The sequence below is a fragment of the Carassius auratus genome, unplaced genomic scaffold (assembly GCF_003368295.1).
Source record: "Carassius auratus strain Wakin unplaced genomic scaffold, ASM336829v1 scaf_tig00214183_4049273_7079891, whole genome shotgun sequence".
NCBI lineage: Eukaryota > Metazoa > Chordata > Actinopteri > Cypriniformes > Cyprinidae > Carassius > Carassius auratus.
The window spans coordinates 2,005,491-2,147,341 of NW_020527547.1; the positions used below are offsets into that span (position 1 = coordinate 2,005,491).

The 141,851-nt window shown below is 37.3% G+C and overlaps 10 protein-coding genes, 1 long non-coding RNA gene and 1 pseudogene across 26 annotated transcripts in view; 4 read left to right on the top strand and 8 right to left on the bottom strand.

The window, feature by feature from the left end:
- The first annotated feature begins 10,147 nt into the window (after window positions 1-10,147).
- Window positions 10,148-45,841, top strand: LOC113091371 (glutamate receptor 3-like). 4 transcript variants are annotated; one of them, XM_026256856.1, is made up of 16 exons: window positions 10,148-10,701; window positions 10,927-11,085; window positions 15,654-15,893; window positions 19,703-19,890; window positions 22,816-22,869; window positions 22,966-23,127; window positions 23,395-23,562; window positions 24,496-24,600; window positions 24,970-25,077; window positions 27,185-27,391; window positions 28,479-28,852; window positions 30,011-30,209; window positions 34,114-34,361; window positions 35,217-35,331; window positions 43,505-43,752; window positions 44,495-45,841. In XM_026256856.1, exons 1-15 carry the CDS (start codon window positions 10,614-10,616, stop codon window positions 43,748-43,750), a joined length of 2,661 nt encoding a protein of 886 aa, XP_026112641.1. In that variant the 5' UTR covers window positions 10,148-10,613; the 3' UTR covers window positions 43,751-43,752; window positions 44,495-45,841. The 4 variants fall into 4 exon arrangements, with proteins under 4 accessions (XP_026112641.1, XP_026112642.1, XP_026112644.1 ...); XM_026256857.1 differs by lacking the exon at window positions 35,217-35,331 and adding an exon at window positions 39,460-39,574; XM_026256859.1 differs by lacking the exons at window positions 35,217-35,331; window positions 44,495-45,841 and having other exon boundaries at window positions 43,505-43,651.
- A 904-nt stretch (window positions 45,842-46,745) lies between these two features.
- Window positions 46,746-65,460, top strand: LOC113091372 (neuroligin-3-like). Its single transcript, XM_026256860.1, has 8 exons — window positions 46,746-47,170; window positions 54,206-54,903; window positions 55,665-55,718; window positions 56,471-56,626; window positions 57,623-57,808; window positions 60,301-60,425; window positions 61,423-62,090; window positions 63,075-65,460. The coding sequence occupies exons 2-8, from the start codon at window positions 54,447-54,449 to the stop codon at window positions 63,955-63,957; spliced, it is 2,529 nt and encodes an 842-aa protein (XP_026112645.1). The 5' UTR covers window positions 46,746-47,170; window positions 54,206-54,446; the 3' UTR covers window positions 63,958-65,460.
- Window positions 48,877-51,093, bottom strand: LOC113091396 (uncharacterized). Its single transcript, XR_003287341.1, has 3 exons — window positions 50,573-51,093; window positions 49,405-49,484; window positions 48,877-49,027 (listed from the first exon to the last, which is right to left on the bottom strand). It is a non-coding gene; the product is annotated as an uncharacterized LOC113091396 (long non-coding RNA).
- A 2,212-nt stretch (window positions 65,461-67,672) lies between the features above and the next one.
- LOC113091390 (myelin proteolipid protein-like) lies at window positions 67,673-74,138 on the top strand. 2 transcript variants are annotated; one of them, XM_026256902.1, is made up of 7 exons: window positions 67,673-67,886; window positions 70,333-70,519; window positions 70,668-70,824; window positions 71,556-71,730; window positions 71,882-71,955; window positions 72,047-72,112; window positions 73,238-74,138. In XM_026256902.1, the coding sequence occupies exons 1-7, from the start codon at window positions 67,883-67,885 to the stop codon at window positions 73,310-73,312; spliced, it is 738 nt and encodes a 245-aa protein (XP_026112687.1). In that variant the 5' UTR covers window positions 67,673-67,882; the 3' UTR covers window positions 73,313-74,138. The 2 variants fall into 2 exon arrangements, with proteins under 2 accessions (XP_026112687.1, XP_026112686.1); XM_026256901.1 differs by lacking the exon at window positions 67,673-67,886 and adding an exon at window positions 69,041-69,573.
- Window positions 74,139-76,854: 2,716 nt separating this feature from the next.
- Window positions 76,855-77,959, bottom strand: LOC113091391 (putative uncharacterized protein DDB_G0290521). The gene is made up of 3 exons (XM_026256903.1): window positions 77,836-77,959; window positions 77,677-77,733; window positions 76,855-77,482 (listed from the first exon to the last, which is right to left on the bottom strand). Exons 1-3 carry the CDS (start codon window positions 77,913-77,915, stop codon window positions 76,882-76,884), a joined length of 738 nt encoding a protein of 245 aa, XP_026112688.1. The 5' UTR covers window positions 77,916-77,959; the 3' UTR covers window positions 76,855-76,881.
- A 1,787-nt stretch (window positions 77,960-79,746) lies between these two features.
- LOC113091382 (type-2 angiotensin II receptor-like) lies at window positions 79,747-85,754 on the bottom strand. The gene is made up of 2 exons (XM_026256887.1): window positions 85,374-85,754; window positions 79,747-83,500 (listed from the first exon to the last, which is right to left on the bottom strand). Exon 2 carries the CDS (start codon window positions 83,447-83,449, stop codon window positions 82,355-82,357), a length of 1,095 nt encoding a protein of 364 aa, XP_026112672.1. The 5' UTR covers window positions 83,450-83,500; window positions 85,374-85,754; the 3' UTR covers window positions 79,747-82,354.
- A 5,792-nt stretch (window positions 85,755-91,546) lies between these two features.
- LOC113091373 (two pore calcium channel protein 1-like) lies at window positions 91,547-107,331 on the bottom strand. Of its 5 annotated transcripts, XM_026256861.1 has the most exons (27): window positions 106,569-107,328; window positions 102,399-102,547; window positions 102,150-102,280; window positions 101,854-102,030; window positions 100,654-100,767; window positions 100,380-100,510; window positions 99,858-99,981; window positions 99,712-99,770; window positions 99,336-99,435; window positions 99,113-99,229; window positions 98,881-99,005; window positions 98,743-98,791; window positions 98,588-98,651; window positions 98,364-98,408; window positions 97,885-97,941; window positions 97,674-97,727; window positions 97,476-97,548; window positions 97,290-97,397; window positions 96,694-96,765; window positions 96,523-96,612; window positions 96,147-96,262; window positions 96,016-96,062; window positions 95,465-95,533; window positions 94,305-94,401; window positions 94,074-94,210; window positions 93,883-93,963; window positions 91,547-93,185 (listed from the first exon to the last, which is right to left on the bottom strand). In XM_026256861.1, exons 2-27 carry the CDS (start codon window positions 102,514-102,516, stop codon window positions 93,084-93,086), a joined length of 2,457 nt encoding a protein of 818 aa, XP_026112646.1. In that variant the 5' UTR covers window positions 102,517-102,547; window positions 106,569-107,328; the 3' UTR covers window positions 91,547-93,083. The 5 variants fall into 5 exon arrangements, with proteins under 5 accessions (XP_026112646.1, XP_026112647.1, XP_026112649.1 ...); XM_026256862.1 differs by lacking the exon at window positions 102,399-102,547 and having other exon boundaries at window positions 106,569-107,331; XM_026256864.1 differs by lacking the exon at window positions 102,399-102,547 and having other exon boundaries at window positions 102,150-102,229; window positions 106,569-107,330.
- On the top strand, window positions 107,189-109,103 carry LOC113091332 (dynein regulatory complex protein 10-like; annotated as a pseudogene).
- Window positions 109,104-109,178: 75 nt separating this feature from the next.
- On the bottom strand, window positions 109,179-112,100 carry cfap73 (cilia and flagella associated protein 73). 3 transcript variants are annotated; one of them, XR_003287339.1, is made up of 8 exons: window positions 111,919-112,100; window positions 111,627-111,738; window positions 111,430-111,534; window positions 111,118-111,318; window positions 110,619-110,840; window positions 110,379-110,531; window positions 109,974-110,182; window positions 109,179-109,738 (listed from the first exon to the last, which is right to left on the bottom strand). XR_003287339.1 is itself a non-coding variant. In XM_026256896.1 (7 exons), the coding sequence occupies exons 1-7, from the start codon at window positions 111,972-111,974 to the stop codon at window positions 110,078-110,080; spliced, it is 954 nt and encodes a 317-aa protein (XP_026112681.1). In that variant the 5' UTR covers window positions 111,975-112,100; the 3' UTR covers window positions 109,179-110,077. The 3 variants fall into 3 exon arrangements, 1 of the variants encoding a protein (XP_026112681.1); XR_003287338.1 differs by having other exon boundaries at window positions 109,863-110,182; XM_026256896.1 differs by having other exon boundaries at window positions 109,179-110,182.
- A 6,120-nt stretch (window positions 112,101-118,220) lies between these two features.
- On the bottom strand, window positions 118,221-125,665 carry LOC113091378 (T-box transcription factor TBX5-like). 3 transcript variants are annotated; one of them, XM_026256874.1, is made up of 9 exons: window positions 125,319-125,645; window positions 124,265-124,437; window positions 123,599-123,693; window positions 123,011-123,130; window positions 122,398-122,545; window positions 121,517-121,669; window positions 121,331-121,422; window positions 120,407-120,543; window positions 118,221-118,848 (listed from the first exon to the last, which is right to left on the bottom strand). In XM_026256874.1, exons 2-9 carry the CDS (start codon window positions 124,406-124,408, stop codon window positions 118,451-118,453), a joined length of 1,287 nt encoding a protein of 428 aa, XP_026112659.1. In that variant the 5' UTR covers window positions 124,409-124,437; window positions 125,319-125,645; the 3' UTR covers window positions 118,221-118,450. The 3 variants fall into 3 exon arrangements, with proteins under 3 accessions (XP_026112659.1, XP_026112660.1, XP_026112661.1); XM_026256875.1 differs by lacking the exon at window positions 125,319-125,645 and adding an exon at window positions 124,821-125,291; XM_026256876.1 differs by lacking the exon at window positions 118,221-118,848 and adding an exon at window positions 118,856-119,074 and having other exon boundaries at window positions 125,319-125,665.
- A 704-nt stretch (window positions 125,666-126,369) lies between these two features.
- Window positions 126,370-133,331, bottom strand: LOC113091385 (ribose-phosphate pyrophosphokinase 1). Of its 3 annotated transcripts, none has more exons than XM_026256894.1 (7): window positions 133,044-133,331; window positions 132,121-132,304; window positions 131,768-131,866; window positions 131,467-131,591; window positions 128,490-128,663; window positions 128,192-128,351; window positions 126,370-127,621 (listed from the first exon to the last, which is right to left on the bottom strand). In XM_026256894.1, exons 1-7 carry the CDS (start codon window positions 133,163-133,165, stop codon window positions 127,529-127,531), a joined length of 957 nt encoding a protein of 318 aa, XP_026112679.1. In that variant the 5' UTR covers window positions 133,166-133,331; the 3' UTR covers window positions 126,370-127,528. The 3 variants fall into 3 exon arrangements, with proteins under 3 accessions (XP_026112679.1, XP_026112678.1, XP_026112680.1); XM_026256893.1 differs by having other exon boundaries at window positions 132,115-132,304; window positions 133,044-133,330; XM_026256895.1 differs by lacking the exons at window positions 132,121-132,304; window positions 133,044-133,331 and adding an exon at window positions 132,024-132,042.
- A 372-nt stretch (window positions 133,332-133,703) lies between these two features.
- LOC113091368 (neurite extension and migration factor-like) overlaps window positions 133,704-141,851 on the bottom strand; it is a 10,800-nt gene continuing 2,652 nt past the window's right edge. For both annotated transcript variants that reach the window (XM_026256848.1, XM_026256847.1), the window contains exons 2-4: window positions 140,716-140,837; window positions 136,910-140,477; window positions 133,704-136,512 (exon numbers count right to left, since the gene is read on the bottom strand). In XM_026256848.1, the coding sequence (XP_026112633.1) occupies window positions 136,380-136,512; window positions 136,910-140,477; window positions 140,716-140,788 (3,774 nt within the window). In that variant the 5' untranslated portion in view covers window positions 140,789-140,837 and the 3' untranslated portion in view covers window positions 133,704-136,379. The remainder of the gene's footprint in view (window positions 136,513-136,909; window positions 140,478-140,715; window positions 140,838-141,851) is intronic.

Sequence of the window (141,851 nt, forward strand, 5' to 3'; positions counted from 1 at the left end):
GTCTAAGCTCTATTGTCCCATTTAGCAACTTGTTAGCAGCGGCTTTAAAAACGTGGGTGGAATACTAATGTATTTGACGTTGTAGAATAAAAGATAAAAAAATGTACCGTTTATCACAGACCTTATTTCAGGCATTTACCCAAAAACTCATTTACATTTAGCATGCACAGTTACCCAAAGCGACTTAAAAAAAGCTTGTAATAGCCAGCAATATTTGTCAATTAAAATGTAAAATTCATTAACGTTCAAAAATACAGACTTGTTTTCAGGTTTTAGGATTCCTGCAGGAGTCTGCAGAGAGATACTTTTTGTCTACCAGGAGGGTCATTCTAACCGGCCAAACTTTGAACCTAACCCTCATCACTTCTCTTCCAATTTGTGATGTTAAGTCTTTGTCTTATGGTCAAACTTTTCATTTTCCCTAAAGACACGCACTCTGCATTTCCCTCAAATGTAAAGTGACGTTGCTCATGTAACCGTTTTGCTGAACTTCAGCTGGCCTTGTGCAGAGTTCTAAATGCTTGGAAGTGTGTTCATCAGTAATGGGTGATATGACCCATGAAGCCCTATCAGAACCTCAGCGAGGAGAGATTTGTGACCCCACTAAACAGTTCATGCCATGATTGGCTGTAAATAACTGATCGGTAATCTCTCAAGTTCTTGATGTGAACACTGTAGATCTAGCCATGAAAATGTTCTGGAACATTGTATCTGAGTCTGACAGTTGTACAGATACCGTAGGGCATAATTAGACAAACACACTCACTTTCCAGCAGTCTCTTTCTTCCACACATACTTTTTGCTCTCTCTTTGGGAACGTTGCAGTTGGGGTTCAGGCCTCTAGCAGATGGACAGTGAGAGCTGCTGACAGGGCATATTTGCGTGAGCCATGCAAGGACGGGAAGAGCAGTTTCCTGGGGGAACTTTTAGAGGACGGACACACAGATGAATGTGCAGGAATGATAGAGACCACTGGGAGGGGAACTTAATGATGGATGATGCTTTTATTTCCTCTAATATCTTAGAACCCTTAATACATCCTGCGTGTGATAGAGGAAGGCTTTATGTTGTTGCACTTTTGCCGAAAGGGAGAGTTTGATCTCCTGTTCTCTATGATGTCATCAGTGCAGTCATCACAGTAGCTACTCTTTCGCAGCGTCATCAAGTGTTCACGCCCCCAGCAGCTTTACTCATCAGTTGTATTTAAATTCATCTGTCTCATATGAAGCTTTAGAGGAAACCGTAGCAGGTAGATGTATGACTTCCAGCGTTTGGAATGACCCTCGTGGAGAAAACTGATGAAGGCAGGGGTTGTGACCGAGGAAGCCAATTATAAACCTCCAGAATTTGATCAGTGGTATTAGCTTGTAGGAAGCAGCTGCTGGCTGAATGTTTTCATGAACTGAATCATGAAGAATCTTCATTTGAACATCACTGGCTTCAGCCTGTTCATTATATTAGCATTGAATTTACTGCCTGTTTGCAGCGGCAATACAATTTGAACCTCATAGATAAACCTCGCCTGTGATAACACTTTCTCTGCAGCAGTGAGCTCTCATCAAGCTGTGTGTGTGATTTCAGAGTGTGCTTTTAATGCTGAATCTGAATCAATGCTGAATTAATGAGATTTCAATCCTACCCTTGTGAAAAAGCAATATACTTAATCATATTGACTGTGTACTTGTAGTGTACTTAAAATCTTAAAGTATGTTTAAAAAATGTTATGTATTAATGAAACAAGTCAATTTAAGTGTATTTAAAAGAGAATAATAATCTAATAATGTCAAGTGAAATGTTTTACTGTAAAGTATGTTTGGTTGTTTTAATGCTTTAAAGTACATTATTTTAATGTGTTGACTAACATACGGAAGCATATTAATACATATAAAGTATTTTATTATTATTTTAACTATAGAATTATTCAAGATTACATTTAAGTTTTATGTATTTTGCATGCACCAAATTGGAATTTCATCATTGCAAATGTGCAATTACATGTATTTAAATACATGATAAGATTTAATAAAAAATTATATAAAAGTATATTTAAGTTTACTGTAAATGGTACATTCCACGATACACTTTAACCACATTTATGTGTGTGTGTGTGTGTGTGAGTCTCTATGCTTCAGTGGGTCGGCACTGAAGTATTTCTTCCTGGAAAAAAAAAATGCGGAGAATAAATTATGAAGAAGAAATGGGGGAAAAAGGAGGAGTGATGTCTACTGAGGCTGTGTTACTGGGTGTGTGGGTTTGTGTGCTTAGCCAACCATGGGTTCCTATTACAGAATGTCCAGTGTGATCGAGTGGTGTGAAGGCACGCACAAATTTAATCAACACTCAGATCATTTACAGCTTGATCCTGGTGGTTTGTGTGTATTCACTCAAGGTGGCTCATGGTCATTGCGTTGTGTAAAATAACCTTCATCACTTCAGTAATTCTCCTCCAGTTTCTCACTGGTCAGCATTATTTCAGACAAATATTTGAAAAGCCTATAACTATATTCTAACAAATAGAGTTCAGACTAACTACTTTTTTGCTAGTGTTAAGCATCATTCTATTACTAAAAAAATGGTCACTAAGACTTGAAAGGCATTCAAAACTAGATTATAACCATATTCGTTTAACCATGCAGATTTGAATCATTTTACTGAAATATCTTTACACATCAGCAACAACAGATTCACAATCATGCTGTTGTACTTGAATGAGCTTATATTCAGACCAACAGCATGATTTATATTGTGATATTTCTATAACAATTAAATAACAAGAAGTACCTAATAAGACAAAATGTGACCATTTTTTCTTTTTCTTTTCCGCCAACTCGAAGACTGGAACAGAGTTGTGAAGGGAATGGAGCGAGAGAAAGTGTCTAGAGAAATACGAAACTGTCTGTTTTTTTAGGCAGGCTTACAGAGTGACTGATATAAACTGGCATAGACTTTCTTAATAAAGTGACAAAAAGTAACAGTTTCAAAAATTTGGAAGGAGCGTTGTGGCTAAATCTCAGATTGCTGATATAATTCATACACTTGTGAAGGCACTGGGATAGCGTCATTCACTTTCATTCGGTGAAGCTGTCTTTAGACCTGCATGGCTGTTTTTGTATTTATTTCATGTTCATGGAACATTGAGAACAACATCATGTTTTGTTTGTTTTTTCCCCTATAGAAGGAAAACTGTACATTTTGAAGTTCATTTAGTCAGCTTTTAGGAGTACAGTAGCATATGTATGGCCTAAATACTTACAGACATGGACTAAAAGCCACGAATGTCCAATTTTGATTTCATTTGATCTTTAAAGTGACAGTTTGAGGCCAAGTGCCTTCTTGGAAATTGAAATAGAGAAAAGCTGTTTACTCCTGAAAACACTTAAAATCCCCATAGGAGCTTGTGTAGCCGATTGGTCTAGTTAGAATAAGACAACATGAGCTGCTGTTTCACTAGAAAACGATAACGATCAAATACATGCTAAAATTTGATGTGATTTGATTACTTTTCTTTCAGCATGACCATCAAAGCTGTCTTTTGGCATTGTATTCACTTCCACACATTATATTCCTAATCTGCACTGACACATCTCTAAGAACTGCCTTATCCTCACTTGTTTGCAAAATGCTGTTCTTGTGTCTTATTGGATGACTGCCCACCAGCTGATGCCACTAGCCACATTTAATAACGCATCACTTCCTGCATATTCATTATGGTGAGATCAATGTGACAGCTGTGTTGAGCACTGAATACACACACACACCGGTTTTATTTATATTGAATGAATTTAAAACTTGCATATTTGGACAGGCACACCTTTAAACACACCTGCAAAAATAAATGAATAAATAAAAAATTAGTTCAGATAGAATAAAAAAAAAATGTCCAAGATTTAACAGCTTCTGCTGCCATACAATCATATGCTCAAACATAGTTAAAAAAAAAATTCTGAATCTGAAAATTTCTAATATTGAGCATATTGTTTTTTTGTTGTAAATGACAAACAGGTACATCACTAGAATGAGCTGATCATAGAGTGAGAGAGCAAGTGAGCTCACAAGAGTTTGCATGTAACCAGCAGTGCAGTTCAATTTGTTCACAACTCTCAATCATTATGCAGAATGAATGAACTTTCCACTTGCCCGAATATAGGACAGATAACTCCCTAGGGCTTCTGATGCATGTAGTGTGTCTGTTTTTTTGATATGCATATGCATTAATACGTTCCTTTAATACATTTCTTTAGCTAACAGCAGTGTTAGTATGATTTAAATACTAACATATTTATTAATATTTTGGATTTTATTGTTTTATATTTTCTTTTTAAGCCAAAATAATAAATACATTTTAAACTTTTAATTATTTTGTATAGTTTTTATTCATTTTTATTCGTTTTTTTTTAACATAAAATTCAAGTTAATGAAATCTAAATGAAATGTTGCCAAGCTGAAATAAAATGAGTTAAGTTTTTACACACAAACATGTTTGTTTTTGTAAAAAGTGGGGACATCCCATAGGTGTAATGGTTTTTATACTGTAGAAACTGTATATTCTATCGCCCTTCACCAACCCTACACTAACCCTCACAGGAAACTTTGTGCATTTTTACTTTTTACTCAAAAAAAACTCATTCTGTATGATTTATAACTGTTTTGAAAAATGGGGACATGGGTCATGTCCTCATAAGTCACCCTCTCCTTGCAATACCTGTGTCATACCCATGTCATTATACAGAGTTGTGTCCTGATATGTCACAAAAACAAGAGCACACACACAAACACACACACACACACACACACACACACACATGCACATATTATTTCATTTTAGTTAATGTTTAAGTTAATTTTAGTTCAGTTCATTCTGTGGAATGTTGGTCCACTCCTCTTTAATGGCTGTACGAAGTTGCTGGATATTGGCAGGAACTGGAACATTTGCCCATTCAAGTCAGATACGACAATGAACTGCAGACAGGTTGAGTCCCCATGAGGATGACAAGCATGCAGATGGCTTCACTGAGATGGTTTCTGACAGTTTGTGCAGAAATTCTTTGGTTATTCAAACTGATTGTTGTAGCAGCTGTCCAGGTGGCTGATCTCAGACGATCTTGGAGGGGAAGATGCTGGATGTGGAGGTCCTGTGCTGGTGTGGTTACACATGGTCTTTGGTTATGAGGCCAGTTGGATGAACTGCTAAATTATCTTAAAAGCCTTGGGAGATGGCTTATGGTAGAGAAATGAATGTTAAATTCACGGGCAACAGCTCTGGTGGACATTCCTGCTGTCAGCATGCCAATTGCATGCTCCCTCAAAACTTGCGACATCTGTGGCAATTTGCTGTGTGATAAAACTGCACATTTTAGAGTGGCCTTTTATTGTGGCCAGCCTAAGGCACATATTTGCAATTATCATGCTGTCTAATCAGCATCTTGATATGCTACACCTGTGATGTGGTAGAAAAAAAAGTGTACAAGCAATAAGGAGAGCACTGTGAAACAAAACCCATTCAAAAATGTGGGGGAGATTCACAAAGAGTGGACTGCAGCTGGTGTTAGTGCTTCAAGAACCACTACGTAGAGACATATGCAAGACATGGGTTTCAGTTTTTGGATTCCTTGTGTGAAGCCACTCTTGAACAACAGACAGCATCAGAAGCATCTAAAGAGAAAAAAAAACATTTTAGAGTGGCCTTTTATTGTGGCCAGCCTAAGGCACATATTTGCAACTATCATGTTGTCTAATCAGCATCTTGATATGTTACACCTTTGAGGTGGATGGATTATTTCGGCAAAGGAGAAGTGCTCACTAACACAGATTTAGACATATTTGTGAAAAATATTTGAAAGAAATAGGCCTTTTGTGTAGATAGAAAAAAAGTCTTAGATCTTTGAGTTCTGCTCATGAAAATGGGGTCAAAAACAAAAGTGTTCAGTGTAGTCAGTTCAGTGTATGTGTATATACAGGTGCTGGTCATGTAATTAGAATATCATCAAAAAGTTTATTTATTTCACTAATTCCATTCAAAAAGTGAAACTTGTACATTATATTCATTCATTACACAGACTGATATATTTAAATTTTTAATTTCTTTTAATTTTGATGATTATATACTGACAACTCAGGAAAATCCCAAATTCAGTATCTCCAGAAAATTTGAATATTGTGAAAAGGTTCAATATTGAAGACACCTGGTGCACATTCTAATCAGCTTATTAACTCAAAACATCTGCAAATGCCTTTAAATGGTCTCTCAGTCTAGTTCTGTAGGCTACACAATCATGGGGAAGACAGCTGACTTGACAGTTGTCCAAAAGACGACAATTGACACCTTGCACAAGGAGGGCAAGACACAAAAGGTCATTGCAAAAGAGGCTGGCTGTTCACGGAGCTCTGTGTCCAAGCACGTTAATAGAGAGGCGAAGGGAAGGAAAAGATGTGGTAGAAAAAAAGTGTACAAGCAATAAGGAGAGCACTGTGAAACAAAACCCATTCAAAAATGTGGGGGAGATTCACAAAGAGTGGACTGCAGCTGTAGTCACTGCTTCAAGAACCACTACGCAGAGACATACGCAAGACATGGGTTTCAGTTTTTGAATTCCTTGTGTGAAGCCACTCTTGAACAACAGACAGCATCAGAAGCATCTAAAGAGAAAAAGTACTGGACTGCTGCTGAGTGGTCCACAGTTACGTTCTCTGATGAAAGTAAATTTTGCATTTCCTTTGGAAATCAGGGTCCCAGAGTCTGGAGAGAGAGAGGAGAGGCACACAATCCATGTTGCTTGAGGTCCAGTGTAAAGTTTCCACAGTCAGTGATGGTTTGGATTGCCATGTCATCTGCTGGTGTTGGTCCACTGTGTTTTCTGAGATCAACACAGCCTTATACCAGGAAATTTTAGAGCACTTCCTGCTTCCTGCTGCTGACCAACTTTATGGAGATGCAGATTTCCTTTTCCAACAGGACTTGGCCCCTGCACACAGTGCCAAAGCTACCAGTACCTGGTTTAAGGACCATGGTATCCCTGTTCTTATTTGACCAACAAACTCGCCTGACCTTAACCCCATAGAAGATCTATGGGGTATAGTGAATAGGAAGATGCGATATGCCAGACCCAACAATGCAAAAGAGCTGAAGTCTACTATCAGAGCAACCTGGGCTCTCATAACATCTGAGCAGTGCCACAGACTGATTGACTCCATTAATTCAGTAATTCAGACAAAAGGAGCACCAACTAAGTATTGAGTGCTGTACATGCTCATACTTTTCATTTTCATACATTTCAGTTGGCCAAGATTTCTAAAAATCCTTTCATTGTATTTGTCTTAAAAACCCTTAACTGTCACCCCGTCCCGAATACGGGATGCCTACGGTTACTTCACTATGTTACAATCAAATCTAATCTAATCTTGACAAACTATATATCGTTGGAAAGGTCTAAGACTCCCAAATATATATTTTACCAATGTTTTTTGTTAAAAATGATGTAGGAAAAGAAATAGATTAATTTATGACAAGACTGCACCCTCAAAAATCTAAATTATAACAGGAGTTTTGACCTGGGTTTAAAAAAAAGACTTCTTCGTTGCCTTTTTCTCTATCACATTTTAGAAATCATCAGAAGTTATATATCAACTGAAAACTTAAAATTTCAAAATTAATCCTTTAAAACCCATTTTAAAATCAAACATTGCATTACTCTAATGCTGCTCAGTAATCTTGTAGTCTACACTGAAGACATAGCGCGCCCTTTCGTGGCTGTAGATGGTAATGTTTTCTCTTGGTTCTTGGTTCTAAATAAATGCGACTTATAGTCCAGTGCGACTTTATATATGTTTTTTCCTTATCATGACGTATTTTTGGACTGACGCGAGTTATACTCAGGTGCGACTTATAGACCGAAAAATACGTTATATATATATATATATATATATATATATATATATATATATATATATATATATATATATATATATATAACACATCCTTGCTGAATAAAAGTATTGATTTTATTTAAAAAAAGAAAGAAAGAAAAAAATTACTGACCCCAAATTACTGACCAGTAGTGTATATTGTTATTACAAAATATTTATATTTTAAAAACATAGCTTTTTTCTTTTTCTTTTTTTTTTTACTTTTTATTAATCAAAGTATCCTAAAAAAGTATCACATGTTCTGAAAATATATTAAGAAGCAGAACTGTTTCCAACTTTGATAATGAATCATCATATTAGAATGATTTCTAAAGGATCATGTGATAATGATCCTAAAATTTCTGCTTTGCATCACAGAAATAAATGATAATTTAAAGTATAATAAATTTAAAAACAATTATTTTAAATTGTAATAATATATCACAATATTATATTTTTTTCTGTATTTTTGATCAAATAAATGCAGGCTTGATGAGCAGAAGAAACTTCTTTCAAAAACATTAAAAGTAGTAATGTTTCCAAACTTTTGGTCTGAACTATATATATATATATATATATATATATATATATGCATGTATGTGTGTGTATAATGAATTCAGTGTAGTTTGAATGAACAATTCAAGGTCAGTTTTAAGCATTTAGGTTTAGTTAAATACTAAAACTACAATTCAGAGTGCCTATTAGGGTTCAAAATGAACGTATGACAGCTTATTTATTTATTTATCCTGGAACAGGGACAATGTACCTGTTGTGCTACAATTTAAGTGTAGTGGTGATACAGCATTGCTAAATAATTATTACTAACCAACAACAATTCAGTCAAGATAAAATTTTATTACTTTGGATTAAGTAACATGTTTTTTGGGGGGTTTCGCTTTAAGGCTTCAGAAAATGGTTGCATTGTATGTGCCGTATTTCGCACAGCTTTGTGAGGGCACCCCATTGTTTATTTCATGTTTTTCCCCTAATATATCTTTTGTGCTTTTCACTGTCTTGGGAGTACAAAGGACTCCAAAGACATCAGATCAGATGCATTCCATCTGTGTTGCTGTTTCAGAATGGAAAAGCCAGCTGATGCATGCTAATCTGCATCCAGCTCAATGTTAAATACATTGAATTACTGACACCTTTAAGCAACAGGTGCAATATGACTCATTTTGATTTAATGATAATAAAAAGATTATTAAGATGAGCAGTTCATTCTCTTCAGGGCCATTATGTATGACTTAAAAATTATTTTTTTTTATAGAGAGTTGAATTCACACTTAACAGATTTTTTTTGTATGTACACATGGTTTATCTAGCCATCGGCACATCAAGCTGCATGTCAAAATTTAGCCAAAAGACTATGTGGTCCATTTATATTACCAGGCATATGGTTCACTTATATGTGTGTGTTTTGAATGTGCATAAGAGAGATGTTTGTGAGAGTGTGTATGTGTGTCTGCATTCAACAAGACAGCCAGTCTGATAGATCTGGCACAGAATATACAGGCATGGCTTGTATGGTCAGTATAGACACAAGTACACACACACATAGGAAATAAGGAGCTGAAGAAATCTGGGTCACTGTTAGTCAGCCGTATCCAGCTCAGAGCTGTGAGTTTTCAGTTTTGGGTGATGCCAAGGCTGAAAATGTGAAAGCATATCACAATTGCACCTGCAGAAAGCTTTTCTCTGAGTAAAGCGTGTTTCAAGAAGAATAAAAATCCTATAATAGAATATACAGCCTAAATGCATGAAAACATTATTATAGATGAACATGTTTTCATTATATGAGTCAGTCAGTTCTTAGACACATGAAAGGACAGATTGTGTTATCTCCAGTACTCCAGAGACAGACTTCACACACACAGCCAACAGCAGTGATCAGCAGATCAGAGAATTAAAAAATGGGAAATAATCACTTACATAGCCTAGTGATATACAAAAATACAAAAATAATTGATGGATAATATTTAATCACAAAACTCTTCAAAACAGTAAGAATCCCCTGATCATGAGGAAAAAACACAAATGCGAATTGTTTACACACACACAGTGCAGTCTGTTTGGTAAAGACCTTAAATTTACAGCCTGCAGAGATCACCTGTATTCTACATAAAATATTAATATTCTGTTAGAAGTTCAAACGGATACAGTTTACCTCATTGACTCGTATATAAAGATCTTTCGACTTTCGACATATGCTTTAACACTATATGATAGCGCATGGGTTTAGGATGCTCCGGACCTGTGGGGTTGTTGTGAACTTTAATTTTTCGTGTTGACTTGCAACTGTATGCGCGGTAAAAGCGTGCTAATGGACACCGGATTTGTGCAGAATATAAGGGAATGAAGTGAACTGTTCCCAGGGTCTCGTGCCGGTTTTTCTGAGCTGTATGCAGACTGCGCACGCGGGTCCGCAGTAGCGGGTTGCGCGCGTGCGTTTGCGCGTACGAAGAGTGCTCTTGTAATTTCACGTCACATCAAGTTTGATCGGCGGTCCGATTGGATGATCTGCTGCGCTGTCCTGAATTGAGGGTCTCTCGCGATTGTTTGCTCGTACTCGGTGTTCGTCCTGTACCCTGAATTCACCTCTCCGGCATCGCGTGAGGGAGACGGTGCACATCTGGCGGGTTTTATTGTCGCCCTCTCGCCCCGACTGGATGTTACTCGTGTGCTGAAGAATTCTAGAGGTCGGAGACAAAATGAGGCGACGAGCGCACGCGAGCGTCCTGCTCCTGTCTTGGCTGGTGCTGCAAACCCAGGCAGGCTTTCCAAACCAGATCAATATAGGTGAGTGAGTTGATTATTTATTGATCAAAATATTAGACATCTCCTTCATTGGAAACGCGCCGATATATTCTTCTACCTGCTGCATCACCCACAGAGACACTCCATACGAGAAGTTTGCTCTACTACCTCTAGCACCAAACGGAGTGTAAATGATGTGAATGTTGCAACTGCTTTCTCTCACTCTACAAGTCTTAAGTCAAGTAAATGCTCTTAACTCATCTGCAGGTGGTCTCTTTATGCGCTCCACGGTCCAGGAACACAGCGCTTTCCGCTTCGCCGTTCAGCTGTACAACACCAATCAGAACGTCACCGAGAAACCCTTTCATCTGAATTATAACGTGGACAATCTGGAGTCATCCAATAGCTTTTCAGTCACGCACGCGTGTGAGTCTCTGCTCTTTTTTTCTATATACATTTCTGCGGGACGCCCCGCACCTGTTCTCTTTTAACCGGCTCCTTTAATAACAATATAGGGGTTGAATTCAGGTATATTGTGAAAAAATATTTTTCCATTGAGATGGCTGGGGAAAATGTCAGATCTATCTATCTATCTAGCCTATCTATTATATAAGAATAGAATGAGTGCTCTTTTTTTTTCTTAACAAAGCTGGAGATTTGGTTTTCAACTTTGCTGGGACATATTGTGAGGAGGCAGGAGACAACCCTCAGATTCTAATTTTTAAAACAAACCAAACGCTATTCAAGCAATGAGTCACAGGACCTTGATCATGTTCACAATGTAGGTGTTAAGAAAATTCAGCTGCGTGGAAGTAAATCTCTTATTACAAGCATGTGCAATATTCCCTCACATCATGAATTTCATTTTCATGTCTCTTTTCTGCCCATAACATCTTAAATAAGACTGCTGACCTGTCTTGTTTCTGTTATGTCACGCTGAATCCTCTTGTTTACCTTGTTAAAAACTTTAAAGTTCATTGCATTAAGTGTTATTTTAGTCGGAGACAACAAAAGGCGGCAACTTTAGACATAAAGTGCTGTACCCGTACACAACTGTAACAGACACATGTTCTGTTTGTCTCAACATGTTCAAGATTTTCTCAGGTGATTTAATAAAATAAAATGCAACCAAGTACAGTACAGTTTGTTTGTAGTAAGCATGTAGGATTTGGCTGGAGTTGACTGTCAAAATTAAGTGAAAGCCAGGGTTTTATTATGATGTTTCAATGTCAAGAAAAAGAGACAGCAAGCAAGTAAAAAAAGAAGAAGAAAAGAGAGCAGATAAAGACTCCTAGTGTGAAAAGTTGGCAAAAAAAAAAGAGAAATGGAGAGAAAAAAAGGTGAAAACCTCTCCTGTGGCACAAGCCTCAGGTCTTGATAATGGAGAGATTGAGAGAAAAGCAGAAAGACTGAGGGAGAGAGATGATGATGAGTGCAGGCTGACATTTACACACATTCCCAAACCAGTGCAATGGTTAGTGCCCTCCACTGTGTGTGTGTGTTTGTGTGTGTGTGTGTACTTGTTTTTCTATTCTGGTGGGGACTTAAACCTAAATACACACAGACTCATGGGGACTTGTGTCACGGTGGGGACCTAAATTGAGGTCCCCACAGGTAAACCAGCTAATAAATTATACAGAATGAAGTTTCTTGAAAATCTAAAAATGCAGAAAGTTTCCTGTGAGGGTTAGGTTTAGGGGTAGGGTTGGTGTAGGGCGATAGAAAATATGGTCTGTACAGTATAAAAACCATTACACCTATGGAGAGTCCCCACAAGGATAGCTGACCAGACATGTGTGTGTGTGTGTGTGTGTGTGTGTGTGCACACGAGAGTGAGAGAGCTTTACCATCATTAGAAAATGCCTGTTTACAGCTGCTGTCATTACCATTTTGTGTCTTCGACTGGCCTGGCTGCTCATCTGAGCGTGTCTGTGTGAGAGAGAGACCATGTTTGTGAGCTTTTGGTTTCCTAGCTTTTCATGATGTTATGGCTGCAGTCATTGATCTTTCTTCACTGCCTTAACACACACACACACACACACACACACATTGCTTCAGGCATCTGGTGAGTCCATCAGAAAAAAACAGCTGGCCTTTTAAAAATATAAATAAAGAGTTTGCGAGTGGAGAGATATACACATAATCTCTCAGACTCTGAAGGTGATTTTAAAGTTTCATGAATAAACTCTGCGGAGATGCTCTCAAAGCTTACTCATGAATAACATGACAGGAAGGACAACGTGCTTTAACAGTGATGCAAGAATGGTTCATAAATAGATATAGACACTTATTTTTGAATCAGAGCATGCACATTTGCATGCAATGTTTGTACTGGTCAGGTGTTACCTGACGTTACCAAACGGTTCCTGAAAAAAAGGTTTTGACAGCTTACGTATGCAGTGTCCCTGCTGTTTTAATTGAGGCAATCTGCTTACAGGAGAGAAGGCTGTTGGAGTGAGAGGGTTTGGAAACAGGTTATTTTTCACTCACTCTTTTGCTCTCTCCAGAAAGGCAGTAAGCAGCTGTAACCTGCTGGCTCAGTTAGAAGAACAAATGAAGGAGAGAAAAGCAGAGCGAGAGAGAGACATGTAATCATTACCTCGCTTCTGTGTAATTTCCACGCCACTAGCGTCACCAATTGAAATAGCAAAAATAACTTTTAAATTCGGCTTGAAATAGAAATTTCGAAATGCATGTAATTGGGTTTATTACACGATTCTTCCATTTAATTAAAAAACATTTTTTGACCTTGTAATTCTTTATGAAGATGTCATAATCTTCCAGTGAAACATCAGACTTCTCTCAGGTGATATAGGCCATATTTATGTAATAATTTAATCCTCATAAACTCTGCCCATTTCTTACAATCAACTGAAGCTAGCATTATAGCCGTCTCTGTTGAATCATCAACCAGTAGACCAAACAAAGTCCCCGCTCGACTTTTTTTTTCCTCTTTGATAATCCCACAATAAATGTGAGCAGTACAAAAAAAAAATTTACATTGTGACTTTGAAAGATAACTGTAAGAAATTTCTGATAACTATAACCAGAAATTTTACTTGTTGGCCATTTGGTTTAAAAAACACTCACTTTTATTAAATTTGTAAATATTCTGCAAAAACAAACAAACAAACAATACGCTTCAATACGCTTTTGGAGTACACAATGCAAAATAGCTACTGATATATTGTTCACCTGTACTTGTTGTTAACCAGGTTTAAACACTTCTCATGTCTGTAATTGGTCAGAAAAGATATTCCCACCATAAAAGCTTATCATGGGTCGGTGTTGCTATGTTGGGCTGCTCCAAAAAACTGAGCATTAATTTGATTGCGCCACAGTATTTACACTTTTCAGGAAAATCCTAATACAAAATGGCTTACTTATAGATGGCCCTCTATGAAGCTGAGATAGTAGAAGGTATAGTAAAAAAAAAAAAAATTATAATATGTATATATATGTATATATATATATATATATATATATATATATATATATATATATATATATATATATATATATATATATATATATATATATATATACACACACACACACACACACACATCTCAAACACACTTCAGCTTAAAGGACTGATTGTGAGAGTGAGTAAGAGCTGAATGTGTCTCTCTGAACTGCAGTGATCGTTTGTTCTCATGGTGAGAGCTGCTTTCCACTGAGGCGCGATCAATATAGAAAGAGAAAAGGATGGCACCTCCTAAAACACACACTCACTCTAAAACAGAGACCCAGACAAATGCAATTCTCCAGTTGTGTGTAGATATGATCCATATGATTTTCTTTTTTCTTTAGACACATTTCATAAAAATCCATTTGGTGAATTCAGGACAATGACAGCACATCTTTACTCACTTTGAATGTATGTATCACGCTGATCATTGTCCAAACACTTTGATTGGTTTTTGTAAAAAAAAAAAAAAAAAAAGAGCACCAAAGTGATGACATATTTTTGAAGGTTAACCAGGCAGTTAGCATCACTCTGGTTCTGTAGTCATATTTAGCCACTTGTTATAAACTGCCTTTTTAAAGACAATTAAAACTCTATAGAAAAAATCATAGATTTGTTTTTGTCCCTCAAAAAATCTATTAAAAAATAAAATGGTGGTGGGCAGCATTACTCAATTGTGTATGAATGTATTTGCTTCGCTGTATGAGTGTTTAAGCATGTATGCTTTTAAATGTAGGCTGTGAATGTGTGTGTTCTTCTGTGTGTGAGGATTTTTAAACACTGGGCTCTTTTAGTAATGTGACATTTGCTTGTATTTTCCCCCCCTCGTGTCCACATACCACCTATTCTTTTTTTCTTGCTTATTTGTTTGTATATCTTTTGGACACATTTAGGAACATTTGTCCCATATTTTTCCTTTCCTAGAATCAGCTAACCTCTATTCCTGTCATAGTCTGTTAGTCTCTCCTATCCTCTTCCTCGCTCTTTTACTTTTCAAGAAGCAGGTGTTTATGCAAGGCATAAATAATTTGCTTCAGTAAACAAAAGTAAAAATGTCCTACCTCTTGGTAATGTAAGATTGTAAATATGCAGTAAATAATACAGCACTAAACCTGAATGAACTAACATTTCTGGGCATTCTTTCATAAATTACTGTTGAGATGTCAGTGAATTCAATCCATCTACTGTCAGCTTAGCTACTGTACAAGTTTGCCATATTTAGAAATATTCCTTTAATAATTTAGGTGGCAACTGCATTTAGAGTATTTAAAATAAAATAAAAAATAAGTAATTTGATATGGATTTTTGATTAATTCACATCATATTCAAATACATGCCATCTGTGATATTAAAGCAGATGTCATAACCTTTCCGTTTCTGCAAACAGGTTATTGTCTCTTCAGATCGCACACACTCAGTAGATATAATCATAATAAAAAATGCTTATGAGTGTTTGTGTGCCTAATGTTTGTTTATCCTGAAATGAACACTGACTCTGCTTCCGTTCTTTCTCTTGGTCTTGCAGTCTGTTCTCAGTTCTCCAGGGGTGTATATGCGATATTTGGATTCTACGACAGGAAGTCAATGAACACATTAACGTCTTTCTGTGGTGCTCTGCACACCTCCTTCATCACTCCATCTTTTCCCACGGACACAGATGTGCAGTTTGTCCTGCAGATGAGGCCAGGCCTCCGGGGGGCGCTGCTCAGTTTGCTAGCCCATTATAAATGGGAGAAATTTGTCTACCTGTATGATACTGACAGAGGTGAGTAAACAGTAAAATTTAACATTTTATTGAAAAAACAAATGCAGGGTGGGGACGATTGTTGATAGGATTTTGAGGTGTGGGCATTGCACTCAAAAGTGGATGCATGCTTGATTTGGGATTTTAGCGGACTACATGGCCCTGGCCCTGTTTACACCTGCTATTAATATGCATCTTTGTTGATCTGATCATGAGTGGATGACAGTAAATACAAGTGTAAAGGGGGTCTAAATCATTTAGAACCTGTCAACTTTCAACCTCTTCCAGAGGTAGTCAAAAACACATTTCACCTGATTCTTATTATTCTTGTCTCTACTGACTTAATATGTAATCATTGTAGAACGTGTTGTGAGAAAGTGCACCAAAACAAACAGATTATGGTTGAAATCGCAGATGCCTTATTTATCCTTTTCCATACGCTTACTTTCTAGATCACCCATAATCCGTATAACATGAGTTCTTTCAGACAACAGTATTTGTGTGCTGCTCTCGTGGCTCCCTTAAATATGATTTAGAGTGTGATGAAATAAGGGGAATATCTCAAGGAAATCTGGACACAAGTGGTCACAAGAGATGCATTTGAAACACATTTTAATACCTGGTGTAAATGGTAATGCATCTCAGTGGACTTGTGATCAGGTCACTGAAAACACATCTTAATACCAGGTGAATACAGGGCCTATAGTAAACCTTGTCTGTTTTATGAATTGTATAGTTTTAATGTTTTCTTTTTTCAACAACAAATTTTATTTTTTAAATAAACATTGCTAATTATATTATACATAGTGACATAACACAGACAAAAACAGTTTTTCTATTTGTTTGTGTTCCAGATCATCTGATGGGCATGCAGCCAACAATCACACATTTTTCCTAGCTTGTTTACTCTAAAGAGAGTTTAAGATAACTAGAGATATTGTTATGTTTTCTCCAGCGATTTTATTTAATAGAATAAATGTATCATACTAATGAACAGGGCTGCGTTTCCCAAAGGCATCAAGATTCTAAAGTGAAAGTGATGTGACATACACCCAAGTATGGTGACCCATACTCAGAATTCGTGCTCTGCATTTAACCCATCCAAAGTGCACACACACAGAGCAGTGGGCAGCCATGTGTGCTGCGGTGCCTGGCGAGGAGTTGGGGGTTCAGTGCCTTGCTCAAGGGCACCTCAGTCATGGTATTGCCGGCCCAAGACTTGAACCCACAACCTTAGTGTTAGGAGTCAAACTCTGGCCATTAGGCCACGACTTCCTCCAAACTAGGGTTCAGAATTGGTCATATGAACTCTTATGTACAAAAGATCAGATTTTCTTCCATTGAAGCACAAGATGCTTTTTGGATCAATCTCAAACGATGATAAAGTGCAGACAGTCTCAATCTGTTACTACCCTTAAAATCCCCCGCAACTGTCAGCAGGGAGTTGGGCGGGTGGTGCCAAACTTTAAATGGTTTTACATAACCACAGGGCTTGCGCATCTGTTAAATACATTAAACAGTGACGATTAAAAAAAAATCATAAACACTCCAAGACATTGATTTGTTCTGTTGAGATTGAATGCTACAATATTAGGCAGAGACTCTCAAAAAAATGCATTAATAATCTAGGTTAAGAGATATTTAATGAAGAGGCTGTAAAAGATTTTGTCCATACACTGTTTAGCAAGACCCTCTTAATCTCTAATGAGAAACTCATATTTAATCATCTTCAATAAACCTTTGCGGGTCTGATATATGGCCTTCTACTAATACTAACATGTATGACTTCTAGAGGTGAAGTGCTTGTATGAATGTCATTTGAAATCTCACCTCTCTTCAAGCTGTCAGTCTTGATTAATTGGTCACGGCTATACAGCCTTGTGGCTTTGCACTCCAGGATGTATGCTAATTAAAACAGTGATTGATTGAATGTGTGTGTATGTGTTGTCCTATAATGAATGTGATCACAGGGCTAAAAACAAGACAGAATGGAACAGGGCTGATTTGTGTCCTTTATAGCCTTGAGCTGGAGGTTATAAAGGGTGTTAGTGAACATTTCTGTTACGTTGTGTTTGCTTTGAATCCTTTGGTGGAAAGTAAAGTAGATCTGTGGTGCACTCTAAGGTAAAAAGGTACCAAGCTGTCACTGGGGCAGCATCTCTTCAGAAGGTACTAAAATGTACACATTAAGGGCTAATTCGTAATTTTAAGGTTCTAATAATATGCAACCTTTAGGGGTAAATAATGACATATTTTTTTTTAACCATATTTCTGAGAGTGTCTCTGTTGTCTGTTAATAAATCCATAAAAATGCTTCAGAGGAGGGATGTGCTCAACTCACGATTCGATTCGATTCACGATTTTGATTTTATGATTAAATTCAGGTTTTTAGTACTTGCATATTATTGCTTATTGGTTTTGATTGCTTCCTTTGTCCTCATTTCTAAGTTGCTTTGGATAAAAGCTTCTGCTAAATGACAAAATTTTAATAGAATGTAAATGTAAATAACAAAACTAAATTGAAATTTTTAAACAAGCCCCAAATCAAATAAATAACTTAAACAAATAAAATAATCTCTTGATTTAAACAAAATAAGGCTTTGTCTGTGCTCTTTCCATTTAAAATGAGAGGAAACCACTGCTTTTTAATCATTATCCAAACAAAGATGCTGCATACATGCAACATGAGCAGTTTTAATTCTAAATTAGACAGTATAAATTCAAAATTTGAAGCAAAAACAGAATGGTTTTACTTCAGTTTTGTGAAACTATATATTAAAATATCTGCATGAAACAGTGGATGAGCTGAACGAGACTCGGATTCCCTCTCTGCCAGCAGGTGGCGTTTAAAGCGTTTAATTGGTTTCCGCTGTAAACAAAGCAGAGCTGAACTTATGAACATTAATATGCACAGAGGCAAGATGAAAATAAAAAAATACCATCTAAACTTTTTAAAAACAGTAAGTTCCCCTTAGACATGGATTTATATAAACTCCTACCCCTAAATGAATCGCGATTTGTTTAGCATCTCACACGATTTGAACCGTCACATATTTGAATCGATTTTCAAACGGCTCGTGGTTAATTGTTACATCCCTATTTGAGTTGTCCCTCAGTTTGGAAGCACAAAGGAATCATGAATGTACAGAAATGTCACATATATTTATGATTTGCGGTTGAATGTGGTAATCTATTAATTTATTTATGTTTTTATTATTATATTTTATAAAATTTTAGAAAGAAGAAATACAATATTTGTTTTCTGTTTTGTACTGTTTTTTTTTTGTTTTTTTTTGCTTTCTTGAACACATCGAATGAAAACACTGATTTATTTGCAAATTGTTTTGAAATAGTCAGATTTTTTTTTTTTTTATGCAAAGGAAACTGAGTATATCAGAGCAAGCAAACTCTTCCTCGCTGGGCTCAGTGGGCTGGGGTGCAGGGGTCTGATATGTGCTGCAGTGGATCTGATGTATTGCAGCAGACCTGATTAGATGCGTAAAGATATAATCTGCAATGGATATGATCTCTAGTGAAGCCTCTCTGAAATATAGAAATGAAAGCCTGATATGCACCTGCACACATATGCACAAACATATATATGTTTTATATATAAAAATATGTGTTTTACCATTGCAACCATGCTTCTTTCTTTGCCTTCCCTCCTTTCATCCCTTCAGACTTGCACTGCATCAGCAGTTCCTCTATGTTCTCAAACCAGAGAGAGAAATGAAGCAGTACTTGCTCTATCATTCTGGCTCAATTCTGCCCTGTAACTACATCTACACAAGTCATGCGTAGCCTTGGATTATTCTTTCTTTCTTTCTCAGGGTTTTCCATCCTACAGGCCATCATGGAGTCTGCAGTGATGAATAATTGGCAGGTGACAGCACGTTCGGTTGGGAACATAGTGGATCCACTGGAATACCGGCGTATTATTGAAGAAATGGATCGTCGGCAGGAGAAACGGTTTCTTATCGACTGTGAGGTGGAACGTATTAACAGTATTCTAGAACAGGTACATAAAACACATATACACATATCATTTAATTTTATTTCATCTGTTGGACTGTGTAACTGTCTGTCGTGGTGGTTCTGTCTCAGTTTTGTGGTATTGGTTTATACCTTTCCAGAAGTCAACTGCTGTTAGTAAATAAGGTGGTAAAAATTGTGTGTGAGAGAGTGTGCGTGTGTTTGTGTAGGACAGAGCGTCCTGTAACAGGGAACAGTGAGAAAACTAAAAATAATCCCTTTCCTTTCATCCAAAAATACGGTTCTGTTACAAAGGTACTGTTACATTCTCTGATTCTGTTTGTCTCTTTCACTTGCTCTTTGCCTTTCTGTTATTTACCCTCTGTCTCTACTTTCCTAGCTTTTTCCCACACACACATATACAGGGAGAGAAGAGAATGTGTGTGTCTGTGTGACACTAGGAGGTCACGGAGGTAATGAAATCCACGAGTTGATCAATCAGCACTCAGAGAAAGCTAATCAGAGCTCTGCACTTCCAGCAGACTGGCTGTCTGCTGCTGTTTGTAAATCAATAGCTGTGTGTGTGTGTGTGTGGGTGTGGGTGTGGTTGGGTCGTACCTTTATGTTGTACCTAAGAGTCAGCAAACCTCTACTAGTACGGCATTAAAAATGTCAATTTTGCCAGTGTATTCAAGTGCTACACCTTTGTAGAACAATAAATAATAACACAGTCCTGTGATGTGTGGGAAGACACAATATTATAACAGCTTGACCGTGCACAACAGGTTCAAACAGAACAATGAAGACAACTCTTTCATTTATTATTATGTGAATATAAGCACTACTTCACTGGTTTGTTTAAGCAAAAATCATTTAAATGTATATTTCCACAGTTGGAATGTGGTGTTGTGTTCTTTAGGTATTTAGAACTGCCACTGGACATTGATAGCACCAACACAATACAAAATCCAGTAATGAGATTTTTTGGGTAAGTATTGTTTGCTGAACAGTGTTATTTTAGTATAATTTGGATACTATGGTAGTGTTTATTCATATTTAAAAATAGTAAAAAATTAATAAAATTTTTAAGTGCTTAATTTTAAAATTCATTTAACAAATTAAGTTCATTTTAAAGTTCATTTTAACAAATAACGTTTTTCTTATATTTTCTTATATTATTTTTGATCAATCTATGGGCCAACAGAAGGTCCCTGACTTATGGAAAGAGTCAATTATTGTTCCTGTTGCAAAGAATAGCCACCCTAAGACTTTTAAATGATTACAGACCCATAGCCCTTACGTCATGTGTGATGAAATGTTTTGAAAAGCTGATCAAAAGAGAACTGTCATCTATGACCAATTGCCTCCTTGACCCACTACAGTTTTTATATAGACTAAACAGAGGGGTCCAGGATGCAACTGTAAAAGTACTTAACCTCATTCTTAATCACCTTGAGGGCAATAGAAATCATGCCAGACTACTTTTTGTGGATTTCTCATCAGGCTTTAACTTCATTCAGCCCCACCTGCTGGTTGAGATGCAACCTTGTGGGCTGCATATTAGATTTCCTCACAAATAGATTCCAGCGAAGTGAGAGTAAATGGCCATCCTTGCATCAACCGGCTCACCATAGGGGTGTGTTCTTGGATTTCTTTCTCTAAGACCAAGGACATGTGTATTAATTTTAGGTGCAGTGTCACTAACACTGAAAAAACTAGTATAAATGGTCAGGAAATAGAGGTTGTTATAGAGTATAAGTACCTAGGATCCATTATTGATGATAAGGTGTGATTTGACTCAAATACCAGTTTGCTTTGCAAGAAAGGCCAGCAGCGCCTGTATTGCCTGGGGAAGCTGGCAAAGTTTAATGTGGATAAGACCCTGTTGACTTTTTTGTGTAGGTCTTTTGTTGTGTCAGTTGTTACCTTCTCCTTAATCTGCTGGTATGGGTCCATGACCGTAAAACAAACAAACAAAAAAACTCCCTTTCGAGGTTAATTAAGGTGAGCAGCTACATCACAGGTTCAATGCAGAAAGGTTTGGAGGAACTTTATCATAAGCAGATGTTAAGAAGGGTTGAATCTATCCTGTTAGATTATTATCATCCCTTACAGGCTGAATTTAAGATGTTGCCATTGGGATTACACTTTAAAAATTCAGAACCAACAGATATAAACACTCTTTTGTGCCTGCAGCCATTCTGCTTCTCAATTCTATAAAGAACCAAAGATAACTTAGTGATTTACTATTGATTGTTTATTGTTTTTATCATTTTAATCATGCCTGCATGGTAGGCAATCTTTGTATTGGTATTGTGTGTGTGATTGTGTGTGATTTGTACTACACTATCTGTTGCACAACGAATTGACCCATTGGGGACAAATAAAGAATTTGAACTTGAAATAAAAAAATATATAATTTTTAAATTAACTAGTTTGATAATTTCTGGTTTCATTTAAATGTTTTTGTATTTTTTGTCACTTTTTGACATTTTATTATTTTTTTAATTAAAATAATCTCCCATCCCCCCACCCAGTGTTATACTATTAATAAAAAGAAAAACTTTCCTCCTTTTTTTTTCCATTGCTGGGACCACAAAGTGCCCATAGTTACAGAATCACTCTGCAGCAGTTTTTGCATTTAATTTGTTTCAAGTTTATTTATTTATTTGTATAGCGCTTTTTACAATACAAATCGTTACAAAGCAACTTTACAGAAAATTATGTTTCTACAATATTTAGTAGTAGCTTATAAGCGGTGACTGTCAGTTTGTCCACGTATGACAGGATTTTCGTAGTCAGCCAGACGATGAACATTATTAATATTATTAATAATTAATAAATCTTATATGATGCAGTCACACTTGTTTGTTTGCCAATTTAATCTGTGATTCATTCTTTTTGAACTCATGGTCTACATAAAGAATCAGACGTAATGCTGGGTGACACTGTTCCATTCTTTTATTTCCAGGTCGTGATCTCAGGAAAGAACAGTCGAGGATATCATTACATCCTGGCTAATCTTGTGAGAAAAAACACACACACACATGCCCAGATCTCTTCTTTCTTAACCTTCTGTGAGTGACTTTCACTTTTTTCCATTGACCCTTGCTCTCTGCAGGGATTCTCTAACATGAGTTTGGATAAGGTGTTTTCTAGTGGAGCAAATATTACCGGATTCCAAATCATAAATCCTGATACCCCGATCGTGCAGCAGTTCCTTCAGCGCTGGGAGCGGCTCGATGAGAGAGAGTTCCCCGAGTCTAGAAACACTCCCCTGAAGGTCTCTCTCTCTCTCTTTATTTCTATGCTTATTTATGTGCATTTGTGATGAGTTTATTAGTGACTGTGCTACTTGTGTGATTATGTTTACAGAGTTTATTTATGTGTAATTTATGTTAGCATATTTTAATGAGTTTTATGTAGCATGCAGTAGTTTCATTAATGATTTCTTTTGTTGTCGATGTTGCTTAAATTTTCCCATGAAGCACCTCATTCAGCTGTTGTGCCCATACATGTAAACCATTTATCTGTTTGTTCTCCTGTTTAGTACACCTCTGCACTGACACATGATGCCATCCTGGTGATAGCCGAAGCATTTCGGTATTTGAGACGTCAGCGTGTTGATATTTCTCGTCGAGGGGGTGCAGGCGATTGCCTCGCCAACCCGGCTGTACCATGGAGCCAGGGAATCGACATTGAGAGAGCTCTCAAAATGGTAGGAGAGGGCCATAAAGGGCCTCAGAGATAGGGAAACAGCTACATTCGTGGTTTTTAATGATCAATGAATGTGCAATAATGTTTAGATATATATTTACATTTGATGAATTTTAAATGGTTTGTGTTTATTTTTTCCTTTAGACCTTAAATGCCAGAGAAACAAGCGCATACCCATCTTTCGTATTTTGTGTTCACTTCCGTTTTTGCGGTAGCTCTGTATACTGTACTTCTATGGCATCGCTGTTAAAGAGAGGTGAAGCCGGTGAAGTGGATTTGCTTAATATAGAGTTATCAAAAGTTATGATGACCATTGTAATGTTTGAAGTGGGTGCCATATAAAATGTCAGTAGAACGGGAATATTTTAAATGAGCGGTTAATTCATAAATCCATAAGATTTTATATACCTTCATGCTGTGGAAATACAAACCAGAAGACAGAACACAATCAATGCAGTGCTGAAAAGGGGCGGGCTACATAAGGTCTATATGGTTATATGATACTTTATGTTACACGCCCCGTACAGCAGAACGTGTTGGCAGATTAGAAAGTCCCTGTAAACACAGGAAAAAATTAGGAGACCGGAGCAATTGTGTCTGTGTTGCACATAATCTCCAGCAATTGTGAGGGCGCTGGCGCAACACCGCTCCTCTATACAAGTCCTCATTTTCAAAATAAGAGTCCCAATCTCATTCAGCAATAGACAGTACTTTACACATGACAGTTTCAGCTTCCCTTTTACATTTAACATACCGAATATTTGTAAACTGAAAATCAGTGTATGAAAAAAACTTTTCTTCCCAAAATCACAATAACTAAAATGTGTACATACTTCAGGGTGTCACACTTACATTTAATAATGTTGTATCATGCTTTTTTGTTTTGCTTGTTATTTTGTGGATGTTACTGTTCCTGTGTGCTTTCCTCCCGCAGGTTCAGGTTCAGGGTATGACGGGAAATATTCAGTTTGACTCATTTGGACGGCGATCAAATTACACCATTGATGTTTATGAAATGAAACCAGGTGGAGCCAGAAAGGTTAGTGGCCCTGGGAGGGCAGTTTCTATAAATTAACACAATATTACTGTCACAGTAAAGCCTCAAGTTACTTTGTTGTTTTTTCTCTGCCCTTTTTTTTTTTGGCTTATTTTTGTTACAATTTGTTTTCATATAGTGCAAGTAAATATTTTCTCTTGAAAGCTCAAGGAAAATAATATTTCTCATGATATGACCCCTTTAACATTTACTAAAATGCTCCAGCTGCCCTCATACTTGCTTTCCTCCTCCATCGGTCATGAGATCACGTTTCTACTGAGTCATTCTCTTACTGAATTGCTGTATTTCTGTTATAGGTCAACTGTGATCGATTGATGCTATTTATGCTGTTACTGTTTCTGTCCCTTGCAGATTGGCTACTGGAATGAATATGAGAAATTTGTTTATATAGTGGAGCAGCAGGTTACCAACGAATCCTCCTCTGTGGAAAACAGAACCATTGTGGTCACTACTATTATGGTACACTATCTAAACTGCTTTTAAATATACCGAACCATGATCCTTCTGCCCTTTCAGGTTTAGTGTCACGGTTGCATTGCATCCTGGGGGGGCAGAATGTTTTTCTATTTTACTTTGCTTTGCACTCACTCACTACATGTTGAAACAGTCGATCACAGAAGAGTGTTTCAACTTTATCCGTGTGAGTGCCAAAGCATTTTCAGTTCCATTCCGGTGGCCTATTGTAGCAGTGACATCACAATACTGGCTTTGGTAAGAAATAGATTAGAATGTCCATCTCTCTGCTTCTTTCACTTCATCAAACGTAAGTACTGAATGATTGAGATGCCAAGCTGGATGCAAATTGCAGGAAATATAAAGAAATATAGACTCAAAACATGGCTGATGGTTTTCTCACACACTGTGTGTAATATTAAGCTTTAGAAAAAGATGCAAAGTCTCTCATTTTACATCTCCTCAGACTTCAAATGTGTTTTGTGTTTGAGGTCCTGTTTTTAATATCCAGCTGTCAAAAAAGATGTCCCAATGGGTGCAGACAGTTTGTTCTTTTTTTAGTTCCATAAAATTGACATAGTTGTCGATGCTAAAACGATGAATGTGAGCAGGGATGTAGCTGTCTATTGCATTTATTAACAAATATAACAAGAAATGCCGAACTTCTAAATCTAGAAAATTTCAGACAGGACATGTGCCAGTTTATGCACGTAGAGATGTTTTGCCTACTGGAAATTTTTTCCGTTGAATAACTCGCTGTGTTCAAGCAAACACGCAATAATTGAACCAAATGCTGGAAGTGAATTGGTTGGGGCTGTACAGTGATTACAGCTGGGCTTAAAGATTTATAATTATGTCCTTAATGAAGAGCTCAGAGAACTTGAGGACTGGGGTGGATAGAGGAGAGGACTGAGATGAAACTGAAAGAGTATTAATTAAAGGTTGAATATGGTAATTAATCTTTTGAATAATACATAACTTGAAGGTCACAGAAACCAAATCTTAGTTGGAAAAAATCAAATGTACTTCAGAACTGTGCCGTTGAGAAATACTGCTGTTTTATTACCGATAAGTTACATTACATTAGCTAAATGAATGTTTATAAGACCAGCTATAATTACATTAATATATGTTACTAAATTTAGTTAGAGAAACAAAGTCATATTTAAATGTACCATATGGTTCGCCTTATGTTACATTTAAAGGTGACGACAATCTCTTTCTGGCTCTGCCTATGATGACCTCATAAGTAGATACAGAAATTGAAAGAAGGTTAATGAGATGATTAGTTTAATAAAACAATTAATAATCTAAACAGACTTTTAAAACATCTTAAAAGATTGTTTCATTCTGCACAGGTTGGACAGATGTGCTTGTGTAAAGAAACCTCATATATAAATTGACAAGTTTAAATTACTGGAAACCAACTTAAAATATAGATGATTGGGTTCAGTAAATATAAGATTAAAGAAAACTAGAGTTTGATCTGATTATATTAAAGCAGAATTCTGATCTGCATTAAATGCTGAAGTTTCATCAGGTATTAATGTTTGGCCTGATTAAAATAGTTAAAAGCACACAGGTGTGAGAAAACATCTGCTTCCTTCTTTAATCCATCTGCATGCACTGTACACATACAGTACCTGTGTGTGTTAAAAAGGGCTTCCTATACTTCCATACTTGCTTTAGATTGACAAATGATTTCAGTTTACAAATAAGAGGATCTGCAACTTCACATCTCTGTCAGCTCTCTTTTTTCCTCTCCAATTTGAGTAATCAGAAACCACCATTAAATAACACTGTCCTCAATCCAAAACAATTAAAAATACATGTAGCCTTCCTCACAACTGCTGTTTGTCTGGAAGCTTGGCTGCTGGTCACATTGCTGTTACGAGACTCACAATGCATGTTTATTTTCCAGTGTGTGTTTGTGTGAATGTGTAAGAATGAAAGAGGTGTGAAAGTGTGTACTGTATGTGTGAGACATCAGCATGGTTGCAGACTAATCAGTGATTTTATGTGTGTGTATGTGTGTGTGTGTGTGTGTGCGCCTGTGTGTGTTTTGGGCTATCAGTCTGAAAGCCAGTTGAACCTCATCTGATTTGGTTAACAGGAAGCTCCATACGTAATGTACAAGAGGAATTATATGCAGTTGGAAGGGAATGATCGCTATGAGGGCTACTGTGTAGACTTGGCATCAGAAATCGCAAAGCACGTGGGCATAAGGTACAAACTGTCCATTGTAGCTGATGGGAAATACGGAGCACGCGACCCTGAGACCAAGACTTGGAACGGCATGGTGGGGGAGTTGGTATATGGGGTGAGTGCTAGGAAAATGATCCTGCAATGGCGAATTGTTGGTGGTGGGATAGTGGCTGTGTGAAGCCGGCAACACTTAAGAGACCTCATATAAAATCACAGACCACTATGTCAAAATAAAAGTCACAAATTCACTTTTTTTTTTTGTGTAGGTTTTCAAAATATATTATGAAAGATTTTCTAGCTATCTTTTAACATTTTACAGTTTGGTATTTGTCAGAGTTTTTCTCAACATTCATGTGGCACATGATTTATTTTGACACTGTAATGTGATTTTACAATTATTTCCAGTATCTTGGTGTTGCTGACATCACCCAAGTCTTTGGTCAAGGTCAGTGATTTTACAGGAAAAAGCTCCAAATAAGTGCCTCTCTGCATGAGGAACCATGGGTAAAGGCCTTTAAAAATGCATTTATTTTTGGGAAAACAAAAATCAGCTCCACCCATCCGGTGCCTGTTAAAGTTTAATAACTTATTCTTTATTCACTGTAAGAAATTGAGTGCATGTGTGTCTATGCTTTTGTTTTGTTTTTGTGTGCCAATTCAACATATCATGAATATACAACATGCATATCAATTAATCATCTCAGGTGAATTTTTTTTTCTTTTACTTAATAGTTTGTATTATACACAATACTTGGATGCACAGTGTATTTTCACCATAACAACTAATTTTATAATTATAATTTTATTATATCATTTTGATGATCATAAGCTATTTATTGTCCATGTCATGATAATTATTGTCTTATATTAGTCAGAATTTAGTAAATTCATACACAAAATATTACGAAGTTCTATTTAGAATTATTGGAGACAAGTAGTCATTTTGGGAAAGAAGTACATTGTAACATCTGCTACATGCAGTTATACCATACAGTTAAGCGCAAATAATGAACCAAAGGTACTTTTATTTGTAGTTAGTACTCAAACAACTGGATCATTCCTCCATTTTGCATTTTTATTGTCACTACATTTTGAAAATAGTAGACTATCTAATTACATTTCCATTATCATACCATTAAATTGTTATTGTTGTTGTTTTTTTCGTATTATGAACTGAGCTTTATTGTGCTCCATGTTTCTAGAGGGCAGATATAGCTGTGGCTCCTCTCACTATAACCCTTGTCCGGGAGGAGGTGATAGATTTCTCCAAGCCCTTCATGAGTCTGGGCATTTCCATCATGATAAAGAAACCACAGAAGTCCAAACCAGGAGTCTTCTCCTTCCTGGATCCGCTGGCCTATGAAATCTGGATGTGTATCGTGTTTGCATATATCGGTGTGAGCGTGGTTCTCTTCCTGGTGAGTCGTTTCAGTCCATATGAATGGCACATGGATGAGAATGAAGAGGCGAAGGATCCACAGACGCCACCTGACCCTCCCAACGACTTCGGCATCTTTAACAGTCTCTGGTTCTCTCTTGGAGCTTTCATGCAGCAAGGATGCGATATCTCACCAAGGTTGGTGTATTATTTAGCCCATCCTTGTCTCTCCATCCTCATCTTTCTCGCTCCCCTCATCTTAGCATTTTATGGTCCTCTTGTCTTTCATGGTGCATATATGTTATTCTACTTGGGGTGTCTCACATTTAAGAAGCTCATCTTCTAATCTTAACAAATTCTGTCATCAGTTTCATCACTTCATTTATTCACTCATTTTTACACCTGTTCATTCATTAATTAATTATTTCAATCATTCCATCAATCAGTCACAATATGGTCACTACAAGTGTTCCTGTCTTTATCTCCTCTTTTTCTCTTTTGAAGTACAGCTTGTTTTAAATCAATTTTAAGGCATAGTGCTCTTCGAATCTAAAGAAACCTTTGCACTACTTTCACCATAATAATGTCTGACAGTATTCGTAGGCAATTTTGTAATGACAAATCATTTAACAGATTATTTTGTTTGAAATAACTTGAAAATGAGGGAAATAATAAGCAATTTGAAATACAACAGCATTTTTGATGTTACTTTAAAAGTTTTTTGTTGAAACTTTTCTTGTTAATGTTAATTATTAAACATTCAACAATGTTTTTTAATGAAAGTATAAATCAATTATTAAAAAATTTTTTTTCATAATATCCAAAACTAGTTTGAGAACCACTGCTGGGCACCAACTAAAATAATTTATATTCACTATGTGTTGACTGTAAAATGTTCAGATTTTCTCTCTTTCACTCTCTTTTTCTCTTTCTTGGAGGGCTACCGTGTTCTTGCTGCATGTCTCTAGTTTTACTGTCAGCAGTTGGTGTTTATAAACTGTTTCAGTGGAGGCGTGTTAGCCCTCTTCACTCATTCCATCATTCATCTATTCATTCATTAGGTATTCCTGCCCATTCACTTTATTTCTCTTGAATTCTTGTCTTTCATCTTTGAGGTCATCTTTGTGACCCTGTTCTTCTCATCCTCATCTTTCTGGTATCTCTCATGAGATACACCTGTCCAAATAGAAGCTTCACTTGTACTTTGAGTGCTTTTTTTTGTCAGTTTCTTAGAGACATTTGAATTTTTTATCAGCAGTAATAGTCTTAATATCTCTGTGCTAATTGTTAACCTTCCACAGGGAATTTGTTTGCTCTCCCATTGTCTTTCTTGCTTCCTCTTTCCCTCTCTCTTAGGTCTCTGTCTGGCCGTATTGTTGGAGGTGTGTGGTGGTTCTTCACTCTGATCATCATTTCATCCTACACTGCCAATCTAGCTGCTTTCCTGACTGTGGAAAGGATGGTGTCGCCTATAGAGAGTGCAGAAGACCTGGCCAAGCAGACTGAGATCGCCTACGGAACACTCGACTCCGGTTCCACCAAAGAGTTCTTCAGGGTAAGACAGCAATTAAAATGTACTGGCAAATATTACTGCCATTTTTAGCCAAAATGAGGAAATAAGCCTGTGTGGTTTTTGATAATAATAAAACTTGTATTCTGTGCCAGTGTTTCTTATACCGGCGCTAAACCGGACACAAGCATTGTGGTGCTGCCTTGTTCTATTTATGACATACTGACACAAAGGACAGATTATTTGCAACGGTTGCTTTGTCACATCCAATGCAGACAGAATTTAGCTGTTACGGAGCTGTGCAACAACTGTTGCATCCGGTGTAGACAACATGTTAGTCCTGATCTTGAAGGTCCTCAACCATATTTTGGTTCTTGCCCTTATTGACATCTACACTACTGTTCAGAAGTTTGTGTTTGTTACAGTTTTGTTTTTATGTCTTTGAAAGAAGTCTCTTATGCTCAGCAAGGCTGCATTTGGTTTATCAAAAATACAGTGAAATAATAATATTGTATAGTTAAAGATAACTGGTTTCTATTTTAATATATGTGTATGTATTTCTGTGAAGGGAAAGCTTAATTTTTTAGCATCCTTTAATCCAGTCTTCAGTGTTACATGATCCCTTGATAATCTTGTCTAATGCGCTGATTTGATGCTTAGAAAGGTCAAAAGAACAGCATTTATTTAAAATCTTAGTTTTTATAGAATTTTCTTTTTTTTCTCTCCAAAAAAGTCTTTACTGTCACTTTTTATCAATTAAATTAATCCTTGCTGAATAAGTATCAGTTTCATACAAAACAATCTTATTGACCCCAAACTTTTGAACTGTAGTGTATATTTGTTTCTACAGGCAAACTGCATCAAGTACACCAACACTGAATCTAAGAAAATGCACTTATGTTGTTGTCCCTGTGGTTTCCAGTAAAAATAAAATTTTAATCAGCTTGTAAATCACATATGAATATGGTTTGCCCCCCCCCCCCCAAAAAAAAGGAAATGAGTTAAATGTGCCAGAAATCTTATTTTTCTGCCTTTCTGAACAAAGCCTAATGTGCATTATTCAACTCATTAGCCACTAGAAGCTTAAGTGAATTTGTCAATTAAAGGAGACATTCAGAATGTGCAGTATTGGAAGGGTTTTTTGATTCTGGATTGAGAAATTCTGATATATGGGATTGAGGAAATGTCTTTGATTTATTTTCTTAAGCATGATTAATTTAGACAGCTATACTTTACATGTTCATGGGGTGATGTGGTAGACTATTGTTTTCTTAAAGAACTCAAATATGAAATGACTAAGGGATCTAAAGGAACGCACATATTAAAAGTAAACTGAGATTACAGTCAATTGTCAGTTTCACAAAAAAGTGGCATGCGACCATCTTTAACTAATCTAAACTAATGTTTTACTGAATATCAGTCAGATACCATTTTTCATGTAAGAGTGTGTGTTTGTGTTTTTGTGTGTGTGCATGTGTGTTTTAAGATGACAGGGAACAGGGCAGTTTTAAGATGACCCAGATACACCACTGCTGATGAGCTCATCCTGTCATTTCACCTTAATGTCACGATTACTCACTCACTGTGTGTGTGTGTGTATGTGTGTGTGTGTGTGTGTGTGTGTCACACAGTCACTGTCACATCTCTCACACAGTCACTGTCACATCACAGACCCACTAAAGAGTGGTTGGAGACAGAGATGGAGAACACATGAATTGAGGTGCCCTTTAGCTCCTCTCTCTTTCATGAGTTGTTAACAAAATCTGTTAACAAACTGGATCAGAGCAGTGATGAGAGGAGAGCAGCTGACACAGAGTCAGACTGAATTTGATGTGGAGACGGTCTCCACCTTGTGTTCATTGCAACAAACTCTCCTAACAAGTAGTGTTAGTGTATAGCTCAGCAATTAGATGGTAATGCTGGTTTGAGTTTAGGTTTTTAGGTAGAAATACAATGCTGGTATATGGTGGAATGGTCACCAAAAAAAAAAAAAAAAAATTAAAAGGTTTAAATAAATAATCAAATGATAATGCAACACTTAAGACTAAAGTATTATCTGTTTGCCATTACAGGAATAAAGTTATAAAAGGTTATAATAATATTTCACAATATTACTGTTTTTACTGTTCTTTCTTATTCTAGTGAAATCTCAACAAATGATTTAAATCTGAATTTTTGGAAATCAATATTGTTGGGTCATAACAACTTAAAAGAGACTTTTATGTAGGCCTATAGTTTTTTAGGACTTACATGAAAAAGGTCTTCAGAATTTCCACTTGCTAATACAGGTCTGAAAGAACACAAGTCTGAGTAAACGATGACAGAACTTTTATTTTGGGGGAATTATTCTTTTAATGAAGATAATGACGGGTTAATGAAAATAAAAAAATACAAAAAGGCTTTCTGGGAAAATTCTGTTTATGGGTTTGAGTATAGGAATATATTGGCAAGTCAATATTTAAAAATTGTGCCCACCATGGTTAATAGCTCTGTTATGTACTTGAGCATCCAACCAGCCAGACCCAGATCATCCAATGGTATATAGATGTTTATCATGTTAGAGACCTGAAAAGAGACATAATTTTTGCATTTCTTCTGGTGCCTTTTGTGGCACAGAAATTGCACATTTCTTCCTTTAAATTCTACAGTTTGTGCCTGAAAACCCAAGAAAAACACATGCACAAATACACTCCTACACTAGCTGTTTGGAGGTCAAGTTAACCTACTTAAATGTATGAAGATATGTATGAGAGTATGTGTGCAAAACTGTGTCCTATAAAGGAAGGAGTGTGTGTGTGTGTTTGTGTGTTTTTGTCCTAATAAATTTAGGTGTATGTGTGTGTATTCTCTCCAGAGATTTCTTGTCTGCTACATGGCCATTTATAGCTATTTTTGCTTGAAATGGACACAGAATATTTTGGTTTATGAAACTTAAGCTATGATTCATCTCGATTTCAGCAGAATTACAATAATTAGTATAGCCATAATTTCTGTCTTTTTTTTTATTTGATTTTTTTTATGGTATATTCACAATCCTCTTAAGAATGTAAAGGACCTTTTCGGTGATTATTTGAAGAGCTCATAGTTTGCTACTAAGATTTTATACTCTGCTGTTGTCGGTTTAGTCTCATGGCACCAGGAGTCTCTATGATTAAAAGTCCTTGGGGGTTCTTGTACAAAAGACCTTTAGCTGACAGTGTGTCTGGGGTGGGATGACTGTAATGTGAGACATCTGAAACAATGGTTCTTGGTTTAAATGGTGGTTGTCAACAGATTTCCATATACAGGTAGGCTACATATATTCTGACCCAGAATCTTTTTTTTTTTTTTTTCTCTGACGATATTTCAGCAGCCATGTACTGTATGGCAGATTTGTGAATGCATCATCATTCATCTAATAAGATCTAGTCATCTAATCTTGATTGATTTAGAGAGTTTACTCATGCACGGACATGTTTGCAGCAGTTCTTCACAGTGTAATAGGATATTTTATGAGACCGAAAACAAAAAGATCCCTAAGTTGATATTTGCCTAAATTCCATGATATGAAACGAAACTTGCAAAACTTGTCTGCTATTGTGTCAGTGAGGAAGCAGCTTATTGTGTGTGCAGCTTGTGAGCAAGGAAAAGACCATTTATATCCTTATATAACCAAAATAGTAAAAAAAAATATTTAAATATAGGGACACTTTTTTGATGGGGGCCCTGTGCCTCAGTACTGATGAACGGCTAGAAATGCTCCTGGCATATGTCATATATGTATCTAATAATATAGTGGAAAATTATTCATGGCGGTTTATGATGGGTTCGTATAGGTCACAAAATGAGTCACTGTACATCCCTGCTGACAGGAAATTTTAGCCAGACACTTTTTATTTGTACAAGGTCATGAAACTATCATTTCTCTCTCTCTTCCATTTATTTCCTCTTTGTCCTTTCTCTCTTTCAGCGTTCAAAGATTGCCGTCTACGAAAAGATGTGGTCTTACATGAAGTCCGCCGAGCCCTCCGTCTTCGTAAAGACCACCCCTGACGGAGTGGCTCGCGTGCGCAAGTCGAAGGGGAAGTTTGCGTTCCTGCTCGAGTCCACGATGAACGAATACATCGAGCAGAGAAAGCCGTGTGACACTATGAAGGTGGGAGGGAACCTGGACTCCAAGGGCTACGGTGTGGCCACGCCCAAAGGGTCGGCATTAAGGTGGGTGGAATAATATAACAATTCACACAGTTGTTATAGTATTCCACCTACCCTGATTCCACCATATCTCTCTTCTCTCCGTCTCATTCATGTTGTGTTTTTCATTCTCTCAACCTCTTAACTTTTCTCATTCTTTCTACCTCAAACCTTTTCCTTCTGTTTTGTTTTCATTCTGCCTATTTCTCTCTTTCTCTTGTGTTACATGATAAGGTAACCACGTCTGTGTGTTCAGTTTTTTTGTTGTTGTTTATTTATGTACTGTATGTAGTGGTGATGTTTCTATCATGTTTCTCTCTACAGAAATGCCACATAACTTTTAATTTACAGTCCATTTTTGCAGCGCAATGCCTGTTGCTGTTGATTTCCTACCCCCCTTTTCTTGTTGTCCTTCTTCCTCTTTTTTGTCTTCTCTGTCCTTTGCTTTGTGCTGTGATTGCAGTTCTGTAATGTTTGCATGGCTGGATTTTTTTTTCTCTGCAACTGCACTGTACTTACTGCTGCTATGCATGTCATGCCATACACTTTTTGTTATCTTCCTGCATCATTCCCATCATTCACCAGCACTCTTTTTCTTATAATCTCACTTCTTTATGTTTATCTCTGTCCACTTAGCACCGCACACACCTTACTTGCACACACGCTTCTGTCTGTACCTAGTCGTTGACGCAATTAACCAAACAAACGGTCCAAAAACTACCAGTTAACCATTCGCGCGGTCCAACCACTTCACCAGTTAACCGGTCTCTCCTCTTGTATTTACCCCTAACAAAAAAGCAACTGCCAGTTGCGGCAGTCTCATTAGATTTCTCACGAACCTGTCCCTTTTCTTACGAGCTATGTGTTTATCATTTGAAGAAGCGCTGTAAACCTGGCGGTGTTAAAGCTGAATGAGCAGGGCCTGCTGGACAAGCTGAAAAATAAATGGTGGTACGACAAGGGAGAGTGCGGCAGCGGGGGAGGGGACTCGAAGGTCAGCCTCAATCTCACCCAAACAACCATTTCATAGCTACGAGTAATCGGCAAGGCTGTGACATATGACCCCCGCCAACAGTACCGTGACCCTCAGGGGTGGACACGAGCAAACTGTGCCTAAAGACCCAAGGACATTAGCACTACTGCGAAGTTACTGTAAGTGCTGCTAATGTAACAGTTTTTGGAGCTTATGTAATAAGGTAAACTGTGTTCAGATGTGACCCTTTACTTGGCTAATGGAGGAAAGGAAGCAGAGGAGGAGAAGAATAAAGTCTAGGGTGGGTGGATGTGTGGAGGAAGGTCAGGGTCTCCAAGAGTGCAGCTTATTAGGAACCACCTCGAGGGTTTGTTTGTTCATGTGGTAAAACAAGCAGCTTGTTTTATCTAAAATAGACTAGGTCCTCTCTGGCTCTTCTCTGATCTGTAATGATAGATCATCTGAAAATGTACTGTTTGTGTATACCAGGCATCAGGATTTAATGGGCTATCTGCAGAAAGATGTACGAGGATCTCTTTCTAAAGCATAGAGGATTGGCTGAACCTGTTTGATGTTACACCCGAGGTGTAATGGCCACGACGTGAACCTTGGGTGTGCATTATTTTTCTAATAATTCAACGACCCATCATCAGTTATTCTTTACTTTACTGTACTCATGTCATTCAGTGGTAGATCATTGTGTTAGCAGTGCAAAAGGTTGTGGGTTCGATTCCCAGGGAATACGTTAGGTAAAAATGTTAGCCTGAATGCACTGTAAGTCGCTTTGGATAAAAGAAATAACTTTTTTTTTTTTACTTTCTTCTGTGAAACATCAACATATTTTGTCTATACAGTGGTCACCGAAACGGTTTGGTTACCAGCAGTTTTCTAAATATTTTTTTTGTGTTCCACAGAAGAAATAACGTCAAAAGGGTTTTGAATGACACAAGGGTGAGAAAGTGATTCCAGAATTTATATTTTTTGGTGAATATACTTTAATAGTTTTGGAGCTGTAGTTTAGCGTAGATGTTGCTCGTGTGTTTACATTGTAGTTTAAAAAATGCTCCAAAAGTTATGAAATGCCCTGAGCAAAGTGTTTTGGGTTTTGGACAATATCAGCATAATGATACATTTTATTTTTTGGTCTAAATGCATTCAAGTATTTTGCATTTATCACTGAAGACCAGCAACAATGAAGTTATTAAATTTTACAAGTTAATAGCAATACATCAACACCATATTCAGCTGTGATGCCTAATTACTGTATTCAGTTTACCTTGGGTTTCTTTTTCGAAGTCAGCACGCCTTTATAGCTTATTGATTGATAATTAGGTTAGTACATAAACATACCAATTAGAACAGTTTAGAGATTAAAAAAACTGTAATATTTCAATGCATTCTGAAATCATACATTTTAGTTAATAACATTTTTTATTAGTTTGTCTTGTCCCTTACAAAGTCTTCACAAATGACAAGGATTTATGCTGATATTATCCAAATCACTAAGCATTTCCAAACATTTGGACATGTTGACTGATTGTTTGTTAGTGATAGTCGAAAAGTGTGAAGACTTTGGTATCGTCACAAACAGCCAGATGACATTTTTTCTTCTATTTTTTCTTTTTGGAAGAAAGAAACGTGGTTTTGGTCTTTGGCCAACTTCCTGCCGCAAGTATGCAAATCCCTTTGGAGCCACCAGCTTTCTCAGATTATTCTCTGAATTGACGTTTAACCCATGGAAAAGCCCGTAGCTCCCTTGTTTTTGGGATTATAGAAAAATATTTGCCCGCTGGGCCAGACAGTCATGAAGGGCCAAAACATCACAGGAAAACGTGAGAATTCTAATAAAACACTCCTAGAAATCAAAGGTGGAGGAAGATCTGGTGACGGATTGTTGACTCACAAAGTGCACACATTCATCTGCATATGGGTGCACACACACAACAAGAAAGCACAAATTCAGTATAGTCACACACACTTCTCAATGAATTTATGGACACTTTTCTTTAGCGCCTGTGCCTGCAGAATGGTTACCCTGTATTCAGCCTATCATGAGGGCAAGGCAGCCACACTCAGTCCTGTTAGGTCTTCAGAAGCGAGTTCACTGCAGTAATTGGCTCTCGCTCTAAACTCTGAGACCAAAATGGCTGCCTAGTCCATGCATTGATAAGTTGAGCATGCTGGGTAGAGGGTGTCTAGTCTGTTATGACATCACAACTGCATGTTCCTCATTTATTGACTTCTATCTGATCCAAAATGCATGAATGGAGTAATTCAGCAAAACCCAGCAGGTATGCCATACTATTAGCGCACAGCAAAATGAAAAACAATACACTGTAGTATGCTGTAAATATACAGAAAATCCCAACACATATAGCGTAAAGCAGCAGTTCTCAATTCCAGTCCTCCTGTCCCCCTGCTCTGCAAATTTGTAGTATTGCTTATGGCTTCAGATGTTTGTTCTATTCGAACGTAAGTGCCCTTCATATCACCGGATATTCCACCATGATTTCAGTTCCAGTTCCAAGTGCATTAAAGTGAGCAAGACATGAATTTAAATTGTATTTATTTACTTAGGAATATGATATCACACTTCCGTTTGTGAAGAGGTTGCGCAGCGCAAATCTGTGAATGAATGTTCGGAAGTAAAGTAAACTTCAACAGATTTCCCCTGCTCAGGGAGCAGAGAGCAATGAACACTGTGTAGGGACCATGTCAATGGGAAAAGAGTTCATGCACGGAGCTCACTTCTAAAAAGCTGATTATCTGAATCAGGTGCGTTAACACAGAGAGACATACAAAATATGCAGAGCTGGGGGGCACGAGGACTGGAATTGAGAACCGCTGGCATAAAGCTTCACATAGCAAACATGTAGTACAGCAACAGTATTTAAAATGTACGTCAAAACAGTAGGAAGTGGTCATAGATATAAGAATCAGGGCCTATTTTTTGCGCATGGATTACTGATAGATCCAGCTGTTACTGGAGGTTTCTATGCTCATATACAGGATTCAATTTAACATAAACAGTATTAGACTATATCATTATCCATTCTATTTCTATCATTCTAACTAGAACACACTGTTGAAGTAGTAGCAATGTATTAATGTATTAGTGATTTAAAATTTTGATTTTAATTTAAAATTTTAAGAAACTATGTTTGTAAAGTTCTGTTGCATGGGTAGAAATGAAAATGAAGCAATGTATTGTGGCTTTTTACAGCCGTAAATACTAATTGAATGTACTCAAGCAATAGGTCCATCTCTCCCTAATTTAATCGCATTCTTTCAAGGTATTATTTGTCAGGTGTCAAACCAATCGATGTCTGAAGCTGACTTGTGTTACAGCGGTAAGTATGGAATATTTGCTTTGCTGGATTACGACCCTCATCATTTAGCAGAAGGAAAATAAACTGAGTTTCCCAGCAGTCCTGCTGATGACATACTAACATCTTACAAAACGAAATGCCCAGAAGGAATAGTAACATCTTTAAGCAGTACTGTTTCTATTATTTTGTATGTCCTGGAAATCGTTGCAAATAAAATTTTCAATAGGATGCATAATGCAAATATCTTCCAAATCCCCTCATATTAATATTTTATTTACATGACTTTAATGAAAGATCTGTGTTTTCGTTTGTAAGATGTTTTGCTTCAGCCCTCACCCACCACAGACCGGTTCCCCTTCTGACTGCTGGGTCCTGTTTTGTCTGTTAGTCAAGTAAGGGTTTTTTCTCCTGATGGATCCAGCTTGCTGAATACTGGGTTAGAAAAGCTGCATTTGCACCACAATTAAAATAACGAAACTCACCTGCCCAATGCTGTTTTTAATTATGCTCTGTTTGGCTGATACCACGATTACTCTCTCTGCCTCTGTTGGAACAGTGAGTGCCGATTACTCAAAGCGATAACAGTAGGTAGCACTGCCAGGTCGAAGGTCGAAGGTAACACTGAGGCTAGCCCTGCCTGCATTCCCTCTCTCTCTCCACCTCTCCCTCTCTTATTCTCTCGCTGTCTACGATATCAACAGCACAAGGCCAGGTGTCCTACAGTATCACTTTGGTTAACAGATATTCAGTAGGTTTAAGTGTTAATAACATAAAATAACATAATGGTGCCATGTTATTTATGTTATTTCCCCTCGTGAAGAACTCCTGTAAACCTTGCAGTGTTGAAACTCAGTGAACAAGGCATCTTAGACAAGCTGAAAAACAAGTGGTGGTACGATAAGGGTGAATGTGGGACCAAAGACTCTGGGAGTAAGGTTAGTCTGCTCAATCATTTACTGCTAACAAACAAACACATTCATATTCTACAAATACAGTTTCACAACACGCCCCAGCATCATTTACTGTTTTTAATGGATTTAGTGGATTTGGCCCCAGATGGATTCACTTAATTTTGGCCCCTTCCTGTTAAATAATCTTTACATATGCAGTTTTTCTAATATCATGTAGTACCTTTAGGATTAATGAAACAACACAACAGGAACCCCACCCATCACACACACACACACACACACACACACAAACACACACAGAGAGAAAGAGATATGACAGATTTACAAAGCACTTAAAAGTGTACATCATTCATTATTTAAGTGTTAAGTAAAAGTATTTTGCAGTAAGTATACATAACAGAGATTTAGCAAGTTTACAAGTTAACTGTTTCATTAGATTTGTTTCTATTCTGCTGCTGTGACATTGACTCATTCTCAATATTGTTGTGTTTAAATCATCTCTAGGCAACATTCATAGTTATTAATGATCAGAATTAAAATTTAAAAGAAACTATTATTCCTAATTGGCCTGATGCAATGATGCATTATCATGTAATGCTAATGAAGGGAGTAATTAGGAATCTGAATGCTTTATATTATTTGAAAATGGATCAAATCTGCTTAAGTGGATGTATACACCTGGGAAATATCCCTGGTAAGTTTATTTTCAGTTTTCAGACTGCATAGCACCCCCCCCCCATCCCCGCCTTTATTAGCTAGTGGCATCGGTTTAATAGAGACCACTTTCAGGAAAGCATGTTTGCCTAGAGACTCTAGTTAGTGAGAATAAAATGCACTTGTTTTATTACAATTCTTTATGTAATCCAGTCTGATAGAAAAGTTACTTAACTCTAAAAACATGTCCCATATGCATATGCACAGCAGAGGCTTTACCACGGACTAAATGGGCCTGTAACAATGGTAAATGTATTAAAAAAAACAGGTCTCTAGCTTTGCATTTAAGACAGTAATGCTACACTCCCAGTCCTCTGTTGCTATGGTGCCCTTTCACAGTCTTCGAGTAAAGACAGACCATGTTTGTGAGTGTTGGTAGACAGTCAGGTTGGTGGTCACAGCAGCAGAACCGAGTCCTGTTGAGGCTTGTCTGTGTTTTGAGGTGTGCCGTTGGTCGCATGCAGGTGTCTGTTAATGAGTTTTGAAGGCTGTGAAGCTTGCAGAAGTAGTTCAGAGAGGGGAATTGCCATAGTAACATCAATATTCTTACCCCTTCTTCTCCTCTTCCTCTCTTCCTCTATTAAGATGGCAGCCCGAAGAAGCCAGAGGATCTGAATGTAGTTCTCTGATGGCAGATTATTTGTAATGTTTCTGTACTGACTCAACTTCACCTCTAGAGGGGGCAACAGGCTCAGAGCTGGCTCTTCACCTGTGTGTGTGTGCGTGTGTGTGCGTGTGTGTGTGTGTGTGTGTGCGTGCGCGCGTGCGTGTGTGTGTGTGTGTTCTATATGAGGGTAATATTTCACTGGCCAGTAGAGTGAATGTATGAGAGGTGAGAAGGAATAATTTCTTCCTCTCTTGAGCAGCCTGAGCTTTTAACACATTAACCTTTGACCTCTGGGCACATCTCATATTGATTTGATGCCCTTTGAATAATCCCTCTAGTACACCTTTTTATTTAGCTCATCTTCTTTCCCTCCAAGCGAATTGCGTGCTGTATGTGTGTAACAGGACTTGCATGGCTTGTCATTTTTACTAGGTGGAAAGTGGTCGACTAGTCAGTGGATCACTGGTTACCTTTTCTTTCTTTTTTTTGCTTCTACAGTAGTCTTTGCTGTTTCTGGCATAAAGGGAGAGTGCACAGAAAGTCCAATCTGCTGTATCAAGTGAGAAATTGCAATTTTCACATTCATTTTGCAAAAAAAAAAAGTTATGAAGTCTCAATCACTTTTATGTCAGCCTTTAAGCTCCACTTAAATTAAAGGGGTCGTATGATGTGATTTACATTTTTCCTTTCTCTTTGGAGTGTTACAAGCTTGTGGTGCATAAAAATATTTATTAAGTTGCAAAGACTAAAGTCTCAAATCTAAAGAGATATTCTTTATGAAAGTCAAGACTTGTCCACGCCCCCCAAAACGGCTCATTTAAACACGCCCCCACATGTCTACATCATTGTGTAGGAAGATTTGCAAAATGCCGCCCAAATTTTCACGCAAAGAAAGAAGGTGTACCTTTTATTCTCGCTGTTGCTGCCGGCGCCATTTCGTGGAGGAGCGGTGTGTTTCATTGTGAAAGTGAAACTATTTTGTTTGGCCTTTCCAAAAGAGAATGATATCCGCTTTGCCATGCCTAGAGCTGATCCTTGCTGGTTGCTGAAAAAATACATCAACTTCGCACTGTGGATTGCCAGATCGGCTTTCACTGTGGATGAAGCAGAGTCCAGCCTGGGATCCTTCGTCGAATCCGCCGATCATTCCTCGTTATAGCTGCTGGCTGCCACTCACTCAATCCCCCGGCTGTAGAGTAGCACTTGTTGTTTGTCATTTCGCCGATCACAAATGCAGACATGGTTTTATGTTTACACAGCGCGATATGTAACGCACAAAAAGACCGTAAAATTAATTGTAATCAGTAATTATGTCCCCATTGGATGCAACAACTGCCTCGTTTGTAATGGGTTTTTATAATTTTTGTCCTGTCATGCCAGTTTCCTGACCGGGACATGCACAAATAGTATATGTTGAGGGGCATAACATTTCTGTCAGATGCTTGAAACATTTGGCCAATCACAGCGCATATCGAAAGCTAGCCAATCAGAGCACATCTTGCTACTCAGAACGATGAGCTTTGTAAAAAGAGTTTCAGAAGGCGGGATACAGAAGAGAATCAATAATGTAAATTATGTGTAAAATAATTTAAGGTTTTTTCATAATTTAAGGTTTCTTTTTTTTTCTTAAACCGCATAAACACATTTCATTACACCAGATAATGTTCTTTTTAGCAACATCATATGACACCGTTAAGTTACTTTCAAAATGTTCATTAACTTTGGATCAATTTTGATTGAAATGAACCATATCAGAATTCTGCAGCATTAATATAGCATCTGCTTATAATGTGCTTTGTGAAAGTAAACCACGTCATGGGCACAAATGGAGGGTTTCATAACAATGTGAGAAGAATCATTTTGGGCTCCCCTAAGAAACTTTCAGTGAACTATTCTTCAGAGAACTGTTTGTTTATTAGTGTTTATTATTAAAAGAATGTTCCAATAATCTGATAATTATTTTTCCCCTATAAATATTTTTTTGTGCATTGGAAGGGTTCAGTGGATGTTAAATAATGATCATGGAACCTTAGATCCTGATAAAGAGCCTTTAGTTTTCAAGAGTGTAATTTCCAGTTTATTTGCTGATTATGGCTCGTTATGTAAAGGCAACGGCACAATTTTTAAAAGTACCATTTTTGTTAGTGTAAACAACGGTTTGATAATCTGATTTATTTAATTATTTTTTTACTCCATAAAGAACACTTTTTGTGCATTGGAAAAATTCCATGGATTCTTAATGCAACCATAGATTAACCATTTTTAAGAGAATTATGTAATTATTTCAATTATTTTTGTTTATTATAGCTTATTATTCCAAGCTAACAGCATGTACCTCCATGGAAACACAATTTAGCGACAGAAATTTTCCTCCTGCTTTTCAATGTATGTTAAGCTAGGACAACTGGAATCATTTGAACCATGACTAGTCGACACAGACCCAGTGAATTGACTGGTTTTGCAACTCCTAGTGTGCAAGAGAGTGAAATTAAAGATCCGCTGCTGTGTATGTGAAAGTGTGAATGAGTGCATGCTGGGTAGTGAAAGTATGTTTAATTTGTTAGTTATTATATAGTAGTTTAGTGTGCAACTTCGTACACTACTTCTGTACTAACGATGTCTCCCCCCTACAGGATAAGACCAGCGCGCTGAGTCTCAGTAACGTGGCCGGCGTGTTCTATATCCTGGTGGGGGGTCTGGGTCTGGCCATGACTGTGGCTCTGGTGGAGTTCTGCTATAAGTCACACCAGGAGACCAAACGCCTAAAACTTGCCAATAATGCACAGAACTTCAAACCAGCTCCTCCGTCCACCACACAGAGTTTCACCACATACAGAGAGGGCTATAATGTCTACGGAACAGAGAGCGTCAAAATATAATGGTTCGTCTAAGACTGTTTTCTGTGTGTTTTTCTTGTTTGTTGGTAATACCATTTTTTAAGAAGAAGGTATTAATAATTGGTGATCTACTTCTGATGAGTGATGATATCAGAGTTGGTGTTCAGGTCTGAGGTAAGTAAAGTTTCCCACTGTGTTAAAGCTGCTGTTTTTTGTTGCCGTTTTTGTGTTCACAGTGGATGTGTGTGTGTGTGTGTTCACTACTCACTACTGTGTGTTTGAACTTGGATGGGTTAAATGCAGAGCTCAAATTCAAGGTATGGGTCACCATACTTTGCCACACGTCCCTTCACTTCACTTCAAAACTGTCAGGGATACATACAGTAGTAGTGCTTTAAAGGTGTAGTCACATTTACTGTTTGTTCTACAAATTATCAGTAGGAAAAGGGTGAAATAATTCCCCACAAAGATTTTGGTCAAGTGAAATTGCTTGGTTTGAAAGTTAGCTTCTCAATGAGCTGTGTGACTACACTATCGATAACAGACAGTGGGTCTTTTGTTGCTGAAATTGTTCTAATTTGACCCCACTTAGTCCGGTGGAATTTACAGCAGCTTTAAATTGTTTGCCATGAACAGGAGCTCCATCTCTTCAGCTTTCTGCTTTTAGATCAGTGCTTTTTTTAATTTACTGCCTTTTGTCTGAATGAATTGTTCTGTTATTGTCAAAAGAGTGTATCTATCTGCAAGTCTCAAATGGGCCGGGCTGCTCTCTTTTCTTATTCTCAGATTGGAAGCCTGTCCCTTGCTGATCATGTGGTGTGTGGCATGGGATAGACTCCGTCTCTTTGAAACGACTGCAATTCCCTTTAGAAAGTGGACACGCAACCAACCAAAACTCATCTAACCAGAACACTTGTCTTCTCGACTCTGACCACAACCTGAACTTATAATGGCCGGATGGACCAACACCCGCTCGCCCTCTCTCAGTGCCTTACTGAACCAGTGGCAAAACATCCAAACATGCAGACCAATCTCACCAAAGTCAATGAGATGTCCCGCTGGGCGCTGGGTCTAAAACCATGTTTTAATTTATTCTTATTATGATAGGGTATAATGGAAAAGGAGGGAAGGAGAGATACAGTGATGACAGGTTTGATTTGGTTGATCTCATGTTCAGTGATGACAGTGTTTTATGTTTGACAGACAGCTTGTCTTCATGACATCTCGCACTAGAAGGAGTGTCTGCAGACAAACATTTTATGCAATTTGTAGGAAATATTTTTGAAGGATTTTGCTTATTATTTAAAGTTTGTGTTGGGATTCCTCATCAACATAATTGTTATGAATTATGTAAATAATACTTTCAGATACATTATGGCATCAGAGAACTAATGTCAATATTGTTGCCTATCAGAATTTGTAGTTTTTTTAGATTTTTTTTTTTTTTTTTTGTTCTTAGCATATTTACTTTGTAGTGAATTCTTGCTGTATGTGTAGTGAGTGAGTGAGTGTGTCTGTCTGACTGTGTGTGTGTGTGTGTGTGAGAGAGAGAGAGAGACAGGACACTTCACTCTTTTCTGTACTGTAAACCCAACAAGAGTGTAAGATTCTAAATTTATTTGCCAAATTACTTTATTCTGAAACACAGGAGATAATGACAGCATATTCATATAGCATCAGCAACAACAACAAAAATATTCATATATTTCACTATCATAGTCAACGGTTTTCTGCTTGATCAATTCTTTTTTAAGTCAAGCTTAGGAAACTTGACATATTGTATTTACTTTGTTTTAAAATGCTTTAATAAATTATAAATTGATTTTTGATTGATTTATTTTTTAATTGATTTTATAAATGCAGATAAAGTCTCTTGTTTAAATTCTTAACATTTGCTTAGATGGTAATATGCATATTTATTGAATTAATTTGCATGTACAGTAAGGATGAAAACAGATTTCACCTCAAGAAAGCCACCCTTTACATGTTGCTCGTCTCAGTCCTCTGTTCTCCCTCTCCTGTTCCATTCCCTGTTAATAATAATAATAATTTAAAAAATGAATTGAAAAGGTGCATCCTGAGGAAAACAATAATCTGTCCTACTGCATGACTGGATCCAACTCTTGAACATTTACGTATATTTTGTAAATAAAGACAGATTTAAGACAAATTTCAACTGACTAATGTGTCATTTCAGCTTTATTACCTGTGAATTTGTACACAAGTTTATTTAATCTCAAGCATTTCCATTTTTCATTGACGCTTACATTTGTCAGGCAATTTCAGTGTATGATTGCCATATAGTTGTCTGTACAAATTAGGTTGGAAGGAGAAGGTATTTTAAAGTTGAACAACACCTTATGCCATCTTAATTTTGTTATATTTTATCATGTCTGACAGCTACACAGCTGGAGCTCTGCACAGCTGACTGGCATGTTCCACTAAACCAAAGAACCACGAGATCTTGTCAAAAGCTCTGAATTCTAGATTAGTGTTTCCAGGGCTAAATGAAGAGGTGATCTTATTTATAATAACTCACTTACAAATAATCCTCATCACAAATGCAATACATGCAACCTGCTGAGCAAGCGCCAGCTGTGCATGTAAATGTAGTGTACGCTGGACAGCAGCAGCTGACAGTTAAACAGATTTGCGTAGAAAGAGATTAATGGTAAAGTGCTTCACTGCAACTGTTTTAGAGCTTAATAACCAGTGCAGTTCTGTTTGATTCCTCTGAAGGCTAACCAGTATGAATGGTTTATGGTTTGGTCACCAGAGAGTTGCCGTTTTGATCCATGGGATCATCATTGGTCCCTTAAGACCTTCAGTGGGACTGTGTCTGTAGCACGTGTGGATAATGAGTGAATAAAAGAGTGCTAAATTGCTTTCAGCAAGTGTAGATTTTGGGGTGTTTGTTTTGACCGTTTAAAAAGAACACATGCACAAACGCAAACCTTGAAAATACACTCCAGCTCATTGCAGCAATTCTGCAAAATGGCCATATGATTTTTATTCCGATAATAAATGAGGATGCACCCGCCACACCCCTCTAATGCCATAACGCTCTCATTTCCCCAATGACTCAGTGGTGTTTTACATTTATGTGCTCCCTGTCTGGTTTGGATGAGACGAGCTTTTGCTGTCTATATCCGCCTTATCTACTTATTTATTTATTTTATTTGGCTGCTGGTTTGTAAGCTCGCTTGTGTCCCCTCGGTTGCCTGGCAACGCGCGTGGCAGTGGGCGCTCCTGACCTTGCGTCCGCGACAGCGCACAGCGCGCGCTTAAAATAGACCCGGGTAGATTGACGTTAATTGAAAATAAGAAAAACGCAAGAAGAGCCGAGCGCCGTTCACACGGCTCGACGAGGGGAAAATGGGATATTTTGTATGGTGGGAACGATGAGATATGAGATTATTACAGTGCACGCTCGGATGCGATACCGGCTGAGCGGCTGAGCAGGTGAGCCCAACATTTTCTTATTTATGGCTGATCTGATGTGCGCCGTCGGTTCTCAATTTCAGGCAGCGGTGAGAACGAACAATCCCGTGTAATAAGAGCAATTTTCAGATGCTGGTGAAAAAAAAATGTGTGTAGTAATGAAAAAAGCGCAAATTGGATTGTGTTTGATTGTATGTGGAACGCATTTCGACTGAACAATGAACGCTGGTCTAAAGAATCCGCCGCATTGCTTGTTTTTGGGAAATGGCTACACTAAAGAATATGTTTTTTTGATAAGGAAATATTTATATTTTCTTTCTTTGATTTGATTTGATTTAATTTTAACGGCATTTTCTTTCTCTCGGCTGCAAAAGCTCGTAATCGTAAAAGGAGGAGCAGAGAGTGAGCGAGCGAGAGAGAGAGAGAAAGAGAGGGAGAGGAATTGGTAGAGAGAGGAAGAATTATCATTCGAATAACCTCAAAGCCATGATTTGCTGCAGCTGGGCTGTGATCTCGTTAATCATAGTCATTAGATGGCTGTAAACAGTCGGCTTTGTAATTCTACTCTGTCAGACTGCATCAACTTATTCGCATCTGTTTGAAAACACCTCTGCCAGCACCGTTATTTAGTTGTTCCACAGGCCTGTCTGCGAGGGGGACACTCGGGGGTCGAGTCGCTCTCCGCGTGCATGCTCAATACCCGCTGATATATTAATCACGGGCGGCTCGTGACGCTGGGCGCGTGTGAATTAAAGCTGCAGTTCGTCACCTGTTGGAAAGGTAGCTGCAGCGCACGCGGGAGTGCCAGTCAGAAACCAGTGTCGAGATCGTTCGTGTGGATGAACCCGGGAAGCGAGACCCGTACAAAGTTCAAGTTGTCATGGTGATTTTACCATCTGTTGGCTCGGTTTACTCAGAGCCATATAGAGAGAGAGTTGCGACAACGGAAGTTCGAAATGTTTGGTTGTCACGTGATTCGTGTAGACTTCAAATAGTTCCAGGAAGTGCGTTGGCGGCCATTCAAACTGATAAGAGTAGAGTGACAGAACTGCGATTTCTGGTAATAAGGAATCAATAAATGCATTTATTTTATATGTTTATACAACACACTGACATATGTATGTAGCATGAGTATGTAGTTACAGCGATGTTGTTTTTAAAATATCAAATCGGGTAATATTTGAGGATTAGTGTTCAATTACCGTTATTTTAAAAACGTATTTCAGGATAACGTTAAGTTTTATAAACACGGGTTGCTGTTGGCTTTTTACGTTACATATTGTCCATTTTTTCACTGATCTCATGTTAACTAATGTCATATTGATGACTTTCAGGTAGTACAGAGACAGGCTGGTGACAGGTGATTTTCAGATCGCACCGCACTATGGGTCAATTAACTGTTAGTAGCAGTAATTAGCATGTTAAATAAATGTAAAATGAAGCTTACTGTTTATAATTCTTACAATTACATATAGTAATATAATTATGTATTATAAATAATATACCTATTATATCTAGTATAATTCTTACAATACTTATTCATGTACACAATATATTCAGGTTTAAAACCACTTAAGCATGCTCGTATATAAACATGTACACTGCCATTCAAAAGTAATGATGCTGAAAATTCAGGTTGGCATCACAGGAGTATATTCCATTTTAAAATAGAAAACAGTTATTTTAAATTGCAATTATACAATTAACTATTTACAGCAATTCATGAATACATTTCTAATAAATTTAATAGCATGACAAGCATTTTGTATGTGTCCTTTCTTTCATGTTGTCCTTGCAAAGTCTCCACCGTGGTTTACTGTGCTGCATGGGGATGCTCCACTCAGTCAGAGAAAGGTGTGCGAATGTATATCTTCCCAGCTGACATAGAGAGGAGAAAATAATGGTTGGCTCAAGTCAGCAGGAGCAATCTAAATACAAATAAAAATTACAACAACAAAAAATTGTTAGGTAATTATACTTAAATTTATTTGCACTTTTTTACATTGACAATGTTTTACTAGAAATAAGGAACAAGCAAAGCCTTGCAAAACCCAGGGAGCTGAGACTCATGGTGAGACATTGCAGGGAGTCATCAGTGTTACCTATAACTGTGCATTTAACCACCATGTGATATGTACTGTAAGTGGGTAGACAAAAAAAAAAGGTGAGTGTGGAAACTAAACTGAAGTCAGTATGCAGACAAATTGTGGCAAAGCAATTTGTCATGACCAAAAAATTCAAGAGTAGGCTGAGACCAGATGCTATTCCCACAATCTTTGTACACCGTCCTGTGGTCAAAAAGAGGAGGGCCCTGCTCCACGATGCACCCCTAGACCTGTGAACATACAAGAAATGGCTACTGATTACAGCTATGTTATTTCAGGTGATTCATATATAATAAGTACAAACTCGTACTAGTTGAAGTAAAGTGATGTGATATTTTCAATATTTAAAATTAGCAAAACCATGTATTCTACCTCTATCAGTTTCAAAGGTTGAGGAAAAAAGAACGAGTACACTCAGAGAAGGGAAAGTGAGAGTGAAGAAAAAGGACATGGCTAGAGAGGAGAGACAGGGACAGGTGACACTGCCCAGTCAACCAGCAGCAAGTCAGTCAGCAGCCAGTCAGCATTCCAGTGAACCATCAGCCAGATACCAGGGTCTATTAAAAAAATTTAAGAGACAAGAAAAAAAAAAAAGATCAAGCAATGCAAAGGCAGCACTAAGAAAAATAATGAAAATTCAGCTATCAAAAAAAAAGGTCCCCTCAGCTCTCCAGACCTGCATCCTCACTGATGCTCCATCACAGAACAGTTCAGTGGCACCACTAATCCTCCACCCACCAGAACCCACAGAATATTACAGTATGTTACTTTTATACACTAACAAGTCTAAGTATATAATACAGTATTATTATATAATATAGACAGGTAATAGTAAATGAATCACAATGACTAAAAACACTCCACTCATGTTTTTGCAAACTCAATTCACTCTAAATGTATATCAATAGGGTGCATTTTATTATTAAGTAATTTAATACGTGTAATAAGGAACAAACTTTATAACCTCATTTTTACCACTTCCACTCACCGCTGTCACACGTTATATTGAACTAACGTAATAGGCTATGTAACGTTAGCTAACTTTCCCCACCCTGCAAAAAAATATGTTTATACTCCTTTTTTTCTAATTGCAAACACGATGGATGATACTGAATTATGAGAACAGATTTTACAATTATTAGGGTGTTCGTTACTAACTTTATTCAGCTCCAGTCCTAGCCTAATCTGTTAGTTATCTGATAACAAACCTTAAATCTACTCATTTAATGAGTGATTATCTACTAGAAGGTTTTAATTTGCAATTTATTGTGATTAAGATGTACTGATAATACTCAATCTTATTATTTAAATGTCTTACCTGTTAAAAGTGCGTTGCAAACGGTTTGTTCTGCTGCATCTTCTACGGCGCGGCATCGGTTTGCCGCTACTTCCGGGAACTATTGAGAGGCTCCACGAGCCGCCATTGCTGTAAAAAAAGCGTTCCATTGGAGTCAATGGAGTTGTCGCAACTCTCACTCTATATGGCTCTGGGTTTACTTAAAGCTTTCCCCTGCGCGCTCACGTGCGTGCGCGTGTCCAAAGGCATTATGCTGTACGTTTATGATTCAAAACATTGGTATTAGCCGGTTCGTGGGAAGGGTCGTAACATCGAAGATACATTTTCACGGGGTCTTTGTTATCGGATGTAAGGTGGTGAAAACTAAATCTAGCGAGTGTTTTATAATGAAATGCCCCCGCATAGTTTATTATCCGCGCGCCATCCCGCCACTGCACCGTTCAGTCGGAGCTACGGAGGAGGAGGAGGAGGAGGGACAAGTCTATTGGTATTCATCTCTCGTATGGTAGTCTCTTTCACCGTCCCTGCCGTGAGTCCGTGAGACACACGTATACACATACTCACCCCATTCCTAGTGAATGCAGAAAAAAAGCGGTACCCATACACCCTATATTAAAACTGAACAAGATATATCATTAGGTTCATTTAAATAGTGCTGAATTCTCCAGTTCATTAAAAGCTGGCTTTCTCATTTCATTTATCGACCAGTTAAGTGGGGTAAATATCAAGGACCACAATCTTAAACACATCACTGGCCTGTACAGCTGACCTGATTCAGGCGCGCGCGCCGTCCTCCCCTGACCGCTCGCTATTGGAAAATGGGCACTGGAATAAACGGACTCCCAGTATTCTCTTGATGGACCTCCATATTCAGATTAACTGACCCACATTACTAAGATGGAGGAACCCATTGCTAAAATTATTTACAGAAATGCAGGGTACACGAGAGCGTTTGTTTGCAACTGCTGATATTCTACAGGTAGCGGTTCACTTCAGAACCATGGACAGCGACAAGCATGAACACACAGTAAAAGATCGGTAAAAGAACTAAAGGGCTGGTCCATGCTATACATGTCATACTACATGGGACGTCATGTGTTTTAATATATCAGATGACTTAATTTGTTCAACATTTTAAAATATTAAAACATTTAGGCTTATTTCCATGCTCTCAGCTTCAGCATATAGGCATCATGGAAATGTTCTTGTTTTTGTCCAAACGAATACGTTGGTTTTAAAACCTGAGCTTGACCAGCGTTTATTTCTGAAGGTCAGGTGTCCTTTATTCAAAATACTTTACAGAGTTCAAAAAGTATTGCATAATTGGGATTGACCGAGTTAATTGCGCAAAGAATGATTGTAATTATTTTACCCTGTTGGTTGCTTTTTTGAGCATAATAACACCAGTTCAGTTAGCTTCTGTGTAAAACCTGGTTTATTTTGCATGGGATTATCTATTTTGTGTTTTTGTATTGCTTTTAGTTCTAAAGTTGAATTTACAGGAAAAGGCAATTACATAAAATAGGTCAAATAAGCTAACACCTGCTCAACACACCAGCGTTTTACAGCACTGTAAACAAGTCGCTCCACACCTCTACGAATGACAGGCTTTGAAGCATTAAATCCATTTGTTTTGTATTTAATGTTCCTGGAATAGAATTTGTAGGGTTTTTATATAAATCTTGGATATTTTGATAATTTTATGTAATATTTCAGAGATAAAAAATCTGATACAGAATTCTTTGAATCTTGATTTGATCATTTAATTGTTTACATATGTAAATGGTTGTATATCAGTGCCTTGTTTTATTTAGAAAGTGTATGTTTCTGGCAGAGCCTTGGTAAGACTTACCTATTTGGCATTTGTGTTCTGTAAACAGTGCTTTAAGTTAGGAAAAGGGGTATATTGAGCCCAACATCACCAAGTTTGTCTTTAAAAATGTTACAGCTTTAGTATCAACCAAACAGAATTATACATTTATTGATAAAACTTTGGGGCTTTTCACCAATTAAAAGTTGTTCATGAAATTGCTGTTTATTTATAATAGTTGTGAATTAGTGGCCCATGAAATATAATGTTAGATGTATATTCCTACATGACTTCATCATACCAGACTGGCCAGTGCAGCAAGTCTTAAAGTTTAAATCTGAGACATGGTAACTGCCCCAGATAAAGAAGAAGTGCAACGCAATGCACAGTTCCATTTACCTTAAGAGTCAGATGAATTGTTTCATATTGATTTCAAATCATTTATATGAATCTTTATGAGATTCTGAATTTAAGCCATCTTTCAAAACAGTGGTTATTTGGTGCATCACTGTCAGACCTCTAGGTCTGAACTTTGGCCAGGTTTTTTAAAAAGGAAGTAGATATGAACTCTTGTTTTGTGGTTGGTCCTCATCGCTGCAATGCAGGTTAATGAATGCTGTGGGTTTTAGCCCGTCAGCTCTATATGCTGCTATCCCACAGCGTCATGCACGCACATTGATTTCGGATAAAGTAACTGCTCTACGTGTTTGTGGTCTAAGCATTGAGTATTGATTCACTAGCACAACATGCATTCTGAATGCAAGCACTGCACTATGAGACTTAAGTCCCTCCCCTCAGAGGACATAAGATCCACCTGCTGTCCATGACTGATCCCTTATGAGACTGAACCCACAGTGCTGGAACTGTGCAAGGGTTTAGGGTTAAAGTGTCTCTACTTGCCGTTTACTGCAGGTGTTAATGTGACATGAACCACAAACTGTCTGTGCATCTGTAATCGAGTGTCCCTGCTTGCTTCCTCTCCCACATACACACCATTTGCTTGAGAGTACACACTACTGTTCAAAGTTTAGGGTTGGTAACATTTTTGTATTTTATGCTTCATCAAAAAACAGTAAAGATGTAATATTTTATCATCTTATTTTTTAATCTGAATATTATTGAAAATTAAAATAACTGTTTTATTTCTTATATATTTAAAATGTGTGTTTTTTCTGAATTTTCAGAAGCTAATATGTTGATTTGGCTTTCAAGAAACATTTCATATTGTTATAAATGTTGAAAACAGTCTTGCTGCTTAATATTTTGGTGGAAATGGGATCTTTTTTTTAAGGATTTTCAGGAAGATGAATGAAAAGTTTAAAGGAACAGCATTTATTTGAAATAGAAATTGTTTGTAACATTAAAAAGGTCTTTCTGTAACTTTTGACCAATTCATTTTTTCACTGAATAGAAATATTAATTACCTGCCATTCTTGAACTTTTTTGTTTTATTTTTGGAGCCGGCTTAACTTTTTAAGATACTGCTATGAAGTCAGTCACTGATGTTTGACACCCAGAAAACATAAATACATTTTGAACAAGATGCCTATTGTTTTATAATGTTTATTTTGTTTTGTTTACATGGTTTTGCATTGTAATTTAGCAAGTTAATTTAAATTCCTTTTTCTTTTTTTTCTTTCAAATGAATGCGACATGGTTGAATATTTAGTTATCTAATACTATGACATTCATGCATTTTAACTTTGACATTAGGTGTCTCTTTTGGGGCCCCTGTATTGTGTTTTCTAAAGGAATTATTAATATGGTTCATATTCTGACCAAAATGTTTATATGTCTGATGTTGATAGGTTCTGGCTCTTACACCCTGTTTGTGTGTATTTCAGGTTTGTGCTGTAAGGATCTGTGTGCTGGAAAAATGAACAGCATCACCTGCTGAAATCATCAACCAATATGGAGCACTTGATAGTGCACACCTGGCTGCGGTCATGCCCACTGGATCTTCCTGAGTGTGTGGCACATGTTTGATTTTGAGCGCTAGAGTGTGATCGTGTCAAAGCAGAGAGTGTCATTGAGCTACTGACAGATTTATCAGTGTGAGCGTGTGTGTGCTGTTAAGAAGGGACCATGTGGTACACACAGTCAGCAACTTACCTGCCGCTTACCCACCTGCTCTGCCGACCTCTGAACTTTGCTCTGTGTTGGCTGCTTGTGTGGTCAGTCTCCATGGCAACAGCACTGACCTACCAGCCCACAGTAAACACAGCACTTGGCAGGCTTCGGGGGATGCGGGTTGCTGTGGCAACAGAGGGTCTGGGCCCTGTGGATCAGTACCTGGGTGTGCCTTACGCTGCCCCACCTGTAGAAGAGAAGCGCTTCATGCCACCCGATGCTCCATCGGCCTGGTCCGGCGTACGGAACGCCACCCGCTTCCCTCCTGTCTGCCCACAGACCATCCACAACTCTGTGCCCGACATCATGATGCCTGTCTGGGCCACCTACAACCTTGACACAGTTGCTACATACATGCAGGAGCAGAGTGAGGACTGTCTGTACCTGAATATATATGTACCCACACAAAGTGGTGAGTATACATGCAAAATGTCTACACACATTCATTCATTCATATACAGAACACCACTGAGTTTGGTTCTTGGTTCCTCTAACAATGTTAAAAACAGTTGTGCTGCTTACTATTTTTGTGAAAACCTGGATAATTGTTTTAATCTTTTTGAACAAGGTAAAAGTCTGATAGTGTTGCCTGACTTCAGTTTACCTTCTAAGCTTCAGTTTCAAAGCATCCCCAACAATGCAACACACATAATGCACCAAAACAGAATTTTGGTTGTAATGTTGGATGTAAAGAATAAAACGAAAAAACAAAGCCCTGTAATGTTAGCTTACAAACTCTACAAAGTTTCCTCACATCCTGTCAGTTCCTGTTTTTCTCAGCATTTCTAAGCTACTTCAGAAGCTTCTCTGATGTTAAGTTGAGTGCCCATGGCCAGATTCAACTGTGTGCTTTCCTTGCATTCTTTAAGTTGAACTGAAGCAGCATCTGTGTCCACTGGAGTGAACATCGAGAGCACTGTTTTGTCCTCATTTAAAGGAAATAGTAAATGGCTCTTGCTGAAAGCTGAAAGCTTTATTACTACAGGGTTCGGAGTGGGAAAGTGAACCCTTGTTGGTATCACACAGTAATTTAGAGAGAAGTCCACTGAGCTTTTATACATCACTCACTTACGCACAACCCCCAACACACACAAACACACCCATATGTTTCTCTGCGGTCTAGTTTCTATCTGCTCATCTAATTTATCATCCCTCTCTCTCCTCTCTCTCTAGGTACAAAGAGAACGGGTGACATGTCAGCTGACCCAGAGCGTTCAGAGGATGATGGTATGTTCTGTTTTCATCATTCTTTCAGATTAATTCTTTTTTAACGTTTTCCTATTCATTTTTTATCCCATTGTGTTTAATGCGAGAGTGAATAAGCTGGATGATATTTACACAATGTTGCATCATTTTCAGGATAATTTTAGAAGGTGGTGTTTGCCCTGCATCTTAGGGTGGTTTTAGGTGATTTTCTAGATATCAGCATCAGTATGATGAAATGGCCATATTATCAACCACCACTACTGTAAACATATATATATATATATATATATATATATATATATATATATATATATATATATATATATATATATATATATATATATATATATACATACATACACACACACACACACACACACACACACACACACGCACGTAGATAGTACTTCAAATGCAGTCCCATTACTAGATTTAGACACTTTCTCTTTTTAATGTTTAAGCTGTAATTCAAGCTATAATCATCTGATGTGCAGACATTATTCACTTGCCTACCCTGTTATTTGTGCACATTTGAATTTGAAGACAACACTTCACTATGAAATTATAATCATTATAATAAATGAAACAAATGAAACTGAGTAATTTAAAGGAAGTCTTGGAGGCAGTTCTTGGCTGGTTACGATTATTTAAAGCTGAAGTCTGTCAGTGGTGCAGAAGATCTCTGGGGAGATTTTAAGCAGCTGTGAAAAACACTTCAAAACGCAGAGAGCCTCATGTTTTTTGTGCACTTCTGTTGATGTTTGTGTATGCAGGGCTTAGGGATTCTCGAGATGACCCGCGTCCTGTGATGCTGTTTATTCATGGTGGCTCGTACATGGAGGGCACGGGGAACATTATGGATGGTAGTGTGCTGGCCAGCTACGGCAATGTCATTGTCATAACCCTCAACTACAGGGTGGGAATATTAGGTGAGGAAATGGTTTTTGAAATTTCAGTTTATTTAAGCTTAAATAATAGGTTTATGAATTTAAACAAGTAGGCCTACAGCATTTTTCTGTTTTGGACATGCAAGGAAAGATACTGTCACTCCAAATGCATCATGTCAGCCATTACAAAAGCATCCAGTTCTTTAGAAGACCTCAATAATGTTTTATGAATGCTTTGGGGAGCAGATCTGTCCATTACAGCCGCATTCAGAGAGAATGCTGTTAGTGTGCTTCTTTTCAGAAGACCTCTGGATCAGTTTAATCACAGCGACTATATATAGGTTAAAATATTTTATATTGAAGAAGAAGCTCTGAAAATGCACTGATAAAACAGTAAAGCTGAACCCTATAAAACAACAATCAGCAATAAAAGCAAACTAACATCATCTCCTCATGTTTACCATCACTGATGGCCTGACAGTTGCAATATAACCACTAAAGGAAATAAATGCTGTTTGTTTGAAGTACTCCTGATTTTACAGTTGGATAAACTCATCAAAGCTCTTTAGTACCGTGGTAAATTTTAAAGTGGTCTGGATTTTGTTGGTCTAGTTTTGGCTGGTTATCACAGCCCAGTTAGCCCCTTCTGGTAGATGCCATATCTACACCACCTAGTGATTTTCTGTCAAGCAAAGTATACAGTATACAAACAGAATAACTGCCAAAGAAAAAAGAATTTGTAAAGAATTTGTAATGAATGGCTTTCTTTTGATATAAGTTATAACCCCACTTATAGCTACAGTATTTTCATAAGATTTTCAGCCGTTTTCATAAAGTTGTGAGGCCATATTTACTTTTAGGTTCAAGGATTCTTTCTGCATCTTTACACACAATCTCATAAGTAGTTCTGCTTCTTTAAACTGCAATTCTTCCGGTCAAAAAAAGAGATGTTATCGAAAGTTACACTCTCAAGATCACTGATGAGAATTCAGTAGTTTAATTTTTGTCAAATATTTCTGTCACGTGTCTTTCTCTCAGGATTTTTAAGCACAGGTGACCAGGCCGCTAAAGGGAATTATGGTCTCTTGGATCAGATTCAAGCTCTTCGCTGGATCAACAAGAATATTGGCTATTTCGGTGGTGATCCGGGCCGCGTGACCGTGTTTGGCTCAGGAATCGGAGCGTCCTGTGTCAGTTTGCTCACTCTTTCACACCATTCTGAAGGTTAGAGATCACACACCTTGAATAATATTAATGTTCAACTCATCATCTAAACATACAGATGCAGTGAAATTCTCCTCAGTGCTGTTCCGAACATTTATATTCAGATCGTTAAAATGTGTTGAAACAGAGGGACATGACAGTGAGTGCACTTTCCTAAAACTGTATTGAAAATATTAATTATAATTGCATAATGAATGAATTGGTTGGAAAACAAAATGTCCTTTTAAAATCTGCTCACTGTAATTTAGTAATTTTCCATAATTTATTCATTTAATTATATCCTATGTAACACCTTATGAGAATCAGTCAAAGGTGTGTCTCTGTAAGACACGTAGAGTGTATTTTTGCAGCCCGTTACTGCTGAGACAGCTGCTTCTGCAGCCATGACCACTGTCACATCTGAGTTTCCGTTACCACGGTAATCTCTGCTGTAACCATGGTAACTCATCTCCTGCCTCATCAGCCTTATCCCTCTGTTGTGGGCCTTGAGTGTGTGTAGGTGTGTCTGTCACTGCAAGGCATGTGTGCAAAAGTGTGTTTTAAAGAGATCAGAGCCAATCACACACACCTGCAGGGATATTGATCCAACATCATTGCTTTGCTTCGACGTACAGTATTCATAACTCTCTGTCTCCCCTACATGTCTCATCTCTTTCTCTGTGTCTCACTGTTTTGTGTTTCTGCCTCTTTATGTCAGTTTTTAAAATTAGCTTTTTCATATCCATATGATTTTATTATCTAATTATATAATTTTATGCATGCATTTGCTAGTACATGCATTTTAGAAAACTGTGATTTTGTACATGCTGTATTATTTACTTACTGCATGCATTTACACCCAGAATACAACTGGGTTAAAAAGGTGGTTGTATACTGTAGGGCAGTGCCACCACAACTGCTATCCGTTTTCCAGAAATTCTGCTTTCTCATGGAAAACTATCACTCTGGTTTTGTCCAAATGGACTGTCACTACCAATTTTTGCAATTATTGCTCCAGCAGGGAGCACCTCTGCTACATTCCTTTTTTGTGTGGACTGCAGAACCAGGTCATCCCCAGTGAGCAGACATTTGATTTGAGTGTGTATAGAGTCAAGGGTGGCATACTGCTCCTCCACCGTTGCTGTATCATTTATATAGATGTTCAAAATAATTGGACTCATGCTACATCCTCTTCCTGGAGCCTTAGCATTCTCTCTACTTCCGAATCCTTTTAGCTTTGCTTTCTGCAGTTTTGTTGCTCCTCTGAAAAATGCTGATAATGAGTCATTGGGATTTAAGCTCTCTTTAAATTATTCTGACTGCTCCAGACTAAGTGAAATATACAGTATGACTTCAAACAATTAAAAATCAATTTTACTGTTCACTAGAAAAGCTCTTCTGCAGACAAGGACAAATCTGCATATTGATGTGGATTTGGTTTCATTCCGTATGACTGAACATTGCATTGAATAAAATAATATTTTCTACATGACAGCAATAGAGGAAATTCACCGGTTCCAATGTGCAAAGATTACGTAAAGGTATTTTTTATTTTTTTACATATTTTGTTAAAACACATTTATTATGTTTTTTTTAAACTCTGTTTTTAAACTCTGTAGAGTTATTTGCATGAGTCAGAGATGTGTGCGCTGGTTATGGAAGGCTTGTCTTGGCAGAAATGATATGGTAGAACTGAAAATAACTGAAATGCTTTAGTCTCATGATCAAGGTTGTTGGAACGTGTTTACACGGCTTTCATGCAATGCCACCACAGAGTCATGACATGAGTTCATTACAGCAACAATCCTGCTGGAGCAATCTGTGTGTAAAAGCGTCTTGCTCAAGGCCACAATGGTGATGACTAATGTGATGATATTGGTGATCATGATATTGTTTTCTAGGCTTGTCAAGTTCAGGATTCGTGTCTCTGTAGACATGGTAGCTGTCAGATATCTACATTGACTGCCTCAGAAGTGATAGCTGAATGTGAAGTATTAAATAAAAAAAGTATCCACCACCGACCAGATGGGAGTTGAACATCATGGGTTGAAGCTCAAGCCAACTGATATTATATCATCGAACTGAATACAAAACTGTTAGTGCAGTTGAATATGAAGTGTTTTTAGTAAGATTTAATCAGTAGCCAATACCCATAATGGATTCAGCTGGAGCATTTATTATATGGTCAGGAAAAAATGGCATAAAAGCAAAGATGTCCCTGGAGATCATTTCTATTATGAACCTAACAGATTGTTCGGCAGATTTAAGAAGAACTTTAAAAACTGAGAGTGGAGTTGAACAGAAATATATAATGATTTGGCTGAAGGTTGTGAGGGTCACATAAATATGGCGTTAGTGAGTCTCTTAGAAAGCCCAGGATGTGGATGTCCCCTTCTTTCATGACCGACGAAAACACTGCAACTCTGCCCTTTTCAAATATAATAGCTGATCTGGAATATTGGCATGGCATTTTTTGTTTTATTTTTTTCTGACATTCTCTGTTCTCTCTTTAGGTTTGTTTCACAGAGCAATCATTCAGAGCGGCTCAGCACTGTCCAGTTGGTCAGTGAACTATCAGCCTGTGAAATACACACGTCTCCTCGCAGAGCGCGTTGGCTGTAATGTCCTTGACACACAAGTATGATGCTTCTGTAATTTTTTTAATTTTGAGGTTTTAAAGAGACAGTGACAATGCAGTTGGTATTTTGTGTAGAAACTTGTCGAATGAGATGGAAATAAAAGCTACCATACCGTTGCTGTCACATTAGACGATGCATACTATGAGTATGTAAAATTTCATTGGACATTGTAACAGACAGGATCACAATTTACAATAATTAGCACTTAAAATGACAAAATACTGTCCAAACATCTGGGGTGATTTAATATGTTTTTGAAATAAGTTTTTTTATGATCACTTAGGCTGCAATTATTTGATCAAAGATTAAAAACATTAGTATTGTGTAACAGTTTACACAATAAGTGTAATTTAAAATAAGTGATTTCTATTTTAATGTATTTTAAAATGTTATTTATTCCTGTGATAAACTCTAATACTTTTTTAAGGATTCTTTGATGAATTAAAAGTTCAAAAGAAAAAATATTTGAAAGAAAAAATATTTTGTAATGATATAAATGTCTCGACTGTCACTTTCCATTAATATGATGCATCATAGCTAAATAAAAGCTTTTTTTTTTTTAATTCCTGCAATATATAAACTGTTGTTTTCAATCAATTTGTGACATTTAAATCTTTGATTGGTCAAATTTCTTTGCAGGCCACAAAACTGGAACGTTTGTATTAGAATGCAAACGTTCTCTGCATGTGCCTGTGTTTTTCTTCTCCCATGTTTGCATAGCTATGAATGGAAGAATATAAATTAAATACAAAGTAAAGTATGACGACAAAAGAACTACAGAGCATAAATGTTTCATTCCTCACGCCTGCTCAGGATAAGGTTAGGGCATATGATGAGTTAGCATACATTTTTGATTAATAAAAAATATTTAGTGTCTAGCTTTTTATGCCTAGCAGTTTTTACCAGTGAAGGTGTAACAGATATAACAGTTGCATGTGTGTGTGTGTGTGTGTGTGTGTGTGTGTGTGTGTGTGTGTGTGTGTGTGTTTTATGCAGGATCTGGTCCTCTGCATGCAGAAGCGTAGCTACAGGGAGCTGGTGGAGCAGGAAATTCAGCCAGCACGCTTCCATGTGGCCTTTGGCCCTGTCATTGACGGTGACCTCATCCCAGATGACCCAGAAGTGCTCATGGAGCAGGGGGAGTTCCTCAACTATGACATCATGTTGGGCGTTAACCAGGGAGAGGGATTCCGCTTTGTAGAAGGCGTGGTGGAACCAGAAGAGGGCGGAGTTTCTGGCTCCGATTTTGACTTCACGGTATCAGATTTTGTAGACGGTCTTTACGGTTATCCAGAAGGGAAGGACACTCTCAGAGAGACCATAAAGTTCATGTACACAGACTGGGCTGATCGAGACAATCCCGAAACTCGTCGCAAAACCCTCGTGGCCATGTTTACGGATCACCAGTGGGTGGAGCCAGCTGTGGTGACAGCCGACCTGCACGCACGTTACGGTTCTCCAACTTTCTTCTATGCATTCTACCATCACTGCCAGAGCCCCATGAAGCCTCCATGGGCGGACTCCGCACACGGCGATGAGCTGCCCTATGTGTTTGGGGTTCCACTTATTGGTCCAACGGAACTCTTCCCCTGCAACTTCTCCCGTAATGACATCATGCTGAGTGCTGTCGTCATGACCTACTGGACCAACTTTGCAAAGACCGGGTAAAACAGAACACCCTCTGAAACCGCACATCAATACATATGCAACATTTTTGCAAAACATTATGCAAAATCCTGTAGAATTACAAAACAACACAAGCAAAACATTATGAGTGAAAAAATATGAGTTGCAAAAAATATTATTTATCAATGACATTCCATTGTCAGTTTTGCAATGTCATAATTATTATGCATGATAATTCATTTTGTCACAATTCAAGTAGCTCCCATCTTATCCAACCTCCAGTTAATGATAAAACATGTGTGACTGGTAAATTAGTAAGTAATCACTGTGACCTTGAAGTCGGTCACGAGGTGCATAGCAGAAACTGTGGGAGGAGCAGTGCTGAAAGTAAATGTCAATGTAAAACAGTGCATCAGCGTTCAACTCAATGAAACAGTGCCCTCTTGTGGAAACTGCATCTGTAGATGACCCACTTAAACACATATATTATTAGCTCGCAACAGGGATAGGCTTAATAAATCGTTTATATGTTTGATAATACTGTTCAAAAAGAAGTAGATTATGCTCTTAGGCTGCATTTATTTGATTACAAAATACAGTAAAAACAGTAATATTTGAAATCTATTTTTCAGCAAACATTTTTCCAGTCTTCAGTGTCACATGATTCTTCAGAAGTCATTCTAATTTGCTGATTTGGTGCTCAAGAAACATTTCTGATTATTACAGTTGTGGTGCTTAAAACTTCTGTGGAAATTATTATAAATGTATTTACTGTCACTTTTGATTAATTTAATACATCCTTGCTAAATAAAATGTTAATAAATTTATAAAAAAAATCTCACTTTCCCAAAAATGCTCAAAATGCTTGAAATTGTTCACTAAAGTGATATGCCATTTCAGTCAAAGCAAAATGTAAAAAAAAGAAAAGAAAATAATTAACATGGCATAAGCACTGTTTATACATTTCAGATGTAATTAATGAACTTTATCTGAATGTATCTGAATGTTTTGTTCTTTTGAAGGGATCCGAACAAGCCAGTTCCTCAGGACACTAAGTTCATCCACACAAAGGCAAACCGTTTTGAAGAAGTGACATGGGCCAAGTACAGTCCTCATGACCAGCTATATCTGCATATTGGGCTGAAGCCTCGTGTTCGGGATCATTATCGAGCTACTAAAGTGGCCTTCTGGAAGCACCTGGTCCCTCACCTGTACAACCTGCATGACATGTTTCACTACACATCCACCACCACACGGGTCCCACCTCTTCTGACCACACACAGCTCTCACAGTGCCACACTGCGCCCAGGGGGCAACAAGGCTCGTACCCCTGGTAAACAGCCTCCCCAGTCCACGGCACGCAGTGGGCCACTGGTCATTGCCAATCCGCGTGATTACTCTACAGAGCTGAGCGTCACCATTGCTGTTGGAGCTTCACTTCTCTTTCTTAATGTCTTGGCCTTTGCTGCGCTCTACTATCGCAAGGACAAACGGAGTCGACAAGACACACCCCCTCAGAATGCATCTCAGCGCCAGACCCCGCCCAATGACCTCAGCTATACGCCCACCTCCATCTCAGGTGGTAACCAAGAGGAGGGGTCACTGTGCGACCCGCTCCGTTTGACCCCGGCATCTTCTCCTCGGGATTACGCTCTCACGCTGCGCCGCTCACCAGATGACTTCCCACTCATGACGCCCAGTTCTGACACCATGACACCAAATAGCGGCATTATGACACCAAACACAGTAACCTTGACGCCCAATAGTGTTACCATGACGCCCAACACCATTACAATGTCACCCAATTCTTTGATGGGGTATCCCAGCATGCACCCTTACAACACTTTCACACATGGATACAACTCCACCAGCCTGCCCCACCCACACTCCACAACACGTGTATAACATGCAACAGAACCTCCACACGCCGACACAAAACACTCGCATCCCACAAATCTTTACAACACACACGTCACATCGAGTGATTACTGTACACCAGATCAAACCAGTGCAAACTGTTACCCAGTATTCAAAATGATAATAGCAGGTGAAACCAATACATAACATGAGCACAATAAATGAATCAGTACACCCCCATCAGTATAAACCAGAATACACCATATGAACCTGAAGGAAGTGTCACCGCAGCACATAACAACAGTTTGGCTAAGTATGAACGCACTGCTTCACGTTTGACCATTGACAAATTTCACATTATATGAGCAGTTAAGAAGCACCTCTTTGGAATTAGATCAACAAAATGAGCAGATTACCTGAAGGCGAGCTGTAGTACCGCTGCCACCTCTAGGTGGTGCTGCAAGACTGTAAAAACCTTTCAGGTGGTTTGATCCGCGAGAACAGTAGGGGGCGCTGGAGTCCCGTCAGTGGTTCAATCACTATGAACCAACCAAGCACTTACTGAGATATGTAATAATAATAACCTGTAATAACAAACATATTAATGGCTATTGTACAGTATAACATATATTAACGTCAATGTACAGACAGCTTTTTTGAATGTGTCAGAAACAAATATTTCTAATCGTTTTTAAGATCAAATTATATCCATAGCAAAGAAGGTCATTTGAAGCCCAGGTTGATTTCGAATCCAACACTTTTTCCCCTTACTTTATAATCACAAACAAATGTACTATTTTATACCACATCTCTCTCTCTCTCTCTCTCTCTCTCTCTCTATATATATATATTTTTCCCCCTTTTCTCTCTGTGTATGGGCACATTGTGCATTTTACTTTTGGTATAATCTACTCATTTAGTTGTAAATTATGCAAACAGATCTCACCGAGTATTTTAAAGAACTAAGAGTGTCTGAAGATTATTCATAAGCGTGAGAGATCGGATGTGTACAATTTTCAAGTTAAGCATCTTCAGATAATTTGTGTCTTGCTAAATGTTATCATTTTGTGTAAATGCTTTTCGGTCCTTTTAAATCTGTATTGTATCTGAGTTTGTTCGATATTTTTAGTGAAAATGTTCAAACTCAATTTGAAATATTTTTTTCTGTGTTTATCAGTAATAATATGACATCACTCATACAGTAATATGACATCACTCATGCTGTGATATTACATCACTCACGCTGTGATAGGACATACAGGCTTTGCTGAGAACTTATGGTTAATCTTTTCTTAAAAAAACAAAACAAACAAAAAAAAAAAAAACCTTGAATGTGGTGATTTGTATTGAACACAGGGCTTCTCTAATGAAGGTCATTCTAAAATATCATGTTTACTATGGAGCTGCACAGAGTTTGCACAGGGGATACAGTAGTGTAGTCATGGTGTCAGATCCTGCCAGATGGTTAGATTCTCCATGTTACCAATGCTAACCACCCCTGCCATGATTTTTGTGCCAAATTTGCGATACTGTTTTTTTTCTTGGTAACCAGCAGAAAGTTTGTCTGTTAACGTGTTTGTGTGAAAGTTCAACAGCTTTATAAAAAAAATATTTGCAGTATTTACAACGATTTGAGTTTATGTGGACTTTGAAGAGAAAAGACAATGGCAACTGGATGCGTGGAGTTGGACAGCAGCAGTGTGTCTCTCCTGGATGAGGATGACCTGTGTGCAGCTGCTCAGGTCTGTCAGTACAACGGCTTGCAGAAGTCTGTTCTTTTATACTCTGTATATTTCTGCCTCAAATTTGCAGTAAATATTGGGTTTGCCTAAAAGTCCTGCTTCTTGTTTATCAAGAATTGATTTGGAAGTTTTTGACATGATCTCATGGAGAAGTGTCGCATTTAAGCTATTTAAAGTGCATTCAGGGTATATGGTGTCAGGTTGTGTTTTTTCTGGGAGCTGAACTTGAGAATAATCTTAGGGTTAATATAAAAAAAAATGTCAAATTTCATTTTTTTTTAAATGGGCTGAAAAAAAAAACCTTTCAGTATTCTTCGCTCTTTGAGATGTTTGAGATAAATAAGCCAAATGTTTTTCTTTAAATCTTCTGATATCAACAGGTTTGACTGAGAGTTACCTTTAGAGCTGAAAAACATCTCTCTATAAAAACCTCTGTAAGATTTCCTCACTAATACAATGAAGGCAGTGTGTAAATTTCATCAGTGTATATTTATGAACAAAAAGTACACTGCAAAAAAAAAAAAAAAAGTATTTTCTTAGTATTTTTTGTCTTGTTTTTTAGTGATAACAAGCAATATTTAAGAAACAAATACGTAAAACAACAAATATATGCCAGTAAAATATATAAATGAATCTTAAAAACTAATACCTAAGTAATTTTGCTTCTCAAGTATATGTATGATGATTTGTTTAGATATTTATATCAGCAGACTATATATATATATATATATATATATATATATATATATATATATATATATATATATATATACACACACACATATTGACAAATGATTTTTTATGAAGCACACGAATTTTTTTTATTTTTCTTTCAAACCACACATTAGCCCTATTGTGTTAATCAATGACACATTTGTGTATGTGTGTACAAGAGAGTGAGAGAATTGCGTGTATTGTGTGTGTTGCAGAAAGAGTGAATTGTCTGTGTGTTCTTATTTCTGACATAACTGTAGTATTCTATTGAATGTGCTCTTGTCCCAGTCTGATTCGAAAGGTCACAGCTCATTCACTTTGCTTAAAAATCTGTGTGTGTACTTCTGTCTTTGTGAGCGCCAGTTTTAGCCCATTGGAGCAGTAATGTAGTAGTAATGACCCAGAAAGTAATCTGAGGGGGGTTTGGTACTCCTAAAAAGGTGTGTTTGAGAGTTAAGGCTTACTTTTAGAGTAATTGTTATAATTAAGTTAAAGTTAAGGTTACGGTATACTGTGTGGGTTAGGCCCTTAGTTGTGATGGTTAAGGTAAGGGGCTAGGGATTGCATTGTGTTACTGAATGTCCTCACAAAGATAACTGTAAAAAAATTAATGTGTGTGTGCATGTGTGTGTACTTCTGTGTACTCGTACAACTATCTTTGTGAGGACTGGTTTGAGTTTTAAACCGTCTGAATGAGGACAAATAGAATAAAGTGAGGACATTTTGGCCGGTCCTCACTTTCAAGGACCACTTTAAAGGCCTGTTTGAGGGTAAAGACTTAGTTTTAGGGATACGGTTATAATTGGGAAAAGGTTAGGATTAGGCACTAAGTTCTGATGGGCAGGGTTAAGGTAAGGAGTTAGAGATCGCATTGTGCCAATGAATGTAGTCACAAAAATAGATGTACTGTACAAGTGTGTGCATGCGTATGCCAGTTTAACTATGGTTTGGGGACAAATTTGTGTACTACAGTAAATCTGACAAAAACCTAATTTTTAACAATGGTATTAAAACAAAATTTTTCATTGTAAAAATGCAGAATGTTTTCTGTTGGACTTGTAGTATTCATACTATTTATAAATATTACAAGTCTAACAGTTGAAGAATTTTTAATTTCCTATTTTAAGAAATTGTCCCCGTTTAGTTAAGTAAATGGTAGTGTATAAGAATGTTGATGTAGTAAAACTCAGCCCCAGAAGTAAGTGCTACTAGTGTTTGTGCAGTAACTTTTTGGCCAATGTGCTTATTTTTATCATGGATGTGCATGTGAACATTTAGGGTTTGTTGCACTGAGACACACACAAACACACTTACTCTTTATTTATCATGGCAGTGAAAGAGGGCACTGCGTCTTTAAGATCTGCTCCAGAGTGTGTGTGTGTTTGTGAGAGAGAGCAGAAGGGTTTGTTTATTGTTCCTGGGACAAAAGCATGAGTGAGAATCATAAAAGCATCGAGGGAGATTAATCTACACAGCACATCAGAGAGACAGAGCGCGATACGCACACACATACTCACATGGGTAAGTTTACCTGAACTCACCTGAACCCATTTTAACTGATATGATGTTCATTATTCCATAATTTTGCTTATATTTATGGACAGAATTTTAATTAATTGGTGTGATTTGTGTGATTTGCATGTTAGATACAGGATGTTGTATAGACATGTATACAAGAATTTTTATGATTTTTTTTTTTTTTTTTTTTTTTTTTGTAAGATGTGTTTAAAATACCATCTGCTTTGTCAGAAGCTTAGAACCATCACTCCTGCATTTATGATGTAGATACATTTAATGGATCCTTTCTAATTAAAAAGGTTGTTTTGTTAAAATAACCAGCTGGCTCTGATTTTGATTGGCTAAGACAGTTGCTACGATGTTTCAGAGGTGTGGATGAGAAGACCATTAACCTCAGGAGACTCCAGACAGAGAGGTCACACCAGGTCTTTAGGTCAAATATACTCTTCTCGGAGGGGGACTCATGTATGGGCCAGTGTCTAATATGGGAACATTTTTTATGTATTTGCTCGAAGGATTCATATGTATGTGTTTGTTTAGTAGGTTTCTCTCTTTTTTTGGATACAAGATTATCAGCCTCCTGCAGAATCACATCTTCTGTTTGAAATGTTCGAACAACAAATGTGTGATTTTTCTGCTCAAAACTAGGTACAGTTGATCCCAAAATGAAAAATTTCTTTTGACTGCAAAACACAAAGGAACACTAGTGTCCAACAATGCTGGACCACACTGAATTTCATTGTACAGAAAAAAAAGAAAAAAAAAAACAGAGAAATTTTTCTTAGTTTATATTTTTTTTTCTTTTGTGTTTTACCTCCGAAGAATGTCATACAGATTTGTAACAACATGAGGGTGAGTAAATGATGACACAATGTTCATTTTTGGGTGAACTCTCCCTTTGACAAAGTAATTGAAGGGTTTATTTGAAGTTTAAGACACCAAAGCACCTGTGACCCGACAGAGAATAAACAGTTTGGAGAATGAATGGATAGATAAATGGATGGATGGACCCAATAGCATTTCCACTTTCTCAAACAGAAGGTGTAATTAAAATGAGTGATTTTCATATAGTAATCAGGTTATTATGAGTGCTGGACTGTTTTGACACTTCTTCAGAAAAAAAAAAAACAGTTTAAAAAGAGTGCAAAAGATTGGATGACCTGCCATAATCCCAATCGTAACCCCAGTGGTGTCAGTATGTGTCTGTCTGTGCCGCTATGGGTGAAAACACAATGACGTACTCCACTGCTGGGGCTTGTGAATGTGTGTGTATTTTGTTTGTTCACAAAGATAGTTTTTGTTGTTAAAACAAAAGCCATTATGACTGTCACAAGTGCTTCTTTTTCTGACCACAAAACCTCAAACACACATGAAAACGCACGCACACACCCAAAATCTCACCCTGACACGAGGCGACTCAGGAGAGAGGGAGCGTGAGGGAGAGAAAGAAGCAAGTGAGGGAGAGAAGCAGCTTAAGCGATGCGTTTTTTTCTTCCTTGAGGTGGACAGTGGAGTGTATTTGAAGAAAAAAAGAGAAATTACCTTCCTCAATTTAGACATCACAGCAACAGAAGACCGAAATCTCTCTGGAGTGAGTGGGCAAGCATCTGCACGGTTCTCTCCTGGTGTGGGTTCGACTCGGCAGTGTCGATGTTTCCAGTGAAACAGCCGTGGTTGTGTAAAGCGCTAGGTGACCTGAGATGCATCATCTTCTCTCACAGGCTGGAGACTGCAGAACTCCACAGCTGAGCCTTCTTGGGCTTATTGTTTGTTTGGCTTATTTTGGTTACTTAAAAAAAAAAACTGTTTTTAGCTTTTTATTGGTGCACTTGTTTTTCCTGTTAAATATTTTGGTGCATATAGTGCATAGTCAAATCTTCTGCTTCCTCATCTTCAACTTTTTTACTTTTTGGTTACTTTTTTGTGATTTGGGTCAATTCTGTTGTACAAGATTTCAAAATGGGCTTTGTGATTACCTGCTTTCACTTTGTCTGTGTTTGGCTTGTTTATCTGTGATTTCATTACACACTTACTGGCTATTTACAAGTGAGGGTGTGTGTGCGCGTGTGTGTAAGTGTGTGTGTGTAAGAGAGAGAGTTTCAGAAAGCATTTACTCATAGAGCACATAGTATGTGTGTGCATCTGTTTTTGAGTCTGTCCTTGATTAACTGTAGGCCAACTAACTCTTAAATGCTCATTAGAAGTGTTTGCTTTAAGTTTGCATACTCATTTAGAGGTTATCTGTTTGATTTTATAGTTGATTATGAATAGATTTGTGTATTAGTAGTAGTAGTAGTGTGTGTGTGAGTGTGTGTGTGTGCGTGTGTGTGTGTGTGTGTGTGTTTGTGCGTGTGTGTGCGTGTGTGTGTGTGTGTGTGTGTATAAATGTGTGTGTGTGTGGTGTGTGCTGCATGTGCAGTTGGTGTGTTGATATATTATTCACCTACAGGTTGCTATGACTGCTGCATCCGCTGCCTGGGCGCCGTGCCCTACACCAGCCTGCTGGCCACCCTGCTCTGCTACACTGGCGTGGCACTCTTCTGTGGGGGAGGGCATGAGGCACTCACTCACACACACACATTCGTAGAGCTCTACTTCGCAAGGGACGTCCAGGATTTCACTGTACTGGCAGACTTGTGAGTTATTGACATTACACAGTATGTGAGCACAGAATTGCTTTTTTCATTAATCAGTGTTTTTTTTGGCATAGTTTGTTAAAATTTGTCTTATGAGACCAATGGTTTGTGTTTGCATGTGTTATTTACTCTAGATTTTGTGTTTCAGTATAAAATATTTCCAGTATGTGATCTACGGTCTGGCCTCCTTCTTTTTCCTCTATGGATTGTTGCTCTTGGCTGAAGGTTTTTACACCACCAGTGCAGTAAAGCAGACTTTTGGAGAATTCAGGAGCACAAAGTTTGGCCGTTGCTTCAGCCTGACTGTGAGTCTCTGTGTGTGTGTGTGTGTGTGTGTGTGTGTGTGAGAGAGAGAGAGAGAGAGAGAGAGAGGGGGGAAGAGGGAGAGGGAGAGGGGAGGGAGAGAGGGGGGGGGGTTAGAATTTTGTGGTCAAAAATTTAATTTCTTGGCCAAAAAAAAAAACATTAAAATACTATTAAAATTGTTTTATTAAAATTATTATAATATTAATCAATTAAAAAATACATAACATTAATTGATAATAATTATTGAAAAATATTAAAACATTAAAAAGTCATGGGAAAGCTATAGGAAGTTTGGTAGACATGCTTTTTCAGTTATGCTCAGTTCTAAAGTATTAATGCAGAGTGAAATGACTCTCTGTAAATATGATCTCTATAAAATGATTTTGTCAGGGAAAATCATAGTTCGCAAATTGCGGGAACTCTTATACTCCAGCTAGATCATTCGGATCATCTGACAGCAATTTGCTTGATTGTGCCTAAACCACCAGATAGCCCATGAGCAGTTGGTTAAGTCAGCTATTTTGTAAAGTTAGTTTTATTTTTTATTTTTTTGTATCTACTTCCACATCTATATATGTATGTAAACATTTATGACCAGAAATTAATATGTCTTCTGTAAAGTAGTTAAAACACTGTTGAGACATACAGTATAAATCAAGTTTTACTTACTTTCTTATATGTCCATGCCTGTTATGTTGAACTCATCTGATTAGCTGTTTCTCCTGTCCAGTTTATAATCCTGACGTACGTGCTCGCTGTGATCTGGCTAGTTGTCTTTGGCTTTACGGCCATTCCTGTGCTCTTCTTCATTAATATGAAAAGCTCCTGTCACAAAGTCAACATTCTGTCGGAAACCACCTTGTTCAACCAGCAGTCAAGAGTCTGTATGGATGCACGGATGTATGGTACGTCTGCATCTGCATTTCTGTACATATGCATGAGTGTGTTTATCTGTGCATATGCATGTGTGTGTTCATCTGTGCATATGCATGTGTGTGTTCATCTGTGCATATGCATGTGTGTTTGAATTCTCAATCATGATGTCTGTTGTTCTAGGGTTTCTTCCCTGGAATGCTGTGCCAGGGATTGTTTGTGGAAACACACTGGCAAACATCTGCAAAACACCAGAGGTTAGATGTTTATAATCCTGGACACACACACACACACACATGCTTAGCGTTTCAAGAAATCTTATCACTCATATAACCTTTTTGTTTCCAGTTCTACGTGACCTATGACCTTTATATCTGTGCATTTGCTGGAGCAGGAATCACCCTTCTTGCCCTGGTTAGTAATCTCATACTACAGTACATTTACAATTACATTTAAAATGTAATACTACATTTTACGCATTTGAAATTTTTCATTGTGGAAGATTTTGTTATAGTAACCTTCTTCAAGAGGCTCAATGCTTTGAGTTCTTGAAAGCATCAATTATTAATGAGTAAATCCACCTCAGCAATCTTTATGAAATAAAAAAAAATCACAACTGACAGTGATCTTGACAACCACTGAGAATGGTAACAGCTAATTTACATATTCATATGTAAATGTACATTGGTTGATTTATTATATTTACACATTAATTATATTTATTTATACACCTATTGACAAACTTTGAAATTCACTGGGATTTTATTTACACTGAATTCTTTGAGGTCAGAATGCAGAGCTGTCAAACAGCATGAAGTTAATAACAGAAGTACAGCAGGGGAATGTTTAGTTTACAGTCAGTAACTGACCTCTCTGCTACTGACAGATCCCCAGCGTATCTACTCCCTTTTCCCATGTATTTGGCAGCAGTCATTTCTCAGGCTTTATCTTAAGACAACCACAGCTTCTCTGTCTTAATGAGGAGCACAATAACACTGATAAAAACACGTAAATCTGTAAATAAGTAGGAAATGGCACTTACCGCAGCCCCCAAAAGTATTTAGACACAAGCTAAACTCCATAATATCTAATATTTTATTGCATTAGATATGCGCCATCAAATGATAACTTAAATAGATTTACGCTGAACTTCACTTTTTGTAATTCTGAGAAGTATACTATATGTAACAGTATGATTAATCACATTTCTTTCTTTGATTATTATTATTTAAAAAATTTAAATATGCTTTTGCTAGAAACTTTTTAAAGAATCGATTCCTGAATTTTTCAATTATACTATAGAACTTAAGCCCCAGTTGAAGAAGGAGGGATGTTTCTATAAAATGTACGCTGCTATGGACAAGACTGTAAATAAATAATGATGTGCTATTGTTGGAATTGAATTCCTTGCCTGATGTTTGCAGTGAGTCTCAAAGGGATATAAACATTAATGTCACAAGAGCTCAAATTTCTCCTGTTTAAAAAACCTTTTGCAGAGGAACGCATCAGATGTGTTTTTTCTTCCTTCTTTTTTCCTAGTTCATTTATGTGGTTGCCACCACCTACAACTACGCCGTTCTTAGGTTTCTTGGAAGAAAGGGAATCCGTTGCTAGGTTCGGTATTGCTAGGCCCACATTCCTGTTGCCTGTGGCCGGAGAGGAAACACAAAAGAGCTCCATGAAGCCCCTGCAGAGTTCTATCATACAGAGCACAAACACACACACAAGCTACTGGTTTCAGGAGACAAACTAGTACAAACTACACTAAGGTTGACAAAAAATACAAATAAAATAATAATTCTTTAAAGCACTACATGTAAAACCACAAACTGCTGTACTGTAGATCTCTGGAGGAGTGGAATTTAGCTTCTTCACCAATTTAGCTTCTCCTTTCTCTCATGGCCATTTATTTATTTATTTTAATGATTGTATTCTTTGTGCTTCATGGTCTTATTAATGCCTTGCAGTTTGCCAGAATTTTAGCCTCTCTCGTCTCTCTCTCTCAAACATTGCATCTTTTTGAGAGAGTTAGAGTGTGTTGTGCCTCAGTCAGATGTGGGTTTTTATTCTGTGTGACACAGAGAAACAGCGTTGTAGTGAGCAGCTTTCTTTGTGCCAATGTTAGTGTTAGTGTCACCTCCTGTGTGTGATTTTATGTTTATGGGTGTATTTGTTGTATATTTTGACTAACTTTGGCAATATGCTGAACCTGATCAATGATGGTGCTCGATCAAAGTAACTAACTTTTTGTTTCTTTGTTTTTATTGTTAACTTCCTGGCTCACTTCAGACAACTAAATATTATTTCTACAGTAAGGTGGATAACTGTAAATGATTAATAAAACTTGTGCAGAATTCAGACTAAAGTGAGTTTACATAAAATTGTGTGTTAACTTTGTTGAAACTCATGCATTAAACTTTAATTTCCTTTAATGAAAGCTGACCATCAGTGTTGTCAATTCTTCTCATGGCTACAGACATTTAAACAGGATAACTCAAGCTTATAGGACATTTTATTAAAATACAGTTTAAATGTTTTGTCAGAAGAAAACAAGAAATATATTGATCAGAAATAAATCATATAAATATATTGATCTGAAAAAAATTATTTACAGAAAAATGGTGTTGAATGGCCTATATGTGCAATAAACCGATGAAAGCAGTTCTTTTACAGATAAATAATTTTGTTTAATTGTTTCAAACTAAGTAGTAGACTCTGAGATGTGCTTAGTTGTCATGGTGATAAGCTGCAGTAGTAGGTTGCTGTGGGATGAGTCATCAGAGCTGGAAGATTTGATCAAAGCATTTCTCACAGAGGATTTTCCCAGCAAAGTGGTACAAAGATGAAGAGAGATCACCAAGAGGACTCCAGCAACCGCTACACTAAAACAGAGAGAGAGAGAGAGAGAGAGAGAGAGAGAGCTTTACTGATAGCACTAAAGCACATCTTAATTCCGAATGAAAAAATGAAATAAACAAAGAAAACATTTTGAAGGCCGTAAAAAACATTTCATAAACAAATTCACTGTCATTGGCAAGGGTACAATGGTGTTTCGTGTATTAAGAGTTGTTCACAGTATTAAAGAGATGGATTCTCATGCTAAAAATGGCCAAAGTTTAAAAAACATAATTTAGAAGAATGACTGAGAATATCTGTGCTGAAAATCTTACTTCTGGGTTGGTACAAGTTTTGGCTGGGTTTTTTTTTTTTTTGATCGTGGGTCTAATGGTGTAGACGAGAATGGAAGTCCTTCTATAAGGATTTCTCCCAGAAAAGTGCGCCCACGCACACACATTGGTCAGAGGAGAGTGAGACCGTTCACATCAACGCGCTTCAAATTCGTTGGCAGCACTGCATAGGATTTGTTCAGAATGCCTCCAAATAAGTGCAATTTTGGATGTGAAGGAAAGTTTACTGTGTTTAGCTTCCCCAAAAACCCAGCGTTACATGAACAGTGTTTTTTTTTTTTCGATGCAGCAACGGAGTGTATCAAGTGCGTTTGTGTGTTCTGGTCATTTGAGTGACCAATGTTTTATAAACAAGGCCCAAGTCAACGCTGGATTTGCACATCGTTTGATAAAAGACCCCATTCATGTAAGTACAAATGCATCAGATTTCTGTATTTTGTTGGAAATCCGCACATAAGTGAAGATATGTTAATGGAAACAACACGAAACATCAGTATTGTAGCTCCGCTCATGTCACGCCTCCAGGAGCTCGGCTTTTTTCCGGAAAGAATCGAAAAGCTGTATTTTTCTTTTATAAATATGATTAAACTAAAGACTTTTTGGATATATGAAGGATGCAGTACTACTCTTTAGGAGATAAACATATTAGGGTGAAACTGTGTATGTTATGTACCCTTTAAAATTTCATCTTGGCACTTGCTACCAAGCATAGGCTATCGTTTCATCTTCTATTCTTTCCTGAGATTTTTCTCTATACAATTTAAAAAGGTTAAATACACAAACAAAATGTTTAGATAACAATAGAACCTGTCTCTGATTAGATTTGATTAAATATTTATTTAATTTTAAATCCCATATTATTTATTTTTCCACTCTATGAAAGTCGATGGCTACAATCAACTACTTTGGTTAACAACATTCTTCAACATATTTTTTGTCCTCAGCAGAAGAAAGGAATTCATATAAGTTTGAAATGGACTGAGTGTGGACAATTGACAACATTTTTCCTAGTATCCCTTTAAAAAGTATCCCTTTCAGCTGTGATCAAGAAAAAACAAAAAAAGGAAATAGTAATAAATGCCTCAGGGCATCTGTAGGTTTCAATGATCCCATCATCACAAAACATTATTGACCTTGTTTACACCTGTACTGGCCACCTGGGATTGGATCACCAAAAACCTTAAAACCAGATGGAAATACAGTATACAGACATGAAAACATGAATACAGAGGAAGAAAAAAGTAAACCTTGAAACAATCCGGATGGCAGCAAAGATTTTCACATTTACATTTAAGGGCAGCTTGCAGAAGGAACACATGGTTTTATCTTTCACACTGTGAAGAGAGACATACACAGATACACACACACACCCATCTTATGAAGAATGAAACTGTTCAATTCTAATACTTGTTGTAAGATAATGCAGGTATTTAGTAAGACAGGCAGGTCACACTTAATTTTACAGTGTTGATTTTTGTGTGTTTACATAAGAACTGATTTATGCTAATAAACTCACTTTGTTTATATTTTGTGGATTCTTTAATCACCTATTTTTGATTATATTGCTTTAGAAATTCATTAAAGCAAAATATTATAACACCTACTCAAACAGATATCAAAAGTGAAAAAGTGAAGTGACATTCAGCCAAGTATAGTGACCCATACTCAGAATTTGTGCTCTGCATTTAACCCATCCAGCAGTAAACACACACACACACACACTGTGAACACACACCCAGAGCAGTGGGCAGCCATTTATGCTGCGGCGCCCGGGGAGCTGTTGGGGGTTCAATGCCTTGCTTAAGGGCACCTCAGTCGTGGTATTGAGGGTGGAGAGAGCACTGTACATGCACTCCCCCCACCTACAATTCCTGCCGGCCAGAGACTCGAACTCATAACCTTTCGATTGCCAGTCCGACTCTTTAACCATTAGGCCACGACTTCCCCAAAATCTTCCCTTCATTCATATCTTAATGAAGGTGTCTTATAAATGACTTACTTCAATTCAGCTTCACTGTTCAGTCTATTGTGCTCTTCTGGGGCTACCTCAGAGGGTTCTTCGGTCAGCTCTGTAGTTGGAGTTTCCAGAGCAGATACTAGTGAAAGTTCCCCATGATCACTTGGTTGGAGTGGAGCCTCTACTACAGGGGCTTGTGCTATTGTGACTTGTTCAACTGTGTTGTCTTCTTTATTCTCTAAAGGCTTTGCTGGGTTCTCATGTGGAGTTTTGACTGTATTCTCCTGCAGTGATCCACTGGATTGTGTTTGATCTGTTGAAGCTCCATCCACCAGAGTCTCTGTGTATGTCTTCAGTGATTCTTCTTCAGGTTTTACCACTATGTTCTCTACAGGAACATCTGTAGGTGTCTTCATTGGATCCTCTACAGGTTTTTCTGTAGGTTTCTCCACTATATCTGTTTTAGGAGTGTCTGCATGTGTCTTCAGTGGTTCCTCTACAGGTATGACGATATGTTTTTCTGTTATGTCCTTTACAGGAACAGGTGTCTTCAATGGTTGCTCTGCGGGTTTGATTATTGATGTCTCCGCTTCATTCTCAACATGTGGTCTCATGGAGTCCCCAAGGACAGGATTTACACTGGAACACATTCAGAATAATTATGAAGCATCTGACAGTCCTCAATGAAATATTAAATGTTGATATAGCAGTTCAGTAATGTTAGATATTAATGAGAGTGATCATTTAATGATTTCTGCTTCAGCTGTTTTAACTTGGTTTAAAGGAAATTAGGGAATAAAAGCCTCTATCCAGTATAGAAAGATGTACCACACCTTTTGGCCAGACTGGACTCACTCCTGACTGGTGTGTTTTCTGTTGAGTTCAGAGGGCTAAGGAAGAACAGAAAGCTGAAGTTATTTTATGGAAACAAAATGAATTCAGAAACACTGAATACAGGAATCACACACAAGGAACATAAGAATAGCTCTCACTCAAACGTCCTCAAGGCTGAGTTTTGAGGAGGTGTGGATGAGTCCAGGCTGGAGGAGGTGGCACTCTCTGCACATGGCATAATGGAGGAAGAGACCAAACTGCCCTCAGGTGGTGACACATTCTTAGGCTTTACTAGCTTTATTGGTTTCCTTTGGAGAGTAAACAGAAAAAAGGTGAGAGTGAGAGAGACAGCGATGTTCACACTGATCAGTTTTACTGTTCAAGCTAACATGAGAAAGACCTTTTGGCTAGTTGATGCTACCACTCTCAGCCAGCAGATGACAGCGAAAACCTGCATTACCGTGCTTTTACTTCTGTAGGTGTGTCCTGAACATCTTGAGATTTTTTGATCCAGCTTCCATCTTGTTTCAAATGGGTTTGAACTTTTAGTGCTTGTAATACAGCCTGCCTGTTAACATCTACAATCAGAGAAAATTATCTGTAAGAGTGTATTTTGTTCACAAATGTATGTTGTGTGTGTGTGTGTGTGTGTGTGTGTGTGTGTGTGTGTGTTTGTACCACTCGACATGGCAATATCCTCTTCTTCAGTCTGGCCTATATTAGAAATACATTAAATTTGAAATCAGCTTCAGTTTTTTCTATCTCTCATTCTATTATTATCTATCACAGTATATTGCTTAATGTACTCTCTTTTTTTGGAGCCAGTTCGTCAACATTATTAAAGATTTGATCTAATTTCCGAACAGGTTTAGATTGGCACAGGCTCCTTTACTCCCATAAAAATGCATCCACATACTGCACAAAAATGCAGCACAGCCACTCCAGAAACAGAAACTACAGTGCTGTCACACAGTAAAATATGTTGTGAGTTCTTTTTTTTTTTCTGCATTGTCTTCATGCACTGTTTGGAATTGCACTTCACATAGTAATCGCATTGTGTTGGGCTGTATTAGTCCTTTAGCACTTAAGTGGTGAAGACGTAAACAGCTAAAAATAAATGAGCTGGAAGACATTCAGGACAATGGCAAAGAGGAAGACCAGGTCACAAAACACAGCAACACAAACACAAGAGTGATGAGTAAACTGTAATATAGTGTGTTTGTGTGTGTGTCTGTTGATATGTGCTGTGTCTGTGGAATGCTTAGGTGTTCTCTTGCATATGCTTTATTATATAAATATAGCATTAATTCTATGATATCATAGTGACATGGAGCTATATATTCCCACATTTCCCTCATTGGGAATTTTGCTTGGGAAATTGGTAAATTCTGTGTGAATTTAAGTGCCAGGAGTCTGAAAGGATTTGTTCTGTTTACAGATATTTTGATGTCTCTATGAATAATGCACTTACCAGTATTTTCCGGACTTTAAGTCACACTTTTTTCATAGTTTGGCTGATCCTGTGACTTATAGTCAGGTGCGACTTATTTATCAAAATTAATTTCACATGAACCAAGAGAAATGAACTAAGAGACAAGAACCAAGAGAAAACATTAACGTCTACATCCTCGAGAGGGCGCTCTCTCTCACCGCCCTCTCGCGGCTGTAGACGGTAATGTTTTATTTTGGTTCTTGGTTGTAAATAAATGCGACTTATAGTCCAGTGCGACTTGTATATGTTTTTTTCCTCATCATGAAGTATTTTTGGACTGATGTGACTTATACTCAGGTGCGACTTATAGTCCGAAAAATACGGTACATGCATTGTAAAAGTTTGATTTCAGTCAGACTAAAACAATATGTGCTTTAAAACAATGCTTTAGCAATGCTAAATTTGCATAATATGCTTTCATTTTTACACCTGCGTGTACGTAGGTACACAAGTAAGATAATTATATTTACTTTGTCCCTAAACCTTATACTCCTACAAATCTACTGACGTTATTCGATTTAAAGCAAGACAAAATGTGGCCGATATATGAGCCTTTTAAATAGAGCTGTACTCAAAATGTCAGTGTTTGACTATATTAAGTCATATTCAAATTAAAATTTATTTGTATAGCACTTTTCACAATACACATGGCTTCAAAGCAGCTTTACATAAAATGCATGTCTACTTAACAATTTAGAGTGATCTTTTATCTGAAGTTGATATACACATGCAGTATCATCTTTCACAAAATTAGCTAGTACATTCATAAAAGTCATGTCCTCCTCCTAAAACATTCCAGGATCAAAAAGCATAACGTCACACACATATCAACTAAGTCTATAACATAATGGCAGGATGTCCTCCTCACTTCCCAGAACAGTGAAATGATTTTCGTTACTTGTTTTGTTAAAATGTAATTGATCACAGTTAGAGAAAGAACACATATTCCAAACCCACTCAGAAAAAAACTTCAACACATAGATGAGTTAAATACCCAAACCTTAAAAGTTTTATCAGCAAGGATCTCTCATGTATGCAATTATTTTCACAAGGAGCATTTCAGGCTGGTTTTAGACTTAGCTCATATAGTTTCACAATGTCAATGAGGAGGACATTTACAAAATGGCCAGTGCATTTCTCTGCTATAGCGTGTATGCACTTTAAAGCAATAGAGGTTCTTACCTGTGTGTGGAAATCTGTGCAGTTTAGTCTGTGAAAGTGATTTAAAACTTGCCAGACTGCAACCACTACATATAAACACACAGCAGGACACACACCTCTCAAGCATACCTACCACATCCTCCCCCCCAACATCAACAACAAAAGACACACACAAAACAACTAAACATAAGTCACCTTCACACAACTTTGAATTTGTTTCCTTGATATAAAATAATAATGTCTATGTTCATAGTTGTGTGTGTGTGTGTGTGTGTGGTCATTGCTCTCAATATGAGTGTTCAGGAACACTGTGTTCTGTTCTGCTGTTGAAACAATGACTAAGTGAGACAAATGGGGTGTAGCTCCCTCTGATCTCTTTTAAATTTTACAAACTGAACAAAATGCATCTATTTGCACAAACATACAGTGTGCATTGTGTGCTGGCTGGAACGGAATAAAAGTATTCATACATTATTACATTTTACTTTCATTATCAATATATTTTGTTAATGTTTGGAATATTTAAGGACAAAATAAGTGTGTTTTTTATACTCTAGTGCAGTGGTTCTCAACTCCGGTCCTGGAGATCCACTTTTTTGTCTCTCTTATCTCACACACTCATTTAGATCATGGCGCTTCAGATCATGGTTATCTCAGTAAATGTTTTTATGGTCTGAACCTGAAACCTTTGCATCAACGGACCAGATTCTTAACTATTATTCAACAAACAAACCAGCTTCTCTTTCACCTATCAACATTTTTCATCAGTCTAAAAATGTCCTCCCCTTTATGCTTCATCAACTGAAAAGTTCAAAAATATTTATCTTGTCTTTATAGAGAAAATTAATTTCAAATAATGATTAACAGATGAAAACACTGATGTCTGAGAATTTCTCGGTCTGGGGGTTTAGGGAAGAACTTGAATCACTGGAGCAAATGAAAAGCTTGATTTAAATAAAGACAATTACAGGATTTCTGAAATGCAAAAAGGAACGTGAGAAAAAGACATTACAGAGAATGTGTGCAGCAACTCTGTCTACAGGTCACGGCAGATCTTTGGAAACTCAACTAATCAAGTAAAACATGAGAAAATTTGTACTACACTATATTACTTAAACTCTCAGAGAAAGAAGGAATCCTACTAGATGCAAAGCAGGTTCTTCTAGATCCCTGGAAAAACTGAAGAAAAACTTGTTGAAAAAGTATGACTTGAAAGGCATTGATCTACATCTGTTCTCAAGGATCTACTCTTAAGATCTGTAATGAAGGCTTTTGAGACAGCAGGTCTTGAACAAAGCTAAATGAAAATTCAAATAACGGCTGTCATGATAATGTTAATAATAATAATCATGATAATGCCAAGTTTAAGCTGATAGTCTCATCATGATTACAGACAGACACAGACAGAAAGACAGACAGACAGACAGACAATCACAGAAAGAAACAGTAAAATTGTTCACTTGCAAACACCATTTATTGATGATGTTCCATTATAACAGAATTATAATTAAATTTACCGTGATTTATGATTTTAACAACTAATACTCAAAGTTATATTACTGTGACTCTTTAAATGACAGCTTAAAGAGTTTTAGTCTGGCAGATATCAGCTATGTGCAAGACATGTTTAACATTGTCTAATATTTGAGTGTTATTTACAGCTCTGATATTACCAGAAATTCAAACATTAAGACTATACAGCTGTACTTTACCTTTCTTTCTTTTCTTTTCTCGTTATATGTGATTTGTGCAGAAAAATCTGAAAATTCCTCATCCTGGATAAAGTCTTTATAGTATGTGGGCTATATTTCTACATGTTGTTTTTTAACTAAATGTCGGTGCTAAATCACAGCCACTGCATAATTTGAAATAAGACACAGTGAAACAAGCACAATAATAGCAACCAACAACAACATCTGACCTGATCATCTCTCTATGGAAATGCACTTGACTGACATTGACATGGTGTCCTCTGCAGTTATAATAATAGTAAAAAGAAAAGTTTTTAGCTTCACTAGATTCCACTACAGGTTGTTCTGCTGCTCAAGAAACTCCATAGGCACAGTTTCTTTAAGGTCACTCAGTTTCCTGGAGAAGGAAGACAGTCTTGTGCTGATAGAATCTCTTTTCTGCGACAACACATCCCCGTAAAACTGCCACAGTTTCTCTTGGAAGTGATTTCCCACAAAACAGTACAGGAAAGGGTTTATGGCAGAGTTGGAAAAGCCGAGGCAGATGAAGAATGGCAGGAGTTTATGGATCGCTTGGAGCACCCAACAATCCAACTCCACACCCAGCTCTCCCAGAGCTCCGAGGAACGCCAGGACATGGAATGGAAACCAGCAAAAGAAAAACACCAACACCACAGCGACCACCATTCGCAACACATGGAGCAGTCGGGTATAGTCTTGCTCCAGGTAGTTTGGGGTGGCCAGAAGGTGCACGGCGATTCGGCTGTAGCAGGTTGCAATGATGACAAATGGCAGGAAGAATCCGAGGGTGTTCTTAGCAAGAGTTAACCCGGTTTGCCAGTGGGAACTGGGGAAATAAATGACACAAGCCGTAACATTGTTACTGGAAATAATGTGTATGTCACGGAACACAACTGTTGGCAACGTTGTCAAAGCCGCCACGACCCAAATGATGCCGCTAACACATCTGGCCCGATTTATGCTCCTACAGCTCTGAGAGTGCAGTGGGTAGACGATGGCATAATATCGATCAACACTCATACAGGTGATGAAAAATATACTAGCGTAGACGTTTATCGTTACCAGACCTCCACACAGCTTACACATGACCTTCCCGAAAACCCAGTTGTAATCCAGTGAATAGTACACAGCCCAGAACGGCAAAGAGCTCAGAAACAGTAAGTCTGACATGGCTAGATTCATCAGATACGTGTTGGCTACAGTCCTTCGGCCTGAACTGTGAAACAACACACACACCACCAGCATGTTCCCAAGAAAACCCAGTAGGAAAATGAGGCTGTAGATAGCGGGAATCACTTTCTTCTGGTACTGCCAGGTGGAGGTAGATATGTAGTCACATGAGGTCATATTAGGGTGTAACAAAGACACACTGGGTGCAGTCAGGTTATAGCTGGATTCTTTTTCCATGGTGTGATTGTTGATTATGCAGGATGTTTCAGGAACGGGAGTTCTGAAGTTCTGGAATGAAAAAATAAACAAAAAAACAGAAAGAGCTTTATGCAGTGATAGTGCAAGTTCTTATGTGAAGCAGAAATGATGAAACATGCTATTGTAGTCAAAATCATCCCGCTAACTTGATCTCCTCAAATACAAAAATACAAGATTGTGAAACTCATGAAAGTTTTGCCCAAAAGAAAAAAAAAAATAATAATCACAGGCTGAATTTCACAGGTTACCAGAATAAATAAATAAAAAATGACTAAAAAGTGAGAAAAAAAAAAAACCCTTCTCTAGTAAGCTTAAAAAGTGTGTGAAATTATCCATAAAAATGTTCAAACCCTCCATGGACACAATGAATCCTATTTCAATAATTTATCCCACAGTTTCTGTCTGTTACGTGCTATATAACAAAATCCCACTGCATACTGACCATCTACAGTCCACTGGGACTGATGTTGCAGCATCCTCCACTCTACATCTTGTCAGTGTGAGAAAGAGAGACCGTGAGTGTGGGAGAGAAATGTGAGAAAGCGAGTGTGTGCGCGTGTAACCATAGCTCTGGTGAGTTTGGGTCCAGCGCAGATGTGTTTTATAGCTCTCAGTAGGCCGTGCACAATACATCTGGTTACTGTTAACATAGGCGAGGGGCACATGAAGATATTGGATTGGCTGGGAAATCAGTTTTGGGGGGGTGGCGGCATAAAAACTGGATTCAGTCCTGCTCCTCAATAGTATACATAACACAAAGTAGTGGTCACAGCATTCATTTTATATTTTTCCAGTGAGTTCAGCTATGCCTAATTGTACAACAGAACCACACAGGTCCTGAAGCAAATATCACGATTAGACAATCTTCTAGAAACTGGCAACATATTTGGAAGTTTTAAGCCTTTATTTAAAGGATAAGGTAGTTATGTTAAGGCTTAAAATATAAAATGTAAATAAAATATTGGAAATATCTGGGAAACCTTATGTTTAGGCAAACACTTTAGTTTAGGAAACAATTCTTATATTACTAGCATATTGGCTTGGTGTATTAGTACTTATAAAGCACATATTAATGCCTTGTTCTGCATGACCATATTTTAACCCCCCTAATCCTACCCCATACTAAATTAAAGCGAGATCCAGTTTAATACGTTGAATATATTAGGAATCTGCTTATTCTGCCTGCAGTGCTATACTACAGGAACAAGTTTCTCATCATTAAAATCTAACTGTCATGGTAATTCATTCATGGAGATTAACATTGCATACGCTGATCCCTATATAATGTTCACAGCTGTTGAAAATAATACCAGTCATATTTCAAATGTTGTACGTTCTTAATCAGAATGCTATGTCTGTCAAGTTAACACACCACTTCAGTTTAATTAAGTCATTGGAAAAGCTTAGTTATCTAATATAATAAATGAAAAAGTACAGTATTTTTCGGATGCATATAACCACCGAATCTAAACCATTTCCCTCATGTTCAGTTCACATCTCGTATTACATGTCCTATAGCTTTTCAGCAAAGTCCAAAACTACCCAGAGTGATTCTGCTCTCTTGTAAAAATGACATTTAAACTCACAATTCTGTCTAGCGTCAGCTAACTGTCTGGAAGTACATATGTGACTAAATGATATGCAATCTGGCTTCCAAATTTCTAATACGTTGCAGAAATCAAAGTAAGACAATGTAACAAAAACAATGCTTTAGACTGCACTGACATCATATTGTTTTAAGGCTTTATTACTGGAATAATATGCCTCTAATTTTATTTTAGACATGGAGTCTTAAAAAGTTACATTAACTTAAAAAAACTAAAAAAGGCAAACATCTTGAAAAAAAATATTATGTTCAAAATTCCAGAAAAAAATGACCACAACACTCTGCAGCTAAGCATACCTTTCAGTTTCCAGTGCAAATTTAGCAACGTCTTCAGTCTCTCCGAGGTGTCCTTAAACCCCTGGCACACATTTCACGCTGACATCCGAACCAAAGAAAGCTTCCTTAGCCCCCAGCAGACTTTTTCCATTTTGGAAGTGGAGACAATTTTCTGCGTGAGTATATAAGGGAGTAAACAGCCAACCAGATGTAAGATTTGCTCAAATATTTTTACGTCCACATTTGTCCACTGGGAAAAGGAGGGTGGAGATGGAAATTGAGAGACAGAGAAAGAGGTGGGGGGAGGGGGATGAAAGTGTTCTTTTCCTTTTAGTAAATGCCTGCATTCATTTTAAATGCTTCTGACCAGCAACTCTGTGTGAACACCAAAGTGAGAAAGAGAGAGAAAGAGAGAGAAGACGGAAAACGCATCCAGGAGGAAGAACTCCAGCATTACACTAACGCCTAACAACCTGAAAAATTTAAGACAGATGTTCTACAACACGGTTTGTTGTGTAGTGTTTATATGTGCTGCAATAACGTTTCATAATCTTTCACAGTAAATGAACATGCAAATGTCTGTGCATCTCTTCTTTCTAATGTAAATTTCCTGCATTCCTGCTAAATGCAGGAAGTCTCACAAGAGTTCTGGGTTCTGCCTCTATGAATTGTGTCCTCTATCAAACATTTTTGATTTTGAGAGTGTGAAACCAGATAAACTTCTTAAAACACAGGAAATTGAGAAACGTCAGAAGCTCCCCATTCACTCAGCTAGTTACCATGGAGATGACCCAGCGAGAGCCCCCTCAGAGGTCACGGGCAGATGTGCTCTAACAATTTCATAACAAGGCAGATAATGATGTCTCCAATGAGCGGGAAAAGATAACCAAAATCTGACCAATGACGGATAACATTACACAGAAGCGTGTGTTTGTTTACAAATCAGTGCGTGTGATTTTGATCCAAACAACTGAAGGGACAGAACATACTGTTTCTCCTACTGCTTTTGAGTTTCTTAGTGGCTGTCCATGCCAGTGTCTGTAAACTATTTCTTCAATAAAACTTTAATAACAATACAGAAAACAATGCTGCAACAGGCTGTTAGGTGGGGTTGCATGTTTAGAGCTGTTGTTGAAATCGGAGTGTCTGAAGTAACCGCTGGCTCAAATTCAGCCTGTTTTGAAGAAATACTAGAACTAGACACCAGTTGATTCATAAAGGACCCTGGAATGCTGCTGTTGCCAGTAAACTGTAGAACTCCAGCTGAGTTGATTCGTTTGGTCTGGACATACTGAGCCATGATAAAAGCTATAACTAATCATCATTGGGGACTGAAGGGGGACACGATGTATGACTACTTAAAATGACAACTTTTAACAGTAAAAGTACAACTCATGTAACTGACATCACAGAAGAACAGCAGCTGTTTTTTAGAGAAAATTGAATTTTAATCACATACAACATTGAAGCTGTATAAACGGTAAAAGAGCAGTTAAACTCCCCTCATAGCATTCATTACTGTGCACAAAGTAGCTTTAATTGAATTTAATGACTTCACTAATACATGACCTGACATTTATATTGATCACCAAGAGGATGAATATTAAAGCATGTTGAAAATGTCTGTTGTGTTTTTTTTTTTTTTTTTTTGGTGTGTTAATGTGTCCAATTATGAAAGTGAGTGTGATATCTGATCTGCACTTCCTGAAATCCATAATCATCCTCTGTCACAGAAACATTTCCCTTTTTCTCAAAAAACTTTGTTCTGGCAGAATAGAGGAAACCAAGCAAGAAAGAAATAAAAGAAAATGTAGAACAAGAAAAACAATGAAATGAAATAATAATAAATAAATAAAAATCCCCTTGATTTGGTTTAGATTAAGGTCACATGCTGTTAGCAATGATTACTTCAGAACAGAACTGTAAATTGCTTTGTCCTAACTGAAAACATATGCATTTAGCAGACACTTCTATCAAGAGATTTACAGTGCATTACACATTTTACCAGCATGTGTGTTCCCTGGGATTCAAACCCACAACATTTTGCAATGCCATTACAATTCTTTCTGTTTGGCAAATTGTGAGTTTCTTCAGAAACCTATTTAATTTACTCAATGTTTCAAAAGGATTTCATTGAAATGTAGTCATTCTGACAGAAAATGCATTTTGTTTGTATGGTTTGTACAAGCTTTTATCTTGTGGCTAGCTAAATTTCCTTTGCTCATTTATTTTGCTAGACTGTCAATGTCCTCGCTGAGTCTGTTCATTCATAAGGTGGTTTTCAGTTTTACGCTGGTCACAGTGGACAATTACTTCAATGTCCTGTCTTCTAAGAAGTTGAATTTACTTTGTTTAGGTTACTGTTAAGTTTTTAATTTGTGTTTGGTTTGGTTGTGTCTGATTGCTGTTCAATTGCTTATTCGGGTCTCAGGTTTATTCTAATTAGGTTAACAGATGTGACAGAATGAGTTCAGATCTTGCATTATGGGTTTTGTGCCCCTGCCCAGGACTCACGTTTGTGTTTATTTTAAAAACTAAAACTAGCTTTAAAGCATTATGATTTCATGTTAAGGCTTATCGAGTAAACTTACTGTACTGCACATACTGAAATCTGGGCCTCTGAACACAGACCTCCAGACACTGTCTTATTATGAAGATTTTTATTTTTATTTTTGAAGGTCCAAAAATTGGGATCACTCTGGATAGTTATGGAGCACCTGTTCATTTGTCTCTGGGTCATTTTACAAACGTGCTGGCCTGTCCATCTGAAAAATTATCTAAAAAACAAAACTCATCAATTTCACACATTAAATTACATTAATTATGTATTATTCCATAACCATCATGTTATTTCTCATTTTATATAAGATCACACCAAAGAATTTTGTAAAAAAAAAAAGAAAAAAGAAAAAAAAAGAAAGTATCATTAGTTGCCATTATGTTTTCTGTGATGTCACTCTTAAATAATAAGAATGAGAACAGACCAAAAGTTTGGACACACCTTCTCATTCAAAGAGTTTTCTTTATTTTCATGACTATGAAAATTGTAGAGTCACACTGAAGGCATCAAAACTATGAATTAACACATGTGGATTTATATACATAACAAAAAAGTGTGAAACAACTGAAAATATGTCATATTGTAGGTTCTTCAAAGTAGCCACCTTTTGCTTTGATTACTGCTTTGCACACTCTTGGCATTCTCTTGATGAGCTTCGAGAGGTAGTCACCTGAAATGATCTTCAAACAGTCTTGAAGGAGTTCCCCGAGAGATGCTTAGCACTTGTTGGCCCTTTTGCCTTCTGTCTGCGGTCCAGCTCACCCCTAAACCATCTCGATTGGGTTCAGGTCCGGTGACTGTGGAGGCCAGGTCATCTGGCGCAGCACCCCATCTCTCTCCTTCTTGGTCAAATAGCCCTTGATGCCTTCAGTGTGACTCTACAATTTTCATAGTCATGAAAATAAAGAAAACTCTTTGAATGAAAAGGTGTGTCCAAACTTTTGGTCTGTACTGTATATATATATATACTTGCAATAAGACCACTGAATTTTAAAATCTTCAATAAATTATGTTCTAAGTGATTAAAGTAACTGTAAATTATTTATATGCAAGGCATATTTTAAAATACTAAATAAAAAATAAATTAAAAAAAAGCACTACATAGACTTTTTGGCATACATAAAAAATGGACTCTCTCCACATATGGAAATTAAAAGTATTAATTTCTAAATTCATCGAACATACTTTGAATGTGTTTACACTTTGACATAAAAAAAACTAATGAGTGCAGTCTCAGTGCTAAAAATAATATCTAAAGAAATGATTCAAATAATGTTGTGAAATCTCAAATCTCCATTAAATCTCCAAAATAAATGCAGATAACAGAGAGCGCAAGAAGTAAACAGATGGTGAAAGAGAGGGGCTGAGAATATACAGGATATTTACATCAGGAAAAAAACACTTAAAATCCCAAGCTGTGTTTCTTCTCCCGGATGGACAATGAAATGTCTGTGCGTGTGAGAACATTGAGATACCACACTGTGTTTTGTAAGGTCATATAGCATTATGAGATCTGTAAAAGCATCCTGTAAATTCCACCACTGCACAATGTCATGATTCAGCATAACCAGATCATAAAAGTAGCTTGTCCAATGGGTCTACAAAAAAAAAAAAAAAAAAGACATCAAGTCCTGAAAACATTCTGTCCCCTGTCAAATAGCATCAGCGCATCTCCCCAGTGAATGACGGAGTAACAAAAAGAAAGGAAGAGAGAAGGGAGGAAGAGGAAGGGTCACAGAGGAGACAGGATGCTGGTTTGGGGGAGAGTCTGAAGGGATAAATTAGGAACCAGCCTCAATGTACAGAGAGAATGAGTCACAGACCACCATCCCAGGCTCAGAGCTCACCTTATACACACTAATAATAGACTTCAGTATGAGAGAATGGGTTTGGACCCATGTGTTTTGTGCTGTAGGCAAAAAAGAAAAAGAAAAAAGAACTTAAGCAGATTGTTGTGGAGCAAGCAGCCACAGTCTTCATTTATCATTAAACTTGTGCAGTTATTTGACAGAGATGTCATAAATATCCAAATATCACATCACATAAAAATATATATGAAAAAAATTATAATAATAATTTATGATTGCCTTTCTCAGTGTTCATTTTACCTCAGGTTGGAAGATCATCAGTCAGGCTTCAGACGGGAAGAATTTCTGTATAGCTATTGTTTTTAAAATAATTTAATTTAATTTAAATATTTTGTGGAATATCACTGATTTGAAAAATCCAAAGAAGCATTTAACACGTTATAATAGAAGCTATTTTAACTTTATAAATAAGGTGTTGTCAACAACCCCTAGCATAAAACATAGATTTTATTTAAAAAGTTACACTTGTTTAACCACTTTTTAAATGCTAAACAAGTGCTGACCAGGTCTTCCAGTTAATTTATAAGTTTTAATCCCTTACTTAGAAAGATTCTCTGCTCTAATGTTCCATAACGAAAAAAAAAAAAAAAGTTTAATGGTGGATTTAAACGCTATAGTCCAAAACAAGCTTTCTTTTGACCATTCATTTTAAATTTAAATATTGAACTAAATTAATACATGTAGATTTTCTAATACTTAATAATAATAATAAAAGAATAAATAATAGAGAAGACCCCATGAAACTAAATAAAAGAAACTAAACAAAATACTCTACCAACATTAAAACAAGGTAAGATTAATTATTTTCTGGATGAATTTAATCTAATACATTCATATTTTACCGCTCTATGGGGTAAGAATTCTGTTATGTTTTGGTTATTTAGAACAATAACTACAGTGGAAGTCGCTTCCAATACCTGATAACCTCAACTGAATGTCTGACATCACAGGCTGAACATATTAGAACTGCCAGAAACGTTACTATCACTGAACAACAAAGTAATTGGTACAAAGGTGATGACAAGCATAGAAAGAAATGGAACATAAGACGCATGACACAGAGTCAAGAGACATTAAAAAAAGGCTATGTTCTCTGCTCTTCGTGCTCCACGATGATGAATCTGACTCTGTACTGCCTCCTGCAGTCCTGTAACAAACAAAACATCCACAAATCATTCTGTCAAATAGAAAAAGAAAAGCAAGTCTGACGCAAATAACTTTGTCATTTGCCTCAGTATCTAGCCTGCAGTGAGATAATCACAATAAACTTAAACTGCGTGTACATATATACCAGAGACTTAATAAAACGGATCTATAGCCTACTCATAAAAAGTTGCGCACTCAGCAAAGATGCAGTCGGTAGAAAGATCGACTCAAGGACGTTTACTTGTGTAGTCGAGCTACAGTCTTCATTTGCCTGTAGATGTCACGATGCGTAATCGAACAGTTGAAGAATTTGTGTGACCAAGTCGAACCCGTTGAGAAATCTGCGTGGAGAAATGTGTAGAAATTCCCAAGAGCATGGATTCCTAGTGAGTGGATAATTCGGCAAACAACTGTAAACAGTACGTACGATTTCACTCGGGTAAAGCACTTACATATGGTAAACATAAATTATTATTACTGTTATTATTACTTATTATTACTATTACTGTTCTAGGCTGACAGAAATCAAACTTGACAGTAGGGTAACAGTTACAAAGACTAACGAAATTCATATAAAAATACACTTATTACAACTAATAATAAACAAAATCCAAAAGAAGTTTCATTAAAATGTATCGTTTACTAGACCAGTTATTATACACTTACAAGGAATAAGAACAGAGAACTGAGACCCAGTATAAAACCCTTCAGTATTGGAGGAGCTGGTGTGGTTTCATGTCACTTGTGTTTAGATCACGGAGGCTGCACATCCTACACTGCAATTAAACAAGCAACTGGACTGAAATCACTGACCCTGAACACATCCATGATTTCCTCCAGGTTAAATACTCTAGACACGAGAGTAAACAATATATGAGTATTTGCATGCATTCACTCTGTTAAAAAGCATCAAGAAAGTGACTAAACCATTATAAAATAGTGTAGCAAAAATTCCCTCAATGTAACAGTTTCATTACCATTTAGCAAAGCTAAATTACACAAAGGAGATTTTTGGTCTGGAGACAAATCTCTATTAACTCTGTGATATTTTTTTGCCAAATATGGTGTCCCATACTCGGAATTTGTGCTCTGCATTTAACTCATCCGAGTGAAGACACACACCCGAAGCTGTAGGCTGCCATTTTTGCTGCAGTGCCCAGGGAGCAGTTGGGGGTTCAGTGCCTTGCTCAAGTGCCCACCTACAATCCCTGCTGGTAACGAGACTCGAACTCACGACCTTTGGGTTACAAGACAAACTCTCAAACCCATTGGGCCACAACTGCCCCCAAGCTGAATGGATCAGGTGGAATAAACTTTGTGATTCTGACTAGATTCAATCCAAACTGGTCTGTCAAAATACTCAAAGCTTTAAAATTCATTAAAACAATACTGACTCCAAACAAAGGAAATAAGATCTTTTCAGATGTAACAAAACAAAAGTTTAAATGCAAAGATGCAGGGCTGTTTTTTTTAATACTTATCAGTCCAAAATTAACATGCGCCTGGGAAACCAGTCCATACTAAGTATATCGGTGGATATACCGAAACAGATTTTTAAATACTTGACTCTCAACTGCATCTGACATATGTTTAATCTGCATGTATATATTTATATATAACGGAAAAAAAGCCTCTCTATAGGTCCAAAGGTTCCAGCAAAAAGCAGCTTTAGTTTAAAAACACCATTTGTTTATTACTATAATCTTTTATCTGTTGGTTAAGCAATAGCTCAGACTGTGGAGAAAGAGACACAAGTCACTTAGGGCTAAAATCCTCACATTCACTTCTGATTCATCTCCCACAGAAACATTCAATCCCTGTTCTCCATTTGTCAAATCCAAGAGAGAGTCTGAATCATTCAGGGTCACCCACCACAAGGCAAATGTCAATGAGGTGCAGTTCATGGAAGAAGAAGGTTCCTGGACCTAGTGCATGTCACATGACTGGTCTGCAAGCTTCCCTGATTGGCCACGGAACCTTAAGGTTTTTTGGGGGGAATAAGGCTTTAAGTGTGTTCTGTGGGTCTCCACGTGGATTGAGGGCGAATGTAGTGGTCACGGGGAACATCTGTGCTTTCCATCGATGGGAGGAAGACGGTTCTAAGGTCCCTCAGAGGTATGAGTGAGTGTGTTAGTTAATGCTGATGCTGTATTCGAGTTAGTTAATGCTGTTTGTGGCACTGGCTTCAGGGCTGTCCAGTTCTCTGTGGAACGTTTCATCGGGCTGCAGGTTTGTTCTGGAATATTCCTCGTACCATTCCTGCAGCCAAAAAGAAGCAATCTCTTTACACAAACATTGCATTGCCTATCTGGACATTTTTATCCAAATGAAGAGCCAAATATATCACACTATAACATGACACACTGAAATAACCTGAGGTAGCATTTATTTTTCTTTAGCTAAACTTTCCAAGTTTCCATTCGGACCCATTCTTGAATAAACAGCTGTGAGATATATTACCATTCCAGACTTTCATGATTTAATTTGATGATCCAATAAAAGAGCCATTTGTGAATGAATGCTTTACTTAAATATTTTGCTAATAAAAGATTCAAATTAATTTAAAACAATCTGGTCAACACATCTCTTTTCATGAAAACAATGTTACATTTGAGCTAATTCAAAGTGTTTTTTTTCCCATCACAAAGTATTCAGTATCTACCATTGAGATACTATTATTGTTTTTATTAATATTTTGAATCAGTTTTTATTTTATATTTTCCATTTTCATTTGAAAGTTTTGGTAATTGTGTTGTGTGCTTGTGTCGTTTTAGTATTTTGCTCTCTATATAGTTTTTGTTGCTTTTTATGTCAATTATTTTAGTACATAGTTTACATTTTTTATATATATTTATTTCAGTTCACTTTTTTTTAAGTAATGAAAATGTTTTTGAATAGTTTTATTTTAGTTCCAGTTTTAGTTAATAGCCCTATAATAACCCTGTTTCTATCCTACCTGAATCTCTTCCTCGTACATCTTCATGCTGAGGTCACACTTGGTACGTGACCTTCGACCCACAAATACTAATGAGGAATGCTGTGAGCAAAGACAAAAATAATCCATTACAGTTCAATCAATTTGACAAAGAAACACAAATTAGATGCTATGAACACGAACTGTGTGTGCGCATGGAAGTATGTGCTCACCCCGCTCCGCTCCAGAGCCACACACATGTCCTGCAGTGAGCTTAGGTTGGTGACACCCAGTGTGTGTTTATACAAGTCTAGAGTCTGTAGAGCTTCAGTCTGGGACACCTCTGTCTCAAAGACGATCCCCTTTTCATCTATAACACACACACATTCTCAGTATTAGATATCTCAGTCATACTCATCTTATTAAACATGTCATCAGATGAACAGACTCTAAACATCTAGAACCTTCTGGGTCATCCAGCGGCTCTCTGTTCTTCCGACTGTAGTTCATCCTGAAGACAAATGCATCTAGAATGAAGGCCACGATTATAGTCATGACAACCTGCATAAAAAAATAACACCAGGCTGTCAGAAAATATCAAGATCACTAAATCAGATTTATAACATGCTTATAAATGGGTAGCTGACAACAGCAGTGTGTCATTCAATAATTTGTCTAAAACAATTTTAAACAACATTATTTTTCAAAGTATTCGTATTATTATTAAACATGTAGAGGCTGTATGTCACCTCAGTGTTTATTCTTCATATTGAAGACTACATCAAATGTTAAAAATCAATGAAAAAGAAATGTAGACCACTTAACACTGTACAAGGGGTAGGTAAGTTCGGTCCTGGAGAGTTCAGTTTCAACCCAGAAAAAAACCCTCACCTGCCTGTAGCCTTAGTACTCCTGAAGACACTGAAGAGCTTGTTCAGGTGTGTTTGATAAATTAAAATTAAATTAAAAATTAAATTAAATTTATGCATTTAGTAGACGCTTTTATCCAAAGCGACTTACAGTGCATTCAGGCTATCAATTTTTATCTATCATGTGTTCCCGGGGAATTTAACCCCCAACGCTTGATAGCACAATGCTCTACCACTTGAGCTACAGGAACACTGATTAGTTTGATTAGGGTTGAAGCTGAACTCTGCAGGACGGCGGATCTCTAGGACCGAACTTGCTTACCCCTGCACTGTACCTATAGAACACAATCTTCACATCAAAAACAAATCATATCCACATTTCTTTCAGTGTTTTTAATATGCTATATGCACAGTTTCCATTAATATTTTGAATTAGCTTTTATTAATTTTCGGTTTTTATTTTAATTTTAGGTCATTTTTATCAGTTTTATTTAGATTTGTAAGATTACTATTTAGGTTTAATTTATAAATGTTTTATTTATTTCCAGCTTTAGTCTTAAAAAAATAATTTCCAGATAGTAATTCTAGTTATTCATATTTCAGTTAGTTGCCAAGAAAACTCTTCTGATTTTTATTTAGTTCATCCATTTTTTTTTCTTCAGATTTTTTTTTTTTAAATAACAAAAACGTTCCAAATGATTTAGACTTATTTAATACACATACAAAAATAACAAATAACATACACAGTCTCTTACCATGGTGACAATGTAAAAGGTCATGAAATAAAGGCGACTCCAGTGTGTAGTTTGTGATGTCACACCTTCCTGTGAAAACAGGGATCAGTGGCTCAATAACTCTGACAAATGACAGGAAAATAAAAACCTTGTCTTGCCAAAGCACTGACAGAGTCCATTGATCTAATGGCGTTAAGGAGCGCTCAAAATGCAAACTTTGCACGCAACAATCAGGCAGTAATTGAGAGCGCTCTGATCCCATGCCATACAGGCATCATCAGTTTGACAGTACTCTAGCCCAATGATGTCGAAGGATCCATGGGGGCAGCAGTCATATTTCAGGGTGACCAATGCCATTCTTTATCACAACCCTGCTAAAATGTAGCAATATAGCGCCAATATGAGTGCTCATTGGCACCCCTTCAGCTCTTTACTTAATTTCAGTAAACAGCAGGGGGCTCCGCAGACCCACACCAACCAAAGAAACACAAAGAGTTTTACTGAGGGAACATCTGATTCTTTATGACCTGTTGACTGAGCTGACCTGCATGTGTTTTTGTGTTTACACTCACCATAGTGATGTACCAGTTGTTCACCACTGTTAGCTCAAAAAGAGTGACTGAAACATGGCAGAGAAAAAGAGTTACAGATGCTATATACTGACATTAGAAGAGTGTGGATCTGTGAGTGTGTGTGCACATACCAAAGCTGCTTAGGATGTTATTGAAGTTATTGAGATAATAATACCCCTCCTCTAGAACTGTTCGGTTGCCAATGGTCACATTTATCTGGCGATACGATTCAGCGACAGTGCTGGTGCTTTGAGAGACAGAGAACAGACCATAATACACAACAAAAGACATTATTCACCAAGAACCAATTATGGTTATTTTTGTCCTTTTTTGCAACTTGACATTGACTGATCACAAAAGTACTTTCATGTACATTCTTCCAAAAAAAAAAAGTATTTTGTTTTGTGCAGAAGAACGCATTTGTAATAACATGAGGGTGAGAAAATGACAGTAGACTGTGTTAAATGATGTTAAAAAAATCAATCTATGGTTATTAAAGGAACTTACTTGCAGCAGTTCGGATAAACAACATCAGCAAAAAACTCCATTCCAACGATGGCAAAAGAATAATAGAAGATAATCAGAGTCAGACCTAGACTACAGAGACAGACAGAGGTTTGTGAGAGAAACGGCCTTCATCTGTGAGTAATGAGCTGAAATGGATCATTATTTCTGTACCTGGCCATTCGCGGGAACAGTTCAAACATTGTGTCCAAAACGTTACGATAGCGCTGTTTAATTTTAAACAACCTTGACAAGAAATAGGGAATAAAATTATGAAACTGTTAAAAAGAAACGTGTTTCTATCTACAGCTATGACTTCTGAAAAAAAGATATTTAATTATTCACACAAAGTTTAGACATGCAGCTTTAAAAAATTATTACAGTGCAGACGTGATCTATAGTAGGGTAAAACCGTCTGAGATCTTAGGCGAAAATGCTTCTATATTGTGTTTTTTTATTTTTAATTGATTGATATTTAATGTAATGTACAAATTACAACTATTCAAGTGATATATATAATTTATTTGTTTACATTACCAAATATATATTACATATATATATAGAGTTACATCTAGAACTTTTCTGTTTATATACAGGTCTGAATTAGGTTTTCGATTAAATCTTTATCTATAAATGTTCAGTATAATATAGTATCCTCAGACTTATGGGAGAAACAAAAATCATTTTGAGAAAAAGAAAAAGTATTTAAATGAATGACTACAATGCAAACTAAGATGAAACAACACACACACAAAAATAAGTACACATACCGGAGGAGCTGGAGAGGTCTCAACACTACGATGAAGTAGAACGGCTCCATGTCAAAGGCCAGAGCCATCAATCCCAAAAAGGCAAAGACTGTTACTGAGAAATCAAAGCTGGAAATAGAAACACACACCCAGAGGTGATGCAGTGTCTGTGTGTGTGTGTGTGTGTGTGTGTGTGTGTGTACTTACAGGTTCCACCCTGAGCTGAAATATGTCAAAGGACCAAGGCCTGTGATCTTCAACAAGACCTCAACTCCGTAAACTTCATTCCACAGACACATCACCAGAAGATGAAAAACATTTTTTTAATTGAAATTAAACCAATATTTTTTAACGCATTTACATTCGGTTTTACTAGTGGTTTAATTTTAATCAATTTCAACCTACTTGTAAGGAAAATAATGTAACTCCATGGGACAACACGAGTCCATGAGACGCCGACTGTAAGAAGAGAAGAGCTCCCTTAGAGCCAAATTCAACTATTTCACCGTTTCCTCTGTTTACAAGCGCTTCAATTCTTTGAATTTAAACAATTATCTGAAACTTCAACACAGCTGCAACACATGACTTACTGTTCCATTACTCAAGAAGATCTTACCATTTAACATGTTAGTCTCCACTAGGATCCAGATGCCATTAATTGCAACTACCAGATCTGTAACAGGTCAATCATGAAAAATAGTTAGAATTATCAGAAGTACTGAAATTAATATACTGTGAGTGCAGTACAATATAGTTCATAACTTTGGGGTCAGTAACATTTTTTTAATAAATTTTATCAATTTGATCAAAAGTGACAGGTAAAGCTAAATAGTATTTAACAGCACTACTGATAATGAGAAATGCTTTGTGAGCACCAAATCATCATATTACACTGGTAATGGCTGCTGAAAATAAGGAATAAATTACATTTTGAAAATGTATTCAAATAGAATTTTTTTTTTTTTGTAATAATGTTAACAGTTAATTTTTACACAATATTACTGTATTTTCAGTACATTACATAATAAGAGTTGTTAATACAAATGTTATTATCTAAAGGGTTAATACCACAAGTTACTTAAGAATTTAACTTACACATTGCATACTGGAAAGCTTTGGATTTCACAAGTAAATTGATTCCTGTTAAAGAAGAATAATGATCATACAAAGGAAGAATTATGGAAGAAAATATTTGAATTAATCTTGTCATTTAATCAATTAATCTTGAATATATCTGGTCATTGTGAGCAGATCATTAAACTATAAAATACTGTAACTTATCCAAACTGAATAAATATGACAAGGAAGCCTTAAAAGACCTTTGAAGATGAGGAATGCAGTACGAGGAAGATCATCAAACCAGTGCTCCCCACTCCGTCGAGCCTGCAACACACATTCACACCATATGTTCCGGCTCAGGAGAGTTTAACGTACACCCGGGGAGAATAATCATGTGACAGTGTGTGAAGCTGACCTTCCATTTGAGCCCGATCACTTCATAAAACTTATAGGAGTCCTGGAGACTAAAACACAAGCACAAATACACCTTATGGACTCATCATCTGTTAAAATAAATGAAAGCGTGTGAGCACATTCATGCGCGTGTGTGTACCTCAGCATGGTCGCGCCTGAATGGTTGAGGGCTTTGAAAGTGAGGAAACGATCCCTGGCAGTCATACGTGGACGATAGAATCGCATCAGTCCATCAAACTGCTTTAAACACACTCCATCTGGCCTCTAAATAAATGCAGATTTATCACATTCATCCATGAAATACACAAGGCTTCAGACCTGAAAGATTGGCAGATGGGGGGGAAAGTGTGATCGGTCTGTATAAATCTCACCTGCCGACTAACTAGCAGCTGGAAGGCGTGCTCTATAGCGGATCGCTTGTGTAGAAGAAGAGATTTGAATTTCATCTTCTCAACTCCATTAAAAGTGTCAAAAACCACTGCCAGGAGCTGTGAAGCAAACTCAAAGTAAAGGCTAGTTCACCAACAAAATTAAACTATGATGTGTTAGAAATCCTTTAAAAGGCAAGTAGATTTTTTGTTGTTCAATACTGACCAGATTCATGATGAAGTAGAGCTCGATGGACAGATACACAATGAAGAAAATGCATGACCAGCGATTCTTTGAATATGCTGGCATCATCACATCGGGAAAACTAGTGAAGAAAAAAAGACGTTTAAATCTACTTAAGACTCTGAGGTTACTTAAATATGAATTATTTAGCAGACACTTTCTTATTCAAACTATCAATCAAAATATTGCTCAAGGGCATAATGATAATAGAGGACCAGAGAAATTCTCCAGTTCCTCTAAAGAAGTTTAAACTGAAAACATCTGGATCACTACTGCATTTACAGGAAGACATCAAACAACCCCACTGAGGCTCAGAGTCATGTAGAACGTGTGCACCAAAGTGAGGGTACATACTTACTTTGCAGTGGTCAGAAGGACAAACAAACTCACAATGCTGTTCTCCAGTGTGCTAAAATACTGTAGAGGAAGAGAAGTATCGATGAGTTTGTGTGTAAGAGAGAGAGAGAGAACACAAAGGCGAGTGTGTGTGATCGATGTACTAACAGGGTCGGCTGAGTTGGCTGAGAACAAACAGAATCCTAGGATGGCAAAGATAACCATGAAGAAAAGCAGCAGCAGAAGAATATCAATGAAGGGAGGAAGTGACTGAAATATCTGCCTCAGGTTTCTGAAGGAGGAGAGAAACAGAGATTTTATCCAGTCATGGACGTGCTTTACAATAATTCTCCCATCGACTTTCAACAAACAGAACTAACAAATATTGCTACAAGTGTGATTGCATCATCATATAATAATTGCTGTTAATAATGTTCATTGTCTGGTTGACTACGTCTTGTATTAATTTTTCTGAAAAATCCTGTCATATGCACATAAACAGACAGTCACCACTTATAAGCTACTACTAAATATTGTAGAAACATAATTTTCTGTAAAGTTGCTTTGTAATTATTTGAATTGTAAAAAGCGCTATACAAATAAACTTGAATTGAACTGAATTAAACTTTTGGTACTCAGTTTTGTGTATAATTAGTAAATTATTAGTTAATTATTTTTAAGTTAGCATGCCTGCGAACAGCTCCACAGTAACGGCAGTCCACCAAAAAGATCGGCCGCAGGGCTCTCGTTACACGCAGGTGAGACGTCTGCCGGACTAAGACCACAATTGCCTCGATGAACTGAATAAACAGGACACATGTCTGAAACACACAAAAATCAGATAGGATGAGCTGAGCTTTTCTGAAAATGACACATCCTGATACAGAGAGAAACAATTTTTTTTTTAATCAACCATTGTAAGAAAACACAGGACGTCTATTACAAAAAAATGTACAGTACACACCTTCACCATGGTCCTCTTATGTCGTATAAAGGTGTGAAAGCCAAGCCATCTGAGCTTCATGCACAATTCAAAGGCCACCATTACCAATGCCAATAACTCCAGTGTTGCATGAACCTGACAGAAATAGAAAAAAATACACACACACACACACACACACATAAGTGTTTGTGTACAAGTACATACTCATGTTCATATAATCATAAACCACAATAATACCTATAAAAACACAATTACAAACACAAATGCACTCAAGCTTACACACATTAACACATTCAAAAGTTTGGGGTCAGTAAGGTTTTTTTTCTGTTTTTGAAAGAAGTCTCTTATACTCTTCAAGGCTGCATTTACTTGATCAAACAGTGAACAGTGAAACAGAGATATGGTGATATGTTATAACAATTGAAAATAACCGTTTTCTATTTTAATATAATTTCAAATGTCATGTATTCCTGTGAGGGCAAAGCTAAATTTTCAGCAGCCATTACTCCAGTCTTCAATGACACATGATCCTTCAGAAATCATTCTAATATGCTGATTAAAGCTGCGGTAGGGAACTTTTGATGCTCTAGCGGTTAATAAACAGAACTGCTTGCGTCTTGTGGAAGAACATTGTAGCCGGAACTACTTCTCTCTGTTTATGTCTATGAAGAATCACAAAGTAACTGGGTTACTCCGCCGCGGTACCCCCGAAGCAATCTAAAATAGTCCGAATATAAACACTTATTATAGGTGCACCCTAGTGATTCAGGACAAGCTAAAAACACGGTTTGGAAAACGGATTCATGGTGTACTCGCTTATTATGTTCACTTTTCTACATTTTGAACACAAACAAAGTTACGGATCGCAGCTCTGATTGGTTGTTTTTTACCGGGAGCGCATGACTTTCTGCAAATGGAAATAGGAGCACTGGGAGGAGCCAGATGAGCTTGATTTTTTTCACAGATTATCGGTCTCATATTCTACTGTCAGGACATAATGACAGGTTTAATAAATATGTAAAAAATATTTTTTTTTACAAAAGTTCCCTACAGCACCTTTAAGTGCTCAAGTATTAATATTTTTGTGAAAACTGTGATTTTTTTTTTTTTAAGGAATTTCTTTGACGAAAAGAAGTGCATTTATTTCAAAAACAAATAATCTTACAGACCCCAAACTTTTGAAAGATAGTGTATGCACACAGTGAAGCAGAAGTCACATACATAGACATCTAAGCGGAGAAAGGGGACGGCAGGGGCCTCTGAGAGGGACAGAAGCATGAGTAACACTGCCGTCAGCAGCTCCATCACATAGAAAAGGTGATTGTGAGCAAACAGGTAGGCACGGAGCGCATGGGCATTTCGCGGATGAGTGAAAAACTTGTCGTTATTCTCTCCCTCCTGAGAACAAACACAGACAAATTGGCAAGAGAGAATTTTTATTAATCCAGAGTGTGTGTTTGAGATCATTTGTATCTATTTTGCTGCTTCACTGAGCATATGGAGGTTCAAAAGATGACCTGGAGGTATATTGCTGCTTCCTGGTAGTTCATTTCCCAACTCTGCCGCAAAGAATTCTGGGCCCTGGGGTCCGGTGCTCCTGGGGTTGGAATGACAACATTATTCACAACATCATAATTTCCTGCCCCATCTGTGTAGAGAAGGAAAAAAACTATTAAATTATTTTATAATATAAATTAAGCATTTACGTTTTGGATACAGCGTTTTTTGAGCCGGCTCATTTTATATACCTCATTTAAATAACATACCGACAGATGCAAACTGCTGGCAGAATGAAGACGTTTGCACTGGCCTATCATGCGTCAGTCCAGTCATGTTGTCAAACGTACTACTGACTTCCATGGTAGCCCCTGTGATCGGCCCCATGTCACTGCAGTTTTTCAATCAGTTTTTAGCACTGCAAGTATAAATTATCAACAGTGCACTCAAACATGCAAGTTTCATTGTGCCAGCTGCAGCTGCTGTGGCCAGCGGTCCGAAAGCAGAACAGAATTTTGTGGTGATGCTCACAATTCCTCAAAACACAAAACTGAGTCAAATCAGGTCAAAACGCAAAGTCCACATCTCTTTCTGCACCTTCACACACTATTTCATTGTAAAAAAAAAAAAATTAAGAAACAAACACACACACACACACACACACACAAACATTTGGTAATAATGTGTTTCTAAGCTAAAAATAACAATAAACTACAAAATATATTTTGTTGGCAAAAACATGGGAAATATTCTCAAATGCTCCAAAGATCCTAGAAAGTAGGGGGAAAAAAGGTTAATTAGACATCGTTACAGATTAAAGTGACTAATTACATTTGGGCTGCTTTCAGTGACAACAACATTCAAAAAAAATTAAGAACTGATTCGGAGTCAAATACTGAATAAAAATTATAATAATAAATGTGATTCAATTTAAAGGCACTCCTGACTAACAGAGCTGGTTCCCAAAACACTGCACTCAGTATTCCAAACATTTCATCGCTGAATTCCTAATAGTTCCATAAGGATTCCACCTTGGACTTTTCCTCTCTCTCTCTTTCAGAGGATGTATGAGCAGGAAACACAGCTGATGGTTCAGAGATCACAGTGTAACTGAGAAGTCGAATAGATTGTACAGTGGATTTTCTCAAGCATCAGTCCCAATCACGATGAAAACTTCCTGTAGATCCTCTGAGCTGCTGCTTCTGACACTGGTCCCTTTTCCAGCCATCCCCATTAGTTTGGTTTCAGCCTCATGGTCATAGCCTCCCTTTTTCCTTGTTGTCTTCTGTTTCCTGTACTAGATCTTCTATATTGCATCCATTTTAATACCTTTCTTTCTTCAAGCTCAAAAACGCAGCTGACCTTTGAGATCGACAGCACTGCCAAACAAACCAACTACGCTAAGAGCTTCATTTGGGAACTAAAAAGTTTCAATTCATTTTTCTGAACTATACTTAACATTGCTACTTTCTAAGCAATAAATATGACTCACTTCTAGAAGATCTGTCAGGCCGGAGTCTGGTAATTTAATGGCGAACCAATGAAATGTCAAACAGCTAAGAGCTTTTAGTTTGCCCAACACAAGCTGACTGAATGAGTTACTTCATTACGTTCATTGACTCACAGCTGTCTGTAAATAGCTCTCAGTGAAGCACATGACTACAACAGCATTGGTTTTGCTCTGTCTAATCAATAGGATCCTGGCAGAGCAAGAGTGAACAAGAGAGACACAGCACAGATAGCACTGATACCAGGTTTCTTTTCAGATCCAGTTCCACTTTGCGCAGATCCAGATTTTCTTCAAACACAAAGAAACAAAACCAGACTGATGATTAGAGATGGGTCCTGGTTGTTCATAAAAATGCTTGTATTAAAATGTCCAAACAAAATCTTTACCATGACCAAAAAACAAAAAAAAAACAGCAGACAGCAGCTTGATGCAGAATAAGGAAGCAACGGCATCTGATATTCAGGTCAGCTTCTTTCTTCTTAAATTGAGAGATAGCAGTTTTGGAACCAAAAACACAGACCGTGTTCCTACTATGTTTCTTTTTTTTTCCATGAAGAATTTTCTTGACTAACTAAACGAACATACCATATCCCCAGAAGAGTGCCACAGTTTACACTCAGGTGCTCCAGATATTCAAACGTCCAGCTCTCATCACAACCAAACAGTTCTGACACAAGGCCATAGACTGTGTGCATGCAGGGTGGGATTGGACGGGGGCCACAAACAGCGTTGTATCTGTCATGAGGCTGACACAGCATTTTAACTTGTGTGTGTGTGTGTGTGTGTGTGTGTGGTACAAAGGGTGGTATGCTACTGTATTGGACACTTGAACACATGACCACTGGGGTTGGAAAACTTCACTCTTAAAGGGACAGTACTACACATAATCCTCCCCCAAAAACTGACCTAGCAGAAATTGTATATTGGCTGTTGTATCATATGATGGTTATTGATATTTTTAGCAACATACAATACCACACAATAGCACTAGGGTGCAGCATCTCCTCAGAGATTTTTAAACCACTTACACCAATACACCAAAAAGTCTCTCAATTGAACTTCAGTCTATAAATGACACAGCACTTAGATTTGTGTCATAAAATTTACACAGCAAAGGTGGTACGGTTCAGAGGTTGCATAAATGCATTTACACAAAAATTAAAGCTGCATAACTTGATACTAGGGGCTGAGGTGTGTCTGACATAATTTAGTCTGACTTTTATGTACCGTTGCATCTTTATGCTGAATTTTGAGCAACAACAGGGCAGCATTAAATCAGCTATATAAAGAAGCCTTTTTCTACTATAAGCTGTATAAAGATGCATTTTTCTAAAAACATGAGCCAAACTGCACTATAAACTGTATCCAACAGTGAATCTGTTTTTCTGAAAGAAAAATGCGTTACATAACATTTATGTTAATGGAAAAGACTGGCTTCCATTGTATGACCTATATGACAACTTGATTTACAGATTTCTCTGTAACGTTTTTTATATTACAAAATATTACAAAACTGGATTGTCAACCATGTATGAAAAATAATTATGATTGAAATATTACAGAGAAAACTGTCAATAATTTCAACCACACGTCCAATAGACTTTTTTTTACATAAAAATAAGTTTTCCTTTAAAACAAATTGTGGGTGCAATTATCGTTCTCAATCCAAAGTAATTAAATGAACAAAGATTATTTTGTTTGATGATATCATGATTAAATCTAGCACCCTCAATAACATGATCTGCCACTGATGACAGCCGCAGTGAACACAGCTGAGCATTATAAACTTTAAACTCCAGCACTGACATCACTGTTCATTACAACACACACTAATGAAATTAAGATCACTCTTAACAATTCTTTTGTATTAGATACATTTCCACATTTTTCATTAGAAAAGCTTTTACAAAGTAGAGTGGGGGAAAACAGCCCTGTTCTACAAAAACCATAAATTATGCCTATGCAGAAGGCCTAGGAATCATTTCCCAGCGCATTAGCAATGTCAACAAAGCAGTCAACCATGACGAAAAGGCTTGACTGCAGAGCCCTCTAGAGTCAGTGCTCGGAACTCACACTATTTAAATAGCAATGTCTCCTTCCTACTTTCACATACTGGATGTCTATGGTCATAATCAAGGACAACGAGGGTGAAAAGTCAGGTTTCATGCAAACTAGGACCTGTAGTTTCTCAGCTGATCAACATTTCAGTAACATTATCACTATTTAATTAACTGATGCACAACAGCAGTGGTTTTATAATGAAGGGCCAGACTGGAACACCAGCGAACTGCAATGGGGTGTAGGGAGTTTGGGGACAGTTCAGAGAATTTTATAAAATATATTTTATGTCTGTTAAAGTTAATACCGTAACTTTAACTTATTATTATTATTATTATTACTACTACTATTATTAATACATTTTGATTTTATTACTAAAATCAATACTTATTTTATTCTATTGATTTTACCATAAATAATTATCTTCAGTTAGAAATAACTGTAATGTTGTGTAAAAGAAAAAAAGTAAACACTAAGTTAATTATTTAACCTTTGAAACAACATGCTGTCTTTACAGTATAACGTCACGCTTAAAATGTTTATCTTTATACTTAAAGTTATGACGATGGTTCGCAATGACATCATATTTGGGATACTTCACATTAAAAAGTTTGAAATCCTGCAGTATCTGTCAGCTCATACTCGGGAGAGAGAGGTCACTGACAGAACTCATGAAGGGTGCTGCACACAGAATGGATGACAAATCTGTGGAAGAAAGCTGGATGCCTGAAATGCCTAGAGATGCGCACTGGCAGAAACGCAGTCCTGCTATGCCTGCAGTAAAGCTCGGATTTCTGCAGGTGATCTAAATAACACCACTGAAAGAGAAGCGTCAGTTATATATGGTGGAATAAGAACACATTATACTAACTCGCATCTTCCTCCAGCAGCCCGCTGCTTGTATCGTCCCAGGTCAGGATCAGCGGCACGTCGTCATCCCCGTCCGCCATCCTGCCGAACCAAACACACGAAGAGAGGACCGTGGGTCTCCGGGACACAGTCTGTATGGTCAATAAACTGCAGAAGAACTTTAACACTGGACACGCGACACACACGACACGACTTATAGAAACCCCTTTGTTGTCCACGAACACCAAACCGAGCGAGTTTATACTAAAATATGTTTTAAAACAACTTTAACTGTGCAAGTTAAACGAATCATAATTAAAACTGTAACAGAGCCTGTCTGTTTACGTCATTATCTTCGCATATTATTAAAATACCAACGCAAACGCAAAAGTATATTTCGGATTTCCAACTAATAAAAAAAGAATTTAACTTCCGAAGCCAGTAACATACAATTTAATCGAATTTCTATTATAAATAAAAGAACCTCCGCCGTCAAGCCGGAGGGTTTGGCGTTACGTCTTTTTACGACAGTGTTGTTTTTGGTCGCTGTCGCTGAGATAAAACAGCTGAAGTGTCACAATAAAAGCCATATAGTGAGATAACGTGTCTCATGCCAAATATACTAATACATTAATTGATAATATGAGGTTTGTGAAGTATATGCAGGGGAAAATGTATCTATATAACGTTACATCTGTAAGTAAATCACGAGTGAGATTACATATTTTGTTTTTTGTTGGAGTGGGAAGTCACTCGGATCAGAATGTCATGCCAACGGTTGTCACAGCAACAGATATTTAAATTTAAATGTTAAATTTACCGGTATATATACATACATACATACATATATATATATATGACATCAGAGTTTGTATTTGACTGTAAGCGCATACAAATTTCTACAAACAAGATGGAAATGTAGAAAATCTCCAGGGAGTGCAAAACTGCGATGATTGTCTGTTACTACTATAGTTGAGCTATTTAGAATCTGAGCTAAGGGCAAAGTGTTTCTTGGTCAACATTAATTAGTAATATAAGAAGGAATAACAGATTCCAAATATTATAAAAATTTGAACATTTGTGTAGTTGGGTAACATATATTTATTTTTGTATGAATTACAACACGTGGATTTTTATCTCATTCAAAGCCATCTTCATCTGGTAAAAAAGCACCTTAAACGTTTTACAAATTATTTGATGCCTGGATAGTTATCTTTCTCACAATCAAAGAAAAAAAAATCAGATGCTCGCCCTCCAGAAGACAGACTATCAGATGCAACCGACCTTCCAAACAAAACTAAAGGAGACTACTTAAAGACCATTAACCCATCCAAGAAGACTATCATTTCTAGAAGCAAAGCTCATATTTGGGGTTCTAGATGAGTGCATTCAGTGGATGGAGGTAGTTTCTCTTCTACCCACTCTGCTGAACTCTCCAAAAGAACTGTCCTGGAGAGGCAGTGGCCAATGCCCTAAAAGAGGACCAAAAGCTTGGGGGAAAATACCAAGACATGGTACTTGATGGGAGTCTTGATCAAAGCAAACTAAAGGAACAATTAGCCAAATCAACAGAAGCAGTTCAGGACTCCTTTCGTAATATTATGCGGATGCTTAAAGAAACTCCGACCATAAGGGAAGTGCAAAAAGGAATAGAACCTAACCCAGGGGTAGAGGTGGAGTCTCAGAAACTGAGAGATGGCCTGTGTGAGTTGAGAGAGATTGTGTTGGACAGGCTTCTCACTACACCTGCAGAGGAGAGAGATCGCAGAGAGATGATGCTGGAAATCACACATTATGTGTCACTCTGCCAAATTGGAAAAAGAAGTTGCCATGGCAATAAAAGACAAGGATACAAAGGTCAGAAGCATGACAAGGAATAAGATATGATAAATAGTTGAGAGATTAGTTGGATGACAAATTAATAAATTCTCCAAACTACTTGGTCTCATCATTGCTTTCATTCTTTCTTTGTCTGGCTCTTGCTCCTATTCAGATTTCCACATTGACTAATAAAGTGCACCAGCTGAGGAGCTCACTGAATCAGATGGAAAAGGGTTGGGAGGACTTCATCGTACTCAACAGGACACTGGGAAACAGAGCCAGTCAGATTCAAAAACTTCAGAGGAGAAGAGAGCTTGTTTACAGCAGGAAGGCAGTCAGCTGAAAGCTCAGCTCAATAATGTGATTGCAGCGGACCGAGAGAGAGAACTTGCACTACGAAAGGTGTATTTATGCTCATTCAAGGGTCATTCAGTTAAAAAGTGAGCATGAGTTTGTTGTAATTGTTGCTGGTTTTGATTTACAGAAAAAAAATACAAGGAGGAAACAGAGATTGAGAACTGGATCCAGAGATATGATACTGCAATGGGAGAAAAAAAAGGGAGACATTAATCTGATATTTACTGATGATGGTGCAGTTTCAGATGTATTTGCAGATACCATTGAAACATTTGGATTATTTTTCTTGAAAAAAAATTCAGCACAGAACTGATCGAAAGTGACAGCAAAGACATTGCTACAAAAATGATTTCCAAATAAATGCTGCTCTTTAAAAAAAGAAATGCCCCCCCCCCCCACACACAAAATCAGCAGACAACTTATAAAAATAATAATAATGAGATGTTTCCTGAGCACCAAATATTACAATGATTTCTTAAAGATCATGTGACATTGAAGATTAGAGTAATGGCTGCTGAAAATTTAACTTTGGATCACAGGAATAAATTACATTTTTTATTTATTTACTTAAGTCATGATATCATGCCTACACTATTTCACAGCCATGATTTCATGATTTAATTACATAAATATAATATTATTTTATATATATGTGTGTGTGTGTGTGTGTGTGTGTCACTTTTACTGTGATTGTATTTTAAAAATGTACTATATATGTTGTCTTTATGCATATGTGCATTTGATTCTGTATGTTTATATGTGTGGATAGACAGAGTTGGAGGAAATGATACATGTATATGAAGCAGATATGACAGAGCTGGGAGAACTGGAGAAACATTCTGCATTTATGGACATGGAGTACTCCCAGATTATGGAGGAGCGACAGAAGCCTCAAAAGCAGAGGGAACAACAGGAAAGAGAAAGAGAGATGCGGAGCCAAGCTGCCACTAGTATTCAGGCCCATTGGAGAGGCTTTTGTGTATGCATGAAGGCCATGAAGGCCAACGCAAAGCCCTAGAAAGGAAAGGGGGAAAAGGGAAATGAAAGAAAGCACGACATGAAAGCACAGCACAAGACTATCACCATTAGCATTTGTGTTATTAGATTAAAAATTGTTATTAAAAATTAAAAAGCTCACTGTGACTGTGAGACTCATAAAGCATTCAAGTGTACACATTCCCTTTTTGTTTAGGTTAAACATCCTTTTAATCTCCGTGTTCCTAGGCAATATTCCTGCTGTCCCTCTCACCACAGTGCACAATCCTGATGGGTGGCCAGGTGATGATTTTTATTTAGCTTAGATGCATCTGTCCATATTCAGTGGATGTACTGTGGGTACACAGAGCTTGGGTCTTAATCTCCATCGCTGTCATTCCCTTCAGTTCGATTCGACCTTGTTATAATGTTGAACTTCAGTTCATCATCTATAGCTCTCATGAGCTGAAAATATTTCTGAATCTGGAGGGAAAATTACAAATAAAATTAGATATTTGCCAAAGCAGTTTTGAAAAACACATAGGTTGCATGCATTTATTACATATTGCTGTGTGAAGAATTTTTTTAGAACATTACTGTACCTCATTTTAATTTTAAAAATGATATTAACAAATAATAATTAATTTAAGGTTGCCAGAAGTATTTTGGCATTATTCACCATTTCCAGCTGCTTGAAGGTGTCCTCAGTGTCCACAGAGACTTTCCTGTAATGTGTGATCATCTGACAAATGTTACAGATTGTGGCCTTTAGTTGAGCAAACTCGAGCGTCTCTTTTGCTGCAGTGGAATGGAAGTGCTTTAGTTTTAATTCCTGTAGAACACATAAATAGTTTGTAATGCTGGGAGAAAGAACTGTACAGAAGATATAGGTCTGTAAATTGTGTGTGAGCGTATTTACCCATTTGTATGCTTCTAGGCGTATGTTGTCTAGCTGCGTCTGTTGCTGGTGCAGTTGGTTGTTACAGTGCAGGAGAACAGTTCGCTGTTTATTTATGTATTGTATTAGTTTGAGCTTTGTGCTCTCTCTCTCCTTCTCTAACCTAGTTTGGCTTTCTAGGAGTTCCTTGTTGATGGACTGGAGTGTGTGAAGACGGTCAATGACTTGACCAATGGTCTCAAACTCAAATGTCATTAAAAAAGGGAATAAGAGAGAGGAAAAGTGTAATATTACTATACAAAACTTTAGATACTGAAACAGCCAGAACGTGTATAATGTACACTTTTGAGAACCCTCACGTTATTTTTGTGCACAACTTTCCAAATCCTCCCATTTATATCTGTTTGAGCAAACCATCTCTGCCCTATATCCAGTCTCTAGTTCAGATAACTGCTCTTAAAATATGTAAAGTCTCAATCTCCAGGCAAATGAGGCATGTTAGTCTCAACAGTGCAACTACCTTTCCGGACATTTTTGTGGCTCTCTCCAGGAACTCTTGGTAGCATATGGCTTTTCTGACACGATCCTCCAGATTCTCTTTTCGTGCCAGCAGCTTGTCGTTCTCTGTCTGTAGCTTCTGAATCTCCAGTTCTTTCAGTCTGATTTGAGCTCGCTCCGCTTCAGCTTTCTTTAAGGCACGCAACCGTCTGGCATCATTTTCCTTAAAGGAGATTCAAAATAAATAAATAAACTAAAAATTGTTACCTACAAGTCATTTTACACATTATCAGTGTATCCATATCTATTTAGTTGTTTCAGAATGCCGCATTACTTGCAAAAACTTGTTATATTTCAGCACGGATTTCTTCAGTTTCTCCTCTTCTTTCTTAATATTTTCGTCTCTCTCTCTTAAATTCCCCTGCTTAATCTGCATCTCCTGACAACAACACACACAAGCGAGAAAAAATATTTTAAATATGTAAATAAATTAAATAAAAACTTAAAAAGCTGAAACGTAATTTCCACCACCTCTTTCTGAGATTCCAGTGCCCTGGTCAGACTCGCGCACTCGTCGCGCGCCTCCACGAGTTTCATTACGCTTGTACTCGAATCCGCCAAATCCTTCTGCGCGAACTTATTTCTGAATAGATGCAATTCACTCAGAACCATCTCTATGCGCCAAAACAATGCTTATGCAACAGTTATTTGCACTTCAGCGACTTCAGCGTATCTCTGAAACCATATCTCCGACGGCACATTAATGGTTCTAGAAAAACACTGTTCGAACTGAAGTGTCATAAATGATTAAGCCTGTACTTACAATTTGAGTCGTTCTTCGAAAACTGACCCGAAGTAAGCCTCCAAATTCAAACTCATCTTTTCAGCCGCACTGTCGACAAACTTTCAGCGCTCGTGTCGTTTCCACAGCGACAGAAAGGGAACGCGCTTTTCTCTGTTGCCCTCAAGTGGCAGAATAAATTACAATTCCTTTATTTCTTGTTTTTCGGTGTTACCAAATTAAAAAGGTTCAGGTCGAGATTAGACGTTAAACATGCCCTAAAATGACTTTTCAGTTTATTGTGGTGCTGATGATTAATGCAGCATGATTGATGATGATGACGATGATGATGTTGATATTATTAAACATTATAGCTTTTAATTAATAGAAGTGTAACACCAACTGTGCAAAGGTCATATAGTTATTATTATGATTATTATTATTATTATTATTATACATCCATCAGAAGGATTTTTGGTGTATGGATCAGCAGTCTTCAGTTCACTGAAGCGTTTTCAAATGCATGCTATAAACATTTATGAGGCATTTCTAATAGAGCAGTCTGTTAAATGTCTTCTCCGCTTCAGATCGTGCCAAAATGCATTTTGTTGTCTAGGCTACATCATTCGAATTTAATATGTATTTTTTGTTATTTAATGAATAATTCCACTGAAATAACAATGTGAGAACACGAAAAGATACTTTTTTTACGATGCTTAATGGACTTGATAAGATAAATTCAAATACGTTAAGTGTTTTTATGTGTTTTCTTTATTCCTTTAGTTTTCGTGCGTGTGTCCAGACCTTCATTTATCTTTCATAAACATGATTCCGTCTCCTGTCGCCTTCTCACCTAATGCATTAAGGCCATGAAGGCTGTATGTTGTCTTGGTGTGGAATTAGAGGAAATGATTTTTAACACCCATGTAAATGTCCAAAGCTGAATAGAGAAGAATCTTACTATTTTCCATCACAATGTGCATTTATTTAAATCTTTTGGTTATCGGACAAAATTTAGATTCAGAACAATATGTTAACTAAAATTATTTCTGGATTCTGTTAATCACACATTCTGTACAAAAAGAGTTTTTTATATGTGTGTGTGTGTGTGTGTGTGTGTGTAGCAATAAATCTTGCTAAAAGATTTGTGACTTTATTTAGACGTTACATTTGAATTATATTTCCATGTATTAAAAAAGTGGCTAGCTCTCCGTCCTTCAGCAGTGAGACCATACTGATATGGACTGAATCCAGAAATCCCATATTTAGTCTTATACTTGACCCTTTTCCTGACCTCAAATCTCAGAAAGAAAGAAAAAAAAAACATAAAAGAAGTGCAACCTCACATATCAGCATGCGGTTCAGTAAGTTTAGATGGCATCAGGTCTCTGTGTGTCTCTCTATTGTGTTCACACATGAACGAACACTGAACAAGCTCAGACCAAATGTATTATTCAAGAGCATAACAGAGGTGAGTGAGTACGCAGGAGAGCCACTCAATGTTCAGGATGATGTTTACCCTTGCTTAGCGTTTGTGATAAGTGATAAGACACTGCAGCTGTCCCGCTGGGCTGGGGTCAGGGAGCATTTGTTTGTTTGTTTGATATTTGTAATGCACCGTTTAGTGTTGCAAAAAGAGGGCTTGCTTATGGGGAGTAAACACTGAACAACAATGCTGGGGAGAGAGAGAGAAAGAAAGAGATGAGAGGGATGAGAGAAAGGGGGAGACTAACGTTAGACAGAACAGTTACAGGTGATACAGGGCTTAAATAAAAGCAATAGTTCAGTGTTCATAATTTACTAACACAAAAGCCATACACATTTAAAATGAGTGAGTAAATTTACCAGTCTAAATGTTTATTTTTATGTTTTTGTTTTAGTTTTTTTAATTATCATTATTATTATTTATTTTATGTGTGTGTGGAAACCCTAATACACTACCAGGAAATACTTTTATTCACCGAGGACGAATAAAATGGATCAAATGGAACGGTGCAGACATTTATAATTAATACTGTTTCTTGAACTTTGTCTATCATTAATATGAATTAAAATGATCTACGATCTACGGAGGTTTTAACATCCCCTGATTAATTGGACAGACAATATAAGAAGGTAATATCATTATGGAGGACAAATTTAATGTTTTGTTGTTGTTGTTGTTATTGTTTTTTAAATGTTTCTAATCTGATTATGAAACACCCATTCAAAAAAAATATTCTCTTTGAGGTCAAGTAGGAGACCAAACATCTCATTTTGCTCAAACTATATTCAAGCAGACATTAAAGATGTAGAAAGGCATTTTAAAAAAGGTTCAGATTAGTGAAACAAGTGTTTGTGAAAGGTCAAGCTGTGGACATTAGGTCTTACACACATACACATATGCAGACACTGCATGGCCTGCGGTGCCACTCGTGGTTAGTGATATCATTATGGCAGTTTTGCGTCGAGGGATTAGGACTCTCTCGTTAATGGAGAGTGACAGTGGCCCCTTGCTGCCGAAGCACACTGCCCTGAAACATTTGGAGGTAGGGTGCACTGGGGGGAGCATCGGAGGTTGGCCATTCACATCACCAGTGTGACATTCTACATTAGGGTAGTTCAACTCTTTTCCTCACTCTTGTTTCCCTGGGAGTCATTTGTTTGTGATCGGTAAATTATATCAAACACAGTAATGTGAGTAACAAAATCAATAAATGAGAAAAAAGTGTGATTGGTTGGACTTTTTTTTTTTTTTTTTGTAGGATTAAATGAATTACTTAATATTTAACTTTAAATGTAAATTACTCAATAGTGCCCTACAGGAATAATAGTATTTGACCAGGTAAACATGAATACATAATGCTCTTTGATTTAGTTTTTGATTTGCAAAAAATAAAGAATAAAATAAAATAAAAATACACTAACGATGCAATGTTTTTGAGGAGTCTGCTGAGGTCTTTTCTGTCTGTGTTTGGCTGCAGGCTTTGACTTTGAGGATTATGAGGTCTCCATAGGGAACAGTCTTCTTAGGATGAACTGTTGGGGGAGGGGCTTACATATGAGCGTTTTCTGGTCCACTAAGCAGCAGATACAAACACACACACACACACACACACGCATGCACTGACCCGCTCTCAATGGCTGCTGGTATTTGCTACTGATTATTGACATATGGTGATGCTGACTATATGGTATTCCATCTCTATTTCTGTCAAGTTCAGTAAAGTTTTGCAAAATCTATAGCTATATTTAAGTTTTTAAAAAGAATTAATTTAAAAGTATTTCTGATGCTAAAACATCAATTATAACATAATTTTATTTTTTCTTCTTCTTTTTTTAGACTTCATATAATAAAATACTTTTATATACACCTTAATAAGTTATTATATATTGTAGTTAAAATCTTGTGTAAAAATGTGTAATTTATAGCATAATTCTGAGAATAAAGAAATAAATCTTGCTTCGATTAAATCACAGTGTATACTTATCTTCTACTATTTACTTAATTCAGAGTAACTCCATTATGAGTCTATAATAAGATTCAAAAGTTTGGGGTCTGTAAGACTGTAAGAAAAAAAAAAAGTCTCATATGCTCACTAAAGCTTCAATTATTTGATCAAAATTACAATAAAACAGTAATATTGTGAAACATTGTAACATTTTAAAATAACTGTTTTCTCTATAATGTATTTTAAAATGTCATTTATTCCTGTGATGGCAAAGCTGAATCTTCATTACTCCAGTCTTCAATGTTTATCTTCAGATAAAGATTAAGAATTTCAAAAGAACATCATTTATTTGACACTTTTGATCAATTTAATGCAATTAATGCTTGCTGAATAAAAGTATTAACTTCTTTTTAAAACTTTACTGAATTAATTATAATACCCTCCATATTTAAAAAATTTCAACAGCGGTGGGAAGGCCTTACTTCTAGAAAAGCTGACACAACCACCACATTTGATTTAAAAAAAAAAAAGATGAAAATGAACTCCAGCCAGTGCTGAAAATGAAATTCAGGAACAGCTGCATCAAAAACTGATAAAGTTTCTTCGGGTCAAAGGTTGAAATGAGGAACAAAGATAAATTATTATGAATACACAGATTAGTTGTGAGCTGCACACTCCTACTCTATATTAGCATTAAGATTTTCGATCTCTTCCCACTCTGCAATAAATTTGGATAAGTGGGAATCTTTCGCATTTTGCTTAAGTGGGCATCTTTACGATGAATGGGTTAATAGCATTACGGGCTAATGTCAGGGAGGTAAAAGAGCCCTTATTGGACCATGTGAATGTGTAGAGTGTACTTGGGGCTGCGGCGTGTTTCCTGGAGGAGCTGGATGATGCCATTAAGTTTGAGAAAATGAGCTCAGATCACTTAATTAGCAGTAAATAAGTGCTTAGCTGGGCCGGGAAATCCAGACAGGGTCAGAGGCTTTTCAAAGACTTGATCTGGGTTCAGATTTCTGTCTGAACGAGAACATCAACAGAAGCCACCCAAAACAGTTCCGCTGAGATGAGGAAGGGGAATTTATTAATGGTAATGTAATAAATATAATAATTAACTGCACTTTCAAAATTTCAATCATTTAAGGAAATGATAACATAAATCACTAAAAGGGACTTGAAAATACTTATTATTTTCCTCCAAGCAGTAAGGATTGTTAAAATACACAAAAAAATTCCTGGCTTTTAAATGATAAACGGTTTTCCCTAAAATAACTTTCCAGTCATTCCTGTAAGGACAAACTTCTAATAGGTCTCTCTCTCTCTCTCTCTCTCTCTCTCTCTCTTTCTTGTTCTCTCTTTTGTCTCTGTGTTCCCCTGCAACAACTCAAGCTCTTACACAATGTGTGAAACTACAGCTCTAAGGCACACACACACACACACACACACACACACACACACACACACACACACACACACACACACACAGCTAAACTGTTGTCATATATGTATGCATGCACATATACACATAAAATGCATGACATCTGTACAAAACATCAATATCTATTAATAAAGTTTGATTTCATATCAACGCAAAAGACAGCCGTGGATTAACATTTTATTTCAGCCTCACATTTAAACAAGTTTCAGAAAACACCTTCACAAAACACAGAAGCTCTACATTTGTCAGGGTAAAACAAGCTGCTCAATAAATATAAAAAAACGTTTTACAAATAAATATCAGCAAACACAGTTTGTGAACTGAAAATCTATAAATTGTTCATTATAAATAATCAAAGCAAGTATTTCACAACATTCAAAACTTTCTTTAAAATGACCATATTTCACTCATGAAAGTCCTGTTGCATGGTGTGTCTATAAATAAATGTCCATCTGATGCCTCCCCTCCTCTCTGTCTCTCTCTCTGTGTCTCTTGCCTTGGGCCATGACAGGATTCGTAACATCACTGCACCCTTAACAGACTCTGACACGTGCAGTACCCAGCATTCCCTTTTCTCATCATAATAGAACAAGAATAAACAAACTAAGGACCCCCATCTGAAGCTAGCGCATGTACGTGTTTAGCTTGAAAGGAGGTCTGAGAGTCTTAAATCTTGCTTTTGGGTTTGTTAGTGTTTGTCCAAAAGCATTCCAAAGACAAACAGTAAAAAAGGGAATTTTCCCTAAATCTTCACAGATAATAAAACAAGCCACCTCCTTAACCTTTTCCTAATTTTTTTAAATTCCTGCTGTAGTTTTATCTTAATGAAATAAAACATTTCCTGTGGTAATGGTAACAGAGATTCACACATTTTTACCAGAAGATATTTGATACACATGTACTCAAAATCTCATACACATATCATTGAAGATGCAAGGGACGTGCAAAGGTTCATCACTGGGTTCAGATAAGAGGAAATTAAATGTTTTGTTTGTCTATTTTAAATGAAAATCTCTCATTTTTATCCTGAAACTCCTTTAGTTTCCACTTGCTCCACAGTGATTGTGAACGCAAAAAAAAAAAAAAAAATTGTAGGATTAGTCAAATCTTTGCTGTTAAAATAAAGCTTTTTTGTTGTTGTTAATGTGTCATAAGTTCATACATATCAGTGTTAAAATTGTAAAAAAAAAAAAAAAAAAAAAAGGTTCTTCCGGCTGTAAAATTCCAGCTGTCATAACTGGAAACTTTCTTTTACATTTTTTATTATCTTACTAATTTATTTTATTTTCATTTATGTTAAAGACAAAAAGCATCAGCAAATAATAAAATATTATTCTAAAAAGTATATTATAAAATTATAAAAAAGTAACAAAATGTATACACATATTTAGAATATTATGTGAAATAACAATTGTAGTTATATTACAATTTGTTGAATTTTATTATTTTGATGATACAGCAGAACTGATATAAATTATAATATATATAAATTATATATATAATATATATAATTTTGGTTTGCCAGACATCAGTCACAACAAGGTAGAAACTGTGAAGCAAAACCGATGCAAACTTGTGATTTCAGGATAAAGTTATGAGAACATTACCACAGACTCTTTTTCCTTCTTTTCCTTCTCTTTCTCTCTCTCTCTATCTCTCTCTCTCTCTCTTACACGCACACACACACACTAGACACCCTTGCTCAGCTCCCCCCGCACCAGCTGTTTGGTTGTTGGTTTTGGCTAAATGATCGATTGCAACCATAAAGCGAGAAATCAGTCATCAGGCAGTGTGACTGGACATCCACCTCACAGGTGTATTGTGGATACAGTTCCTGAGAGAGGTCAGTGGGGGGACAAAATGTCCCACCCATTTCTTTAGCTGAAGAAAAGCTTTGGTAAGTTGTGCTGTCTGTATACGATGCCCACCTGAGGTCCTCCAAGCCCGCCTGAGAGCTTCCATACATGCAAGGCTGGTGCTGTGTGGTGTCCATTCTGCAGGAGGCGCTGTGATCAGGGGTCACCTCCGGAGAGAGCTGGTAGGTGAAGAGGTGGTAGGTGGGATCATGAGTGGGAGGGGTTTCATTGAGGGTGTGGTCAGCTGCAGAGAGAAAAACAAACATGTTTCAATCATTCCAGCAGAGACATGGCAATCCAGCTTAGAAATGTGGATTTGTGCCTTAAAAGGATTGCTCATTGTTTTGGGTTTACATAGCTTGTTGCTGCTTGCTTAGAAGACTGCCATTAGAGCTTTTGAATTAATAATAGCGTGCATGCAGAATGCCAAAAGGTTTACAGAGTCCTCTCTTCCACATACAGAACAAGGCCTAGACAACAAAAATGCATGAGATTATGGCTACTATAACAAAACAAATTACATTGTAAGAAAAAAATCTGTAAAAAAATGGAAACGGAACTGGTAGTTTAAAGGGTTAGTTCACCCAGATAGCAAAATAATTTAATTAATAACTTACCCTCATGTTGTTTCAAACCCTTAAGACCTCCTTTTATCTTCGGAACACAGTTTAAGATATTTTAGATTTAGTCCGAGAGCTCTCAGTCCCTCCATTGAAGCTGTGTGTATGATATACTGTCCATGTCCAGAAAGGTAAGAAAAACATCAAAGTAGTCCATGTAACATCAGAGGGTCAGTTAGAATTTTTTCAGAATCATTCAGTTCACCAAATCGAACTGTATGGTTTTAAACGGTTCGCGTCTCTAATACGCATTAATCCACAAATGACTTAAGCTGTTAACTTTTTTAAAGTGGCTGACACTCCCTCTGAGTTCAAACAAACCAATATCCCGGAGTAATTCATTTACTCAAACAGTACACTGACTGAACTGCTGTGAAGAGAGAACTGAAGATGAACACCGAGCCGAGCCAGATAACGAACAATAGACTGACTCGTTCTCGAGTCAAGAACCGGTTGCATCGGTTTTCGGATCACCAGTAGTTCTTTCGGACAGTTCGATTCAATAAACCGGTTGAAGAAAACGGTTTACCGGTTCTTTTGCGCTCAACGTAATGGAGTCATTTGCGATGATTGCCCTTGATTCAAGCCTTCGGTTTACCCGCGCCCATAACACTAGCACAGAATCAGTTCAGAATCAATCACCAAAAGAATCAGTTCGGTTCAGGCGCTCTGTGTGTCATTCTGTTTCATGCTGAATCACACATGTGCAGTATCATCAGCTCCTCGATTCTTCTTATCTGGCTGTGTTCCAAAAATAAACTGAGGTCTTACGGGTTTGGAACAACATGAGGGTAAGTTATTAATGACATAATTTTGCTATCTGGGTGAACTAACCCTTTAAGTAAAGTTTATGGACATTTCCAACACAATATGTATTGCTTATTTTAAAATACATTAAAAAGCAGTACAAAACATTCCTTCATAGTAACACCATATTTTACGGGCCTCTCTGTCGAATTACATAACTAATAGTTATAGTTACTAATAGTTAATAGTTGACTAATACTTAATAGTAGACTATGACTTCTTAAATGTCATAAAGAATTGTGATTTTCCTAGTTATATTTGTATATATTTGTTACAATATGATGTTGTTACTCTAGTGACCCTTACTGTATTTGTTTCGTTTAAATACTGTATGGTACTTGTAATAAAAAAAATAAAAAAAACATGGTTATGTACCTGAAATATCAGAGCAGGTGTAGCCAGGACTGGGTTTTTGTGTCAAAGTGTATTCTGACCGAGAGAGACAGGAGTTAGGAGAGGGTGGAGATACATGTTGCCTTGCAGTACTACGTGGTACAAGTGGATACTCCTTACTGTGGAAAAAGGGTAAAGTAGGCATCAGATGCATTGGTTCCTACAGCAGAGACTCAGATAAAAATTGGGAAATTAGAAAAAATAACTTAAAAGATATGTTCAGATTATTTCAGAAGCCCTGTCCATTAGGGAACTTTTAGGGGAAGGGTCACAAAACACTGCCACTACAGTTGATCTATCAGGGTGTTAAAAGAGAGAGAGCAGGCTTGTGATTTTCATTGGCATGGTGGGGGGGCGAGGGTAACGGATATCATTTGCACAGTACTGATCGTTTCTAATTAAATTTCTAAGCTAAGAGACAATTATAGTAGCTAAAAATCTTTTCTATATACCCCCTTTTCAATCTGACTCATTCCTCTTTCTCTCTGATTTCCTCACTATCTCTCGCAAAAACGCATCTACTTAGACACACACACATTAGCCCTTCAGTGACCTCTGTGTGACAGTGTAGTGCAGCTCTGCTCTTAATATTGTTACACTATAAATATCCCTCTCTTGTGTGTCACATTCAATACTGTCAACATGCAACACAAAGCTTTGACTTTTGTTCCTAAACCCTGCTAGTTAAAAGGACAACATATTCTCTGTGTATCTTAAACAACAACATCAGCGGCTATGAGATGCAACACATAATGACATGCAGGCACATAGAACACAAAGAAGACTGAAAATTATACAGTACATTAGTGATTCATCAATACTTAAACACATGGTGCTGTTGTGATCCACTAAAGTAAAAATGTTTGCATACTTATTATTAATATGTTTAAAGTATGTGTGTTCCACCTTGGTGTACGGGACATGCGATGCAATTCGATATCATCATTTCCACGGAAACCTTTAGCAAATGGATTATTTTCAATCTTCAGCTGAGTTATCTAAAATAAAAAAAATGAGGATTAAAGATGAACACTCTGCTGCTTTCTGCAAATCTATCCATTTATTTACTATTATAGAGGTCCTGCTGCTTACTGTGTGGTTCTGGTAGGAAGTTACAGCGATGAAGGTTGTCTCAGGAAATGAGTGTGTGCAGAAACTTGTATTGCTGGAGCCAAAGCTGTTCCTCTCGTCTGCCTTCACAATGTGCAGCCGAGGCAGGTATTTATGCATGGAATTTAAAATGATCTGCAACAAATAACAGGAAGAGATTTCCTTATCAACATGTTGGTTCCATCAGGTTTTCTGCAGGTTTTATGAGGGTAAGATGTTTTAAGACCTTTTTAAGACCAAGCAAAGAAAATGTAAAGAAACTATTGTTGTTGTTCTATTGGATCTCTATTATACTTTGTACATTTGTTTAGAAAAAAAGAAGAAAAAAGAAGAAGAAGTAGAAGAAGAAGAAGAAGAAGAAGAAGAAGAAGAAGAAAAAGCTAGAATACCTCTTCTCCAAACCTCTGTCCTTCCTGAGAACTTTTGTCTTGTTGTCCAGGGCAAATGTCTAAAGAGTCTTGAATCAAGATACATTTACTTGAGGAGCAAAGTGACATGAGATAAGAAATCTGGTTTCTTTAAAATTGCTTAAAAATAAGTGTGTATTATTTAAAAAATAGTAAAACATCTTCATTTTGCATCTAAAGTAAATGTAGCTTGATTTTAGGTTTTGAAATATGCATTGGAAAACAAGACAAACGTACTGAGGAAGATATTAATTTAGCAATGCATGCAATATTTACTTTATGCATTTTAGACTTAATTTAAGGCCTTATTTTATGGAAGGGTGAGTTTTTAAGACCTTTTCAAAACCCTGTTCTATGTCCAGTTCAATCCAACTGATGTGTAAACCAGTGGAGAGTTTAGTTTGGTTCATCAGTAATTTAAATAACCAATTCAGTTTGATTGGCAACATCACTGACATGTCCGAAAGGGTCCAGGTGGTTGTTGGTGAGTTTGAGTTTCTGGAAAGAGATGAGCTGTCTCATCCAGTGAGCTCCTGAAGCCGGAGAGTCTGGGTGAACGTACAATCGCCCTGGAATCGCCGGCTCAGCTTTACCACTGATAGACCTGCAGAGCAGATAGGACATGAACAAGTTGGTCATATAAAGAGATAAGGACTTTCTGAGATAAAGGTTCAGGTTGCAAAATGCACTTCTGTCTCAGACACAGCTGAGTTTCTCTGCTTTGGATCCTCCACTCACTGAACAGTATTCACTAACAAAAAGACTTGTATTTTTTATTTTTTATTTTGCATCATTTCACAACATCATCAACACACAACAGAGTTCATTTCTATGTGCATACCTTTCTCTTAGCATTCCTGCATGCATTGATTAAGCTATACATTTCATTTTCATCCAGTCATTTTTAACAGCTCAACAATCACCAATCAAAATATTTTTAATAAAATGTCTTGTTAATATTCTTTGTTGTAAAAGAATCAAACATCTTTGTAAATGTTTGCCTTTCTATTAATGTATGTATTTTATTAGCATTATAGTTTATATAAATTATCATTTATTATTTTCTTACCATTTGTTATCTGCAAATTTATACCGATGCTCGTCGGCTGAAATAATGTCCATCAGTAAGATATATTTTGCTTTGGGGTTTAAGCCTGTTACCTTCACTTTGTAGCTGGGAAACATTCGTCTGTAAAAGAATGATCCATTAGAGAGCCAACAACAATAGTCAAATAATAATGGTTATAATAGTCATATAGTATAATAGTAATTGTCAACATTTTCCTGATTAATTAAGTCATATAGGAGGTCATAACAAGAGGACTTTTTTCAATAATGCAATCATTAATTTCTATCAAACATATTTAGAAATATATTTTTTTAAATATAATTTGCAGTTTTATTTAAAGTGACCCACTGGTTAAAAACGCTAGCAAAATTAGAATATATTTATTTGGAAATTAATCAAACCAAAATAGTACAGCCAGCATGTTTGAATATGATGGCAAATTCCTCCTTCCTGTGGAATTTTGTGTTGAAAATTGGTTTGATCCACAAATATTTAACAAAAAAAATAAAAAAAATTTGTTAAATATTTGTGGATCAAACCAATTTTTTTTTTTCGACATTGTGGGGTAGAAAAAATAGTGTCACTCACCGGCCAGCTTTGGTGATGATCATCTCTGTGGAGACATCATGAAATTTCGCCCACAGATCTGGCTCGTGCAAATAAACTTTAATTCCCTCCATACCCTGCTCGCGAGGGTCGGCAAAAAAAAAAATATATATATATATATTATTTTTTTCTGCCTAAACATGTTGACAAATACAAACAATATAATAATATTTTTTCATTGTTGTTTATTATTATTATATTTTCCATTGTTTATTATTATTATTATTAGTCCATACGAATCATAACTGTGAAAATAGTCGAGACTAGTTTGAAAGCAAATTAAAAAGATTCGCGTGTACATTTTGAAGACAGAGGAAATTATCTAAATAGCTACACTAGGCTAACATAAATAATGGTCTCCTGTATTGAATCCTGAATGTGAGGCTACAAATTGTCTATTTGCTTGTCATATAAACATTATTAATTTATATGCCACCTTCTTAGTGAATTTCCAATGTGCCCAATACCAATAGTATAATAATAATAATAATAATAATAAAAATAATAATAATAGGCTTATAATAATAGGCTAATAATAATACAATTATTACAATACAATAGCCTAATAGCCCAAACAAATACTGACAAAAAATCTGACAGCAGAATTTGGGCCTCGCATTCTCGTTGCATGTGCACATTATGGCTGACCTGTTGTGAGAGCTGAGTTTGCAGCGGTGAAGAGCCGGTTTTGCACCGACCGTGATGTCCAGAATCTTTATCCTTCTCGAATTCCATCGCTGGAGAATCTCCGCCGGAACATGACTGCTGAGATCCGAACTCTAAATTCGCCATATCCCCCGTTTGAGTTTAACTACGGTGAACTAAAAGATGCGCAATGGAAAACAGAAATATTTTCACCAGGTGATTTCCAGAATTAACCAGTTAAATGTAAAAAAAAAAAAATCCACACAAACTGTAACAAATTAATTTATTCAAATGATTGAGTAGCTAATAAAGTTGTTGATATTTTGCCTTGATACAATTATTGCTGGTTCGCGTTTTCAGCTATTTTAGCGTTCGATGGAGAGAATTTAAGGACATAACGTTTTGGTTGTTAATATAAAACGTTTATTGGAAAACATGCTATCGGAAATTCTCGACTTGCAGGCTGCTATAACTATATTCATTTATTTTAACATAATCCAATAACTTATTTCAACTTTATATTTTCCTCGCATATACTTGGATTTATGTTGTGTCTTACCTCATTGTTTAATGATCTTTTCGAAAAATAGCCTACAAGACGTAATTTTAAATTCGTCCCGACTGATTTGTTGGACTATTTCTCCAAGAGGCCTATAATTCTTCACCTAACTAAATACGAATACAAATATTTGCAAAAATAGTTGAGAGCGCTTTAATTTTGATGTTCCTCTCTTCTCAAACCCCTTTGCCGAGCTCCGTCCGTTCTTCTGCCGTGTCTCTATCTTCCTCCATCCATCCATCCCCTGTCTCCCACTAATGTGATGCCTTTTATATCGTCACTCCTTTTTCATTCACACACTCATGACACGCCATGTTCAAACCATAGAGTGTATAAAACTCACACACGGCGACAAAATTCACCATAAACACCCACATCGCGCCAACACCTCTTCTCCTTCAAGATAAATATGCTTGTTCCTCTTGTGCTTTCCAAATACAAATGCAAAATTGAGGAGCCATCATAACTATCGTCAGAAAAGAAATTCGCAGTACTCACATATCTGCTGCAGAATTTATCCACAGACTCCAAACTGTTCGGTAAATAATCAGCGATTGTCCGTCAACATCTCCGCGCGCGACGGCTGCGCGCTGCGGGGTTAAAAGTTGAGGAGGTCGAAAAGAGGTAACTAGGTCCTCTCTCTCTCTCTTTCTCTTTCACCGCGCGACTCCGTTTGTATTTGTTTGCTGGTGACAGAAAACAACATTCCCTCAGTCATAATAACTATGGAAATATCATTTGATCTATTTAATGAAAGACCCTTGTGACCAAGCACGCGCGTTCTCTGTCACTCATGATACACGCTACTCAACATTACTTCAAAACAGGCTTCCATAAATAAGACAAGTGGATGATAACAGGATAGCATACAGTGTGGAGCCGTGGGAACATTGCTACTTAGTTAAGATAAGACGTTAATCCCGCAATCGTGTGTGGTGAAAAAGTCAGGACAGTACGGAGAACGCGAGCTCGATGCTGTGCTCGAGACACGTCAGTATTCAGATGAGGGTCTGTTTAATGTGATCCTGACAAACGACATGATTATTTAGGGAATCCGTTTTCTTCACCATTAAATATTAATGACTTTATTATTGTTTCTGTTGATTGATGGATAAATAGATTTATAGCTCTTTGGATTCAAACCATTCATGCAATCATATTTGTTGATGTCTATAAATTACGTTAAAACATTATAAACACAATTCCTTTTTTATTTTTTAATTACGGAATTATTCTTATTTTACGAAAAACTCCAAGAAGTCTGCCTTTCAAACTGTAAAACTAATAAATTGCGCCACCTAGCTAGTGAACTAAATTATTACCACAGTGTTACTATAAACGTTTAAATCGTCTGATATGGAAATATCAAAAATTAAATATTTCCACAAAAATATGTGCCATGTTTTGGAATTTATGAATTAAGAAAAGCAATTTAAAATATTTAAATCTATTAAAAACTTAACATAATTAAAACACATAAAACATCAAAGCGAAAAAAATATAATTATGAAATTGCATTAAAAGTTGAAAATTAGACCACAAACGGGTGTGCAGTTTATACATGGAATACTTTATTCAATATTCTGCATACAGATGAGATGCAATCGTCAGCACTTATCTCCTTCATTAAGGCAAACGGCATAGATCTATCAAATCAAGCTCTGTCATCTCATTTACTGCTCCAGTGTAAGCTGTAGGAAAGTTAAGTGTAATATCTCTGTTCTCGCTTAAGTAGCATGGAAAAAGAAAAACTCCAAAACCAAACAAACTGACCCACACAGTTAGAAGCAAGAAACAACAGAAATATAGTACAACAAGTTGATTGGTCGGGCCAATTCTACAGTCAAATCTAAAGGAAATCTGTGTTCAGGCAGTCAAAAATGCTGCGTAACTGTAAACATGAACATTAGACATAAAATTAACATTTTATCACAACTTAAAAATGTGACCTATTTTTTTTCCACCAAGATATTGGTTTTCATCCTGTCAAAAGACCCTGAAGAGATGAAAATTAATAAAGTAATGAAGAAAAAAAAGAATAATCTACCTAAAACTGAAACCTGAGAAGAGAGGGGGCAAAAAAAAAAAAAAATCAGGCTGCCATAAAAACGGCAATCTAAAGGGGCTTAACCCACATTCTATTTCAGTCTACCACACGTTAGTTATTAGATTCTATAAAAAAAACTAAAGTGTTACAAAAGTCATAAACATCTATCTTACCTTCAAGTTACACAAACTTCAGAGCTAAAACTAAATAAGAAAATCCATTATTACAGGAGATTTTCCATTATAAGCAGGGGTTGTCATCTTGTTGGGTTTAAATGGTTTCTAAGGTGAAAATAACAGACAGCAATGTTCAAGTGAATCCTCAGTCTAACATGCAGGTAATGTTTATGTACCATAGAGAGACAGGGGAAATATTGTGAGTGAAGAGTGAATGGAAATCAAGATGATAGGAGTTGTTACATATCACAATACTCTTGGGGAAAAAAGTGAGTCAGCACATGCATCAGAAAGAGTGAGCTGTGTGTTGCACAAAGGGCTTTCATTCTTTTCCATCACAGTCCAGAATATGTCTCTAGTTAAATGGTTCATGTATGAGACTCTTACAAAGGAACATGACTTAACAGAGCCAGCAATGGTTCTCCATCTAATGAGTTTGTACACAGTTATGGCATGTGTGAAGACATGTTGTGTGTGTATGTATATTATAAGGGCACATGACTAAACAAGTATGAAACTGACTCCCCATTATGCGTTCTCCTAATTGCTTCAGCCAGGATCATGGAAATGTCGATCACCTGGAGAGGGAAAGAAAAATAAATTAGTCAACACACTCTGGGTAAAGAAACTGATCTGAAAAACAAACAAATCAGATAAAATATTCCAGAAGGTAATACCAGATTACCGTTCAAAAGTTTGGGGTCAGTAAATTTACTTATTTAATTCATTTTATACAGAAGGAATGTAAAAAATGGATGTCCTCTTGCACATTCTATTAATAAAAAAAAAATTACTGAAATAAAAAGTGCATCACTGTTTACACTAAACTGTTTTCAACAATAATGATAATTAGAAAAGTTTCTTGAGCACCAACTCAGCATAAAAAAATTATTTCTGAAGCGCCATATGACACTGAAGACTGAAGTTATGGCTGCTGAATTTCATCTGTTCAGTCACAGGAATAAATGCATAAATATATTAAAACAGAATAGTTTCAATATTTGAACAATATTCCCGTTTTCCTTTTGATAGAATAGTATGTTTAACTTACGAATAACTCAATTTAACTTCGATTACAAATAATTATTTAGAAATTATGACCCAGCCTTAAACCACAACATAATATTCTATAAGATAAACTTCTATGCCTGAATCTTGTTGCAGTGTTTGATTTTGTCCTCCTGTGGAATTGTGTTGGTGACCACAACTGCCTCGAAGTTGGCATTATTGATACGAGATATGGCTGGCCCAGAGAAGATGCCATGAGTCAAGATGGCGTACACTTTAGTGGCTCCTGCAGACACCAATCTGATAGAGGACAGAGACACACAAGCATGTAAACACAGGCAGGAACATGGAGGCATGAGGCCTGACAGATTACTAGGATATTCATGAAAGCGCATTTGTTTGAGCATGAAAGTGACTGTATATCATGCGTGTCCTCACTTGTCAGCCGCATGACATATTGTCCCACACGTGTCTGCCATGTCGTCTACTAAAATCGCCACTCGGTCCTTCACATCCCCGACCAACACCATACGATCCACCTCATTGGCCTTTTTCCGCTCCTTATGGATTAGGGCAAAGTCCACGTTCAGCCGGTCTGCGATAGATGTCACTCTGATAAAATAGAAATCATCATTTTTAAGTAAAATTCTGTAGTACAGTGGGAAATGACCATGGATGCATTCAGGCATCTCTGCAAGTGTCACAAGAAGCCACATGCACAAAAGATACAGTAAAAACACAAGTGTGAATAAGCTCACTCTCTCAAGTGTCTTAAACTGTTGCAAAAGGGTCGCTGTAGCCAGTCAATATCTCAAGAAACAAAATCACATGATGTAATCAGCATGATTAAATTAGCCAAGCTTTAAAAGGCTTCAAACAGCAATCGGATTTATAAAAAAAAAACAACAACAACAACAACAACCACTATAATGTACAGCTAAAGGTTTAGGCTAAAATATCCACTGTAGAGCCAAGTCACACGCTCACACATAAACACACACACACACACAACTGACATTTCCTTACCCCCCACGCCTAAAAGAGTAAAACACACTCATGTCCATCGTCTTCAAGAGCCTTATCAACATTACGAACTACAGCTCTCCAGGTTTAACAATCTAAAATGGTCATGCTGCTATAAAATCAATATTAATCCATAAATATGATAAAACAAAAGAGTGGGTCTCGTTCACTAATGCTTGTGTGAATTATTCATTGATTCACACAGGAAAACTTTCTGTAAAAAAATTCCACCTAATTCACAACATGTGCGAACAGACTCCAGTTTGTTCTTAACCTTGTTGTAATGTCAATGAATTTGGAGTTTTCTAAACTGGCCACCGTGTGCCTGAGGTTAGCCATTTGTATAAACCACACCCAAAGCATTTCCATATAAGAGGTTTCCGCACAGCCTTAAAGGCTGTACTTTAAACGCAATCTAAGAACTAACTGAGATTATGTAATTTTGCACAAAATCAGGCCGAAACTAAACACTTTGAGTTTGTGTCGGCAGTACAAAACAGCTGACCAAAGCAACATTTCTGGGGGAGTTCGTTTTAGCTCTGAAAACACCTTTGAGCTTCCACTGGTCCAATCGCTCGCAGGGGGACTTTAAAGATTCAGAGAAAGTATTTAATTCCTAGAAAGAAATTGCAAGGAAGCTTGGTGTCGACCACCCCGAGTTATGCAAAAAGCATCATAGAGAAACATCAGATGCAAGTTTTCCAAAGACATGAAAAGAATGAAAGGAAAGAGGAAATATATAAAATAGCACGTACCAAATACATGTGTTTCAAATAAATGTTACACCATACTGCTGCTGCTCTTGTTCTTTCAGATATCATATTTAAAGGGTATACAATAAATTAAATGCAAAACGAACATACTATAATAAGCCTTTGTTTTTATCTAAAGTAAATCATGACACCACAAAATATAAAAGATATAACAATTTATACAGTTTAATAAAATAAAGTAACAAACTGACTTTTTCCACATCATGCTAAAAGTACTGATTATGGAAATGGATTGGTTCTTTTGTATTGCAAATATGATACTTGTCTCTGAACTGCTGCTAATCATTATTCTTTTGTTTATAATATTCTGACCATTGGGGCCAATCTCACATCTAGATTGCCTACACTTCTTCATTTCATCGTTGTTGTGTTTAGGGCATATGCATGAGCATATTCATATTCAGCGGAGGTCATTCAGGAGAACAACATCTCCTGGTCACTACAACATGAATACACTGGAGTGTCGATTAGATGAGCTGCCCCAGATATATCCACACCTGTACTTATGCTCGCAGAGAGACTTTAAGGATTCAGAGAAAATATTTAATTCCTAGAAAGAAATTTCAACAAAGCTTGGTGCTGACGAACCGAAGTTTTGCAAAAAGCAACGTAGAGAAATATCAGATGCAAGTTTTCCAAAGCCATTAAAAGAATGAAAGAGGAAATATATAAGTTAGCAAGTACCAAATACATGTGTTTTAAATAAATGTTACACCATACTGCTCCTGTTCTTTCAATAAACAAATTTAAAAAGGTATACAATAAATTAAATGCCAAAACAACATACAATAATACATTTATCCAGTTTAATGAAATAAATATATACTAATAAAATAAAGTAACAAACAGGTTTGTGTTATTGCGAGGACTCCAATAGTTGTTCCACATCATGCTAAAATTTTCAGACTATGAGACACTTACACTTCCCATAAAGGACTGATTGTGGAAATGGTGTGGTTCTTTTGTTTTGCAAATATGATACTTGACTCTGAACTGCTGCTAATCATTATTCTTTTGTCTATAATATTCTGACCATTGGGGCCCGTCTCACATATAGATTGTCTACACTTCTTCATTTCATCGTTGTTGTGTTTAGGGCTTATGCACGAGCATAGCAACACATTTACATTAATCTACACCCCGCCTCCAGCAGCACAGGGGGTGTTGGAAAGTTTGGAAACAGTACATAATCACTCAGCATAAATAAATACATAAATATTTTTCGAATTCTTTTTGCCCCAAACAAAGAACGAAAACTAACTTTGTTTGAAGCACACTGGGCCTTTAGTCACTCTCAGCAAATCTGGAAAATCAGGCCACTCTTTTTTAAACTAGTGATAAAATGTTTTATATGAAAATATTTAAAGATTTAATATCCATGTATAAATTTTCATCTTAATTCATTTATAAACCCACCTAGAGTATATAATTTTGTGTATGTGGGGCATCAAGTGTTCCTTTTTTTTTTTTTTAAATCATTAAAAAAATTAGTTATTGATAGTCATGATTTGCTGATAAAAATCTTTGTAAACACGTATCACACACATCCGTGTGTACGTAGGGCTAGTGAATGAGACCCAATGTTTTTAGAAACAGACAGAAAAGGAATGAAAACACACCTCTTGGCTCCACCAGCATCAGGAGAAACAATGGTGCAATTCTTCCATTCATTGATGTTTTCTTTTATCCATTTGAGGACTGCCGGCTCAGCATACAAGTTATCAACTGGGATGTCAAAGAACCCCTAAAAACACATTAAATCAAAATTATATATATATATAGGTTCCTGTCCAAGTCTCACAGCTATAAAATGCTGAAGAAATTAAGGCCCACCCAGTACTCATGCCAGTCATCTCTGCTGGTGAGAGATAATTGTTAATTTTGAGTGTGTTTGGAGGAAAGGTGCTGCACAGTGTGTACCTGAATTTGAGATGCATGCAGGTCCATAGTGATGATGTGGTCTGCTCCAGATACAGACAGCATGTTGGCGACAAGCTTGGCTGAGATTGGAGCCCGACTCTACAGACAAAATACTCATAAACATACACTCATGAAAGGGTAGCATCAAAACTACTAACCAGATACACATTAACATGGCTAAACAAGCATAATAAGCCATGTCTTTCAGATTGCCAAGGGGCCAGAAAACACAAACTGACACAGAAGAAAGACTTACAGAAAGTAGCCCACATGGATCCACCAACAGTGATGCGGTTAATGTATGATTAACTGTGTATACGTGTTAAAAGGCAAGCTGTTCCCCTCACCCCCACCTTGTCCTTCTTGTCCTGACGAGCGTAGGGGAAACAAGGAATCACCGCAGTGACTCTGGATGCTGATGCAATCTTACAGGCATTGATCATGATCAGCAGCTCCATAAGATTGTCGTTTATTTCACCACAGCCACTCTGGACGATATAGACATCTTCTCCACGCACACTCTCTCCTATCTCTACACTGCACAAAGACAAAAACATACATAAACATGGTTGAGTCTCAGTCACTAAAGACAATGCACTATAAATCTATTCTTGTCTGCCTGATTAGAGGAGTGTTATCTGATTTGATCTAATATTAATATGGTCACCACTGGGGATCAGACTGTGTTGTTAACCACTGAAAAGCAAACTGAAACTATTGCGTCAAAAACCTAGCTGCGTTTATCACATATCAGCAGCAGATAAAGAGTGAGAGTCACATTTTATCTTTAAGGTAACAAGTCTTGCACTCAACTTGAGTAAAATGTAAATTATATGAACATAGACACCAGGGCCAACATTACAACATATTTTCATCTCAAAATATGAAAGTGGTTGTGTACCCGCATATTCCTTTCTTTTTGTTACGTCTTATACGCACAGAACTAGAACTATAAAAATAACTACAAAAATAAAATAAAAACGCAGCAGCACTAAATTTAATAGCAGTAACACTCTTCACGTGGCAGAGGAGGCCAGACAGGACGTTTAAAATTAGCATTAGCGGCCCAAGAGTCACATGCTTAGTGCAGGTGGATGCTGGGAAATTGAGTCTGCTGCCTGTATGAGGCGCATTGCGCCATATGACTCCTTCCAATTCATAAAACTACAAACTAAAAAAAAAAAAAAAAACATATGTTTACCATGTGTTTACCATTTCGTTTACCCTAGCCAAAACATTCCGGCAAAGCTTGCAATTCTGACTCTAAATAACTCACCAGGTTTCCTGATTGCTGAATTTTTTGGTGACCACTTTGCCCAGTTCGAGTCCCAGTCGGTCCGCGATCTTCTGCGACAGATCCGGATGCGAACTGCCAGAAAAGATCTTAATATTTGGCATCCTGGACTGATCCGTGGTGCCTATATTGTAGGGGTGTTTTTAAAAAACACTCTTCTAAATGAATATTAAAGTAAGTGCCCAGGACCTGATGCCGGTTCTCTCTTCTGATAGATATGGATCCGTTCGTAACTTCGCATAGGAAACCCACTATGTGCCTTCGTAGCCCCGCCCACTTCCGTGTTAAACACTCCCATAAACTGCGGCGCGCGTCAATGTCGGAGCTATGATTGGACATATTTCTTGGGGCTGGATGACTGGCAGCTAAACAGACACATATGCGCAACACACTTTATGATGATCGTCCAGTTTAGTTTCACTTGCGTTCGTGCATACTTGGTTAAAAATGATGACATGCTTGAAGGACGGCTGTTGATTAGTTTGCGAAACCTGCCATCAAAACGGATTTACATATAAATATAAACAGATTCGTTTTGGTTTGGTACCAGACTAGGTACGCAGAAAAACAATGTAGGAATTTAAAGCTTGATCAAACTAAAATGTTCACGTTTCCAAACAAAAATGAGACCGTACCAAAACAACTGATCAAAAGCTCTTTTAATTAATATTTATTCCATAAACATGATTACAAAACTCAGCAAGTTACCAGTATTACATTTGTCACCATACAGGCTTGATCACAAATATTTCAACTTTTGTGACAGATACAACAAAAACAAAATACTAGAATAATTTACATGAAAATCTATAAAACAGCAATGAGATCACAAATTAGTGTTATTGTCACTGTCTGTTTTCATGGTTTCTTTTATATTTTTAAATTAATATATATATTTTTACTAGAGCACAACACTCTTACAACAAGATTGGTCCAATTACAAAAACTCTCAACAAAGAGTCACAGCTTGCTCTTCTCCTCTCTCCTTTACAATAGTTTTTTTATTTCTTTTTTTTATAGTATTTTCAATTTTTGGTTTTAAAACAAACAAACAAAAAACAAATAAGAGAGAGAGAAATAAAAAAGAAAGAAAGAAAACATCATGGCAATTAGCTACCTTTTCACTTGCTGAAAAGGGAAAAGAACAAAGCCACAGTAAGAACGACCTCACATCACTTTCTAAGAAAAATATACACTTAGAAAATGTGTTACAAATTGGCACAATGAAAATATACAGGTTATTATTATTATTATTTTTTCCTACATCAAGAGTTAATTGAGAATCCACCTGCTGAAGACAGACCAGGCAGTAGAAACGGTTTCTTTTTTTCCCCCTTGATGATGAAAGAAGGCAAAAGTAGTTACAAGTATTGTAGTGTCAAATAACTCATAAAAAAAAAATACTTCCAACTTGACAATATAATACATTCATAAATAGGGCACAATTAAGTTTTTGATATGCATGTTTTGATTTTTCATGATGCACTTAATAGGGGAATAACACTGTTTAAGAACATTAAAAAATATGAATGCTTCGGTCAGTGCAGGGGATGTGTGCTATAAAGTTTTCACTGGTGTAAAAATTTGCTCTGAAAATATGAACAAGAGCACCTGCACTGGCATCACAGATGTCTTGCAGGTTTAGCAACTGTAGTGCTATGTAAAAACAGTACAGCAGTGGGCAGCGCTAAGAGCAGCTTGAGTTTGTATGGCGAGATGTGCAGCTGAGGGAATGAGAGATATGACTGCAGTTGGGTTCCCTGAGCCAACGGACCTGAACCAACTGTGTTACATCTCCATTCACTCAGCAAAAAAAAAAAAAAAAAACACATTTGGACCACAAACTTAAAATTAATTTTACCGGCCAAGATTTCCTGGTCTATGCTGGGTCTGAGAGGCTGATTTGGTTATGAAGGGTCTAATTAGTTCACCCAAAAATCAAGGGGTTTTCAAATCTCACTTCTGAATTGCACCACTAGCTGTGGAATGTCACTCATCATCTACACGTATTCTTCAACATTTCAACCCTCCAATAATTTCAACCTCAATTCATTCAAAGCAATGTATATAGAATTTGCACAAATACCCACTAAAGGAGGAACAGTTCTCAATCTACAGTTGTCAATACAATGTAGTGTTGAACAACTTAAGTTTTTCACTCTCTGTGAACTTAAAGGCAAGAAAAATAATAAAATATTTATTTTAAAATAAGTATCCACAAAAGAGGGGATCTAGGGATCTGTAGAAAGAAAAAAGAGATCCTGAAGCAAACAGCAGTAAACAGCACATGGGGGTAACCAAGTTAGTATGTTTCCCTTTTTTATAACACAAATAACATTCCAACAGCAATAGAAATAATATGGTTTTCAGATCAGGTAAGAAAAAAACAGGCGAGTCAGAAAGTAATACAGGGGCTTAGCATTCACAGCACATATCCATATTATGTATTAAATGCATGCATATCATTAGCAACAAATTAGAAAAACTTACAAAAAATATTTGGTCCTTTTCTTAACTGGTTTTGAGGGTGTAAAATTAATTAGCAGTACAGAGAAATATATTTACTGATCTAGAAACTTGGGGATGTAAGCAAGTTAGAATGCGTTATATGTCTTGTAAGAAGGAATGATAATTGTCTTACCTTGTCACACACACACACACACACACAAACAATGAGCTTTTACCATCCAGAAATACATCAGAATGAAAGGCAACCAATGTTTTTCTCTGCCATTATAGATAGCACTTCAGCTTCCTCCCACCAATTCTCGTCATGCATCTCTCACTTCATGCCTCTAATCTTGAACTAGCCAGGAGTGTAAAATAGAGAAAATAAACCAAAAATTTTTCTTTTGATTGTTGAGATGACTCCTCGTCGCTAGCTGTTTGTACAGATGTACAGCAACAGGAATTAATCTCAGATTAACAACCCCCCACCCCATTCCAAACACACATACGCTCCTCAATCAATGCCACATTATAAAACAGCAAATATTTATGTAGATAAAAATGTCTGTACATTTAATTGTTCATAGTTTGGCACATTAATTTAAACATGTTTGATATAATCTTTTTCTGTAAATAGTGCATATGTTTGTGTACAACAGCATTTCGATACTGGCAGGAGGAGATTCACTGGAGAACAGATGAATGAACCCCCTTTTCACAACTTATAAACAAACAACAATAAAGAAAAAAATCTCCTTTAAAATTTCAGAACCTCAAAAAAACAAGAGCATCTTGGTTAAAATGCTTTCTTTAAGCTTGTCAAAGCCCACTGTTCTGAGGGGTTGGCACAGAAATGAGGGGAAACAACTCTTAGCACAAAATATTACATAAAACCTTTGACCCCTGAACAGAAGACAACCATTTGCTGAGAGACAGAGCAGGGTGCTGGGCTCGGTCTAAACCATGGTTCTGTGACACCGATTTAACACATTCAGTGTTATAGCTGCAACGGAAAACAAAAAGACAAAAAAAAAAATTATATTTAGAAATATACCACACTAAAAGATAATTCCAAAGACTTTCAAGGCATTTTTTCTTCTTGCAAAACAAACATAATGCAAATAAAAACAACTGGAAATTTGTCAGATAAAAATGCAACAAAGCAGCAATGGTGAGTAGGGTGCAGCCATGACAGTGAGACTTCAGTGAGTCTAGTAGGTAGTTTAGCAGGGCTGACATGCAGGATGTGCCTGCCTTCCAGTAGGCCAGACAAAGGATTGTGGGTTAAGTCGGTGCCATGCAGCTCTGAAATGTGGAAAGGATTTTAGGAGGATTTGGCAGGGTGCGAGGGAAGGGAACGGAGAAAGAGAAGGGGGCACATTGCAGAGAGAAAATATTACCTCCGTTTCTCGACCAAAGCGGTCAGTGCTACTCCTTTTATGTCCCTTTTACCCGCTAAAAGTTCCTCACGGGCAAACTTAGCGCTGCTTTTGTGACGATACATTTTTTTGTGGGCAGGGCGGTGTGGAAGTGGGAGACAGTCCAATCCGAGGGTAGGAAAGAAGCCTGGTGGGAGAAGTTTAGGCAGTGCTTTACCACCACGCCCAGTCCCTTTCTTCCCTCGACCTCCGCCCGAGGCACCACCCCGCTTTTTAAGGTCAGCAGCACTACCCAGAATCTTCAATGTCTGGCTCTGAAGAGCATGCTGACCTGGTGAAAGACAAGGCCCCCAAAGAGGTTCCACAGAGGCCCTCATGAAACGCTGTACCTCAGCCATGCCAGACACAATATTGGACAGGATGTTAGATGGTTCCTGGAATTCTCGTTGGTCATCGGTTGACAGTCCCCCAGTAATAGACCACTCCCCCTGAGCTCCGATTAATCCAAGTGATGGGGTAGGGGAAGAAGTGCCACTTTCTGACCCTCCAAAACTTTTAGCTGCTTTTCCCTCTAGCAAGGCTTTGATCTTCCGCACAGAACGTGAACCCTGACGTGGGAGCTTTACTTTCTCTCCTTTTACCGTTTTAGCAGTTTTGCTCTTTTTGGTGACTTGTCCATTTTTTCCACCCTTTTTCGTTGAACCTTTGTGAACCCTTAGCCCTACTTCTTCCTCCGCTGTATTGAAAGAATGTATCTGAAGGAGGTGTGGGTTTTCATCTTGATTAAGCTGTGTGACAACTCCACAGTTCCATTTTACATTTGCTTCTGCTACTTCCGAGAACTCTCCAACTTTACCACAATTCCCCTTCAGTTGAGGGGAAGAGTTAGGTGTGTCTGGTGGGGACATCTCAGAGAGCGATGAATGACGGAACTTGTCAGGGGTAAAGTTGGAGATATCCAAGAGGTCAGTTGACTCTCGAAGAGGAGCAACCTCCTCTAGACTTTGCTGCAGGATGAGCCGTGGGCTGCAATGCGGCAAGAAGCCATCGTTGATCTCACCAATCTCCTCTTCTCTCTCCCTTTCTCCCTCTCTCAGACTGAGCGAGCTATAGTTGCTAGAGGTGGCAGAAAGTGACCCCAGGGAGTTAAAGCTAACCAGGCGCCCTACAGCACTTTCACTCCGAGACCCAGCCGGACTCAAGCCATAATCAGCATCAGGTTGGGACTCTTCATATGACACCCTGCACCCTGATATAGACACTTTCCCATAGCCTGTGACATTTGTGCTATCCCCTGCTAACACAGGCAATGATGTGGGAAAGCCCGATGGCATCATGGGTGACTGGGTTGGAATGTCTGGGGAGAAGGGCAGCTGTTCAGCAGATGGTTGGGATGGCCATGAAATGGGTTGGTTTGGTTCGGTAAGGTTTGGCTCAATAAAATGTGTGTGGTGGGGCCCATGGTTTATAGGTGGAGGAGAGTGAGGCAGCTCTGATTCAGGAGGAGGAGAGAGAACACAGGTCTGGACTGACTGAAGTGTGGGATTCTGTAGCCCTGGATGGAAATAGTTGATGTTAGTTGTGCTTGATGATTCAGCGGCTTCGAGAAGAGTTTGCAGGTATCCCCCAGGGAGGAGTTCAGCATTTCCATCAGTCCCTGGAGCAGTTAGGGTCAAAGTGCATTTTTCAGGCTCATTACTGGAGGTTTCATTTGTAACATTAACTTCCAAAGAGTTACTTAGGTTTTCTGGTAAACATGGGCTGCACTGCTCAATCTCAGAGCCTTCTGGGACTTCCTGTGTCTCAGTCTCTTTTAAATTTTTCAACCGTAGTCTTGCTTCACTTTTGAACTTTTTTATCTTCCCTGGTTTACCTGCCTTTCTTCTTTCCTCTCTCTCCTGTGTTCTGCTTTTAGCCCTGGCAGTGTGTGTAATGGAGGTAATGTCCTCTTTTGGTTCCTCTGTGCTTTTCAGGGATTCAGTCCCCTGTGTTTGTTTGTGGACAGGGACCACTATAGTTTGGGTTGGGAGGGAATTCTGCAATGTATGGATCTGCTGGATCCTGAGTCTGGCCATCCTGTGCTTGCGTTTGGGTGTAATGCTTGGTCTTTTGCAGCCATTGAGACGTTTAGTTGTTTCTGCAGCTGTTAATCTATTCTGCTCCTTTTCTCTTTCCTGCCAGTATGCTTTTAATGGTGCAAGTCTCTCATAGTGAAGAAGAGCATCTGGACTCAGAGAGACTGCAGCAGGTGATGGATCGACTTGTCCTATCCGCACTCTCATGTGCCTCTGGCCTTTAAAACGATTAATAATTATGTATTTGATGATGACAGGGGGGTCCTTCCTACTGGACCGCCGCCTCTTCTTCGGGCACCAGTCGTCATCACGCTCTTTCTTGAACCCAGCAGGCTGTTTATCTCGTTTTTCTGCATTTTTCTCACTTTCTATAGAGTCCACATCATATAAGTAGTCTTCTCGGTAGGCCACCTTTCTCTTGGCTCTAAGGCGGTAACTTAGCTGGCTGGAGGAGCTAGAGTTTTCTCTGGACAAGCAGCCATGGCGAAGGGAGAGCCCATGGTCTGGGGAGACTGTGCAAGAGCTATCATCACTGAATTCACCGGAATCTTCCGGAGAGTTACTGATGTCAAAAAGAAAGTTACTGTCTGGGCTAATATTGGAGGTCACATGGTCATCTGCCTTAATCGCAATGGATTGGTCTGGTTTCTCTTTTGGCCCCTCCTTTCTACTGCAAGGTAAACTTGGAAAGAAACCTAGCTGAGACTCATCCTGTAGGGCAGATTCACTCCTTTCTTGCACTCCATCCTGATAGGACTCATAACGTATCTTTAGTGAACAGACGTCAGTACTGAGTGCAGTCTCCTCCTCCTGAAACATGTAATTCTCCACATCTTCCTCACAGAACAGATTGACTGCAAGTTCACTGCGGGAGCATAAGTCCAACAGCTCCATACGACTCTCACTGATGAGAGTCTCTAGACAGCTCCAGTCCTGCGCCTCCTCTCCAAGACCTTCGTATATGCTCCTGGATGCAGGATCCTCATCTGATTCGCTCTCCTGCATCGACCTCCCTTCCTCAGCCCCCTCATTGGTCATAGCTGGATGGGCGGGGCCACTGAGCAGCTGGTCAGATAGAACCTGGTCACCATAGCGACCTGCGCTGGGGGCTGGGCCAAGGCATTGCAAATTGATGCTGGCAAAGCCAAGTACGGACTCACAGGATTCCGGTTCGGTCGGATTTTTGGGGATCAGACAGCTAAGGCAGTCTCCACCCCTGGAGTCCATGTTAGAAAAGGATGACCTGTCACAGGTCTGCGCCACAGACCAGGGCGTCACAGGTTTGGAACAGGGCACAGAAGAGAGAGATGAAAGTGAGGAAAGAGAGGAGAATGAAGAGAGAGAGGAGAGAGAGGTGGTGTTGGAGACCGACCCATCATGCAGGTCGCCTGGGCTAAGAGGACCTTCAGAGGTCTGACTCTGGCCACAGAGAGAGGGCAGGGACAGCGCTGCTGGAGCAATGTCATCACAGCGCCTTAGATCATGTGATACATTTGTCAATGGGTCATGTGGTTCTAAGAAAAAAAAAAGAAGGAAGGAAGAGACAAAGATCCTTAATGTAAAATTTCCCTGTTGATCATCTGTAAATATATGTACATTTAGAAATAAAGAGGAATTTTACATATTACACTGAAGTCAATATGATTTTTAAACAATGTGCTAATGATAATGATAAAATACAGGCCTAATATTTCATAGTAAATGCATAACTGTGTAAAATGCTGAATCTTATATGTGCATGGGTACTCCTACCATTTTCACGAGCATCTCTTGAGCAGGGGCTGCGATCTGCCCCAGAGAATCGGGACTCCTGTAGAACATCCATCAATCTGAACTGAATCTCTCTCTCACTAACATAATTACTGCTGTCCAGCCTGTAGAAACACACAGAGAAAATCTGTCAGCACTGTGAAGACTATTTAAAAACATTGCAAAATCTAAATTTGACAAATAAACTGATAAACCAAGTTAAGGTAGTTAAAGTAGTATTGTTAAGGTGTTAAACTTATATTTATTCATTTAGCAGACGCTTTTTTCCAAAATGATTAACATCTCAAGCAGCTTGTCATAGTTGCCAAAATTATTTGCAGTACACAGTAGCAAGTATAAGACTAGTACACAACCTACAGCAGAAGTGAAATGCAGAAATGATGAGAAGGATAAGAGAACCTAGGATATTTTCATAAACTTCTTTTGCATTCCATGAAGTCACACAGAATTTGAAGACATTTTAGTATGTTGGTGAGATGAATTTTCATTTTTGGGTGAAGTATTCCTTTAAAAGATTATCAGCAGCTTAATGATTAAGAATGACTATTGAGAATTTAGTGGTACTTGACCAGAAAAAGAAATAAAAAAATAAAACACACCCACACACACACGCTTGTTTTTGTGAAAAGTGGGGACATCCCATAGGTGTAATGGTTTTTATACTGTACAAACTGTATATTCTATTGCCCTTCACCAACCCTACACCTAACCCTAATCTTCACAGGAAACTTTGTGCATTTTTACTTTCTCAAAAAAAAAAAAAAAAAAAAACTAATTCTGTATGATTTATAAGTGTTTTGAAAAATGGGGACATGGGTTATGTCCTCATAAGTCACCCTCTCCTTGTAATACCTGTGTCATACCCATGTCATTATAGAGTTGTGTCCTGATATGTCACAAAAACATGTACACATACACACACGCACACACAAAACCAAAACTTAAATTTAGTTTAAGTTCCCACAATTCAAAGATAACTTTTTTTTATTCATCATGCTAAGTACGAGTAACAAACCAGAATTCTCTCTCTTGTACTTTCTCGATTTTTGTCCTGTTTTTTAACTTTCTGTCTTTCGCTTGCTCTCGTATTACAAGGAGTTGTATTGTTTTTCATCATT

What these genes read in the sequence shown, in the direction of transcription:
- LOC113091371 (XM_026256856.1), top strand. Translation starts at nt 10,614, where the DNA reads ATGAGGCGACGAGCGCACGCGAGCGTCCTGCTCCTGTCTTGGCTGGTG. An exon ending in ATTACATCCTGGCTAATCTT is followed by an intron (nt 22,870 to 22,965) that starts GTGAGAAAAAAC and finishes TGCTCTCTGCAG; the next exon opens with GGATTCTCTAACATGAGTTT. An exon ending in CCACCAAAGAGTTCTTCAGG is followed by an intron (nt 30,210 to 34,113) that starts GTAAGACAGCAA and finishes TCTCTCTTTCAG; the next exon opens with CGTTCAAAGATTGCCGTCTA.
- LOC113091372 (XM_026256860.1), top strand. Translation starts at nt 54,447, where the DNA reads ATGTGGTACACACAGTCAGCAACTTACCTGCCGCTTACCCACCTGCTC. An exon ending in AGAGCGTTCAGAGGATGATG is followed by an intron (nt 55,719 to 56,470) that starts GTATGTTCTGTT and finishes TTGTGTATGCAG; the next exon opens with GGCTTAGGGATTCTCGAGAT. An exon ending in GTAATGTCCTTGACACACAA is followed by an intron (nt 60,426 to 61,422) that starts GTATGATGCTTC and finishes TGTTTTATGCAG; the next exon opens with GATCTGGTCCTCTGCATGCA.
- LOC113091390 (XM_026256901.1), top strand. Translation starts at nt 69,534, where the DNA reads ATGTTTCCAGTGAAACAGCCGTGGTTGTGTAAAGCGCTAG. An exon ending in GTGGTTGTGTAAAGCGCTAG is followed by an intron (nt 69,574 to 70,332) that starts GTGACCTGAGAT and finishes ATTCACCTACAG; the next exon opens with GTTGCTATGACTGCTGCATC. An exon ending in GAATCACCCTTCTTGCCCTG is followed by an intron (nt 72,113 to 73,237) that starts GTTAGTAATCTC and finishes CTTTTTTCCTAG; the next exon opens with TTCATTTATGTGGTTGCCAC.
- LOC113091391 (XM_026256903.1), bottom strand. Translation starts at nt 77,915, where the DNA reads ATGCCATGTGCAGAGAGTGCCACCTCCTCCAGCCTGGACTCATCCACA. An exon ending in TCAGCCTTGAGGACGTTTGA is followed by an intron (nt 77,734 to 77,835) that starts GTGAGAGCTATT and finishes GTTCTTCCTTAG; the next exon opens with CCCTCTGAACTCAACAGAAA. An exon ending in GAGTCCAGTCTGGCCAAAAG is followed by an intron (nt 77,483 to 77,676) that starts GTGTGGTACATC and finishes AATGTGTTCCAG; the next exon opens with TGTAAATCCTGTCCTTGGGG.
- LOC113091382 (XM_026256887.1), bottom strand. Translation starts at nt 83,449, where the DNA reads ATGGAAAAAGAATCCAGCTATAACCTGACTGCACCCAGTGTGTCTTTG.
- LOC113091373 (XM_026256861.1), bottom strand. Translation starts at nt 102,516, where the DNA reads ATGGGGCCGATCACAGGGGCTACCATGGAAGTCAGTAGTACGTTTGAC. An exon ending in AAGCAGCAATATACCTCCAG is followed by an intron (nt 102,031 to 102,149) that starts GTCATCTTTTGA and finishes GTTTGTTCTCAG; the next exon opens with GAGGGAGAGAATAACGACAA. An exon ending in CAGCCAACTCAGCCGACCCT is followed by an intron (nt 99,771 to 99,857) that starts GTTAGTACATCG and finishes CTTCCTCTACAG; the next exon opens with TATTTTAGCACACTGGAGAA.
- cfap73 (XM_026256896.1), bottom strand. Translation starts at nt 111,974, where the DNA reads ATGAGTTTGAATTTGGAGGCTTACTTCGGGTCAGTTTTCGAAGAACGA. An exon ending in CACTGGAATCTCAGAAAGAG is followed by an intron (nt 111,535 to 111,626) that starts GTGGTGGAAATT and finishes TGTTGTTGTCAG; the next exon opens with GAGATGCAGATTAAGCAGGG. An exon ending in CCTTCAAGCAGCTGGAAATG is followed by an intron (nt 110,183 to 110,378) that starts GTGAATAATGCC and finishes TTTTCCCTCCAG; the next exon opens with ATTCAGAAATATTTTCAGCT.
- LOC113091378 (XM_026256874.1), bottom strand. Translation starts at nt 124,408, where the DNA reads ATGGCGAATTTAGAGTTCGGATCTCAGCAGTCATGTTCCGGCGGAGAT. An exon ending in AAACTCAGCTCTCACAACAG is followed by an intron (nt 123,694 to 124,264) that starts GTCAGCCATAAT and finishes CCTCGCGAGCAG; the next exon opens with GGTATGGAGGGAATTAAAGT. An exon ending in CTTCCTACCAGAACCACACA is followed by an intron (nt 121,423 to 121,516) that starts GTAAGCAGCAGG and finishes TTTTTATTTTAG; the next exon opens with ATAACTCAGCTGAAGATTGA.
- LOC113091385 (XM_026256893.1), bottom strand. Translation starts at nt 133,165, where the DNA reads ATGCCAAATATTAAGATCTTTTCTGGCAGTTCGCATCCGGATCTGTCG. An exon ending in ATATGTCATGCGGCTGACAA is followed by an intron (nt 128,352 to 128,489) that starts GTGAGGACACGC and finishes GTCCTCTATCAG; the next exon opens with ATTGGTGTCTGCAGGAGCCA. An exon ending in AACACTGCAACAAGATTCAG is followed by an intron (nt 127,622 to 128,191) that starts GCATAGAAGTTT and finishes TTCCCTCTCCAG; the next exon opens with GTGATCGACATTTCCATGAT.